The 119750-nt window shown below is 30.4% G+C and overlaps 3 protein-coding genes across 3 annotated transcripts; 1 reads left to right on the top strand and 2 right to left on the bottom strand.

Moving 5' to 3' along the window:
* Positions 1-18023: 18023 nt before the first annotated feature.
* Positions 18024-19581, bottom strand: LOC123295724. The gene is made up of 2 exons (XM_044877157.1): positions 19374-19581; positions 18024-18708 (listed from the first exon to the last, which is right to left on the bottom strand). Exons 1-2 carry the CDS (start codon positions 19508-19510, stop codon positions 18054-18056), a joined length of 792 nt encoding a protein of 263 aa, XP_044733092.1. The 5' UTR covers positions 19511-19581; the 3' UTR covers positions 18024-18053.
* Positions 19582-21480: 1899 nt separating this feature from the next.
* Positions 21481-23037, bottom strand: LOC123296351. Its single transcript, XM_044877813.1, has 2 exons — positions 22936-23037; positions 21481-21875 (listed from the first exon to the last, which is right to left on the bottom strand). Exons 1-2 carry the CDS (start codon positions 22955-22957, stop codon positions 21481-21483), a joined length of 417 nt encoding a protein of 138 aa, XP_044733748.1. The 5' UTR covers positions 22958-23037.
* Positions 23038-28280: 5243 nt separating this feature from the next.
* LOC123296353 (5-hydroxytryptamine receptor-like) lies at positions 28281-115926 on the top strand. The gene is made up of 4 exons (XM_044877814.1): positions 28281-28303; positions 110859-110932; positions 111770-112028; positions 115020-115926. Exons 1-4 carry the CDS (start codon positions 28281-28283, stop codon positions 115924-115926), a joined length of 1263 nt encoding a protein of 420 aa, XP_044733749.1.
* The last annotated feature ends 3824 nt before the right edge of the window (positions 115927-119750 follow it).

The raw sequence follows: 119750 nt of genomic DNA on the forward strand, positions 1-119750 counted from the left end.
GTTTCACCTAATGTAAAATTAATTTATGAAATCAATAGGTCATATCATGTCTAACTTGACATTTCTAATCGATTTCACCTTCGCGTCGTTTTGAAATAGAGAATCTCATTTAAAATTCATTATGTAGTCAGTTATAAGTACATACAGGTTAATTTTATTTTTTCTAAGCAAATTATTACAAATTTATGAAAATTACTCTTGAAAGATGTCCCAAACATTTGAATGTCCACTTCAGTTCTCTCCAAAAATATATCATCTTAAGCTTTTTGTTATCATAAAGGTAAATCTTATTAGTAATTATACAGGATGTCATTAAATTGATCGTGGAAAAGTCCACTACGAGATTAAGCTCGTTAAGACGAACCAAAAAGGTCTCTACTGAATTCTGATCTGGTCCGTGATAAGTATACCCACTAGGATCTATAACGAAGAAGTTATGTATTCAAAGATTGTTGCCCATCTTCTTTTAGCAAAACAAAGTTTTATATGTATCTCTATGGTGATATCGGGCAATGACGTCACTCGCCTATATTTTCCTCTTAGTTTAATTAGTAATTTTAAACGATCACATTTAGCGTAAATTTAAAGATTTTATAAAACCAATTTCACTTTTCTGCCCATGCAGTAAAAAAAAATTTAGTCAACAAGCTTATTGTAGCTGAAAAAAAAAAAAAACATTGTTTCGATATGTAAGCCACGAGATAACCCTTCAAATTCCCATTGTAGTCAAAACAAATATGCTTGACTATTTTACCATAATGAAACACTCTGTAACTACATGATGTAAATAAGTACACAAATTAGTATATGATGAAAATAAAATTGTTAAAAGCTCTTGTAAAGTTAACGCCACATAATTATGAGTCATACAATACTTAAGCGTATACTTAAAAATAATAATAAGTAATGAGTGTGTAAATAGTTAGTCGTCATTATCACAAACACCTGTAGCTGTAGGTAGTGAGTGCTCAATGCTCTTAAAATGGCAATTATCTAGAAAAGGATTAAAATTACAGACACTGAACTTGTGAATTATTACTAGTTATTATGTCATTTCATATTTGAATGACTCATACAAATAGAAGATTGTACCAACTCACAATGGTGGTAGATTTTATATTAATAAAAATCGATATCGGGGTTTCAACGGAAATACACGTTTTGAGGGTCCTTGATTCCAAAAAAGTGGTTTTTAAATAATGTTGCGTCCGTCGGTATGTCTGTTACCAAGCTGGAGCCTTCAATTTTCAACCGATTTTTCTCAAACTCGGTACATAGGTTCAGTTTGGTCATAATTCCAGGCGATTTTTTCCCTAGGTCTTTTTTCAAGGGTACCCCTCTAAGCCAAAACAGGATTTTTGGTGTTTTATGAAACAGTAATAATTCTTGTCAACGATAAGGAGAGCAATAATTGTAACTATCTTCCTTTTTTATAATTTTTATCATACCTCACCCAGTCATGATAAAGACATTTTTCTATTTCTAAAACTCTGTCACTGGATAAATTATTATTCATTGATTTGGTTAACTATCTCGGAAATTAGGTCTCAGATCGAAATTTGATAATGAGTTTTTTCGTTCGTCTTTGTGAGCTTATTTAGGAAGTCAATAATTCTGTAGTCAATTATGGAACACCTTGTATAGGTTGAGGTTTTTCAATTATTCATGTTTTTAATACACACATATACAGGCCACGCAAATATTTTACAACAAATTTTTCCACAAATTTTTCTTTTCATACTCATATTGAATAATTTCATGAATTAAACATTTTTACAATATTCTTCTAACATTTGATTACTAGTACAGTTAAAGATGTTACACAAAAGGAAAATGAAAGAAACCGCTCACATTTTGGTAAAACTTCATGGAGTGTTTTTTTTTTGTGCCAAATATCATTAGTAACACATAAGTTAGTGACGCAAATATTTTTATTTGTTAATAAACAACAAATTGTTATTTCAATGGAACGATCAATGTTAAAGTTGACTTACAATATTAATAAACTAGCTGTGAACTACCCGCTTTGCTGGGCAACATCCCCACTTGCACCCCTCCCTCCACATTTCCTTGCGTGGGATAACAGTTTTGTAATGTACTCGTCATGCTCTTTTATTTGATACCCCACTTAGGTATATTTGTAAATATTCGATAATTCCTTCCCACTTTCTCGCTACACCTTTCTACCCTCCGAAGGTTAAAAGTAGATAAAAACAATAGATCTTTGAAGCTGGTTGTATATCGTGTCAATATTTGAGCTTAATCGATGCACAACTTTTTTAGTTTTTGAAGCATATCCCTTTCAACTCCTATTTCAACCCCTTACTCTACTATAATATGGATGTATTATACATAAAAACCTTCTTCTTGAATCACTCTATCTATTAAAAAAAACCGCATCAAAATCCGTTGCGTAGTTTCAAAGATTTAAGCGTACATAGGGACATAGGGACAGAAAAAGCGACTTTGTTTTATAATATGTAGTGATAAGCACCTTGAATTACGTATACTTTATACATATATACAATAATTTTCGATTATTTGTAAACTTTAATATTGATCGTTTCATTAAATTAAAAATCTGTTCTTTATTAACGAATAAAAACATTTAACGCTACTAACTTATGTATTACTAAAGATGTTTGACTCCTAAGAAACACATCTCATGAGGTTTTAGCAAAACTCGAGTGGTTTCTTTCATTTTCCTTTATTAGCCGATTTTTGCAACATATTTTACTGTACTATACATATAATATACACGGTTTACCTTTTTTGATGAAAGGATATTTTCTAAAATACTTTTTTCTTGGGGAGAGGGGGGGGGGGTTAATTCATGATACAAACTATACAGTTTTATTAAATAGGAGCCTCGAAGAGAATTACTAAAAATAAATAATTCACATGTTCTAAATGCGTAGGGATAAAAATTTCGTATATTCTCTGTCATATTTTATCAAGTTCAAGAAGTACATGGGAGAAAATTTTTTCGATGCTTTGCCGTCATATTTTTTAATCAAAAAGCTTACGTATACAGTCATTCTAAACAATGCATCCAGATTTCTCCATTAATAGTTAAAAAATGATATTCAGACAAAAAATTTTATGCTTGTAGAATTTTTTTCGAATTATAAAATTTTTTTAAGTGTACCCACAAAAGTAGCTTTTAATAAACTTAAGTCGATATTGCCAAACAAAGATATTTCTAAAAGACCAAAGACTTTTGGTCTTAAAGTCTTATGTGTGGACTGTAGATGAGGGTTTATTGACGACTTGAGCGCATTTACTGTTCGTTTAATCAATGATGAAACATGAATTTTTTCGTTTGTGATTAAGGTCTAAAAGAATAAAGGAGGACAATAAACTTTAAATGTTTTTCTATGTATTTTCGTTCAAGTAAGGCGGATGCAAGTGCACCCATTTTGCACCCCGCACCTAGCGCTCATGAACTGTATAGTAAAGTTCATGATGTGAGTATAGTTTTATATAAAATAAACACAGTACTTACAAGTACAAGTACACGTACCGTAGAAGATCATTAAATATAATATATCGCATCGTTATGTTTTATATTTATTTATGTTGCTTGGATATACGGGTAGAGTAGGCACAGAGATATAAAACTTACAAGAATTAAAACAGACAAGACAACCAACCATATTATGTATTACTAGTTGCATATACAATATACTTATAATACAAATATTATATTACAATATTCACTACTATGTGATTTCAAGATTATAGGTCTGACTAAATTCAGGCAGAGTTTAAGTTTTAGTTATAGACTGGGAAACAATGACACAAAGTTTCAAATTATTTTTTCTTTACCTGTTAATAGATCAAATTACGTAATTAATTAAAGTTAGACGATGGTTTCAAGGTTTGTTGGTACGGCGTAGTCAAATAATGATTAAAATAATTTGTCAGAAATGATATTTTATTTGTCAATATGCAATTTTTTAAGTGAAAACTTCTTTTGGCACGTAAAGTATTTTTTATGTGTACCAAAATCATAGAACTCGCGTCATCCTCACCTAATCATCACTGTCATAGTCACCATACATTCCACATTGAAAACATCGGTTTTCGCCCGATCACTGAAGTTTAGTAACATTGAGCAATACGATTAAAACAGTGAATAAGCCGGAAAATATGTAGGAAAGTTTGGAAACAGCAGATAGCAGGAAAGTTGGGAAACAGCACCTATTTTAATGAAACTTTTTGTAACGTGTTTATAGAATCCCAAAGAACATTCAGCTAATCTAGTCATAGGTGAGAATAAGGCCCCAGCGGGGGTGTATGAAGTCCAAAATGATTTTGAAATGGATTGTCATTTAGTATTTTTGGTCGTTAAATACGAACCTGATGTCAGATTGGCACAAGAACGGCAAACTAAGTATGTATTGTCAAAACTGGTTTCGAATACGATGTTTGATAACATATTATGCCAAGTCTTCCGTAATTGGTCAATTTTTTGCCAAGAATTAAGGTTTTTTTACACACAATCGGCACAAAAAAAACACACATAAAATATTTTTTTTGGCACAAATAAGGATTAAAAATTGACGTTGGAAATACTAAATTTTACATTTACACAATTATATTAAGCTATTAGAAGTTTGTAGTTGCAACATTTTCGTGCTATTTTTTCCACAAAACGTGACAGAATTCATGAAATTTAACGTCGGATTCGTATTCAACGTCCGAAAATATCTACTAGATGACAATGTTAAGCCAAAACAAGCATTTCAAAAATTGTGGTCTTCATATACCCGCGCTTGGTCCTTATATGCCTCACCTACGACTTGATAAAGTTGGCTGTTCCTCGGGATCCCATATCAAAATATTACAAAACTTTTATTAAATCAATGCTGATGTCCAACTTTTCCATACATCTCGACTTATTAACTTTACTAGATCTAAAATGATAAACCATTCATAATTCCAAATGTTTCAAACTAAAGAAACAAAATAAAACACTAAATCTTTAGACAACGATCAGCAGGGAGACAAATTTTCTCAGTACCTGCAATTAAAATTTTTTTACATATTTTATGTTTATCTTTATGACGTCATAAATACAACAACAATAAAAACATGCTTACGCAATACTTAAAAATATAAATGTCTTGATACTTTGATATTCATAATATAATTTATTTAAACAGTGCACATATAAGTTTTGTAGTATATTTTAAATTAAATTAATATTAAAACATGGAAAATGTTTAAATGCAACCAATAATACTTATAACTATAATAATTTCAATGTAAGCTAACTTAAACGAAGCGAGACGTAGCGAACCGTAGCGTACGTTACGTAGAGGAAACTACTTATAAGATATAAGCTACAATAAATAGGAACTACTTTATTAATGTGACATCCGTAAAAAATTATACATACCTGAATAAATATTTAAAATATTTTCAGTATATTTTATAGAACTACAGGTACTACACACTACCAGTGAGATTAATTATACTTATATTTACATATATCAAAGGATATTAATTATATACATAGCTCGTTTTGTAGTTAACCAATCAATAAAACTTTAAACAAAACCTGCAGAGTTTGATTGGGGACATTATGTTCTGGCATCAGATTGGATCTAGTTCTCCGGGTAGGACGTATCGTGTACGGTATCGTGTCCACAGACGGACGGACGGACGGACGGACAACCGGAAATGGATTAATTAGGTGATTCTATGAACACCTATACCAAAAATTTTTTCGTAGCATCAATATTTTTAAGCGTTACAAACTTGGGACGAAACTTAATATACTATGTATATTACATATATACATGGTATAATAACAATAAACACTTTTCGATAAAAAAATTCTAAACCTAAACAAATTTCATGAGAAATACGTAGCATCTGGTTATCAGATGGATGAATTTTGACCTTAAACCATCTCCTGTACTATAAAATTTTTTATTTTATTTAATAATACTAGTACACTTGAATAGACAGAGAGACAACGTGTTAGTTTAAACTTTATATTAAGTTTTCAAAAGAAAACTTGAGCATACCACACCAAAACGTTTGTGAGCTATAGAACATCGAAAGCGCATACTAAAAACATAGAAATTTACCCAAGGGATCAAAAACAATTGAAATACATGAATGCGAAGTCATTTTATCAGGTCATGGTCGTGAACCGTTTGTTCTGTGTTGGTTGTCAAAACCGTAAGTTTTTATTTTATAATATTATCATAAATTTAAATAATTTAACAGTCAATGTTGTTAGAATATAACTTCTAGAATAACATCTACAATATTTTCTATTTTACTGTTTCTATGTTAGCTTTCTATTATATTTAAGTGTTTTTACTTCGTAAATTTTTTAACAAAAATTATACAGGGTTATTCAATAAGATATTACCACGTAAATGGGAGATATTTGAAAATGAACCAAAAAATTTGAAATTTTATTTATCAATTAATCATCCTTTTATACCTTTTGTGAAAAATTCATATCGATTCTCTGAACGGTTTTTGAGAAATGAACTATCGAAGTCAGTGTTTCTACCAAATAAGGTTTTCATTTTCATGCACAGTTCTTAATTATACCATGTATATATGAAATATACATAGTATATTAAGTTTCTTCCCAAGTTTGTAACGCCCTAAAATAATATATATTTTATGTACGTGATGCTAGGAAAAAAATGTTGTCATAGGTGTTCATCACCTAATTAATCCATTTCCGGTTGTCTGTCCGTCCGTCCGTCCGTCTGTGGACACGATAACTCAAAAACGAAAAAAGATATCGAGCTGAAATTTTTACAGCGTACTCAGGACGTAAAAAGTGAGGTCAAGTTCGTAAATGAGCATCATAGGTCAATTGGGTCTTGGGTCCGTAGGACCCATCTTGTAAACCGTTAGAGATAGAACAAAAGTTTAAATGTAATAAATGTTTCTTATAAAAAAATAAAAAACTTTTGTTTGAAACATTTTTTGTAAACATCACTGTTTACCCACGAGGGCGTTAATTAGGTGCAAATTTTATAGTATGTATTAATATAGGAATATCAGTTGTGTGTGTGTCTATTTAAAAGTGAATATCTTTTGTTATTTACGTGACGTCAAAAAAACAAACGATTGCGCATCAACACTGTCTATACATGGTATTTCAACAATTACCTCAGTCAATTGTTTGTTTTCACTTGTTTTGATATGATTTTCAAGCTTAAAAGTTGAGGAATATTGATAAAAGATTTTTATGTAAATGGTAAAACATTTTTAAAAGCACTTATTGACTAAAAAAACCAACATTTATTACGATTTCTTCATTTACCTACAGGTAAAGAGGGCTGTTTTCAATAAGTAAGTTATCGTAAATCATACAGAGATTCGACTTTAAATATATAGATAAGGCGTATTAATTATTTGGTATCGAAAAGCCTTAATCCAAAAATGTAGACAACAATAAATTTTTTTATAAAGAGTCGTAATTTAGTCTTAATCTTCATTTAAAGTATTGCGGCTGTCACGTGACTAGTCAACTAGACAACTAGGCAATTTGTATGATGTAAATGTAAAAAAATGCTCTAAAAATATCGAAAAAGCATCAAAAACCAAAATTTTTTTGTTTTGAAAAGCGCGTTAACATAATTTTTTTTTGCATAAACAGAATCTGTAATAACTTTTCATCATGATGAAAACTTTTTTGAAGCTCATGCACCGATTAATGTTTGTACAATTAACATTATTGTGAGTTCTTCCATAAGGTACTGTGTTAAAAATTACTATTTTTAATTGAAGTAATTCAAAATTTTGCCCTACAAGAGACCCCAAAACTGTGTTTATTGTGATCAAAGGACTGTGAACTACTATCATTTACCGCGAAAAAACAACATTCAACGTACTTGCTCAAATAGTCGAACCACTTTAAAGAAATTTACATTTTATCATTTCAGAAAATATGATTCAAAATACGATTTTATTTTAGAAAATTCTAGATTAAAATTACCAAATACATTTTACCTTTATAAAATAACACAAAGAATCAAGTTTTCGATTCTGATTGAACAAAAAAAAAAAAGATCGGATTATCAAAAAAACACTCGAAAGTGTATGAGATTTCGTTTCAAATTGTCATCGGCCTCACACTCATACTTAAGCCCAAACCCACACGTCTTTCAAAATGAACATTTTGGTTACTCAAGATTATTTTGTTAAAAAATGACAATATCAAATATATAAATTCTCAAGAGAGTAGGAGGTGGATTAGAACTGTTGAAAAAGGCTTTTACAAACATATTCGAGATGGATTCCTGTTGAAAAATTAGCATTATACTTTCCTTCATTCCCAAGGGGTCGGATATTGGAGACTCTATTGGTTATTGCTTAATTCATAAGAGGCTATAAGAAAACTTTAAAAAGAATAAGTATTGTCGTCAAAAGCTCAATAAAAACAAAAGGAAAATAAAATACTGTCCAAATCATTGCAGGAAAATACTGTCCAAATGATTTTTAGAATTATACAGTTTTTAAGTTGACATATGCTTGAAAGTCGAAAAATAACTTTTGTCGAAATTTCAAGTGAAAAATTTTGGGTGTGTAGGCGCACATCTTATGCAGAAATTAAACTAGACCTAGAATTCAAGCTCAATGAAAAGTTCACTCTACTCCGTTCAGCACGTTAATATCTTTTAATCGAAAGATAAACACTTACTTAAAATTAGAAAGTCGTAATTGATTAAGAAAGTAACATTTCTTGTTCGAAACATTTTTCCGTAAACCGTACAGCTAAGACAAAAACGGATTGACTTGTCTTACCTAAAATTTTTTTTTTTTTTTTGTATCAAAACTGTTATTTCGTATAATTGCATCTGCGAAACTAGAACCTAACTCTTTTAGAAGAAAAAATTCCATTAAATACCCCAAAAGTGGTTTGTTTTTCTACAAAGACCATTTTTATTCAAATTAACTATCAATTACTGTCTAAGCTATTTGATTTACAAAAAAATGTTTCAAACAAAAGATGTTTGCTTATTTATAAAAAAACAATTTTGTAATTTAAAGTGTTCATTTTATGTTTGTCACTTATGATTCAGAGTGAGGTTTTAATTGAACCTGAAAACTTAGATCGAATCCGACGCCGGTCTTGTATATTGTCACATCAGATTTGTTTCAAGTTTTTAAAAAAGCCTAAGTATAATGAAAATATTCTTTGAACGTCGCACATGCAAGACATTTCGATTACTTAATAATGGGCATAGAAGTTACAGAAACATAATCTATCCCGGCGAGTGATCCATTTAACCCTATAAATAGATTTCTTTTTATGATACAAAGGCATTGTTGTATAATGATAACAATATTTGTTATATTCGAAAAGTAAATGTATCATATATTTTCTCTTTGTTCCTTTCAACAACCCTTCCCACCGACTAAACTCACACGAAAATTTTATAATTTTATGAGAACAATCTAAAAACCTTAAATGAAACCGCTGTTTTTATGATAAAATCTGTATAAATTAACAAGTAAACAAACGAACTGTCGAAATTTTCGAATGATTCATGTCGCATCGTTGCAAACAATTCAAAGAAAATTATAATTCCTGTAAAACTCTATATTTATTGTTTGGCGTTTTAAAGATAAAGACACTCTCATATTTTCGTAACTTATAGGAATATTGATTGAAATATTGCACAGTCATACAGGTTGATGGGTCACATTTTTTAAGAAAGTAAACCAATCAAAATTTTTTTCAAAATCAAGTAGGTCCCTTAAGACCGAAATAGTGAAAAAATTAAAATTGCGAATTTTGTCATGAAAATCGGTATTTGGTTATAAAAAAAATATTCTAGGTATCTTTTTCGAATAGTTTTTTTCCGATATCTCTAACCATCTCTGACGCTAGACAAAATTTTAAGAATTGGCCCTATTTGCCAATTTGTAGTAGGCTGAGTTTAAAATTCTGATTTAGGTTAAGTATCGTTAAAAATGTAACCCATCACCCTGTGTATAACTGCGCAAAATTTCAAATCGACATTCTTATAAAGAACGGAAATATGAGGGTGTCTTCATCTTAAATGCGACACACTGCACAAGGGTGGTTTCAATCCAAAAAATTTAAAAAATCATATTTAGGACCATTATAGGATAAGTTTCTAAAATACCGCTACGAATCCTATCAGGACACCGATTTAAGTAGATAAATATCGAATTGTCCGAAGAAAACTTTTAAAATCGATTTGATTCTTCAAACAAATTTTAACAAATTATTATTAATATCTGGATGACCGAGCTTTGCTCGGAATTCTTAAAAAGACACAAATTTTATCACTAATAGAAGACCGTTTTAAATGTCTCCACACAAATACCAATTTGAATCATTAACTGCGATATACACCAATAGATGTCAGGAAGAGTTATAATTTGCATTGTATTTCATTAACTACGATATACACCAATAGATGCCAGGAAGAGTTATAATTTGCATTGCCGGTTTCAGTTTTTCATGAAAAGACGGATAAAACGACGTTTTTTTAAAATGAAACCTTGTTAGATCGACTTATCGCCCCAAAAAACCCCTACATACTCATTTTCATGAAAATCGTTGGAGCCATTTCCAAGATCGTTGAATATACAAGAATTGTATATACAAGAATTGCTCGTTTAAATATATAAGATTATAGATGACTGGTTCTGGGTGTATTATAATTGTTGGTGAATTTACCTACGACCTCAACAAAATGAAATAATCCATTTATCAAATTTAATTCAAAAATGTAATTAATGACATAAATTGAACAAAAATGAGTAATGAAATTAATTATCTATTGAATTAGAATTTAGATAGAATATTCTAATTCTAAGATAGAAATAATATAATTTGACTATAGGTATGCTGTGCTGTGAGTTTTGTAATTAATTCTTCAATGAACTTAACATAAGCAAATCATACTAAATTAAATGTTAGGTAAATAACTTTAAGACATTTTACATTTAATAGAGTTGCTGTTTATTCGATTACTAATAAATGCTTAATTTTACAGAGTGACACCACATCCCTAAATTATAGAAAATCGAATTCTGATGGCGAATATTACCCATAAAAATGAAATACCCATAAAATTTTTAGGAACTTCAATATACAAAGTGTTTAATTTTACGAAATTTGGGTCATTTATTTCAATAGAATCACTCTATAAATACTATTTGTCTATTATAGCTAAATATATTTAATATTTTCTCATTTGATCTTACGCCAACTCTATACTTCGTATACCTACAGTTAATTACGTACCAAAAACTAACAAGTTACGTAATATATTTAATAAATAACTTTCAAACAATATTATTAGCTTAAATTTGTTAGTCTTGTATGAGGTACAATGTAGTCATCTTTGTATGTTTACAAGTAGACTAAAAGATATACAACTTTGGTTATCTATAATAAGGTGGAATACGTCGGGGGTCGCAATTGTACGATATTTGAAAAACGTTGTAAAACCAAATTCTGAAATGATGAATAAAACAAGTGAAGTTTACAAAATTTATAAATCCCCGACAAATTTTTGGGATACGGAACCCTAAACTCGCACTTGTAACATTTTTAAGAACACTTTCCATTAAATTACATTTCTCCTTAGAGGCCTCTTCAAACTGAGCCGATTTAAAGGATCAACGCCAATTTTTTAGTTGTTCTGGATACGGAACCCTAAACTCGCACTTAAAACATTGCTAGGAACACTCCCCAATAAATAACCTTTCAAACGAAACAAAAAAAAATCGAAAGCGGTTCATCCGTTTAGGCGGTACGATGCAACAGACAGGCATCGTACCGCCACACATAACCAGCACCCATAGTTAAAAAGAATAAGAAATTGAACCAGAATGACCAACCACCAACAATTATAGCACTAAAGAAACGAAACTAGCGATAGGTGGTTCAAATTTTGTGGAATGCGAGGAAAGATTTGGTAGACATTATAAAACTCTATGCTTGACTCCATCCTACTGGAGTAATTTTTTGAACTCTGTAAAGTTTATTTAATTTTCTAGAATACTTTTTCATGAAATTTAACAGTATAAGTTGTAAAAAATACAATTTGAAGCCTTTTCAAAATCACACATTTGTCTGCCTCATACAGTACATATTCTCTGTGGGATATTTGTTTGCGTTTTAACGTCTAAAAGAATTTACGTTAAATTAGCGGTTTCATTCATTTTAACGACGTAAAGAAAATTGTGTTGGCATTAGGTACTGGAATCTTAAAAATATAATTGTAGATTAGAGATATAAGCGTGGGAGAAGTGAAATTTTTACTCACTCGGTATTTAGTATCCTTAATAATTGTTAATGCTATAGTACGCTGACTTGAACAATTCAATGCTCGTTATTCCTTTCGGAACGCTTTGAGTGACATCGGAAGCTTTGAGAACCTTTCGAATTTGACTAAAACATGGATATTCGATATTTGAAACATTTTTTTTTTTTTCAAATCAGTATGAATTAAATAAAGACACATATAAAAATGCAATTCTGAACCCATCATTTGTTTTTATGTAACTTATCCTGGCACCTTAGGTCTGTCAACAAAAGCTATCATCTAGCGACACATTCACAAAAATAAACATTCAGCTATTTGGACAAAAGCAGAAAAATACAAAATTCTCCAAACCTGGATGAAAATAATAATACCTTTTAATTCATTCAGCATGATAGTATTTCGACTATCAAGAAGTAGTCATCATTAGCATGAATATGACGTGCAGGCCGTCATCAAATTAGCAACGAGTAACAAACACAATAAGAGTAATTCCGATTAGGTAATTCATACTGATGATGACTACTTGGTAGCTGAAATGCGTCTTTATATAATACAAAAATTAGTCCAGGAAATAAGGGCAAAACTCGAAATTTATTTCGAAATTCCCTGGAGTTATCATTTATTATCTTTGATAGTATTTATAGAAATATTGAAGTCCTACGTTTAAATTTCAGAGCTGACGAATGAATTCTAAAAAATCCTACTAATTTTAAAGGTTTTCGTAACTTTTCCATCACTCTATAGTAAAGGATTTTGTGGACGAAAACATTTTTTGTTTGATAATCCTTGAAATAGTTTAATAAAATATTTTAAATTCAATTAAAATGATGAAAGACACAAAGATTGCTTAAAAGCCTGAGCATAAAAGAAAATGAATTACAAATTCCTATTTTTATATAAATTGACAAAAATTTACTCTGTTTCCAGACATATTACTATTCCTTTGATAAAATCAAGACCTAAATATCAGGAAATTCTTTCGTTCTATTTATATTCTATTTATAGACTGCGAGTTTATACTTTATGTTTGTAAATTCTTTTTTTATACTTAGAAAAATTTAAATTAATCATTTTTATTATCAAATTTTTCTATGACATATTTTCGGCACTTAATAGTAAAATTCAAGCTATATATTTTTATCTCTGAGTACAAGTATTTCTTTTAAAAATTTTGAAAAGGCAGACTTTTTTTGTTAAACAATGGTCAGCTAAAATTTTGGCTTAAAGAAATCATGGTTAAAAATTTTTAAATAAAAACTAGTTTAGGTTCAAAATTTTAAAATAGAAATTTTTTTCTCGAAAACGAAAATAAATTGTAGTAAATATTATTTGTTATAACTTTTGTCATTATAATAATTTTAATTTTATAAATATTTATCGAGAAATTCTCTTGGTTAAAAACTGTCAACAACTATATGGAATTGTTCTACACGGGCGCGCCGGGAGAGGGTGCATAGGGGTGCACTTGCTCCACCTAGCGGGAAAGAAATACACAGAAAAAGATTAAAAAATTTTTTTAGTCATCGTTTGACAACAAATAAATGAGCACAAATCATAATTTCTAAGAAAATTATTAAAAACTTCGAAAATCGGTATACTTTGAGCTTTGGTTACGGATATTTTTCAAACATTTACAGTAATCTAATAAACAAAAAACCATATTGTTACAAAAATATGTATTGCTCATTTTATGAGCTTTATTAACTCATATTTGAAGATAATTTTCTAGAGATGCATAAAATCAATCAAATTTTTCGGTATTTGTAGTAAAAACAAGGTGGTTGTTTCGACTCACACATCTTTTGATGCAGATGCACTTCCCTGGATGTATTTCTAGAGGTGCCCATGCATTTCTTCATAATCAGTGTGCAATCCAAAAGCGCTACTCCACTTTAATTTCATCCGTTATTTCTATATACTTATGAACATAAAGAGAAAATTGATTTTTTCACATACCGGAACAATGAAAAAGTTCGAAATGATTTACTTCCATAATCAATTCACGTCAATTTTCTTCGGAATACCAAACAAATTACATTCGTACGAAAAAAAATTATTATCAATATAGAAAAATCTAATTTATTGTACGTTGTAATCAAACAAACAATACCCGAAGACTGCCATTGAAAAGTAAAGAATTATTTACAATCATTAAAATATATAAATCATTTGATTTTACTGATAAATACATTCGCATAATAGAAAGGTTCGAAATACTCACATGCCCTCCGTATATTCAATAAAAATGTTCTAGAATCTTTGCCATACGATTACAATATCCCATGTAGGTATATCTGGTAAGAACAAGGTCAGGTACCAATATTTAGCTTCATTTTAGCTACTTTCTATTGCGGTGATGGCACAACGCATACCGCTGATTTCTGTCCTTTAAGCCTATTAAGGATCCCGTAGTGTCAAAATTCAAATTTTTCAAAGCTAGTGTTTTGACAATATTCACCGACCCATACTTTTCCTTCCAAAATTTCAACATCCCTTGTATCTGAAAATAGTTGTTTTCTCGGTTGTTCGTGAATGCAAGGGAATGCACTTACACCCTCCTATCTTGAAGAAAAATGCACACACAAAAATTAAAAATGCACTTGTCTCCCACTGCTCTTTTCCACGTCAGTCTCACAATAAATGTCTCACCACATTCGTGTCGTTTATTATTATTATGATTATCATTATTATACCATGTAAATATGAAATATACATAGTATATTAAGTTAAGTCCCAAGTTTATAACGCTTAAAAATACTGATGCTATGAAAAAAATTTTGGTATAGGTAAATCGATCGGAAATCGATCCGAAATATCGTTTTTTTTGATAATTACTCGGCCAATCTCCAAATCAACTCGATTTTTGAATTTCTGGGGTCAAAATTACCTTATAAACTGAGTTTCATCAAATTCCGAAACAAATAATTTTTTACGATTTTTTCGAATTTTCTAAGGGGTACCCCTTGAAAAAATTGCAAAAAATTGATACAAATTTATCGTCTCCAATTTCGATAAAACTCTGTATATAAGGTAATTTTAACCCAAAAAATACAAAAATCGGTTTCTTTTAACGATTGGGCGAATAATTCTCGAGATAATACCGGAAATCGATCCGAAATATCGTTTTTTTCGAAAATTACTCGGCCAATCGCCAAATAAACTCGATTTTTGAATTTCTTGTGTAAAAATTACCTTATAAACTGAGTTTCATCAAATTCCGAAACAAATAATTTTTTACGATTTTTTCGAATTTTCTAAGGGGTACCCCTTGAAAAAATTGCAAAAAATTGATACAAATTTATCGTCTCCAATTTCGATAAAACTCTGTATATAAGGTAATTTTAACCCAAAAAATACAAAAATCGGTTTCTTTTAACGATTGGGCGAATAATTCTCGAGATAATACCGGAAATCGATCCGAAATATCGTTTTTTTCGAAAATTACTTGGCCAATCGCCAAATAAACTCGATTTTTGAATTTCTTGTGTAAAAATTACCTTATAAACTGAGTTTCATCAAATTCCGAAACAAATAATTTTTTACGATTTTTTCGAATTTTCTAAGGGGTACCCCTTGAAAAAATTGCAAAAAATCGATACAACTTTATCGTCTCCAATTTCGAATAAACTCTGTATATAAGGTAATTTTGACCCAAAAAATACAAAAATCGGTTTCTTTTAACGATTGGGCGAATAATTCTCGAGATAATACCGGAAATCGATCCGAAATATCGTTTTTTTCGAAAATTACTCGGCCAATCGCCAAATAAACTCGATTTTTGAATTTCTTGGGTCAAAATTACCTTATAAACTGAGTTTCATCAAATTCCGAAACAAATAATTTTTTACGATTTTTTCGAATTTTTCTAAGGGGTACCCCTTGAAAAAATTGCAAAAAATCGATACAAATTTATTGTCTCCAATTTCGATAAAACTCTGTATATAAGGTAATTTTGACCCAAAAAATACAAAAATCGGTTTCATTTAACGATTGGGCGAATAATTCTCGAGATAAAACCGGAAATCGATCCGAAATATCGTTTTTTTCGAAAAATTTGGCCAATCGCCAAATAAACTCGATTTTTGAATTTCTGGGGTCAAAATTACCTTATAAACTGAGTTTCATCAAATTCCGAAACAAATAATTTTTTACGATTTTTTCGAATTTTTCTTAGGGGTCATAAGGTCATTTGAGTCTTTGCTGCGTAGGACCCATCTCGTAAACCGTTAGAGATAGAACAAAAATTTAAATGTAAAAAATGTATCTTATAAAATATTAAACAACATTTTTTCGTAAAAATCAACGTTTACCCGTGAGAGCACAAAATTGTATAGTATGTATGTTATGGTTATATCAGTTATAGTATCAGACAGAGTAATCAACACATGTATGGACACATGGTATTTGGACAATTAACTAAGTCAATTATTTGTTTTCTCTTGTTATTTCATGAATTTTAGACGAGTTTTTAACGGTTCTACCTATACCGCTTTTACCCGAGAAGCATCAGCCTAACTTGCAGGTTCGAATCCAGGCTGCGGCAGTGTGAACAATTTATAATTAATGGAGGTGCAGAATTGATCACATTGTCGTCGCTTGTATTAGAACGAAGTAAGTAAGATTTGCTGTACCTTCAATTAATGGCAAGATATGAATTTGTTCATAATGAGTTGAGGTAAAAATGAAGACTTCGATGAGGAGAATCTTTCCTATTAATATTAATATCTCATATTTGGAGAAAATTTTCTAGAGCATAGCAACCGTTTTTCTATATGGAAAGTAAAAGAAAATAGTCGATTGTTTTGAGCCACACAAGTGTAGATGCTTGCTATTAACCTATATGTATACAGGTTAAAATACAAATATAATTCATCTTTTAACCACACAATGGATTGATGGAAATAATGATATGGGTGGTGGCTATAAGATTTATTGAATTTAATAATTAAATACCTATCTATACATAAAACATATACATTATTACTATTATAGATAGATACAAATCAAAATACGTATCGAAATTTATTTTATTTTATTGCGAATACAAAAAGAAATAAAATTTCCTTTTCAAATCAAAATTAAATATTTATTTTTCAATCAAAATAAATAAATATTTATTTATCATTGTCAATCAAATATCATACATTCAAAAAAATATTTGTATTCAATGCTTTATATTCTAGGATATAGCAAGTAACAAAATTCATTAACCTTAATTTTCTGACGCTTCTGAGTTGATGTGGAGCATTTTCTGTCAAAACGCATATCGAGATAGAGAGGCGGGTGTACAAATCTGGAAAAAATGTGGCCCCTAACTGCCACCCAGTGAACACATGACCTTAATATGTATTTTGCTTAGATTAAATGCAATAATGGCCAAAAAAAAATTTTTGGATCAACTTTCTAATTTGAAGTGTTATTCTATCTGTTACCGTTTAAAATCTAAATTGGCTATTACAGCAACCCGAAGAACTAGGTCTAATTTGATGTCTGAACATGATGCCCCCCATAAAATTCTACAATTTTTGTTTTGGTTATTTTTTAATTGGTGGCGCCTCTGACCGCTTACTTTGTATATAAACTTGCAAACACGAGAATGATATTATAATAATTATATTTTCTCCTTCTTAAAATCTTAGAAAAACTGGGAAAAAACATCAAATTAATGTTTCAAAATAACAACAAAATTAAACGTTTAAATTTCTTTTTAATGCACACAATTTTTTTGGTTAATATACTTTAACAGAAAAAAATAAATTATTTATTTAAACTTGGGTTGGAGGTTTGCGTCGTCTTGGACGATTGTCTGACCAGTGGTCGAATAACAGATACTTGTGTATCAGATAGTATTCTTGTTGGAGGCCGACTTACAGATGTTTGTGCCGTCACCAAAGCCGTATTTATCGTATACGATTTAAGTGGATTATTCGATGAGGTTGTTTTTGGAATCCTTTCTACAGATTGTCTTACAATCTTTGTTTGAACAGGAACATTTCCAACGGGAGTTGGCGCTGCTGGATATAGCGAGTTAGACGTTGGATTCGTTACATTTTCTACTTCGGCATCTTCATTGCTCAAAGTATTGGTGATCACCCATAAATATCCATTACCAATAATTTGAAGTAATCCAATTAAAAGTACCCAGAGCAAATCCAAAAAATATTTAAAGCATAGATTTGCAATCAGTCGTAGGAACATTTCGAGTAAGGTCACCAGAATATAAACACCTAGCGTTGTTTTAAAAAGGCGTATCAATCTGCCATCTCGCCATTTATTAAAAGTTGCCAGTAGAAATATTGTTAGGATGAGCATATATATGGCAAAAACAAGTTGTAATCCAAAAAGTCCGATTGGAATATGCTCTTTAAAGTCAACTTTTAGAGGTACATTTATAAAGGTTATTATGGTCAACCTAAAAAGAAACACGAATCAAAATTTTAAGATCACTTTTTATACCATATATATATATATGAAATAAATCTAGGTATACTAAGTTTAGTCCGAAGTTTGTAACGCTTAAAGATATTGATTCAACGAACAAAATTTTCGTATATATGTTCATAAAATCACTTAATTAGTCCATTGTCGGTTGTCTGTCTGCCAACACGATAACTCGAAAATGAAAACAGATATAGCGTGCTTGGGACGCAAAAAGTGAGATTGAGTTCGTAAATGAGCAACATAGATCAATTGGGTCTTGGGACCGTAGGACCCATCTTGTAAACAGAGACAGAAGCGAGCGATCTAAGATTCATTCGCCCTAGCTCGATCCGTTATCCCCGTTATTTCAAAATAATTCATGGTAAAAATCTGCCAAATCCACACAAATGAATAAAATCCAGATTATTAAACATAGCATAACATACATTTTATTTACCCAACAAATTATGGAATAAACCAGTTTTATGGGTTGTAATAACTGTATTTTGGTACAATGCAAATTGGATCTAGAAATTTCAAAATGGTAGTAGCCCAATAATTCTACCAGCAGTTACTGTATTAGTACATTTTTTTGAGCGCCACTAGATTAATAACTATTTTAACTTATTAAATTCATGTTTTTTTTCGCACACTTACCAAATCGCCTGAATTAGTACAAGTATAAGGGTAACCAAAAATGCGATCTTTAAACTACAACAAATTGCTCTGCCCTTTGGTAAGACAACTCTTTGTGGAAACCGATATATTTTCAGTGCCAGATCTTGAATTCCCATTTTGTATTTATCATCGAACAAAACCCAAATTCATATAAATAATTTTCCAAAAAATTTTTTTTTTAATTTTAAATTTTTCTGTTGTATATTTTTAAAATGGAAAATAACTTATATTTCCCACCTCACAGCGCACATTATGCAAATTCGTTTCATGCAAAAAATTTAAATCGAAAATCAAAAAAAAATTTTTTTGTCAAAATTATTTCATATTTATTTTTTATTTTGAAGTGTAGCCATGGATACTCCTCATTTCTTGGAGTGTGTGCCATACACTTCAAGCTATGTACAGGCGTTCAGACTAGAAATAAACGGTCCGAAACATCGTACAAGACTTTATTATATTATAAAATTGATATATTATTGTAATAATTATTTAAAAACAAGGAAAAGCTTTAGTTTCTTAACTTCACTTATTTGGCTTAAGTTTTTTTCTCCAGATCCTCGGCTCTAGGGGAAGGGGTCCCAGAGGGTAGTTATATCTAACCTAGTACCTTGTTCATATAAACCCTGATACGTTTCACTCCCTAGAAAATCCCATTTTCCTGTATTTTGAAATGTTTTCCCTACGGTGTGGCCTTCTCGAATTTTCCCGGATATGTGGCTTATACCAATCCTAGGAACACCTTATGGTTTAGCCTTATGCCAAGTTTAATTGAAATCGTTGGAGCCATTTTTGAGAAAAGCCCAAAAAAAGGTTTTCCCAAGGGTGTGAGCCTTTTCGAATTTTCCCGGACATGTGGCTAATATCAATCCTAGGAACACCTTAAGGTCTAGCCTTGTGTCCAGTTTAATCGAAATCGTTAGAGCCGTGCATGAACGTCCCCGTAAAAAAAAAAACAAAAAAACAAAAAAAACATAAAACTAAAAGCCAGCGCCTGCCAGACATAGGTTAAAGTATAAAAGCTGCTTTTTTTGCGCATTCTCACTGGTGTAGGGAACAATCTTTGGGGGTTACAAACCTTGACTAACGGTGCCTTCGGTAGGTAATCAGGGGCGCAGTACCCGAGCTCTCTCACGTTAAATTATAAAATCTGAAATTTACATAGAGTGTTCAAATGACCATTTTAAGTCAATATTGAAAAGGCCAGACTAATCCGAAGGGTCTAACACTCCCCCAGACGCGGTAGAAGGTCAAGTGCACAAAATACACAATCTACATTTTCTTCCATGATTATGAACTTACTTCACTGCAATTTTGCTTCTAAAATTTTTTTTTAAACACTACCTTCGACTTATATATTAAAATTTGCACTCTCACGGGTAAACAGTGATGCTTACGAAAAAATGTTTCAAACAAAAGTTTTTTTTTTAATTCTCTTTAATTAAAATTACTAGACAAGATATTTGTCAATATTTAGTTTAAGTTGTATGTATCATATTAAAAACATCAAATATAATCGAATAGAGCATGATGTAAATAAATATCGTATACATGATTAAAAGTAAACAAAAACAATAAGTAATAGAAGTTGTTTATTTTTGTATAAGGAACATTTTTTACGTTTAAATTTTCTATCTTTTACGGTTTAAAAATGGGTCCTACGGACCCAAGACCCAATTGATTGATGTTGCTCATTTACGAACTCGACCTCACTTTTTACGTCTTAAGTACGCTGTAAAAATTTCAGCATGATATCTTTTTTCGTTTTTGAGTAATCGTGTTGACAGGCGGACGGACGGACAACCGAAAATGGACGAATTAAGTGATTTAATGAACACTTATACCAAAATTTTTGTTGGTGGCATCAATATTTTTAAGTGTCACAAACTTGGGACTAAACTTGGTATACCATGTATTTTACATATATGCATGGTATAAAAACATTACTATGTATTATAAAAAATCATTACAGTAAATCGTTTATAACAGTAAAACTACTATAATTATTAAAGTAAACACGATAATATATTAAACAATTAATAAACAACACAAAAAATTTATTATTTTAAAATGATTCTTATGATATTTCTTAAGACAATGACACCGTCTGACCGGATACCGTCAATTCTCTGGGTCCATTACATATATTATTAGTTATAATCCAAAAAAACCCATTAAATGTTGTTTGAAAAAATCCAGTTAAAAAAACCTCCACACATCTTTGATAATCTTCCAAAGCTACGCCTCTAATAAATCGTACCAACATTTCAATAAATGCTACAACCACATAAACTCCTAGTGTAGTTTTAAACCAATTTAAGCATTTGCCTTCCGTACATTTTTTAAATGACGTTAAAAGTACAATTGTTAGAATTAATAGAAAAAGTGCAAACATAATTTGTAATCCATAGAGACCCATTGGTAGGAATGCTGGAATCCTTGTTTCCCAATTATCGAATGGGTATACAATATCCCTATGTATTCCTAAAAAGGACAAGTAAATGAATCGATAAAAATGTTTACGATTGAAATTGTTTTTTTCTCCTCACTAAAATGAGGAAAATGTTTCTAATAAATCGCATGCGAAATATTTTTAGGGTCCCTTTGCTTACTTGGCCAGGTCTTACACACAGTGTAGAGGGGGAATCAAACTAACCCCCCCCCCTTTGAAAATCTCTCCACATAAGTTTAAACTAACAATATAGTACTGTTAATGATTAGTTAACTATTCAAGCTGTTTCGACATTTATGGATTTTTAATCTAGAGACTATTGACTATGGATATTCGTCGAAATAAGAGAAAACGCTGAAGAAAATTAACTGAATTTATTTTGTCAAATTTTACATGCCTCTTTCCCTACAAAATTAACAATTTTGCGCTCATTTTTTTAACTATACTCAAAAATTGACTCGAAGCCCTCGATATTTGCAATGAAAATGCGTTTCAAATGTCTACCAAATACTTCTCGTTCTGGCAGTTAGGTGACAACAGCGTCGATTGAACGTTCGTTTTCAACTTTTTGTCGTCTCAAAAAAAAAATCTAAGATCGATAATGTCTGAAGATCGATATTCTCGCTCAAGATACATCGCGTTGTAGAGGTTGAAGCGCACAGAGTTTAGGAAAAGTTGTATTCTGTACCTCGCAGAATTTACTTATTGAAAAATTGTGACTGAATATCACATTTTGATATAATAAAATGTTAAAAGACTTTTTATTTGGTCATTTGATTAACTTCTGAATCACAAAAAATTGTCTTATTTCCTTAAAAAACCGGAACAATTTTTCATTTCTTTTTTCACACGGAACTCTAACTCCAGATATATCCAATATAATTTCCTATATAACTGTGGGAGATCGATAGTTTGAGAAGTAAATAAGCGTAGTATAAAAATTTACGATTTGTCTAAACTTTCATAAAATGTAGAAGTGAAACAGGTTTGAAGCTTTTCGGGCAGATAAGTATTTGCTACAAGCTTTTGATGACACAAGTTTTTAGCCATAAATTGAAATTAAAAATAATGTTTACCGTTATAAACTTTTACCTGCAAAAGCTAAAACGGCCATCCATACTGCTTGAAGTAATATAATTATGAGTACAATTAAAAATGCTGTTCGTAAATTACAACAGCATGCCCTTTTTACCCTAATTTTTTGTGGATAATTGTAAAGATCAATAAAAAATTGTTTTATTCCTTTACACATATTTTCTTCAATTCATTTAATTTTCTCCGGTTTTTTTCTCAATATTTCCTTCCAAAATTAATACAAAATTACTGGATGCATTTAACGCAAAATTTCAATTTAAATTTTTATAAAAAATAATATTTTTATGGTTAAAACTAATTTAATTTTGTATTTATTTTGAAATGTATCTATGGATACTCACTCTATTCTTGAGGTTTGTTCCAAAAAGATCACTCAGGTGATAAAGTGGAGAGCCTTAAGATATAATAATAATAATAATTATAATAATAATAATATTTTTATTTGTAAAAGACCATAACTGTGATATACATATATACCTCGGAATCCAAGAACAGTCAATGAATCTTTATACAAACTGTACGACTGCATTGTTTAAAGCTTACTTAGAGAAATTAAAAACAAAAATTTGTGCGAATTTACTCAAGGGGTGAGGGACACCCCTTCTCGGGGGTGTAAAAATTTATGCTGAAAATGACAACGGGATTTGATATAAGAATGAATTCTAATCAAAAAGTGTCATTGAAACATATTTCAAAACGTCAATACTGCCCGAGTTTAAAGTATATCGTACACTTTTTAAAGTAGGTACTATAAAAACCTTGAAAATGAAAAAAATTTCAAGTCATTTGCATAAAAATTGACGGAAAAATTAATGCTTACCGCTTTACAATGAATTTTATTAAGGTACTGGCAACAAGCTCAAGAGGTTCTTTCGGAAAAATGTTGAGCAGTTTCAAATAAATAAAATATATACAATACTTGAATAGGTACTGTATAATGTTTTCCACCTAATTTGCTCCCTCACGGGTAAGCGGGTAGTTATGTTTACGAAAAAATGTTTCAAACAAAAGTTGTTTATTTTTTATGAGGACCATTTAAACTTTTGTTCTATCTCTAACGGTGTACAAGATCGAATTGACCAATGTTGTTCAATTTCGAACTCGACCTCACGTTTTAAATCCTAAGTACGCTATAAAAAGTTCAGCTTGATATCTTCGTTTTTAAGTTATCGTGTTCAAAGACAGACACACAGACAGACGGACAGTCGTAAATGTACTAATGAGGTGATTTTATGAACCCCTAAACCAAAATTTTGTTCGTAGCATCAAACTTGGGACTAAAATTAGTATCCCTTGATATATTTCATATACACATGGTAAGTATGTGCAATTTGGGTGAATTGTCTATAAATACTGTGTAAAATTATCTAAATTATGATTCCCAATATTTCCTAGAAAATGTATTTCCTAGAGTTATTTACAATAGTCCAGAATTTAATTGTATAAAACATGTTTGGACGTGTTTAATTACTAAATTTATATTGCTATTTATTTAAAGTTGGATAAATGCATGCATAACTAATTTCTAGCACAAACAGGATGATACAAGTAATAACAGCAGGATTTCATTAAGGTAGTTGAAATTATTTGTACTTTATTTTCAACTTTGATGATGAAGTTTTGTTATAACTTCATGAATGTAGGCGAAAAATAAGAATACAATTTTTAGATTACGCTGTAAAAATTTCAGATCGATATCTTTTTTCGTTTTTGAGTTATCGTGTCCACAGACGGACGGACGGACGGACGGACAACCGGAAATGGATTAGTTAGGTGATTCTATGAACACCTATACCAAAATTTTGTTCGTAGCATCAATATTTTTAAGCGTTACAAACTTGGGACGAAACTTAATATACTATGTATATTTCATATATACATGGTATAAAAATATACGGCCCTGTCTCTGGTACATCCTTAAAACAAGTGTAAACAAACAAGTGACTGAGTTAATTGTTGAAATACCATGTATAGACAGTGCTGAATACGTAATCGTTTGCTTTTTTACGTCATGTAAATACAAAAAGATGGTCACTCTTAGATAGCCACAGTCGTGTATACATAAGACGAATTTGTTGTCACACACATATGACGGATATTACCATTTAATACATTATGTACAGGGTATCTTAAAATCTCAACTTTAAAACGTTCAACCACCTATAGCTTAGTTCAAAATAAGTCGATTTGTATAAATTTTTCCTAGTAAAACTGTCACAAGTGACCATTCAACAATTTTAAGCTCACTGTACAAATAAAAATTTTTCAAGCTCTTTGAAAGAGATTTCAACTACATCTCAAACTTCTATTCTTAATCGATTGTCAAGTATTACGTTTGGACGATAACTTACTTCCTGTATGACGGACGACACATGACAATAATATAACAATAAATAAATTAATAATATACTAAATAGAAATTTCTAAGAAAATATATATTATATATGGGGATGTTATTCTGCATAAAATGTTTGTATCGCATTAAGCGCGTAGCCACAAGGAGGCCATTTGTACAATGCAAATCTCCAGAAAAATAAATTACAATATTTACAAGAGTGTAAGCAACCAAAAAAATGGTTGTACAAGTACTTTTGCTTTTCAGTAAAGTAAAATTATAAAAAGTAAATAATTTTGTTTATACAATTAGTAGGTACAATTAAACTAAATTTCTAAAAGGAAAAAATTAATGCATCTATGAAATTTTCCACAGTTGTTTATAAGAGTGTAAGCATTGTGGACATTTGCAACCCAAATTTTTTTTAAATGCTTATGTTGGCTTAAAATTGTCATTTAGTAGATATTTTTAATACTGAATACGAATCCGATACCAGATTACACGAAATCTTGCACGTTTTACATTTATTACACAAAAACGGCAAACTAAGTATTTATCGTCCAAACTTTGCTCATCGGGTCAAAAATGACACGATTTTTGTAATACGTGTCATAATCCGTGTAATCTAACATCGGCTTCGCATCCAGCGATCAACAGTACCTTACAAATAAAAATCTTAAGCTACATGAAGCAAAAAAAAAAGTTTGGGCTACATATGCCCCCTGCTGGGGACTACATATGCCTATATACATATGCATCTCTTTATGACTAGGTGAAGTTGGCTGATTGTTTTTAGGGGTCTTGTAAACGCGTTACAAAAAGTTAAAAAAAAAATGATGCTGTTTTCCCACTTTTCCACTTTTGACCCTTTTTTCCAGCTTTTTATTTCAATTTTCATTGTATTATATAGTGAAAAATACAAAAATATTATTTCCTCAGGAAATATGTACGAAAAGTTCATACGGTCAACTTTAAGAAATTTTTTTACTCCGCTCATGTATAGCTTTTATGCCATGTCATCAATTTAAAATGTTTTTATTATGAAAATACTTATCGATGGCGAAAATATGAAACGATACAGAAGAACTATATCTTATTTTCGAGCTCTTTACTCTCTATGATTCAATACGGTATCGAAAGTATACTTCTTAAAAATAAAATACTGCTTGATATTAGGTTTATACAGGTTGAATCAGAAAGACGCCATATTGCAAGTGAAATTGAGAAAAGATTCTGCGAATATATGAAGGGTCTCAAATTGCACAATTAAAACTAATGGGATGCCAAATTTCAATTATTGTGAATATTCTATTGACAGATAAAACAGTAAATGTAAGGTCATTATGAAATATCTTAAAAAGCACCCCACGTTTTTTTTACGATAAAATGCTTTTTTGAATTTAAAGAAATTATTTTCTAGCTTTAGCTAGTTACAAAAGCGTGTTTCTTAGTTTTTTTTTTTTTAAATTTTATTTATTTTGTGTTTTCCGTTTGGTAAACTATTATTTTTTTAATCAAAAATTCAGTATAAATATGGTGGAAGAGCAAGGAAATCTATATATTTTCAGATATGGAAATCGTTAATCCTGAAAATCCTGATCAGGATTATCAAATAAAGTTATTTAAATATTGTATTGTCATCAATACTTGATAAGTATGCCAAATTTTGAGTTTATCCGAGAAGTCAAAATCATGTCTATAGTTTTTTATATACGTAGTATGTTTTACTAACATACTGATGTACCTATAAAGCTAATAAAAGCGTGTTAAAAGAAAGATTTTAAATAATTTTTTTAATATGTTTAAATAATTGGCGTAAAATTATTTGGCCTTGTGAAGCCCTTCTCATATATATTCTTAACAAAATCACGTCAAAACTTTTAATACTTTGTTTAAAATAATCTATATATATAAAAGAAAGTCGTGTTAGTTACTCCACTTATAACTCAAGAACGGCTGAACCGATTTAGCTGAAAATTGGCAGGGAGGTAGTTTAGAGCCAGGAGAAGGACATAGGATTATCCCGTTCGACAGCATTCCCGTGTGACTTGACATGAAACGTCAGTCACTATAAAACGTGGTATAACAAAAAAGAATCAGACTTGGAATAACAAAACGCAAATGACAGCTATGTAATTGACGTATAATGACAGATATGTAATGACGTATGGATGACAATTTGATATTTGTAAGAAATCAATAATAAAACTATTTCTATTAAATAAATAATTAACAATTATAATGTAATGATAGTGCCATTGCCCATTCGTAAAAAGTGAAGTGAACTATAAAACTCGGTATGGTTGAAAATTTGCGCCTGATAATAAAACAAAAAATGTCGTGTGTCACAAGGTACTTAAATGAAGAGCAACCTATGTACTAAAATACAGAAATAATTATGAATTATTAATGTAGGTATTTAATTTTTTTTTGTATTTTTTCCAATTAAAAAAAAAAAAAATTGCTTATTTATTGCAATTAAGGCGGAACAAAGTTCGCCGGGTCAGCTAGTTTAAAATAAGCTAACAAAAAATGCATGATTTTGCATTTTTTATGCATTGACTTTCTTAGTACAATAAATTTGTATTCTCAGTCTAGATAATAAATAACATGAATATATTAGAGAAGTAATTCCATCTTATTTATTACATGTAAACTTTTCATTTCTTGTATCTTTCAAAAAAATCATTTTCAGATTTATACAGTCTGTCTTACGAGCCAGTCTAGTTTAGTTTAGAGCCTTTTTGAACATGAATATGTAATTCAATTCTTAGAGCATTCTGTATGCAATAGTTTTTCCCTATTAGAAAATGTAAAGTTCTTACAAATCTATTTGAAATCCTAAATATTCAAATAAAATTTCATATTGTTGCATTTGCAAATATGTATTAAAATTGTGGAAATTGTTTTTATAGGATTCCGTTTCACAAAACTTACTCTTTTATCACTAATAGCAACATGTACCTATGCATCTGAATATCTAGCCTGAAACTCTACCTATTAAAAAATGTCATCATGTTCTGACATCAGGTAAGAGATAGTATATAATTTTTTCGAAAATTGTTCGCTTTCGGAGAAAATTCGACTTAAAAATATTATTGCACTTAATCGAAAGAAAATACGCTTAAGTTCATCGATAATTGTAGGTCAAGGTCATTTCTAAGGGAAATGAATCCTAGCGCTGTAATTCCTATCGCTAAGTTTATTAATTCAATTGATGTAAATATCTAATATTAAGTATATTATTATTATTTTATTTTCTATAATGTATATATAAAAGTTAGTGTTTTTCACGTGATTTTTCACGTCAATGAATAGATCAAATTTAGTATACGTAAGGAAGATTATAACTCTGTTTTTTCCGAGAGGGAGCGTAGGATATAAGAATTTTGTGTTCCATGTATTAACGGCAGAGTGAGCTATTAGCTTAAGCCATTCATATTTCCTTAATAAAAAAAAAAGCTTAAATTAAAATGGTCCACCCTGTATGTCAGATCCATGTGGTGCCCAAAGACGGCGAGAAAAACAGGAAAATTTATGGAAAATTAGGGCACATATAGTAGTTTTAAATACAAAGGGTAAAACTTGAAATGCTTTTGTCTGCTTTAATTTGAAAAATTCTGGTCGACATAATAATGCAATTTTTACGAATTTTCACAAGATTATTATTATTTTTTGAGTGATTTTGGGATGAAGCTCCTAAATTTTGTTTTGCCTTGTGGCCTCTTCAGCTCTACATTCGACCTTATGTACTGCTTGTATTTGTTATAAAGTTTCCTTCGAATCACTTACATACTAAGTACTTCAAGTTTAACAGTTTTTTTTTACTACAATGTGAATTGAGTAGTAACATAATAATTATATTCATTCGAGAAATGAAAACTTTTCCATACTATCTGCAAATTCATCTCCGTTCTATAAATGCAAAATCTGATATGTACTCCTCACAAACACCTCTGTATACAAATCAGTGTTTGAAGACAACAAGCAGCTGAAGATAACGTTTTGAAACCAAAGTTTTGCCCTGGTTCGCGCCCTCACGGGTAAACAATGATGTTTCCGCAAAACTATTTCAAACAAAATTGGTTTATTTTATAAGAAACCTTTTTCATTTAAACTTTTAACGAGATGGATTAAATCTCTAAAATTTTTCTAATATGGACTCTACGGACCCTGACGCAATTGAACTATGTTGCCCATTTACGAATTCAAACTCACTTTTTATTTCCTAAGCACGCTATAAAAATTTCATTGGTGTCTGTTCGTTTTTTTGAGTTATCGTGGTGATGAACGGACGGACGGACGGACGAACAGAGAAAGGGGCTCTAAAGGTAATTTTATGAACTCCTATAATAAAATTTTGTTAATAGCATCAATTTTTGCAAACTTAGGAGTAAAATTAGTATACCTTGATATTTATTTCATGTATAGAGGGTATACAAATAAGAGATAACTTTAAATTTGTAAGTTATTCCTTATTAAAAAACTAAAACTAATATATTTCTGCAAATTGAATGTCGTTTATAGTGCATCAAATCCAAAAACTGCAAAAAAAACTATCATTTTTTTGAGACATAACTTGCGTATCTTTTTCATGTGTCTCACACATGCTCTGTATATGGAAGTTTGAAAAGTTACGTTGCATGTATTTAGTCTATTTGTATGTTCGTCTTGTAAAACATATCCGAACTAAATTATTATTAATATGAATATTTTTATTTCTCTTCTTCTTCTTTTTTGACTAAAATAAAATATTCTATCAAAGAAATTTAATATTCGAATATCCTGAACACGTAACACGAGAGAAAAACGATGCGTTACAATGAATTTAAATTGAGTAGAAAAATCAAATACTTAAACCTTTATGATAGTGATACGTACCTACGTGTTAAGTTACACCGTAGAGTTCCATCCGTAGGACGCCATAGCGCAACGACACAAGAAGGTCTTTAAAATGAATGCTACGAAAATTTCAATTATATATTGAGAGACATTTAAATCAGGGCTGCCAATACACATTAATTTATTATGCATAATAAATTTCGGCCAATTTCTTAGTTTATCTTTCATCATGTTGCATTGATACACAAATTGATACACTTTTGTACTCCATTATAAGTAGCAATGATCATGGGCGCCGCAACCCACTTGGGTGAGTTGAAACAATCAACTATTTTCTTTTACTTTCGATTCCAAAAAAATGGTTGTCATCATAGATAATAAATATTTATATTGTTGTCATACACTCAGAAAATTATCTCCAAATGTTCGGAACTGGTAGGGATATGGGAAAATATATTAGATCGTTATGCTTTATAAAGTAACCGACAACTTTTGTTCAAAATATTTGGATATAAACTAAATAAATTCGGCGGAAGCCGACTGTAAAACCAAAATTTTTGAGTTATGTCTTTAATATCTTACCTGTTAAGAATTGCCACCAGAATAAAATTCGGGGGGGGGGCATCCTCATTTGCACTTGAGTTGGTCAAAACAATTGATTGTTTTCTTTTACTTTCGATACCGAGAAATGGTTGGTATGCACCTCAAGAAAATTATCTCCAAAAATCATATCTTAATATTTATAGGATAGTTTTCCTCATCGAAGCTTTCATTTTTACCTGAATGCTTTATGAAAAAATTCATATCCTGCCATTTATTAAACGTACAGCAAATCTCAATACTATTTTTTTGGGAAGTTGAACGGTCTACAAAAGAGGTGCCTGACTCTTTTTCCACTAATCTAACCATTAGTGAAAAAAAGATATTGAAGGTCCAAATTTCAAGAACTGAAAAGATTTTTTTCCTCTTAATTTTATAACTCGCTAATTAATAAAACTCCTAAAATGGACAATACATATTTTTGTAGAAAATTAACTGATCTACACAAATGGACCTATTAATAGTAGCCCACACTTGTAACATAAGTCATATAATCCTGTTTTGTTCATCTCTATTTTCCCTACAAATTCATATAAATCATAATAATTAATATTGTTTTGTTGATCGTAATCAGTCCAATATTTTGAATTTGACTGATGAGCTTTTTATCTCATAAAGTCATCAAGTTCAAGGGTATAACTGTCATGTAATATATATTTTTACATTACTACAATAAAAAAGAAGCATATCACGAAATATATGCAATGCCTCATGTTACCTTCATATCTGGAATCGATTCGATGTATAGAATTTTCGGCAATATCTCAAAATAATCTTAATTATTACGATTTATTATATGGTAATCGTTGTCAAAAAAAAAAAAAACTGAAATATACATAGTATATTAAGTTTAGTCCCAAGTTTGTAACGCTTAAAAATAATGATGCTAGGAAAAAAATTTTGTCATAGGTGTTCATAAAATCACCTAATTAGTCCATTTCCGGTTGTCCGTCCGTTCGTCTGTGGACACGATAACTCAAAAACGAAAAAAGGTATCGGGCTGAAATTTTTACAGCGTACTCAGGACGTAAAAAGTGAGGTCAAGTTCGTAAATGAGGATCATAGGTCAATTGAGTCTTCGGTCCGTAGGACCCATCTTGTAAACCGTTAGAAATAGAACAAAAGTTTAAATGTAAAAAATGTTCCTTATCAAAAATTAAACAACTTTTGTTTGAAACATTTTTTCGTAAACATCACTGTTTACCCGTGAGGGCGCCAATTAGGCGTAAATTTTATAATATGTACTATACTTGATCATCAGTTATGTTTGTGTCACATGTTTATATGTGTAATGTGATAAAGAAATCAACACTGACTATGCATGGTATTTCAACAATTAACTCAGTCAATTGTTTGTTTTCACTTGTTTGTCCTACAATATGGGAAGTTAGTTTTGCAGTGCTCTGTATAATATACGATCATATCGTTCTCCAGTAACACGTCACATTTTTCTTATTTTAAAAAAAAAGAGAAGAAGAAATTGGCATGTAAGTGAAAAAAACATTTCATTTTAACAAGTACCTATACTCGTACACTATGACTTTTAAACAGCTACGATCTAAATGCTACGATCAGTTTCATATACCTACATAAAAGAACATGTTTAAAAAATATTTGTTTGCTATGAAAAATTTGTTATAATATTGTATGAAAAGTGTTAAAAATTCTTGAAACGTTCGCGCGTGTTATTTATTTAAAGTTTAACGAGAGTTTGAGGAAGAAAAAGGTAGCAAACAGATAATAGTACTGGATGTCACACATCCAAAAATAATAACGTATAATAATGTTATTCCCAAGCTTGTAACATTTAGACATATTTGGTACAATGTTCATAAAATCACCTAATTAGTCCATTTCCGTTTGAGATAGAACAAATTTTTAAGAGTAAAAAATATTTCTTATAGAAAAGGCTTTTATTTGAAACATTTTTTCGTAAACATCACCGGGTACCCATGAGGGTGCCAATTTGGACAAAATTGGTGTTAATTTTCTCCAAAACTATAAAGAATTTGGAGTGGAAAATTTGGAGGTAGGTTTCAGTAGTGATCTTATAAAACATTATCAAGAAGTGATAAAAAATTCTAGAAAATAATTTCGAAAATTTCGTAATTTTCGAAAACCAAAATAAATGGCGGTCATAATTGTGTTCCTTTTTTCAACTAATTTATAAAAAATAATACAAGCACTTGCATTCAATACTTTCTTTATAGGACATTTCAACTCGATCAAGTGTTTGTTTTGATATGACACCAAGCGTTTTGTCAGATGACTAGGTCTATTACACTGTAAAGAACAAATTGCTGAATTGAAGTAACTCCCGTTAACTTGGCTTATTATGTTCTTATAACAAGTAAATATTTCTTGAATAAACGATCTCAATACTTAATTCAAGAAAATAAGTATTTTATCTTCTATAAATATATAGGAGACTTTCTATAGATATAGATAGTCACTCATCACGATATCTCTGGAACTATAAGACCTAGAGACTTGAAATTTGGCAGGAATATTCCTTTTGCCAAGTAGAGGTCAGCTAAGAACGGATTTTACGAAATTCCACCCACAAGGGGGGTTGCGGGGGTGTTCATGAATAAAAAATTCATATTTTTCAATTATGGCTTTTAATAGTTCAAAACTTGGTCAGAATGTTTTAAATTACATTTAGAAATTTTTTTAACCTTCGGAGGGTAGAAAGGTGTGGCGAGAAAGTGGGAAGGAAATATCGAATATTTACAAATATACCTTAGTGGGGTATCAAATAAAAGAGCATGACGTGTACATTACAAAACTGTTATCCAACGCAAGGAAATGTGGAGGGAGGGGTGCAAGTGGGGATGTTGCCCAGCAAAGCGGGTAGTTCCCAGCTAGTTGTTTAATATGTGTTCAGCTTTTTCCTGAAGCAAGAACATATTTAATTGTGTTAAGAACATAATTTCTGGAAGTTGCTTTATACAATGTTAAAACTTGCTCTAAATAGATATTGCGATTTTGAATTTGAAAGTGCGAGTGTTTTTGAATTAATTTTTGTACAATAAATTGACTAGTTGTTTGGGCTGGTATAACAGCCTGTACAATGTACATGATGGTATCTAAATAGATCACGAACACAGTTGTTTTCCATGAATTAAAAAGGTGGCAAGTATAACGTACACCCAACTCGACGTTGTCGTTTACTGTCAAATCACTTGACGTGTCATTTTCATATGATGATAAAATTACTTAGATCGCAGTAATTTATTCTCCTCGTGCCTATCTATCTATTTCTCTCTAGGTGGGTAACTACATAAGTATTTGTTTTGTTGAAGCTGATGTAGGTCTACTGTTTTGCCGTCCTCTGACTCTGTGTCATGACAATCTTTTTGTTCTGTTCCCAAGTATGTTGTGTATGTTTCCAAACGCGTCAAATAACAAAAGACAAAACATTGGCAGGATAACGTTATCCTAGAATTAATAATATCTTTTCAATATTATAAAAAGCATAGCAGGAGGTCACTTTTTTATCAATTAACACTCCTGGTGTTTTTATGTTCCCTCAGTAAATTTAATTATTTCATACCTCCATATACAAGCTTTAATTATGAATGCTCAAATTGTTTTACACTAATTTTCACAAATTCGTAACCAGTTTTAGCAGCTTTGTGCGCAGCTACATTATATTCTAAGCTATTACCTTAACTACTGCTTTCTTGCTATTATAGAGCGCATTTCTGATTTGCTGGAACTTTTCAAACGGAAAATTTGGAAAATTTTAAACATCAAGGAACATTTGATCTGTGATTCGTATGAAAATAATTAGACAAGTTCCTGTGGTCTAGATAAAGGTCTGATATAATTGTAAAATATTGTATTTATACAGATATATCCGGAGCCACTCAAAAAAAAAAATGTTCGTAAAGGATTTTGATTTGAAAAATTATTGACTCAAGCGTTAAATGTACTCCATTTTCGTACTTTTTGAGTTAAAATTAGCCTTAATGCCGAGTTTCATCAAATTCGAAAAGAAAATTATTTTCTAGACTAATTCTGATCCACGAAATGCAAAAATTGGGTCACAACGGTTATACATGTACTTTCTGAAATATCGACCAAAATCCTCTCCGAGAAGTGATTTTCCACAGTAATTTCTTCAATAGATAGGCAATTTGATAAATTTACCGATATTTCGATAAATTCTTTCTGAGGTTTCGACAAAAATCGATTTCTCGAAAACGAAGGAGTAATATCGTATAGCTTTTTCTTCAATGGAATTCTTGGAAAATTGAGGTTGAATAGCACCAGTCGATAACAAAACAAACTTAAATGTAAGAGCATCAGACGGATTAAACTATTAATAGAGAAGTTTCATATTTTTAAAGTTTTTTTCGAAAATTTACTAAAAATTACGAAGAAAAATTAAAATTATTGATTTTTTCAATGATTTTAAATGTAATTTTACAATTGAAAATGGTTTTCCTAAACTATAATTTCAAACGCCCGTGACGTCCATACAGCGCTTTAGTAACTCCACCGCATGGAGAAATGATAAAATAATATGCAGAATGATAAATGGTTTGTTTCTCAATTTGCTTTCCCTATATTTTAACGAAATTTTCCATAATACCAAGGCGAAAAATGTGAATTTAGCGTGATTTCGATTCGTTTACAACTCCAACGGAAGTAAATACGTCACAACTAATAACAAGTCGGTTTTTTTATTCCAAAATATGACTATTTTTTATTAATAATTAATAAAAACAGGTGAAAAAAAATTGTTTAAATACCATATATAGAAAAAGTTGTTTATTTTATTCTATTTCCAACGGTTTACAAGATGGGTCCTACGGACCCAAGACAAAATTGACCTATGTTGCTCATTTAAGAAGTCGACCTCACTTTTTACATTCTAAGAACGCGTTAAAAATTTCAGCTTGATATGTTTTTTCGTTTTTGAGTTATCGTGTTGTCAGACGGGCAAACAGACAGACAGACAACCGAAAATGGACTTATAAGGTGATTTTATGAACACACTATACCAAAACTTTTTTGGTAGCATCAATATTTTCAAGCGTTACAAACTTGAGACTAAACTTATTATACCTTGATATGTTTCATATATACATGGTATGAAAAATGGAATGTTTTGGAATTAAATAACAATTAAAAAGTTAAAGCAACTTCTCCATTTCTTAAAAAAATATGCTCATGAAAATTTCGTGCTTGTCCATCCGCTCTTGCAACGAATAATGTCTTTACATCGAGGTTATATAAGTGCTGTTCGCACCAAAATTTTTGTTCGTGTGTATAAAATTTCCCAACTGATTCGATTATTAGATTACTAAATACAACAACAACGCATTATATATGAACTCCATCATCATACTAAGGTGGTGTCCTTTGGGAGAACAGTTGGAGAGGATACAGAGGTTAATTGCCTTACTCCGGTTATTGTACTTGTTTTATTAATATATAAGAATGTATTCACTGTTTTTTAAGTCCTTCATTCATTGATTCTTTGTGTATGCGTTATTTTATTATTCTTATGTAGGAATCATAAAATAATGCGAAAACACGTCTTTGCTTATCCAATAATCCGTTTTTATCGACTTATAGATTACTTAAAAGTACACAACCATACATTGGAGTTGAAATTCAAAATTTACTCGAGGGAATTAACCGATATAAACCAAAACGGAAATAAATGCCATACAGAAATAAACACGTTAGGCTTCGGAAATTGACGAGAGATCAAAATTTTGTTTTAACTTTCGGTACCAAAGTTACTCGAGGTATTTCACTACGGCATTTATCTTAACAAATTTTGAAAAATTTTGAATGAAAATATTTCCCAAATTATGAGCTGCCTTAGTTTGTAAAATGAGAATAGAAAGTTCATTTTATACTACATTATATTATCGTTATTTTTTACTTTTTAGTCCATATTAATTTGTTTTGGAAAAGTTTTTCTTTTGAAGTCGGTTTTCTATTTGTTAAAAGTTTTTTTTTAATTTGTGATTTTTAGTGAATCTGAAGTACACTAATTTGTCACTAAAAAAAAATCATCGAAATCAGTTGGCTTAATATTGAGTTATTCGTCCTCTTGTCGTGCATACTTAATGCAATTTAAGACTTTTATGGTTTTCTCATGGAAGCCGTTATCTGAACTGAACCAAAAAGAAATGGGACCACACGGGAAGCACCAGCTTTCAAATATATAAAGAATCATTAAAATCGGTTCACCTAGTCGAACGTTATGAGGTAACAAACATAAAAAAGAAAAAAAAAAGAAAAATACAGTCGAATTGATAACCTCCTCCTTTTTTGTTTGACGTCGGTTAAAAAGTTATTCTATCTTTTACCATTTAGGATCTAAATTGTCTAATAAAGAAACCCGAAGAACTAGGTCCAATCTGATGTCAAAACACGATGTACCCCATCAAACTCATCAACTTTTGTTTAAATTATTTTTTAATTGGTTAACTTCGAAACGAGCTATAATCCATTATATACAAATGTTTTGTAACTATTTAAATAAATTTAATTTTTACTTTCTAGTAAATTTTTTTCTTAAATGTAAGTTGGCATCGTTTTTCATGGTATTTTCCTAGGTCTGAATCACTAAATTAAATAAAATATTGATAGTAATTGGTATTCAAATATTTGATATAAAGTTTTCATATAAAATATAGATCATTCATTAAAATTATTTTTTATAATTAAGTAAAACCTAAAAACATTGATAATTATGGGTCTATTGAAGTTGACTTCATTAGCATGGCGAAAACATACTAATTAATTTCAAATACTGGTATACTAAAAATATTATAACATTCTAATCAATTAAAAAGTTTCATTTTTAATGGTTTAATTGAGTGTGCTGTCATTTTAATGTTTTGTACTAAAATTTTCTGTATTTTTAAATTAAGATCTTTGAAGAAATATTTGATATTTGAAGGGTTTGGCAATCAAATAATTTCTTGTGAACTCGACGTTCCTTGAACATCTAGATCTTGGGATTTAACTGTTGGCCTATTTTTTGGTAGATATTAGAAGACAAAATTTTATTAGAATACTGCCCTGAGGTATACCAGATTGGATAGGAAACAGAGCAGAGAGTTCTTCTTGGAAGTAAACGTCTTCTAAGTATAATTTTAAAACACAGAAATAAGAACTTGAAATTTTATGTTTTAATTTGTACAATAGGCCTGGATTCCATACTTTATTAAAGGCTTTGCTGACGTCAAAGAATGCTACTGCACAATTTTTTTTCTTGAAAACTTTTCGTAATCGTATTTACTATACGGTGCACTTGTTCTATGGAGGAATGTTTCTCACGGAATCCAAATTGATTGTTACGTATGATTTACGACTCTTTTAATATTACTTTTAGTTAAATAAAAAAAAAATTAAAAATAGCATCCTGATAATAAGAGGACGGAAATTTTTCAACATTTTTGTTAACTGGGTTGTTTTCACTTGTATCTATCTAGTTTAGGATATGGCGCAAAAAATCCATGAACCTTAAATCGAAGTGGAGCTTTGTTTTGCAGTGAGTCTCTGCCATATATATGTCTTGCGAGAAAATATATGTCTTGCCATTTTCGAGATAAAGGGGGAGTGGAACACAAACATTACATACTGCTGGCAGGCATTTACCCCTAGCTTTTCCTCTTCCCAAAGCCTGAAAAGGGGTAACGTGGTTTAATATAGATAGTAATCGGAAAGGGAAGGGGGATTTGTCTGCTAGCGTTACATAAAATTTCCGCGATCTTTAAGGAATTAATTTGGCAAGAAGCAGAAATTTTTTCAATTTTTAATCATTTTATTTCTTCCCCCTTTATCTCGAAAATGGCTTCACTGCGATTTATATGTATTATGATAGAAAATGCTTCACATCGACATATCCTGGAATAATCTTAACCACAATACATTAAATTCTAGTACGATGGAACACCATTTATTATCGAATTGAATTTTAGCCTGGTTTTATTTGCAATTTTGAAAGCAGTCTTATCACCGTTATCACAGATGCCAGGAACCAAAGCATAACTTCACAAAAGAGGTAATTCTTTTATTACTTGGCCAACTCTATTCGATTTCCCAGTCTTATACATAATAATATGTTTCGTATATCGGTAGATATCTCTTGTAGTAGGTAATTAATATTTCATGTTTTTTATGATTTAAAAAAAAAAACAAAAACAAGAGATGCGATGTTTTATTTGATTTAAATGAACAACATTGCTCTCAGCTCTCAACATCAGCAGCCCTTTCATTAGTTAATGAACGTTTGTTTGTTTTGAGTAGATTATTAAATTTTTATGTGATATTTAATATAATAAAAAATATTTTCGCAATTAAATTTATTTATAACATTACAGGTAAGCTAGTGTGACCAATGATGGTCCAGGTCCTATCATACCATAGCAATTCATTTCCAATTTCGTGGGTAGGTATTCTTAAAAACTATCACAGACAAAAATGCAACGCCACCTAGACACAAATACGCGGTTATTTAAAACAATGATGCATGATATAATTAATGAATTAGGTACTCGAGATTCGATGAAGTCTACGATGGAATCTAGTTTTTTTTTGTCTTGATTGGCGAAGGTTCTACCGATGATAAAGTTATCGAAGTGCTTGAAAATATGGTAGTTGATTGGGGAATATTCTGGGAAGTTTTGCGGACGGGCGTTGTCGTGGAACAGAATCGGGCTACTTATTTTGACCAATGCCGGCTGCTGCTGACGCAATTTTCGGTACTTTTCATCGATTATCTCTCAATAGGATTTCCAATACGTTTTAAACCTTCAAAAACCGCATTGGCCCTGGTGCCCAGTTCTTCCGCCAGCCCACGCACTGTTTGCGATAGGTTAGTCTCTATCAGAGTCCTCGATCCTCTTCTTGGATTACTCTAAGTCAACCACTTTGGGGCTCATTTTCGAGGCTAAAATCACCGGAACGAAATTTTGCAAACCAACGCCGAACAATGAGTTCATCAACATTATCATTGCAAAATATCTGGTTTTTTTTTCGGTCTGTTTTGGAACCGCTTTGGTTCTGTTTAAAGTCGTAGAGAAAAATTGGCCGAAAATTGCTTGACGACTCCATATAGTATTAAGCTCAAAAAAGGCCAAAAATTTAAATTTACAAAAGAATGCTTTTGAAACAATCTAATCGTTTTTTTTTTGTTTCAAATTTAGTTTTAGAAACCACTTTCATATGACAAATTGACCACAAGTCCTTTTTACCCAAAGTTGTAGAACCATTTAAATATGACAAGCTTATAAAATTTGTATTATTAGTGAATAATAAATTATTTTACTCGAGGAAATTTAAAAAAAAATCTAACCTGGAGAATTTAAAGCGTTTTGCAATTCAATGGACCTTACATGGTACCAGTACGTTAGATATGTTATACCAAGTCAACGAATCGACCTTATTTTACGATTATCTGTTTTAATGTTGATTTAACGGCTTTTATGAAGTCCAGATAAAAATAAAAACAGTCATGAACAGTTCATATTAATTCTTTAAAAAATTTCCCTCGTTTGTGATCGAAATAGAAATACTAACAGTACATCATATACGGACAATTATGTCTTGTTCGGTTGATCGCGGGATGCTAAAAAGTATTTTCCCGAAAGCGTCCACAATATATATCAGTAAAAAACATTGCTAGATATTTAGAAAATTAATAGTATACCTTTTTTAATTTTCAACTGTTGACAAATATCCGCAAAGAAATTTTTAATTTAATGTAATAAGACAAAAAAATATTGGTTGGCAAAAACTAAGCAAATAGAACTTTTTTGATAGTTTTCTTTTTCGATACGGATGTCTTAAATCAAGCAAAAATTGAATTTTTTCATCAACAACAATAATAACTCTAAGAATGACGTCAAAATTCCGGTATAAAAAATGGGACAAAAAACTTTGCAACAGAAAAATAAATTGTGAAAAAAAAATTGTGCAGTAAGTTTAGTTACATAACATATTTTTACGAAACCTCTAAGGGTGTAAAAAAATACTTCTTGTGGAGAAACAAGTATTATTATTTTTATATACCACAGATAGTTATATCAAATCTAGAAATAATGATTGAAACAGTTAAATCAAAACGAAGGTGTTTTTGACATAGGTCGACAGAAGATTTTTAATATAGTCAATATTGAATTGGGAGGTTCCGTGTTCGAGCTAATCATACTCGATCTATTCATAAATCTAGCTAAAAGATACAGATAAATCTGTTCCATGTATTCGTTTTTGTATCGCAAAGTAAATGTATCGCAAGGTAGCTGAAAAGTAAATCAGTGTGGAGACTAGAATCAGGCCCCTCTTTCAACACCGATTGCGTATAAAAACAATTTTCTGATGAAAAATACGGTGCCAAAAACAAAAGTTCCTGCAGTAGGAAGATTGAGCCGACCACCTGAGAAATATTAATGCAAGTGCATTTAATATTTTAATGCAAGTGCAAAAGGGTTGACAAAACGAAATGCATCATCGTTTTCAGGCATAAGGGATGCAATTGCAAAAGGTTTGTAATAAGGATCTAATTTTTTAAGGAAATATGGTAATATTTTCTACGTTTAAGAATTTATTTATAGTTTTATGTTGGTTTTTCTAGCTCCGTGTTCTAAACTTATCTTAGCCTCTTTAAGAATAAGAACTAGTGATCTAGATTCGAAGCATAACATCTGTATTTGTATAATATGAACATATCTTAACATTTATGTATAGCTGCATATGTGTTTTATATTGTCATGAACTGTATATATCGGCCAAACCAAGTGGAGTTACATACATGTAGCTCTGTCAATAGGTTTGGGACCCGGCGTAGTATTTATTTCGTATTTGCTAGATATGATCACGCATAAACCATATGGTAATTGACTCCCCGCTACATAGCCTGAACTTTAGTCTAGTTTTTAACGCTTTCCAAGTTTTGATATTTTAATTAAAAGTTTTTTTGACCCCACTTTTTTTAGACAATTCATTACAGGGACATTTGTTAATATTTTATATTTCATAAAAAATAATTTTCATTCAGTAAACAGATGAGTGAAGACCCTGATTCGGATCTTGTACTAGAGCGAAAATTCGTAATAACTCCATAATTAATATTAATTTTCTTCATGCCCCTGAAGATATCTATTCAGAAAGCTAAGGTCAACAGTATTCAGACAATTTTGCTCAAAGCCATTTTCCATGAAATTTCTGGTTCGGTTTTTGTGAAAATCTGACTTCTGTGCCAACTAGTTTAAAATTGAGGACGAATCTCCTGACCCGTTACTTTTGAAACACTCGATATACATCAATTGAAAACATGATTTTCTCACCGTTTTGACATAACTATCAAATACTCCGCGTGTCTCTGGAGCTTGTAATAGTATAGCTCTGTGTATCTGATATGATTGCATTACATTCAAACAAACAAACTTATGTTTTATGTTTACTTTGTTTTACAAACAGTTGTAAACTTGAGACTACAAATTTTTATTTTATCAAATTGAAGGCGGGGATTGGATCGAAAGCATACATTTATTTTGTAGAACGTTCAACTTCCTACAAAAATATGTGTTGAGATTTGCTGTACGTTCAATTAATGGCAAGATATGAATTTGTTCATAATGAGTTGATTTAAAATGAAAACTTTGATGAGGAGGAATTTCCTATTAATATTTTTATCTCATATTTGGCGATAACTTTCCAGCTGTGCATAGCAACCAGTTTTTCGTTATCAAAAGCTAAAGAAAAAAGTCAATTGTTTTGGCCTTCCCTGAATTTAAACTTGGTGGTGCCCCTGTAGGCATGGAGGTCTAAAAAATAAATTCTGCTCCTAACAGGTTAGATATTAAAGACAGTACACAAAAATTTTGTTTTTACAGTGGACTTCTGCCGAGTTTATTAAATTTACGTCCAATTGTTTCGTACAAAAATTGTCGATTACTTAATATTTTTCCTTTATCTCTTACCAGTTCCGAACATAAACTATTTTTCATCCTCTGCGATGAATATTTAAAGTATAAATTGGAAATAATATTTGCAATAACTAAGTAGGTACATGTATAAATGCCAGAATTTAGTTGATAGGGCAATTTAAAGTGTTATAAGCTTCCGGTTCATATTTTTATCTGATAGTTTTATAGTTTTGATTGTGATTGTTTATTTATAAATATAATATCGATTACTGGTTTCATTCAATTATTAGAAAATTCAATCAGAAGATTTATATCTTTATCTATAGAACAGATATTTTTATCAAATAATCATGTTCAAATTTTTTATGTGTTATTTGAAAATAGAAAATTTGTTTTTACTTTAAAGACTTCACATAATCAAGTTTTTTTTTATACCTATAAACTTATTTCTTTCTGACTCCAGAGCATTTTTTTCTGTATTCAAATACAAGAGTAACTTCCGCAAATAAAAAAGATGTGCATTTCACCGAAACGAAGCCACTTATGAAATATTAGCTGAATGCCAACCTAAAAAAGCCATTTGTTTCCTCGGGCAAAAGTATGCTTTTTGACTAGCTTTGAAAGCATTTAGACTAATTTTTAAGTGTAGAAGAAAGCTAAGTGGTATCCAAGCTAGGTTTGTTTTTCTAACCTCTTGATAACCAGCCACTAAATACACTTTTACATTCTTTAATAACTTTTTAGTTCCAAATATGGGACATTCAATTTACATTTTAAATGTACCCCAATAGCCAGAGCAAAAAAGTAGTTTCATAATGCAATTTACTGCAGAAATTTTTTTTGTCTTGGAATATACTTAGGGGTATCCTCCGAGTGTAAATCCAAATTGGCGGCACGGGGGTGTGAGCTTCAGCCGCCATCTTGTAAAACACGTTTTATCAAATATCTCTTGAACCGGACATCGTACAACAAAAATATAAAAAAATTTCCTAAAACAAAATAGAAAATGTTATTCTCTATGAAAATGATCCCTACTATTTTTGTTGTACGATGTCCGCTGAAGCTCATGCTCCTCCGTCCCACCAATTTGGATTTACACTCGCAGGAAACCCCTGAACATATTCCAACATGAAAAAATTTCTGCAATTAATTTCAGAAAAAAATACCCGGTTATTGGCCTAATGACGAAAAGTCACAAGCTATGGTATTTTATGTCAAATATACGGGAAAATTTAAACAACTATTCAGTTAAAGTATTTCGTCTGTTGTACCAAAAGTAATCAATGATTGAGCTTCAAAAAAGTTTTCATCATGAAGAAAATCTATCACAAATTCTGTTAATGCAAAAAAATAAACACATTATCTAACGACGCTTTTCTAAAAGAAAACATACAAAAACTTTGGTTTTTTACGTTTAAATGTCAAAAAATAATCAAATTGACGTATAAATTTTATCTTTTGCGATATTTTTAAAGCATTAAAAAACATTTACGTGATACAAATATTATTTTTATTCATAACTTAGATTTAAATTCAATAAATATAAATTAGTTGTTAACTTGACTAGTCGTGTGACACCCGAACTACTTTAACTTTGAAATTATCGGGTAGCTATGATATACAACACAAAATTTAAAAAAACTAATAATTATTTTTTTAACTATCAATTAGCCTCAATTGGGTTTGTAAAATATTTTGTCCCTTTTATAGAACAAAAGTTATCATGGGGCTAAGATTGGATGTATAAAAACTTTTACATCATTAAACTACCCATTTACTCATCTGTTTGCCACTGTTTCCTACTTCCTACTTCCCACTCCACTTTTTTATTTACTTATTGTGTACATTAAGTAACTACACATTGTACACTAGCATACATACACACATAATTATCAAGGGATAGCCAGCCAGCTCTAGCAATGCGATGGCTGAATGGCTCACTAAGCTTAGAAATATTTTCATTTTAACCTCAATATGAACCTCACAATAATAACAATACAACAAGTAATTCTCAGTAGATAATATTTGTCTTGCTGCTTGTCTGGATGATACTACTAGATGCCAGTATAGACCGGTGTTTAGCACGAAAAATAGTACGGAACTCTGATTCTGGGAAAACAAATTCAATTGTTAGTCTATATCACATCCCTGGTAGATGGGCGATCTCGATTTGATTCTCTCAGATCAATCCATGAGGTCTAAACAATCGATGTTTAGTATCGGTCGCGGTTCTTTACTGTCTTGATTTTATATGAATCATCCTTCATGCTATGAATCGACTATAGTACCACCTATAGACTAGTGACGCCTATTTATGAGTCTGCGGCTGGGCGTTGTGGTACAAAAAAATAGCAGATTGGCTACTTTTTAAATAACATTGTAAAGAATCTTTAAAAATTGTTTTATATTTGTAAAAAAGTAAAAAAAAAAAAGGCTTTAAGCAATTTCGTTTTCATCATTACGACTTTCAAATGTGTAGGGCCAAATATAATTATAAAAAATTCTTTTCATTTCAAACCATTTTTTTACAATTTTTAAGATCGATTCATTGCAGTTGTTTTTCACGTGAATCGATTCTTTTGAAAGAATCGCCCATCTCTACAATCTTACATCTTACCTACTTGAATAATGTTTAAGCGGCACCCAGAGTTTTAAAAAAGGTGATTCAAGTTGTAACACCATGACGTCAACAAATTATAGCTGACGTTAATACACGTCCTTTTTTAGAAACAGAAACTCTCTAGAAGCTGAAACTCTCTAGAAACATTTCTCGAGGCGAAGTAATGGTACATCTATATCTCTACAGACTCTACCACTGATTTTCGTAATTTACCACCATAGCCCTTAAATCATTAAGGATATTTTGAAGGAAATTGAAGGTAATGTAAAAGAATACGCCCTTAATTTGGCATTTTCAATTCTGATATATTAGGCGATTTCTACAAGAACAAAAAAATTTGAATCGTTATATTTCTGAAAAAAAGTTAATCAAGATTTTCGCAGTCGGCTAGAGTTGTTGTTAGAGCTAGATTAAATCATAACATGTGTTTGTTCCGTCAGGATCAGACTTCCGTCACACCTTTTTGGAACTTATTACTGGTCTATAACTGCCAGTTGCTAAAACTTTTAATGTAGTGTATTTTTCACTAAGTGTACACCAGGAAAAACTAAATGAAGTTGGTCTGTTTTTCATTCTGTATAAACCACACATCATCAGCTGACTTGTAGATACGTGCTATGAATAAAATTTTTCTATAAACAGTGTGGCCTCCGATTAAGTTAACAAGATATATTCCCGGGTAGATATGTATAACTTCAAAAAAAAGAGTTAGAAAAAAAAGTAATGCTACCTGCATAATAAATGAAAAATTGAAAAAAGTCCGAAAGTTTTTAACCGCAGGTAGTACAACTTTTTTTTTGCTTTCAAGGGGTCCAAATAACATTCCAAAAAGCAGCTTTACACCGCATTTTGCGATTTGATGTAGAATTTGACTGCGGTAGTACACGAATAAATCAGGCATTTTCCCGACGTATGAGCCGACTGTAAACAGCTATCCATTTGAAAAGCATGAATTTTCTAAATTAAATCCACAGACTGATAGTGATTGCCATTGAAAATGAAATTCGAACTGGAAATTACAAGCGTTGGAGCTCGAAAGGCAACATATCTACATACATGCAAGATACGCGTGAAAAACATAACCACTCGTTGACAGTCGGGTAAATATGACAATTGTTGAACGAAGGACATTCAGTACACATATTTTTATCCAGTTCTACTACAGTAATGTATATTAATTTATAAAAATATGCCATTAATATGGATAATGGTTAGTTACTCTCTCTTCAGGTTAAAACTATGTTTTTCTAGGTGCGTAGGATAAGGATTCTGTATCAAGAATGCTTTTGTATAAATGAATTCTAGAATTAATTTTACAGCTATTCCCATTCTACAATGTCTACAATCTTATAGATCGATGATATTTAAACAAAATTTTGCTAAATTTCATTATTTCCCCCCTCCAGATTATTTCCCTCCTCTGAAATGTTTCTGATTTTAAATAATATAAAAAAAGAATCATTTTGAAAAAAAAGGTTATGGAGGACTCGGGTAAAAACATTCAGTGAAATTAATCTAGTAAATATCTTTCAAAACAGTCTAGGAATGGCTATTTTATGTATTCTCCTTTATCCGACTATATTTTCTGACGTCCTGGAACTAGAAAATGGCTAGTTCCCTATGACCTCCTGACAAAAAACGAATATTTATTAAAATCAAGATAAACATTAATATGAGCGTATTATTTTCTTTTGTGACTATACGCTTCGCCTGCATACTTGCAAACCACAAAAGTCTATTATTTGTATGCAAATTATAAATTTTTCTATATTTCATTTCTTTTCAAACAAATGATATTTTTATTTTTTTTATTTCTCCATCCATCTCTCTTTGTTCTTTTCTCATTATTCGTAGAATTATAGCTCCCATCGCACCATATTTCATCACTACAGCAGCTACAAGTGCTAGTTCTTAAATACTAAAAGCTATTCGTGTGACTGATGACAACCTTAAAGAGGCATTGAAGCATTTGATGGTAATACAAAAAAAGTCGTATGGATATGACCTTTGGAAATCAGACTAGTAACTAAGTTTCTTACAAAGGCAAAAAGCAACTGAATATAGTTCCAAGCCACCCCTAAAAGCCACCCTTAGAAGTAACAGAGAAAAAATTTAAAAATTTTTCCTCGAATATCGACTTTCGAAGGGTTTTTGGAGTTGCCGATCACGAATCCAATGTTAAAAAGTAATTTGGATGGTTGCAACTTCATTGCACTACCCCTAGAAGTGTCAATGATAAAAAAACATTGAAAATTATGAATTTCACCTCAGAAATTATTTTTCTGCGGTTTTCGGAGTCGTTAATCATCAATATTTCGTTTTGTGCACGAAAACACCTTAAAACAAAAAGTGGGCCTAAAATCATATAAATCCCAAATGGCGATAAAAATTCGTATTAACTAAAACAGGATCGCTTTTTCAGTAGTTCTAACTTCATTTTTCCGGTTGAACACAAGAGTTGTTGCTATCAGTTCGGTAAAAGTAATTAAACTTCTTAATTTCTCACATTTTATTTTGTAACAGTGAAAATTAAACGCACAACGAATAAAAAATTGATTAAAGATTTAATTATAACAAAAAAAAAAAAATTAAATTAAAATTAAAAACTTTTCAAATTTTTTTTTTTTTTTTTTACGTAAATTTGTGAATTTAATGAGTTCGTTTTTATTTTATGATTAAAAAAACTAAAATAAATTAAATCAGAAGTAAATACAATAAAAAGATATAAAAATAAATAAAATTAAATAGGAAATAAAGTTTACTTCAAATACAAAAATCTTTACGATAAGCTTAAAAAATAACAATTTCATGAGATGAGTGAATACATCAAACAACTTCTGTATGCGGAAAACGATGTATCTGTACCAATTGTACGATTTTTAAAATTTTTAACTTCCCACTATTGGAAGTTTTTTAATGAGTCCGATTTCCGAAATCGAAATTTTCAACATCTCTTTACGTTTCATGGATAGTACAAGGCGTTAACACCAATTTGGAGAAGAAGTATGTGTGTGTGTGTGTGTGTGTGTTCGCATAACGTCCGTAGACTTTTTTTCCGTAGAAAAATGATATCAACTTCGTAGAGTCGAACGAAGCATATTAAAATCAATATGATCCGAAAAGAATTTCATAACATTCGGTCGAGCCGTTTAGAGTCGGGCGATCTTTTTCTTAAATTTTATCGTGATCGATATCGCGCTAACAGAAAATGATATCGATTTCGTTGGGATCCCGATGAAAGCGTATTAACGGCAATATGATCCGAAAAGAATTACATAACATTCGCTCGAGTCGTTTCGAGTCAGTCGAGTTTTTATTTTAAAAAATTTTTTATAACTTTTGATGATACTGGAAGTTGCTTTTAAGGTTTGTTTGCGCTTAAGACTGAACTGAATAGTTCAAAGCATTCGAGATCTACAATCCTGAAAGTTTTCCTCTCCTTAGTAATGGCGTATATAGCTTCCCAATGGCCGAGCATTTAGTTTTCGTAGTAAGAATTAAAACAAATCGGATGAGTATGTATATACAGGGTGGGTTAATTTTAATAAATTAAAACAACGCCTTTTATGACGTAATTTGTTTTTTACTAAGAATCCAATGTTTTCTTGGAAAAATATAATTAAAAAAAAAAAGTAGGATTTGACCAAACCAATCAAATACTTTTTTAAAATGTTTTTTCACAATAATATAATCCAATTGAAATCAGTTCATATCCCTTCTTTAGTTTAATATTCTTGAATGAAATATACTAATCTACTGATTATCATTGACTGCTGGTAATCGAATCATAGTCAGTGAATGAACAAATTTATCAATTTTTGCCATACCTATAGCACCCAAACTAGGGCTCAAATTCAAAATTGGTAAATGACTTTTTCCAACGTCTTTATGAGCTTATTCTGTAGGCCGGCGATCTGCAGTCAATAACAGAACACCCTGTATATATGTTACAAATGTTGACTAACATTTTCTAAATTAGTTAAGAGTCGTTAACTCAATAATGGGAGTGGTGAATAAATCTCATTACAAGTTAGACTTCTATTTAAAACTAGACAATAACCAACGAGCAAATATATCAAATCAAGGACCATTACTTAAGCAGCTCAAACAACAATAAAAAAACTATAAAACGTTACACAACAAAACAAAACATGAGATACTTAATTTTTCTCCTGAATTCTATGTCAATCAATGACGTTGCTAGTAGTAAAACTCGAAAAGTTCTTGAATAAGATAATGATAATTCTTGGACTGACTAAGACGAAGATAAATTCTGAAATTGTGTGAAAAAAAATTTATATATATATGTATATACACATATATATATTTATTTTTTTTGGGCTATATACAAGATGAGGCGCAGAAGTGTGTGATTTAAGAAACGCTGAAAAAACAAAACTGAAAAGTGTTATGCTTTAATTTAATACAGGTTATATAGGAGCTACTTACTTTTGTTCATTATGCACTAAAATACAGGAGTTATTTTTTTATTTAAATTTTATTTTTATTAATATTTTACTTAAATAGCTAAAAATCCTTAAAAAAATAAGCGGGGGAATTGCCTCCATTTTAAGGAAAACCGTTTTAGGCTATATCTCCATAACCGTGCACTTTAGACCGAAAATGGTAAAAACCTTTATTGTAGATAATTAAATTACCTACTTTTTTGTAAAATTTTTTTTTTTTTTTTATCACTAACCGTTTACGACTATGACGAGCTGTGCTGGGCTCTTACCCATTAGGGCAGACTAACAGCTAAAACCTACTACCTATTTTGCCGCCCGGAGACTTGTTTCGAACAGTTTATCACATTACTTCTAACAAGGACTTAAATCTCTAAGTCTCTAAAGATTCTTAACCTCCATGAACGTGCAAATTTGGGGTGAGGTGGATTAGCTACCAAAAACCTCACATTTTATGCCCATGAATTGATATTACTTATAAGGTTGGAATGCGTAGTTTTGTACGAAAAACAGTGCCACCACACCAAATTTTATTAAAATCGCGCTATACGTTCTAAAGTTATGGAAGAAAAACGATTTCAAAATTGCTTAAGATTAATTACTTCAAGAGCTTAAAACGGAGCAACTTTTATTTGGGCAAGTTTTGCTAAATTGACTTATTTTGAGGTATGTTGTATGTGGTAAAAAAAGCGACTCTTTAAAAGCCACCCTGTAAATGGCTTCCAAGGGCCTCTATAAGATCAGTCATTACTATTACAGGACACTGGCTAAATGGTAGGCATTCTAAACAATTGGGCCTACCAGTCGATCACGATTAAGCAAAAACTGTCACAGGGGGGAGGTGAAATAACCGAGGAGAAGATGGAATTCTAAGTACTGTCCCTCTCTTGTCAGGAGAAACTGTATTCTTTTGAGCCAGCCTTTCTTTGATGATTTCTCCAACCTACAGTCCGTTGAAATCAAAGTACTCTTGCTGTTCTTAAACAATTCCAAATAATTCACGTAGAAGTGTAGCCGGGGACAGGTCAACTCACTTTTCGGTATCACAATGGATCCTATGAGCTAAGCTTGTCCCACAATAGGACAGCCACTCACCTAAGCCTAGCCCTAACCTAGCATAACCTAATTTCCATAAATGCGTTTTATGTAATTTATAACGAAAGAAGATTATTTGGAAAAATTGACAAGATTTGTTTTTACAGAATTTTCAAAATCGTACACTTGTTTACCCCATCCTACATATTTATTTATTTCGGTTAATAAATTGTATGCTCGACCCATAGCACGTACCACTGGATTATTATTTCAAGGCATTTAAAATATTTACTACGTCTCGTTTTTAATCGAATAAATTGCTTGTGTAAAAATACATCAAATGAAACTGGTTAAAAAAATTCAAGCTACTATAATTAATTAAATTGATGTTAACCAATTACACAAATTTGAGAAATAGTTGTATAGACCGGTATCCCAGGCTAGTATAATTGTATGGAGAATTTCCTAAAGATTTCGGAAAAGGCAGTTTTGCTTCGATCAGACATCGATTTCATTGGTTTTTTTAACCGTTTATATATACTTTTTTCAGATTTTCGCTTCTAGAGATCATAGAGTACTCAAATGAAACTCGTTTAAAAGATACAGAAAAATATTATTGGAGAGAAAATTACTTTATGTAAAAAAAATTTCTTTTTCCTTTCAAAATTATTGAGCCAAGAAAACCATTTTTGTGATAATATCACCTGTATTATCGATATTATTCTAAAGTAAGTCCAATGAAAGATCAAAATTTTGCAGGCCGTACTCTTGATGTAAACGACAAAAAGTAACTTTAACAAAAACGGATATGTTCAATCAACTACAGGATTTCCATAAGTTCTAAATATAGAAAAACAAACTTTCTAAGTAGTTTTAAAAACAGAAATATAATATTAAAGGATAAACTAAACTCATGAAAAATTTAACACATTTTTTTTAGAAAGTATTTCCTTTGAAAACTTTTCCTGAAAGTAAAAATGATATTAAAAGTTTTGATCTGATTGTCATTTACAAAAGATGAACGGGTTATAATACTTTACGTATAAGATTAACTTCTTCTAATGCTTTCTATAAACATTCCTACCTATTCAAGGTTTTGTTTTCCTAAAAACTTTTCCAATTTAAAAACCTAACTCTAAACATTTACATCGTTCTTTAATCAGCTATACCTATATCTACAAATTCAGCAGTTTATAGACGATCAAAACTTATTAACATTAAACAGCGTGCCACAAAAGTCACTCAAAAGTTTAAATCAGGAATTACGATAGTTGCTTGATGTCGAATTTGCCATATTACGCATAAAATTGTAAAACTAGTCTTGAGACAATTACCAAGTTTGAAAATGAAATTAAAATTGATTAAAAAATCGAAAAAGTTGTAAGCATTCAAAGATTGTTGCCCATTTCCTTTTAGCAAAACAAATTCCCGAGTACTGGGTATCCACGTAACACGTACAGGGTTACGGTAACTACGGAAGACTAGACAGTTATTATTGCTGGCTCTGAGACTACAAAAGAAAATACAAATAATTGAACAGAGTCGTATTTGTGTCGCTTAACAAATAGTACGTACATACTGTAACATACTGTCTTTTATCTATTCTTTATGAATAAGAAGCTTTAGCCGAAGCTTTAGCTAACTACACACCAGCTTATAATTAAAAAATGTTCATTAAAATTTTAAAAGAATAATAATATTATAAATTTAACGATGTTGTGCCATTCATAATCATAAGATTGTATTTGATTATTAATACTAAGGTAAGGTACTTACAAGCTAATGAAGTGCAACTATCATGGAGTGGGAGTGCTGATGTAGGTATGTACTTACCTATGTATGTTTGTATGATGGAGAGGTAGGTACCATGCATAAATAATTAACAATAGATATAACTTAACTATAGACATACTAAATACTGTCTAGAAGTATAGTCTGAATGCTAGAAGAGGCTTAGTTCTTAGCTCGAGATAATTAGTGGTACAGTCAAATGGAGACTCATGGTTTTCTTCTTTTCTATGTCGTCAGTGGCGTAGCGAGATTCGAGCAAGAGAGATCAAACCTCGTGCGCTACTCACAAAGGGCGCCAAATGGTCTGCAAAACAAAAAATTGCTGGATATTTTTTATTTTTAATATAATTGATTTTTGGAAAATATTTTTTAAATTTAGTGAATAAGAAGGAAAAAAAAGAAACACGAATAGTCTAAATCAAACTATAATAATATATTCATAATAGAAATGACAAGTCTTTTCTACTGGCAGGAATCTACCCTGTGCGGTTACATAAATGCTATCATTTCTTGATTTGTCTGATAAAATAATACGTTGGATATGATCTTGAATCATTAGCGACTGAACTAGTCGAAGATCCATACAAGCTCTGTGCAGAGGCAATAGAAAAAGAGAAATCTTTTTGTAAAAATGGGATATTAATACAACAATACGTGTAAGAATACACCACAAAAAGCCCGAAGAATTGGCTAGAGATAAATGATAGGTATCTTTTGAACTAATTCTAAATGATCGTATACATTTCAAAATCTAGTCTTTTTTTCTCAAATACTTTTTTGTCTCAAATTTAAAGCCTAGCTTGAGCCTATGATTTTATTCATTTTACTTTATTTATTAATTTGCGAGTATATTTTACATATAATATTTAGGGTTTTAAAATGGAGAGGAAGGGAAGCTTAAAAGGCAATGTGCCCCGGTGCAAGTTAAGCTCGCTATGCCACTGTATGTCGTTGCTAATATGTTTACTTTCTATAAAAAAATTTTTTTTTTCGTCCCGAGTGAAATGTCAAAAACTTTCAAAGTATGTCGTTTTTTGAGATTTCTCCATAAAAGCATTGTATTTTATAACGGTTTTAAAGGTTTTTTTTCTAAAAAATTTGCATGGATATCTAAGCTGAAATTTTAACCACATATTGTTTTCTACCCATACAAAATTTTGATCCCTTAAATCAAACATTGTTATTTTTGTTCATACATCCTTAATTCACAGCTAGTCTTTATTATGAATGAATTTCAGTAAAAATTTTAATTTCTTTGTTTTTCTTTCAGGTAAGCGGTCTAATATTTGCTAATAGTAAGTAAATAAACTAATTTTTATTCAAAGATGAGAGGAATCATATCAGTTTAAAGTCTTCATATAACTTTAGTTCTTCATTGTATGTTTTACCAAACTGACTAGTAGTGAACAAAAGCGTATTCAACTTTTGACCAATGTAGGGCAATCAGGCAAATCGAGGTTTCGTGCCTAGCGGTTACTTATAAAAAATTTTATAAATTCTTAATATTCTGTCGTAAGCACATACCTAGTAAACACAATATATATACAATAAATTTCGATTTTGTGCCCCAATTTCCTAGATCAGTTTTTTGTATTTTATAAATACGTATTTCGACTACCAAGTAGTCATCATCAGTATAAATTGGCTAATCGTAATTACTCTTATGTTACTCGTTGCTTATTTGGTGGCGGAGTGCAGTCCGCCACCAACCAACATATAAGCCCTTTCCAAAGCAAAAATGAGCAAATTGGGCCCAGTTTTTAATAAAAATCTTTCTATGATTATAAAAATGTCTATAAGAAATATTGTTTTCTATTCTAGAGCATGAAACTTCTTTCTAACAAACATTAATTAAAAAACAATCTAAAGTTTTATATTCAGTTTATTCTTTTTGCTATCTAATTTATATAACGCTACACTATTTGATCGCTTGCATCCGTTGTATTGGTTCGGTTGCTATTTTAAGTCTTACGTTATTTTTTCTGTCGTGTAATTAAGTTACTCTTGATTAACAAAAAAATATTCAGTCTAACTTTCATTATAAAACCATTTCACTTTTGACGTTTAACAATTTGCGGTTAAAAATTTCAATCGCAACATTTTTGTGATTTCACAACAATTTTAAAACCAAAATTTCAAGACTTGCAAAAATTATGATTAATTAATTCGATAATAAATGAAATTATTGGGTCAAAACATATTGGAACGTTTTTGTTTTTAATTGAAAACAGATTATTTTTTTAAGAACGTTGAGCCCACTCATAGGCGTATAGCAAAAAACAGCTAGCAAAAAACTGACATCAAAGCTGAAAAGTACGAGCCAAAATTAGTGGGTTTCAAAAAAAATTCCAATAAAATCGGATCAAATATGCCTCTGTTATCAAAAAAAATTGAATTTTTTAACTTCATGACGTCATCAAAATCCAAAAAATTTAATTTTGCTCTATCTTTCCCAAATTTTACCCAATTTTGATAAACCAAGTATGGAATCCTACTAAATTTGGGTCATACTTTTCAAATTTGTGGTCAAATTTAACCTAGCTATAATAGATTTCATGAATTTGGAGTCCTGATCCCGAAATTAAGCCAATAAATGATAGCTAGCAAAAAACTGACATCAAAGCTGAAAAGTACGAGCCAAAATTAGTGGGTTTCAAAAAAAATTCCAATAAAATCGGATCAAATATGCCTCTGTTATCAAAAAAATTGAATTTTTTAACTTCATGACGTCATCAAAATCCAAAAAATTTATTTTTGCTCTATCTTTCCCAAATTTTACCCAATTTTGATAAACCAAGTATGGAATCCTACTAAATTGGGGTCATACTTTTCAAATTTGTGGTCAAAATTAACCTAGCTATAATAGATTTCAAGAATTTGGAGTCCTGGTCCCGAAATTAAGCCAATAAATGATAGCTAGCAAAAAACTGACATCAAAGCTGAAAAGTACTAGCCAAAATTAGTGGGTTTCAAAAAAAATTCCAATAAAATCGGATCAAATATGCCTCTGTTATCAAAAAAATTGAATTTTTTAACTTCATGACGTCATCAAAATCCAAAAAATTTAATTTTGCTCTGTCTTTCCCAAATTTTACCCAATTTTGATAAACCAAGTATGGAATCCTACTAAATTTGGGTCATACTTTTCAAATTTGTGGTCAAAATTAACCTAGCTATAATAGATTTCAAGAATTTGGAGTCCTGGTCCCGAAATTAAGCCAATAAATGATAGCTAGCAAAAAACTGACATCAAAGCTGAAAAGTACGAGCCAAAATTAGTGGGTTTCAAAAAAAATTCCAATAAAATCGGATCAAATATGCCTCTGTTATCAAAAAAATTGAATTTTTTAACTTCATGACGTCATCAAAATCCAAAAAATTTAATTTTGCTCTATCTTTCCCAAATTTTACCCAATTTTGATAAACCAAGTATGGAATCCTACTAAATTTGGGTCATACTTTTCAAATTTGTGGTCAAAATTAACCTTGCTATAATAGACTTCAAGAATTTGGAGTCCTGGTCTTGAAATTATAACGGGAGACATAGATAGCCAAATTTTTTGTGAAATGATTTATTTGGCTTAAAATTGTTAACTGGTAGGTATTTTCGTTATCCAATTGCATGGATTCTGTCACGTATTATAAAAATCGTCCATTTTTGGACAAGAATTTCACTTTTTTACCAAAAAAAATATTAAATAATTACGTTGGAAATACTGAATTTTACATTTACAAAATTATATCAAGGTATTAGTAGTTTCCAGAAACTATGTTTAGAAAAAAATACTTAATTTTTAGTTCCTGGCAAAAATGGCACGATTTTCGGAAAACGCGACAGAATCCGTGTAATCCGCAACGTATTTGCGGATTGCTGACTAAGAATAGGAAATTTTGACCGTTTAAAATGAGATAATGAATGCCTAAGTTTCAAATTTTGATAATTTACGAAATTAATATCTCGAAAACAAAACGGCGTGCTGCTCTCCTACTTCAATTCTGTCGAGATAATTTTTTAATATTGTAAAAAATAGCTGGCAGGATAGTGAGTTTTTCATGCTTTGATCCTCGAAATTGCGAACTTCGAAGCTGATTATCTTGCGATCGAAACCACCAAAAATTTTACAACTTCCACATCTCACAGCTTATATTATTCTGAACCTGTGAAGTAAAAAAATGGGCCAAATCTCGCACTTGAAACATATCTAAGAACACTCTCAATTAAATTACCTCTGTTCTTAAAGTCATTTCCAAACTGAGCCAATTTTGAAAATGTTCACCAATTATTTCGTTTTTTAGGTTACGGTAACAGTAAACTCGCACTTGAAACATAGCTAAGAACAACCTCCATTAAATTACCTTTCAAACGAAACAAAACAAAACAAACAGGATTCGCGACAGGACAGACAGACAGAAAAAAAAGTATGCACATGACAAATTATCATCTGCATATAAAATAACTTTTTTTAATATTTGTTTATCTTTTTAAACTAAGTTGCTATTCATAATTTTTTTTTTTTTTCAAATTAAAAATAATAATAATAAAAAAATTTTACAATAATATTCCTTGCAACAAAATACGTCATTTTGAAAGAAAGAAACTTTCAACAACAAAAAAATTAAAACTGTGAATATAACAACAGTTCGTAGTGAAAATAGGTCAACCTGTACACCGAGTGTCAAAGTAATGGAATCACGTGTAATTCCTTCATTTTGTCACAGTCCATGATTCGCATGCATGCAATAAAAAAGGCCACTCATAACACAACCACGGGTTACGGTAACTACGGGAGCGGATTTCTCACGGATCGAGCTAGTATGAATGTATTCATAATGGGTTGAGGTAAAAATGAAAATTTTGACGAGGGGGACCTTCCTACTACTATTAACATCTCATATTTGAAAATAATTTTCTAGAGGTGCATAGAAACTATTTTTTCTGTGTCGAGTGTAAAAGAAATAGTCGATTGTTTTGAGTACTTAGTCAAGCGTAGATGCATTTGCACCCTCCTTAATCATGACTGGTTGATTAGTCTTTCAATTTTTAATACCATTGATGGTATCCATTTGAAATGTTTGTGCAACTACCTGTATGTAACACTCTGCGTATAACTAATGAGTTAATCAAAAACGAGCGCCAATCAACCAACTAGACAATTTGAAAAAAGTTCTAAAATTATCGTCAAAGCGTCAAAAACCATTTTTTTTATGTTTTCTTTTTGGAAAGCGCCGTAAGGTAATGTTTTTTTTTGCATAAACAGAATCTGATTTAAAGATGATGAAATCTTTTTTGAACCTCAATCACCGATTAATATTTGTACAGTTAACATTATTGTGAGTGTTAAAAATCACAATTTTAAAATGAAATAATTCAAAATTTTGCCCCGCAAGAGGCTCAAAACTGTGTTTATTCTGATCAAGAAACTTTGAACTATTATTTACCGCAAAAAGATGAACATTAGTTCTTGCTCAAATAGCCGGACTTACTTAAGTGTCCATATAATTAATAATATCTATTAGATGATATGATGAACATCTATAATCTTTTATAGTTGTGTCTTTAGGTGTCTTTAGTTTCGCCATTTTGAAAGAAAACTATCTCCGTTAGCATGCGGTAGATATATGAATGCATGTATGTTTTTCATTATAATTTTCTGCGAGAAAATTTGCATCTCTCAATAGACACAACAATAACACTTAGAAGTGTTTGTTATGTAGGTAGTTACATATTGTTGCATACATTAGCTGGATTAGAATACCGTATTTAAAAAGAATTTGTATTAAAAAAAAAAAAAAAAAAAAAAAAAAACAAGTGAAAACAAACAATTGACTGATTTAATTTTTGAAATACCATGCATAGTCAGTGTTGATTTCTTTATCACATTACACATACAAACATGTTACACATACATAACTGATAATCAAGTATAGTACATATTATAAAATTTCCGCCTAATTGGCGCCCTCACGGGTAAACAATGATGTTTACGAAAAAATGTTTCAAACAAAAGTTGTTTAATTTTTGATAAGGAACATTTCTTACATTTACACTTTTGTTCTATCTCTAACGGTTTACAAGATGTGTCCTACGGACCCAAGACCCAATTGACCTATGATGCTCATTTACGAACTTGACCTCACTTTTTACGTCCTGAGTACGCTGTAAAAATTTCAGCTCGATATCTTTTTTCGTTTTTGAGTTCTCGTGTCCACAGACGGACGGACGGACGGACAACCGGAAATGGACTAATTAGGTGATTTTATGAACACCCATGACAAAATTTTTTTCCTAGCATCATTTTTGTTTGAAGTAAACTGTACTTTTTTTGTATCGAAATACTAATTTTTCCTTTTTTTTTCGACAAATTTTGAAAAAACAACGTCATTTTCAACTGAAAAGTCTCACCGATAAAGTTCTCCTTTTCAAGGTCGCTAGCCATCAATTGTTCCATTGAAACGACTATTTTTTAATTATGTAGTAAGCGAGTAGCATGACCATGGAAAATCTCAGAAACTATTGAATGTAGTACAGAAACAATTATAGTCTCATATTATAGCAAATTTATTCTACTTTAAAGACGTACTGTGAAGGTACTATCAAACACTAGCCTTTTTGGGGTATGTTCGCCAAAATCTAGAAAAAAGACGATTTTTTCACTCTTTTCTCGATTTTTGGCAAAGTTTCCTTCGGCACTCGAGGTCACAAACTTATTCATTGAGCTACTGGATTTGGGGAAGGTGCAATAGCTATCAAAACACGCTACACACTACTTGGTGTTGCCTGAGATTTTAGCTGGAGCAAGTAAGCATACTTATAGTGTAGATATATATTCAAGTATATTTGTAACTCCTACCAATACCTCATAAATTATTCTTACCTTTTCCATTGATTCGTATTCAAGAACGTTTTCATTGTTTTGTGGAATGAGATGAGATATTCACAAATAATTCGAGAGAAGAAATCAATTGGAATTTAATTTCAAATCACGAATAAAACAATAAACAATAAACAAAAACATACACACACACACGCCCTTCTAAAAACGTTTCTTTGTTTCCTCTCACACCAACCTCAACCCCAAACGTTCACTTAAACCTCACACCTTTTACTATATGAATTTAATATACATGACATAAAAGATACAATTTAATTGAAAAGCCAAACCACTAAAAGTTCAGTTATGTAGAAGAAAAGTTGTTACCAGCTTCTTATTCGAATAAAATATCACTTTTGTGTATGGATTTTTGGATAAACATTCTCAAAAAAGGTGTATGTGCTGGTTAAAGACCCTGAAAATTATTTTCTGGTTAAAATTTAGTCTATACAACTGTGAAACATATTTCCAAATAATTATAATTTTACTGATTTTTGGATTAAAGGTTCGCAACAATTATTCCCTTAATTAATACTATAATTAGCAAAGTAATGTTTTAAATTCGTTCCAAATTATGAACCTCGAAACGTATATGTATTCAATTTTAAAGTCGAATTAACTGATATCGCCATATCTTGAAAGGGACAGATATCACGTACAAATAAATGCTATTTTCGTAATTTGGGTCGAAATCACTTTCGAAAAATTTCATTCAACATTAAGTGCAACTAAAATTTCCCATTTTTTAACGTTTTTTTAAATTCCTTAGTTTATGTTAGGCTTTAAGCTACATATATTTTCCATTTCGATAGTGAATTATGTTATAACTTGACGATATAAGACGAAAAGTAAAAATAGGTACAATTTTTTGAAAATTGAAAATTTTCTTTACTTATTCAACTTTCTTGATATTTTGAAAACGAAGACATATATCGAAAAATTGTTTTCTAATTTTTCGTCTACATTCATGAAAATAAGAATAAAATAATTTCAACCCTAAATTTATCCTGCTCGTACATCCCTTGTCATTGCTAATATGTTTACTTCCTATTACTTCCTTTTTTCATTCATTTCAAGTGAAAATTATCAATAATGAAAATTAGCAATGCATTTTATACCGATTTTCAAAGATTTTTTTCTTAAAAATTTGCATGGATATCTCAGTTGAAATCTTAACCACATATTCTTTGATTAAAAGTCTACTTTCACAAAAGAAATAACTTAAGTACTGGTGTCAGAAGTCGCTGTCAATTTTCAAAAAAGTTTGATATAATTTTTATTTTACATTTTCAAGGTGAATACCTATAAATATTTTTCTATCAACAAGTAAATAAAACTTGTATACATTTATTGAATATAAATATTATTGATGGATTTTGAAAAGATTTTGAGAATAAGTACCGTAATTCAATCATCTTTGTAGCGTTATGTAAACTCAAGGATTGCAGTAGCAGTAACTATACAAGCTTAAAGCTAATAGAATAACATAATATTTAGTTACGTTTTCTTTGAGTAATAGTTTAAAGTGTGATGGATGTGTACTTTAAAATGTATGTTAAGGACCACTGATCTAAAATTACCACTTTAAGACTCTGTGCAGTACCTACAGAATGGTTCAAATTGGACAATTACTTATCAAACTAACATATTATATGCGGAATGAATTGTACATTCAGCCGATTATTTTCGTGTAGCTATTATTTTCAAATAAAAATTTTCTATTATCCTAGAAAAGTAAAAAAATACGTATAAAGAATCTCCAAAAAAAACTTATCAAAATCCAGATATGTTATATTTCAATTTAAGAAACAAATTTTGTTGTATTATCCAAAATAACTTTTAAGGTAATACGAGCACTAAGGCAATTTTAGATTTAGGGTTGAAATTATTTGTACCTTATTTTCAACTTTGATGATGAATATCTGCCTTGATTTTCGAAATATCGAAAGCCAAATCATTAAACAAAATTGTCAATTGTCGATATTTAGGAAATAACTCCAGATATCGAAAAATTTTATTCTTACTTTCCGTCTTATATTGTCAAGTTATAACAATATACCATGTTTGCACAATATTAAGCTTTTAACTTAATATTAATATTAAGCTTAATTAGTCGAGTACAACGGGGTTTTTTTTTTTGTTTTCAATAATTTATGAATAATTGATTATCCATCTATCGTTTTACTATAAAATCAATGTTTAATATGTCTACTTTTGAAGTCATTTATTTATTTAAATAATCGGGCAACCGCCACTTCAAAAAATTTTTTGTTAAATTTTACATAACGGATCAAATTTGGCTGCATTAACCAAAATATTGATGTTTTTGTACTGGAAGACGAAATAAACAAAATCTATCTTTAGCAAATTTGGGTTTTATATTTTGATAATTTTTTAGTTTTTATTTTACATATCGAATAAAAATTATCTATAGCTTATTCAAAAAATTGAGCTTTAATCCATGAAAGAGTAAAGAAGTATAATCTCCAAAAAATGTCAAAGGAAATCTTGGAAAAAAACACAGCCGACAAACTTAGAAAAATAATACTGGTTGAAAAAAGTATTTTTATTTAATCTCTGTCAAACTGATCATTGTACATAATTTCCATTACCTAATTAGACCACCTGATATGTCGAATTAATAGATTTTTTCGCTTTATTTTTTATATTTTCTCTCAATCTCTGTTTTAAAGCACCACTTTGTAATAATTTGAAGTTCTCTCTCTTCAGTGCATTTGTATTGTTATGTGGAGTGAATACCCTATCTACTGTTTATTCTAAATAGCTATAACACTAAAATGTCACTAGTTTACACAGTGAAATTTACTTTTAATGACAATTCGCTTATCAATATATCAGTGGTTCGATCAATGTAATCAATACCTTGTTGGTTGCCTGATTTCGAATTGGCCCATAATACGCATAAAAATGTAAAATTTATTTTCATTATTAACTCCGCCGAAATTTATTTTCATTATAAACTCCGCCAGTTTTCATGGCTTTTTATAGTACTTTTAATAATTTATGATATACTATCTTCAAAAAACTTCAAATTTAATAGTTATTGACGTTAAATACTCCGAATTGCAATTGCCAATCACTCGGAAAGTATTAACTTTTCGAAATATGCTTGTATGACTTTTTTTGCTTAAAATTCACCCATCTATCCGATTTCCATTGTCATTTTCAACATAAAATTTTCCACCCACGAAGAGGGGTATATCCGACCCCTTGGGCAAGATTGCACAAATTTTTGTTTTTAACTTTTTTAAGGAAGCTTTAAGCAAAGCAGTCGAACAGTTTTTATAAAGATTCATTGACTTAAATCATAATAAACTAGTTTCACTATACTTACAGTACTCTCTCATCATCAGAGTACAATTTAAACGATATATGTGTTTTCATTTACAGATCTGACTGTCATTGTCTCAAGTCAAATGTCAAAAAAAATGTTTCAAGCAAAAGTTGTCCATATCAAAGATTCATATGACACAGGTACTTGGGATTGGCACTTAATCTTGAAGGTCAACACAAGGTATACTCAATTTTGTATCTATTTCGAGAAATTTCGTATGGTATTTCAAGATAGAAAAAAACGAAATTTTAATGAAAAAGTTGCCCTCGTATGATAGAAGTAATTTTTCGGTAGATATTGAATGTAAAAATTTATTTGTATATGAACGTATAGTATAGGAATTTTTAATAATATTTTATTATGAGTTTTTTCGGAATGCTCTTTCGAATGCCAAAGTGTGTGTTTTTTTTAAAAACTTCCCCTTAACCCAAATTGAAGCAAAATTTCAATTATTTTAGAACATTTTAGTTAAAATTTCTGTATAATCCATTCATATTTCGGAAAAAATTGTTTTAAAAACTTATTGTTTGCGTTTTTATAAGAAAGATTCTTCTAATTTAAAATTTTCTTCTATCTCTTACCTATAATCAATTATCCATAATATATCCTTAATTTGGTTTCACGGTTGAGATCCAATACGGATATCGAATTTGCCATATTACGTATAAAAATGTAAAACTAGACTTGATACCATGACAAAATTTAAAAGTGAAATTAGCATGGATTAAAAAAACGAAGAAGTAGTAAGCATTCAAAGATTGATTGCCCATCCCTTTTTAGCAAAACAAAGTTTAATATGTATTTTATATGTGTCTATATGATGGGAACAATTTTTGCTTAAAACATTTTAATGTGTCCTGACTTACTTTAGAAGATAGATCTTCTTAAAGTATAATTAAGACCTTCTGAGACACACTGTAGACACACACGTACATACAGTACTTACTTGTTAGAGTTAGTGATGACATTGACTGAATAGAGAAGTGCATTCAAAAGATATTCGACATCGTCGACAAACAGTATGTTGACATGAAGATGATACGAAATTATAAGTACCCTTATTGCAGATATATATCATAGAAATGTTTATTAACGAGATCCTTGGAAAAACGGAAAATGGAGGAGCAAAAATACGTTTGTAGATACGATTTTTGGATTACATTTGTTGAAGCGCTATAGAAGAAAAAGACAGTAATTAAGGTATTTCCAGTATGAATGCACTTGCCGACAGATAATCCCTTTTTTTTAAACTCATACTGTTAGTTGAATAATATTAGCTATTAGATCCCGAAGTTGTAGAATTTTTGGTTGTTTTGAGCGCGAAATAATCAGCTTCAAAATTCGCGATTTCGAGGGTCATAGCATGTAAAACTCACTGTCCTTCCAGCTATTTTTTTGATATTAAAAATTTATCTCGACACAATTAAAAAAAAAATAAAAATAGATATTACATTTCGTTTTCGAGAAAAAAACATTGCACTATCTGGCACTATCTTACGGTCTAAGTCAAACATTCAGTGAATGGGATTCGTAAAATAAAAAATAAATACAAATAGAAATAATTCATTTTCTGATCATAAAATAAAATATATTTTATCTGTTAGCTGCTGTGAATGGATACCACAGTAATTCTATCTAGTTCTACCTTTACCTTCTATAAAGAATCTAGAACCATTGTTGTATGGAAGTTGTTTTTATTATTTTCATTATAGGAATTTTTTTCTTTTATTTTCACAACAAACACGGTGGTGAACAACCATTGCAACCAACATTTAATCATTGTAGACTAAGGGTACCTTCTAACTGAAAAGGTAGTCAATTTACAAAATAATTCGTTACAGAGCAAACTCAGCAGGAAAGGGTCGATAAAGGGGTAACAAATGCTGGGTAAAAAATTCAACAGCTGAATGTTTGCCGGTAAAGAGGGGTGGGAGTTTCAAGGGGTGGCAAACGGTTTTTTACGATTTGCAACGTAAATACTCGTCCTATCCTCAAAAATCAAATGTAATCAAAAATCAGTCTCAAAAATCAAATGTCAAATCCGATTGTTCTGTTTTTTTTTTTTTTTTTTTTTGGGATAGTATTCGCCGAATTTTATACGGTTTTTTTCATTTTTAGCAAAGTTGCGATCAGCACTCGAGATCACAAACTTGAATTATTCATCGAACCAACATCATAAAAAAGTCTGCAAAAAATCAGAACTACCGGATTGGACGCAAGCTCTGTATAAAGTTACTGGACTATAATTTTTGATGACAAAGTCAATTTTTAACCAAAAAAAAATTCAAGTTAAATGTTCATAATGCTACAAAATTAATATTTCACGCAAAAATTACATTTTTGGGAAAAGGAACTTGTTGGAAATTTTGAAGAAACTTATTGAAAAAATCTTTTTTTCAAAAATGATAAGATTGAAACTTGTAAATGCAGTTCTAGTGGCCTTGCTAATGATTTGCCAATGTGTTGGTTGCTCGTACATGTATTATAAATTAAACGAAGGAGCACCGGTAAGAGACTGTGAGTTGAATCTACATCGTTTTGATCCAACAACAACCACCGAAAAAAACCCTTATGGCGAAGATTCAAAATTTGTACCAATAACGAATACAGAATTACGTTTATTCCTTCTAATGAATTTGGTAATGATTGTTGGCAGCATTATATTATTACTTGGAATTGGCATGACCGAATCCAATTTTGAAAAGATATACAATTTTGGATTTACATTTGGAACTATATTTGCTTTAATTTGCTTCATATATGCTGTGCTTTTTTTTATTATGGTTTTTATTATTGGGGCCTTAAGGCAAAGGAAATATTTGTGTCTAGTCGGACTTGTAGTACCTGGTATAAATTTGTATATGCTCGAATTAGTAATTGAATATTTTATAGCTGTACGGGAGAAAGTTGAATGGATTTGGGAAAATGTTGTATGAGAAACTGAGAAGAAAAACTCTACTAATTGCTATGAGCTGTTCGAAAAAGCCACGAAAAAAAGAAGATTTATGCAGATCTTTACAAATAATAAAACACAAAATTTGGAATTTGCGATTATTAACGAGAAAGTCCAAATTTTATGTTTTCGTACTAGAAAGATTGATAGAAATATTATTGTGTTCTTTCGCTCTTAGCTGTCTTTGTTGCGAACCTATTTTTACTGTGTCTGCTAGACAATAAATCTACGGCTGAATCCTTAACATAGCAAAGTCCAAAATAGAACTAAATTTGCAAAATAAACAACCTTGTTTTTTTATAAATCTAATAAAACTAACGAAATAAGTAATTTTGATAGAAAAGACATTTTCATTTTCATTATGTCATATGCGCAAGTGCAGAATTTATTTTTTCCGACTGACAGCAGTAAGTTGGACTAAGATGGAACATATGTGCTATTCATTTTATCACATTGGTAAAATGAAGAGCCCTATTATAATATCATTAATTTTTTAATAATTCATAACGTATGCAGTATAGGATTATATTTATAATTGTATATTCGGTTAAATTTGAAGCCTATCCGGTAAAATCCTAGATTATGACTTTTTATAACTTTTTTGTTAAAATTAACAGAAAGGATGCTTTGCTAAATGATTAAGTAATACACACTTGAGTATACCCATCTTCTCTCGACTTTTTTCGAAAGTGAATTAATGTTTATCATTTTTCACACCGATAGTTTAAATATAACCTTATCATATTTAAGTTCGCAGCACTTTCGAAAAAAAGCGTAGATAGAAGTTTGGTAGACTCGACGCCAAAAAGATGCCCCTAACAAAGTTTCAAGTATGAATTATACTCAGACTCTCAAAAAAATCCAATGATTTGAATGGTCTCCTGTGATCTTTCTGAATTTTTGAAAATTTATCTTTTGACATTTCATGAAGCAAAATTACTATTCTAGAAAATCACGAACTGTATTTGCCAAATCTTTTTTTATTTTTAATGCCTTATGTACCCAACGCTGAAGACGCGATCTTTTATCGTCTAACTCTCCATTATAAAAACCCGTAACTGCCAGCTGTATTTGCTTTGTCATTGTCAAAACTTTATCACACAATTGTCGAAACATTCAAATTTTGCGTTATTTTTGGGACAGCCTATATTACATTCTGTCAAATCACTTTTGACAGAAGTTGAAAATTCAAATTATTTATTTAAAAAAAATTGAAGTAATTTCATATTACATAATGGCAAATTATACAAAATTGAACTAAGCAAAAATAAGATTTTTTTGGAAACGTTAAGGAATGTATCTAAAAGTTTTGAAAGAAACAAAAAAAGAAATATTTTGAACTATTGGAAGTCAAGAACAGAAAAATGGGAACTTGTAACCCAATAATGGTATCTTTACTGATAATCTGTCAATGTTTTGCGTTTTCCTTCATATATACGGAATTGAATGAAGGAAATCCACCGCCAAAAAGTCAACATCGATTTGACAACCCAACAACACCAGAAGCAAGCAAGTCAGAATCATATAAGCCGGAAGGAAAATTTGTACCAATAACGGATACAGAATTAAAAATATTCCTAGTAATGAATCTTGTAATGATTATTGCCAGTACTGTACTAATATTTGGAATTTGTATGACCAAATCAAATTCTGAAAAAGTTTACAAACTAGGATTTGATATTGGGACTATATTTACCGGAATTTTTTTTACATATCTTGTGGGATTTTTTATTATGGTTTTCCTTGTTGGAGCCCTGAAGAATAGGGGATATTTGTGTCTGGCCGGAATTATAATACCTGGTATTAATTTGTATTTGCTCGAACTCGTAGTGGAATATTTTATAGCGGCCAAGGAGGGGGTTCAATGGATTTGGAGTGTTTAAAAAAAAAAAAAAAAAAAAAAAAAAAAACAAGAAAATTGCTACTTGAGTCTTAGCAAGCTATTGTTGTTGCCAAATGTCCATCAATCGAAATAGCCAAAGGCAAAAAACGTTACGGAGATCCTATCTATATAGTAATAAAATACCAAAATTTTAAATTTGTAAATTATTGCCAGAAAGGCTTGACTGAATATAAATAATATTTTTTTTTCTTTGCTCTGACGATTTTGTTGGAAAAGAAAAACTTACTGCTTGGCCTTTCCAATAAAAAAAATCCCCTGATTACCAATTTTCAAGCAAGTTGAACAAAACTTTTTGAATTTGTCTGTTAATTGTAATTCGTAATTAACAAAAATGGAAATATTTATACAAAATAAAATAAAAATGTTTTCTGTACTTCGAATATTTACTATTTTAATGTTCTACTTTTTGAAGTAACAAAATTAGACTCATTTCCATCGATAGTTAGTTTTCAGTTTTTCCAGTTTTTCATTTCTCTTTCATCGCTTTTACTATTAGTCGACCCGTTTTTAGTGTTTTATTTTTTCGCCTATAAACACAATTTCCAAACGACTTTGAACGTCTAGATCGAATTTAAGGTCCCAGTAAGATGCCCCCCTTCGAGTAGACGAATTTTATTTGAGTCATTTATTGGCAAAAACATTTTATTGAAGAAATATTAAGCTGAATACACGAGACGAAAGTATAGGGACTCCCTGTATATAGGTATGATAAAGTCCAAAACCTATTTATGTTTAATTTTATTTGTTACACGAATTGACACACTGACTAAGTTATGAGCTATAGACGGAACGAATGAGCTTGCTGCTAGTTTCAAGCTAGCTGTGTGTGTGTTGTCTATGTAATATAAATTTTTTATTCTTGTCTTGTTTTGCACATTTAGCATTCGTATAACTCCCTCCATGTGTTGTAAAATAAAAATACAGTTTTAGTTTAATCGTGTATAGAAAATGTATTCGATATTATTTACAATACTTGCTATCTATAAATAGTCGAAGTATTCATAGCAGTATTCAATACGTTACAAAACCACCGGAAAATAAACAGTTGAAAAACATTTTAGAAACATGGTAAGACTTATTTTTGTGCTTATGTCGAAAACATCATTTAAAAGTTTTGTTAACGTTGTACAGAAACAGAAATTTTTGGGTCTAGAGAGGAACAAATCAAAAAGTTTTGAACTAAAATATCAAATATTCAACAATTTAACAGCATTTTGGCATAAACACATATACTTCCCAAAAGTAAGTCAATGGTAAAACTAGGTCCAGGCGACAGAAAGCTACTCAGATTTATGTTCAAACTATTTTTTTTAATCATTAGTTGAGGACGTATTTGCTACTGTTATGGTTACTTAGATTATTTTTTCTTCTTCGAAATATTTACGTCGATAAAAACTTTTCTATTGTTTTTCTTAAACCATTTAAACATTATATGGTTCTTATTGATACACATTAATATAGTATTGTATCCAAAAACTTTTTTCGTAGTCAATCGTACAAAGGTTTATGTGAAAGTCAAACCTCAACAAAAAACTAATTTAATGAAAAATTAGTCGACAGCAATGATTACAACCTTGCATTACGACGTAATATTTCCTTTATTGTAAGATTAAATTCTAAAAAAATATGTCAATAAGAAATATTTATGAATTTTCGAAGTGGGTAGGTAGATGACAAACATCGAATTTGCTATATTATCCAGGAAAATGTAAAACTAGACTTTATACCAGAACAAAATTTGAAAGTTAAATTAAGATGGATTAAAATACCAAAAAGTTATAAGCATTCAAAGATTATTGTCCGTCTCTTTCTTGCAAATTAAAGTTTTATATGATACTCAACAATGACGTCATTTTAAGTATCTTCCTCTTTGTTTAACTAGAGGTTTTAAATTTTCATATTTTGCAAATTTCTAAAGATTTTCAAAAACCGTGCAATCTTAGTTAAAAGTTCAGCTTAAGAATTTTATTACTCTCGGTAGATATTTTTGATATCAATTTTAATTTTTTTTTAGAATATTCGATCTAATGATGCGTTAAACAATTTTACTGCATTTATTGAATACTTCAATTACACTAAAAATCAAAAACTATTTTCTCTTGTTCTGCCAGCCAATAATTCATGAGAAGTTGTCTGTATATATTTTCACGTACGTATTTTATAACTCTTATATTTTCAGAAGCTCATATAAAGATCTTCTTTACGTCTTTAAAAAGATTTATTTATCTACATAAAGTATAGTCCATTATAGTCCGTAGAATATAGTCCAAGCGTAAACCACTAAAATTTAACAGTTAAAGATCGTATGCGATTAATAAAATGAGTGCTTAGAATATCGCTTTTTTTCCCAAAAGCTGTTCCATTCATTAATTTATTTTTGAATGTTCCGCCATTTTGGTGCTTTGTACTTTAATGACCTATGACATTCCGAAAATGATGATATTTTATTATAATAGGCATGTTTAATATTTGAACAGCTAAGATTAATCGCATTAATCTTAGCTGTTTTTTCGGAGATATTTGAAGGCAAAGGTCTTGCATTGTTAATGGTTTGAAACTAAATTTCATTGATGCCATTCAAAAGTAAGCGTAAAAATTTGTCGAAAATTTATCAAAATTTTGGTAAACAAGAAATAAAAATTTAAAAATATCATCTTAAATGATACACCAAAGTATTAAAGGAAAATTTTTTAACACAACGTTTTACCATAATTTTAAACAGCTGTATCTCTGTGAAAAATCATCGAATTTCGAATCGTAATATCGCTCGTTTGAAAACTTGTACTCTTTAGTTTTGGAATCTATTGCTGAAAAATTTTATCGCCCTTGCCGCTTTGCACGGAGAGATGAAAGGGTGGAAAAATTTTGAAATTTATTTTACAACAAATTTATTAAGACTACTCGAAAGCCTGTTAATTTTTCTTGTAATGATGATATAAAATTTTCGTACAAGCTTTTTGGACCAAGATATTGTGGCTTTTCAATCAAAATTGGCACTCCTGGGTTTCAAATCCTGTATCCTACTCTAACGAGACTTAGTTACACTTACCTCCAACGGAGTGTGATAGTGTTGTTCAGGGGCAAAAGTCATTCAAAACGACATAATATTGCAAAAAATTGAGAAGCAATAAAAAATGATAAACTTTGTAAAGATTTATCTCAGAAATTATATAGAAACCATTGGGTCTACAGAGACGATTATAGTCTCATATTATAGAAAATTTACGTTTTGAAAAGGTACAAAAAAAACTACCCGTTTAGGTTTATAATTGCCGAAATATTAAAAAAAACGAAATTTTCACGGGTTTTTTTCCATTTTTGACAAAGTTGCGTTTCACGCTCGAGGTCACAAACTTGGATTATTCATTGGGCCAACATCTTAAAGAAGTCTGCTAAAAATCAGAACTACCGGATTTGACGTTATCTCTGATGTATAAGGTTACGTCGAAAAATTATGAAAGGTTTTATCTCGTAGAGTATTGGGTCTACAGAGTCCATTTTCATCTCATATCGTAGAAAATTTAGTCTACTTTAAAAACCTTCTGAAAAGATTTTAAAAAAAAAAGTCTTTTAGCGTTATAGTCGCCAAAAACAAAAATTTCACGGGTTTTTCGATTTTTGGCAAAGTTGTATTTATTAGAGCAACATCATAATCAAGACTGCAAAAAATAAATAAATGGAACTACAGGATTTGATGCAGACTACTCCGTACTTTCAAACGACAAAGTTACTGTATTATAATCTTAATATATATATTTCTTGTGTGCGTGTGTATGTGACTGAACTCCTCCTAGACGGCTGGACCGATTTCGATGAAATTTTTTGTGTGAGTTCAAGGGGATTGGAGAATGGTTTAGATTTACCATTCGGTCCAGTACAACTGTTTTTAAGGGTTCCACACCAAAAAAGTTAAATCTCATTAAATGGTGGGAGCGCATATAAATCATATCACATTATGTATACTATGTGTACTATGTATTTTTAATAGTATTCAGGTATTGTCAATAGGCATTTATTAGAGCCATATGCGAGCGCAGCGAGCTCTACTATCAAAGGTCAGGCCAAAGGTCGAAGGTCAGGCCACTCCAATAAATAGGAGTTAAATTGGGGTTTAGCGGGATGGGTTTAGCGGACAGGCTAAACGTAGTATAGGTATTCATGAATTGGAGTTACGTTTTTACGGGACAACGTCCGTCGGGGCCGTTAGTAATATATAAGATTTTCAAAATCGGTCAAGTTTTTAAGACTAACGCTTGGACTAAAATCATTTTGTTGGTATGTTAGTCAGTAGCGTGGATTTATGGGTAGGTAGGTAAGGTGCAACAATAAAATGATATATAACCACAAGTACTTTAGTGCTTTACTGGTGGCGTACTTAAAAGCTTTAGATTATAGACAATCACTAGTCACTAGACAGTAGTCACTACTCAGTCACTGTTAGTCACGCAAATATGATGTTAAATATTTAAATGAATTACTATCAGCCATCAAATATGGTAGCGTGCTATTTTTATTGTTTTAAGGATCCGTAGGATAAATGCATAGTCATGTTTCTAATATTCAAAATATACTGCATCACAAAAAAAGTGGCATACTTTTTTTTCTCGGTGAAAAATGATTGAATCTGTATGAGATATATATCAACCGAAAGAATTTTATTAGTTTTTATAGTTCAGTAAAAAATGTTACAAAAATCGGCTAATAAAGAAAAATGAAAGTAACTTTAGCTTTTTGCTAAAACTTGATGGAATGTAGATGTCAAATGCCATTAGTAACGCATGAGTTAGTGGCGCAAATGTTTCTATTTGGTAAAAAACAATAAATTTTCAATTGAATGAAATAATCAATATTCAACTTTGGCAACAATTAGTAATTAGGCAACTTGTATGGCGCCAATGTAAGAGTTTGTCAAATAATTGAAAACTATTATACATGTATAACGTATACGTAACTCAAGTTGCCTATTTATTAATTTTGTAAGTCAACTTTTATATTAACCGTTCCATTGAATTAATAATTAATTTATTGTTTATTAACAAATAGAAACATTTGCGCCACTAACTCATGAGTTACTAATGATATTTAATATCTAAGAAACACATTCCTTGAGGTTTTAGCCAAATGCGAGCGGTTTCTTTCATTTTCCTTTATTAGTAACATCTTTAACTGTACTACAAGTATTGTAGAAATATACTAATGGATATGGTTCTTTTTAGTACGAGAGGTACTAATTATAAAACTATTTGCAATTATAAAACTAAAGGGGGTATTCTTGCAACCGCGCCGCCCCAAGCAGAAGTACGTTTTGATACTTAACTATACTTAAATAAATCATACATAAAATTATAACTTTGTGGCGAGTACCTTAGTCAAGGTGGCGACCAGCTCTCCGTCTACAATACTTGATCACACTTATTTGAATTAAAAACTAATAAAAAGTTATGATGTAATGTAACTGTTTATTAATTATAGTTTTTATTTGATTTCCGATTTAATGAGTTTTCATCAATTAAACGCATGCAACATTTAATATAAATGTATATATATATATATATATATATATATATATATATATATATAAGGTAATATCTAATCAAATCAAAATTGAATTCAAACCACATTGATGACAGTCAACAGTGATATCATAAATTTTTTATTATAGCTTTAGGTGGAGAAAAATCAAATTTATATCAAGTTGACGGTAGTGTGGGGCATAAAATGTGATAGCAGTGGACAATTTTTAATTTCCTGTTTTAAAGGAAAGAGATATTTATATCGATACTGATACATTTGAAATAAAATTTACGTTACTACTTTTTATTCGCATGGCTTGTTCACAAATAGAAAGTTATCGATAGACAAAGTTTTCTGAGTATAAATAATAATTTTATAAATCGCCTAGATACACCATCGGTGGAGGAAATAGGATATTTAAACTACATACTGTAATACAGGTTATATAGAAACTAGTTACTCTTGCCCATAATGCACTAAATTACAGGAGTTATTTTATTATTTAAATAGCTTCAGTATCACGTACTGGATGTAAATGCACAAAATCTTTACAAAAATTTTAAGGAAAAACGTTTTCGACTATATCTCCATAACCGTGCACTAACCGTTTTTGTATCACTAACCGTTTATGACACATATATCTATAAATATTTACTTCTGGACTATTAGACCAATATCTCTTCTAATATTTGTTTAAACAAGAAAATGATGATAACTTTTAAATATACAAATTTCCTAAAACTTTTACTGTAAACTTTTTTTTCTATAATTACTATTTATAAAGTTATAACGCGTTTAATGTTGCAACCACCGGGTGTAAGATTAATAAAAAAGAAGTATACTTAGTGTAATGACAAAAATTCAATAAATATTTGAAAAATGTTAATGTTAGTAACATAATTGGCAATAAAAATTTGCATTCTTTCCCTATATAGATAGGAAACTTATTTACCTTCAAAAAAGGTTATTACCATTTTTGGCTTAAAATGCACCGTTACGGGGTTATAGCCCGTAAATTTGTAATGATTGTGTGTATTTACAATCAGTACGTGATAAACCTATTTAAAAAAAAATTAATTCCTGTAAATTAGTGCAAGAAAAAATTCTAAATTATCTGCAACTGTAATGCAATATTAACGCGTAATATCTTCAACAATATTAATTTTGGAAAGAAAAGTTTAGAGTAAAAGTTTTAGAAAAGTTATTAGCATTTTATTGTTTAAGCAAATATTAGAAGAGACTTCGTTTATAAGTCATAAACGTCTAGTGTCACAAAAAAAAAAAAATTTACAAAAAGGCAGGAAATTTAATTATCTAAGGGTTGTAGAGATATAGCCCAAAACAGTTTTTCTTAAAATGGAGTTACTTCCCCCGCCTATTTTTGTAAGGATTTTGTGCAATTACATTCAGTATGTGATACTAAACCTATATTTAATTAAAAAAATAACTCCTGTAATTTAATGCAGAAAAAAATTCTCTGTAGTCTGAAGTACTGAGAATTAAAGTGGAGAAACTGCTTGCTTATAATATTAAAGCTTGAGCAAGGGACCTATTCCAAATTCGGATTGAAGCAAGGTTGAATTTCTAGAATTGATAATGGATTGTGAAAATAAAGATTATTTACTTTAAAAGTTTTAATTTCAGTTTGATTTTGTAATTTATTATTTTAAACGTCAAAAAATACTCGCAAATTAAGGCAAATAGGCTTCCCCTATATAAGGCAAAGCCCCTCTTATTAAAAATCCTCTTGATAGCCTAGGATTTAATAGCTTTTTCTATCTCAACACATTACACCACTTAAAATATGAGGATGAAACTGTACACTTCAATGGAAAACGTACATTATGTATTTTTATTTAAATAATTAGAAAGAAACGAAACCATCTTTTGCTTCCTTCTAATTTTTAATTGAATCCTTTACAATGACAAGTTTCAAATTGTCAACTTGACTAACTAACAATACAATTAATTGAATAAAATACAATCTACAATTCTACTAAGTATATATCCTCTGTTCAATGGCCTCTCATAACTAAATTATCCTAATAAAAACAAACGTTAAAGCTTTTCTCATCTATTTTAGATAAATATATAAAATAATTATTTAACGATTTTAAACTTTTATTTTCATTAAATATAATTATTGTATCATTTTTCATATCTTCAACATGTTTTCATCCTAATAATTTATTAAAATAATTATAAACTGTAGACTGTAAAGTACAGTTTACAGTAGTAGGTACTTATAATACTAGACAAACACAGGAAGGTTTTGAAAAAAGTTTCCATTCAAACCTAAAAAAATCATTTAGTGTGAGATACTCGTTTTTGACAATATAACAATAATCTAAAAAACTAACATAAACTTCCGGGAGTGGGAGTTTTTGTTGGAAATTTCTTCCTCTTTTAGAATTGTTTTATATTTTATGAAATATTGGCGAAAAACAAAATAAAATTCTTTTTATCTTTAATTATTTATAACTTTTGCAATTATTTATGTTTTCAAAAACGTCCCTGGCACATTTTTCTAGACATCATTCCGTATCCAACGAACTATTACATGTAATTTTACATGTATTTTACCATTATTTCTATATTTCACCAATTTTAACTTGATTGCTTAGAAAACCGTAAAATTAAGTATCAAAAAATTGAAGTGTAGAAAAAAAATAAAATGTGCTTTTTTCTGACCAAGAATAAAAATCTGCTACAAAAATATGTAGTTCATAAAAACGTGCCTTTAAAAAAAAAAACATATTGTATTTTCCTCGCCCTCCTTACGTGTTCTCGCGCTTTGTAATTTTCCGTTCCGTTCTCAACATATAAGAATGTAAACTTTTTTAAAATCATCTTTTATAGTTAAGTGCATTGTATAAGTGTTAAACCAGTACAGTGCTCGGGTGTATTTTGAAATGAACTTAGTTTAAGTTTTAAATCAAATTACTTTTACGACCTTCCTTGGAAAATAGATGGAAAATTACATAAATGAACATTCAACATTCAACATTGTACTTCGACTGCAGACACGTGCAACAAAGCAACAAAAATATCATAGTATTGTTTTAAATTGTTTTATGATTCAGTAAAGGCATGCAATCTTTCTCCTGGAAGAAATCCTAGATCCACGTCTGTATTCGATCTAGTTCTTCAGGTTTCTTTAATAGCCAATTTAAATCCGAAACGGTAACACTATAAATTAGAACGTTGATCCTCATAAAAATACAAACTTTTTTTCATCTAAACTTTTTTTTCGAATATGTCAGCTTTAGGAGGAAATACGATTATAAAGTATGACATTAGTGCATTTAATTGAAAGAAAACACTCTAACTACGAAAAAATGCTTTAGCCAAAAGATGCCAAGCGCAATAAAGGACATTTGTCTGGTTTCCATTACCTACAATTATCAATAAACTTTATGGGCTTTTTTCTTTCATTTTTAAAGTACTCGATGATTCTAATCCTCTTGCCCAGCTTTAACCAAGTTTCACGATCCATTAAACCAAGTTTTGCATTTGAGTTTGGGACCTACATGAAGAATGGAATGCCATTTTCGAATAGATGAGCAGTCATCTTTCGGTTCCATTCTAACAAATCGTTTTAAGCAGCGTACATACTGTGTGAAACATGTTTTATAGTATCTATGATATTTGATGATTAAGGGTTTTGTATAATTGTAGTTTTATTTGAATAAAAGGCTAGTGAATACTTTAAACTTAGTTAGAACTAGAACTAGAAATAGAATTAGAAGCTGTTGGAATACATCTGTTATGTCTATTCATAAACAGAAGAAGAACTATCAAACGAACAACCCATCCACAGCAGAACAGTGAGGCAGTGACTCACTGAGTGTGTAATGGAAACTCAATTCAATTAAATTTATGAAAAGGTAATGGTTTTTTTTCTTCACTATTATCTCTTTGAGAAAATTAACAAGATGGCTACCTATTTCTATTTATACAAGTGAAATAAATACTTTATTAAGCATCGTAGATAGATGGCAATTTTTACAGGTTGGCTCTTTCACAACGATCTATTTATAGCGCAAGAAGTTGCTTCATTTGCTCTGAAGAAATTATGAAATTGAATGACGTGAGACCCTGTATAAGATATAAAGACAATTTACTTTTTCATTATGTTTTCCAAGCTGAAATCTCGAAAATTTGACCTCAAAGAGAGTAAGTAATGCACTCCCAATCAGTTGACAACTAGCGGCCTAATTAGTTCTAACTCTTAATATTTTGAATATGGTTGAAAATTTGGTATATCGTCCTTTGTATGCTTCGGTTTAAAAGTTTCAATCAGCAGATGTCTGCAAAATGGGTCATTTTCCTGATATTTGTATTCAAAATCGGATTTTGTTTAGATATTGAAGAACAAAATGTATGTTTTGCTAAATTTTTCGAAAAAGATGTTAAAGGATGAAAAATTTCATCATCACAGTACCAACCGATCGTACTATATAAATTTCACTTCACTTTTACTATCCTTGATCTGGTAATAAAATGACGATGGAAATTGATCACAAAAATTTTCCCCTGAAAAATGTTTTCAAACTAATTTTGCATAAAACATAGCTAAGAACACTCTCCATTAAATTATCTTTCAAACGAAACAAAAAATCAAAATCGTTTCATCCGTTTAGGCGCTAACATGCCACAGAAAGACAGACAGACACACACACACACACACATAGTGGTCAAACTTATAAAACCTTTTTTTTTGGTTCGGAGATTAAAAAATATTTTTCTGAGACGCAGTGTAAAAAAATAGTGAGGAAGTAAAATAATTGAATTTTATACTCTAATATATCACTAATTATTTTAAGGAAACATTTAAAGGCAATGAAACCTATTTTGATTAACATACTGTATTTTTATTTCTTAAAAGAACGCAAACACTGCCGCAGGATATTCTGGAATAAAGTATTTAGTGTGTTCCAGTCCATTTCCTAGTTACCCATCATTGGCTAAGATGTTTTGTGCATTAACTATCTTTTAGTAAAGTGTTTCCACTATTTGCACTTTTACAAAAAGAATGATTTTTCAAAAGGATAATTAAACGAAAGAGAATTTATTATTCTTACTTGCTTGATTAGTTCTGTGTACCAACATAGAACTTCTTTAAGAGCCTCCCTAATTAGGTTCAATAAATACAGTTAAACGATTCAACTATTTGAGAATAATAAATCTTATTTATTATTACTCTAGCAAGTTTTTTTCGGCCCTACCCTTATCTTCTTTATCCCTTTATCAAATTCCATGATTCACTCCTCATTTTCAAGCTTATTATGTCTAAGTTTGACGAAAAATATACTCACGGTTTAAAAATGTACCATAAATTTATCTACCTATTAGGCATGTTTGTTTTTACAGATGCTCTCCTAATACTCTAGACATATAATTACTATTTTTAATACATGTTCTCCTAATATTTAATGTAAGAACTTTTGACTTTTTTCATCACTTTTCTACAAAATTTGTTGTTTTTAGCCACGAGTACTGAGTAGCCGCGGGTTACGGTAACTACGGGAGCGGAATTCCTCACGAATCGAGCTTGTTTTTATTTAGTACTAAATATATAAATGTTTGCGTGTATTTATTTTTCTTGTTGCCTTGAACAGGAAAACTCGCCATTAAATTGGATCTCGAAAAGAGTCCAAATTTTTACACTTTGCTTGGTGTACTACCTACCAGTGTACTAACATTTTTTCAACATGTTTCCCATTTGTTATTGCTATATTTCATTATTTTTCTCTTAAAATAAAAATAAATTACTTTAAAATAAAGTTACCAACATGATAATAACAACAATATTGGCAGCACTTACTTAGCAGCTGCCTACGTCACATAAATATTAAATTTATTATTAATAATTTTATTACATGTGCTTTTAGTCAATAACAACAAAACAATATTGGCACTACCTACTGACTCGAACCCTATATGTCAAATAATATCGTACAGGATAATACAGGATAGGAGAGCAGGTATACCTTCTGAAATATTTTATAATAATTATTGTCCGGTCAAGGTTCGATTTCGGCCAGTTTCGGCCGAAATCTAGTTTCGGCATCAGTTTCGCTTTCGGTAAAAAATCTGCCGAGCTTTCGGTCGCACCGAAACTCTGCGTTCGTGAATTATCGCGTGTCGTTCGTCTAATTTTGAGTGAGTTCGTGTCTGTTGAGTTTGTCGGCCACACCGGTGTGACTTTATGTGTTGTGTTGTGTATGCGTTCTTGGACTTGGTTTTATTAATTTTAACCACCTAAACATTGAATCAATTGCTTGCTATCGTTGTAATATAAGTCTGTATATGTGTAAAAAAATAAGCCAAATTTCAGTAAACAATCAATTTTTATTTTTATTTTCAGTTTCTGTTTCGGCCGAAACTGAGACAGATACCGAAGATTGGTTTTTGGTAGAAATTCCAGTTTCGGTCGGATACTAATAATAATAGATATTGCATAAATCATCTAACCTCAATATTATTGGTAGGTGAAAATTGTATTTTATTTATAGTAATACGGGCTTTAGAAAGATTTTAGTATGCTTAATAGACCGCAAGCCCATGCTGAAATTTGTCGGGTAAAAAGACCTACCAGGAAAAAAGATGCTCCTATATTTAAAAGAAAGTTTAAGATTTACAGGTGAGTACAAGTGAGAAGATGAATGTCACAGGCCTTGGTGTCTCACCCTTGCGCTTGCAAATATGTACGGCATTCATGGATACTAACTCGGCATAGGTATTTGAAGCGAATTAAATGCCGTACAAACATTCGAAAAGATTTTTCGTAACTATCAAAAAGGGACAAATGTGTATCCCCTGGAACATGTTGTACAATTTTTATGCAGCTATATTAATCTATCTATGTAGATAGATCAAAAGATATCGTTATGAAAATATAAAGCCACTTTTACATTTGAGAATTATATATATGTTATCAAAATATATATATTGATCAAATAAAAGCTAAGACTGAGATCTTAATAGATCTAGTTATATTTAGTAGATGTATCTGAAAACGCTTCCCTTCGTAGCTATAGGAATTTGATAATTTACCATACTGTGTTGAATTTCTGCTGGATCTATTGAGCTTTCGAATCGTTGTTGGGAAACATATCTAATTTTGCCTAGTAGTTCTTCAAACAGTTCTGCTATATATCTCACAATCTATTAAAGCTTTAAATAAAAATATGAAAACTTTTTCTCATAACAAATTTTTCAAAAACCAAACGTTTCGACAGAAACGGATGTTTTGCAATTTTATTTGAGTAAAACCCATCACCTCTCACCAAGATTATTGACCATTTATTCTGATACACTCTGGATACAGTAAATCTAATCCAATAGTGTGAATATGGCTTTATACATTAACACTAGCACTGTTCGCTCGTTATGTACGTCAGACCACATCAATGATGAAATGTATGTTTTTATCTATGTGACAAATTATACCAACAATGAGCAAAAATAAAACGCACTGACTCACTGCTGTTTTTTAATTTTGTTTTAAAATAATATGTTGGCAACATTTAAAACCAAACTGAAAAAACACATTCACCAAGTTTGTTTATTCTTTTATAAACTACGCTATTCGAATTAAAGTCAAAATTGGATATAAATTGACGTGTTTCTGGGCAACTATAGCCCTTAAGTATCACAAAAGTATTGAAACAGAATGAACGAAATCGATTTTCTTCAGACTGGTCCAGCATCTATAGCAGTGATTCCAAAAAATTGTCCACATATGGACCCTCAGGTGACCTTCAAGAGGTCCATATGAAGGTAAAAAATAATTGGAACACGATAGTCTCATTTAAGCATGTTGCGACTTTTTATTTTCACTTTTCAAGGAATAAGTCACACACAAAGATAGTTTTTTACTTACTTTTACCTGAAAATATGACGATTTCTCCCAGTTTACTAACTTGTTAACAAATGTTGTCGATTTTTCTCAGTTAACTAATTTGTAACCGATAAACTGCCAAGGGGATGGCATTTCAGCATGTAAATTCTCTTTATGCAGACTTTGAAGTAAGGTTTAAGGATGTATTAAAGAAGATAATACCACAGTTGATGATCAAGATACACTTTAGAAACGAGCATCAAGTATTAAAAATTCGCGTAACTTTTTGCCATCCTGCAATAAATGCTGATAGATAAGTTTCGCAAAGAAGCCTTCATCTTCCTTGTTTTGTATAAGGTAAGGACTTAAGCATTACCCTCAAGCATCATTTATTCCAATAAAATTTCTTCTTCAATTTCGTCAAGCATTAATAAGCGTAACGCAATATCGCGGTCACTCATTTTTCTTCACTTTACTTAACTTCACTGACGCTTTAGAAGAAAAAGTCAAGTATGCGTCAGCAGCGCGCGTCAGATGTTCAGTGTCAAACGCTATCATCAGCCGCAGTACAGGAATCATACCTTAAAGACAGTTTTTAGGTGGAAACAGAGTACAAGAATAAAATATTATAATGTACACATTACGAGCGACTTCTATATACAAGTTAAAAATTTTCCCAAAGCCTTTTTACTTACAATTAGTACAAGAAAATGTCACAATTAAAGTTCGGATAAAACATGATATAAAATAAAAACTGACCCAAACATTTTTTGATCATCAAATTTCATTAAAAATTTTTTATTATTTTGTTAGTTATTTTATGGGCGTTGAATTCCATTTATGTGTGACATATAATCATATTGGACACCTTACCTGTGTCAGTCCAATGTGTATAATCAAATACCACCATGTGTATACCCAGAATAACGGATATGTGATAGTTTAAAAAAATGTAATTACAAAAGGTAGCATTTTTATGGTATTCTATGATTTTCTTTGAAGTTAATATATTTTTCAGCTTTTAATGCTTTTTATCTCCAAATTTCCAGGAAATGTTTTTATATGTAAAAGATATTTTTAGCGAATTGCCGAAGACAATGAAGCTATTAGCATTTGTAGGTACTGATGATGGAATTTTGTAAGCGGTCGCAATTTAAGTCAGATTTGAATAAAATTTGGTATTAAGATGGATTAAGATGGTATTTGAAAGGGCAAGTTCGTTAATGAGAAAAATCGATAGATAGACAAAGGGTGAGGGTGAATTATATTTGATTTTAAGAAAAATATGTTATCTTTCAATCTCTGAGGGAATTCGCTTAGGTAACGCAGCTCCTGCACAACGACTTTTATTTGAATTAGAAGAATCTAGCTTCTCAATTTTTTACAAACCATTTTCAGCCAGTATTTTTTGTAAATTCCATGATTCGTTTTCAACGGATGCTTAGGGCTTAGAGTTAGGAAAGCAAAGAGCTGTATTGCAAGTGCATAGCTAAAGAAGGACAATCGAAACAATGATTCCCCTTAAAAAAAGTAAGGTAGCTAACTTTTTTTAATACTTAACTAACAATTTGCAGCCCCATAATACATTCGGATAGTTCGTGGCGATTTCCTCAAGTTTTTCAACAAGAACATTCAAGTTTCTGAATACCGTCCCATAAGATAGTCGCATCAATGAATGTTTTAACTCGGTAGTCCTCAATAAGAGCTCCGATTTTGATGATTTTTTTTCAAAATAATTCTTTTTGTATATTATCGACGCCCGGCCTGGGTCGCTAATGATAGAATTCAATTTTCTGAGGATCTACTATTTCCTTGGAAACCATCACCTTTCCTATGATTTGGGATTCCTTCTTTCTCTTGTCAAAGTGACCCTTCTTCATCAAAAGACTCAACTGACAGAAAGGGAGAGAATTTTCAGAAAGTACTAGGTCTTCAGAAACTTCAATGTGCTGAAACTGTAAGTTCCATTCATTTTGAGTGGGAAAAATATTTACCACTTATACGTTATTTTTCACAACATAAAAATTCTCTCTCAAATAATAAAATAATAATTCTTTTTTCGGTTCAAAAAATATTACATGAATAAAGTTTTTTTATAAAATAAATGCTGATATATTTGTCACATATTTGAATAAACCATTATTTATTTATTAATTACCATCATGTTAAAAACAAAATATTTTGTTGGTATTTATTAAAATAATTATTTCACATAATTAAATTTTAATAAAAATAAAATTATTTTAATAATTTTTTAATTATCATTGACAAAGCTTTTAAATACATGTATTCCATGTAATATTAAAATAGTATTTGGTTTTAAAATACATTTTTGTGCATTTCTTTATTATCATTTTGGAATATTACTGCAAAGAATATCATGGAGCTGTGTACAGAAAATAAAATTCTACTCGAAGCTATTTATAAAAGATTTATAAAAGAATAATTTCCATTAAAATTGAATCATAAACCTTATGAAATAAATACATATATTATTCAATGTCAAATATATTTTTATCAAATTTTCAACAGAAAAATATTCGAGGAAAATAAAGGGAAAATGTCAAGTTTATTTTCCTTTTATATGAATTAGTAATCACATGAACACTCCATCATGTAATAAATATCTACTATATGTCTACGATACTTCTACTTTTTTTTATAGACATTATCTATCGATATGTTTGTTTATTCTTTTGAAAATGGTCCCAAGATATATCATTCCAGTTCTAGCTGGGTATCTAGGTACCTTTTTTATATCAAAATGGTTCAGTATTATGTAAATTATTTCTTCTTCAACCGTAAAAAAAAAAATATTATAATGTACACATTACGAGCGACTTCTATATACAAGTTAAAAATTTTCCCAAAGCCTTTTTACTTATTTTTATCCCCGGAGAAAATTTTTTCAGAAAAATCTCGTCTGAAAATGTGTAAACTTTTTATAAACTGAAATATATACATATATACAGGGTAAGATATAGAATAACACTTTAAATTAGAAAGTTGATCATCATAAAAAAACTAACAATTTTCGTTTAATGTTTTTTTCGAAAAACTTCAGCTTTCAAAGGAAATGCGACTTAAAAATATTGCCTTTAACCGAAAGAAAATGGACTAAAAGTTCATCGATAATTGTAGGTCTAAGTCATGGACACCAGATGAATGTCCTCATTTGCGCTCGACAACTTTTGGCTAAAGCATTTTTCCGTAGTTAGCGTGTTTTTTTTCCATTAAATGTAAATGAAAATGAATTAAATATAATAAAGATATAAGATATTTTTAAGTCGCATTTCTTCCAAAAGCTGATAATTTTCGAAAAAGAGAATCAACTTTCTAACTTAAAGTTTTATTCTATCTCTAACCGTTTACTATCTAAGCTGGTTATTCAAGAAACCCCAAGAACGAGGTCCAATCTGATGACAGAATATGATCAAACTCTACAACTTTTGTTAAAGTAAATTTTTTATTGGTTAACTACAAAACGAGATATTTATGTGTATAGATTGAAATGGCCCACTCTGTATATTTTTCAAATATCGTGCTTACAATGTTGCATCAGGGATTTGATGCAAAATAAATCTATCCGTAAAACCTACGATGAAATCTAAATTCATTAAACAATGGTGAATTAGTAGGTATCTATAATGAGTTGCATTGCTGGACCACATAAAAGCTTTTGAGGCTTTAAGAATTTTAAAACCAAAGTTAAACAAGTGAAAACAAACAATTGACTGAGTTAATTGTTGGAATACCATGCATAGTCAATGTTGATTTCTTTATCACATTACACATACAAACATGTGACACATACATAACTAATAAAGTATAGTACATATGTAAATGACTTTATAGGTTTCTGCATTACCGACCGACATTTAGTGTGTAGTTTGTACACATATTATAAAATTTCCTCCTAATTGGCGCCCTCACGGGTAAACAGTGATGTTTACGAAAAAATGTTTCAAACAAAAGTTGTTTAATTTTTGATAAGAAACATTTTTTACATTTAAACTTTTGTTCTATCTCTAACGGTTTATAAGATGGGTCCTACGGTCCCAAGACCCAATTGATCTATGATGCTCATTTACGAACTTGACCTCACTTTTTACGTCCTGAGTACGCTGTAAAAATTTCAGCTCGATATCTGTTTTCGTTTTTGAGTTATCGTGTCCACAGACGGACGGACGGACGGACAACTGCAAATGGACTAATTAGGTGATTCTATGAACACCTATGACAAAATTTTTTTCCTAGCATCATTATTTTTAAGCGTTACAAACTTGGGACTAAACTTAATATACTATGTATATTTCATATATGCATGGTATAATGAGTGGCGTACGAATTATCTTCTCATTGTACACAGAAGTCCATTTAGAATAAATATGTAAGAATCGATTGTGAAAGGTGAAATTTTTCTTATCAAATGTAACGAAAAAAAAGTAAAAATTGTAACATGTTATTAGATTGTTATCAATGATTTATTACAGTTCACAAATCAACAATGCGTAATTTCAATCATTAGCAGCTGAAAGGTCATGATTTTTTTATACAGATTTAAAAAATAAATATCTTTCTATTTCCGATTGTCATTTTTCCAATGATATGGATAATTCGTATTAGCCCTGGAACCCGTGAGAGCAAAACTGCACTTGCACGGATCTCGAAATTTCGCATATGAATCAATACTATTTAACGATTGGTACAATATGGACTAGGTGTGCCAGAGTTAATCCTGACAGAAATATTTTTTGTCAGAATTTTTTTATTTTTCACTCGTGTGACAGATATTTTGGTCAAGTTTTGAGCTGTCACACCGAAATATTTCGAAAGTAGAACTCGAAAAAACGAAAAAAATATATAAAAAAGTAATTCCGCGATAAGGGTAAAATTTTATTGGCTTTATATATATTAAAGAACGGTGTGGCAGACCTTTCTGCCACAATAAGAGCTGTCAGCCAAATTTTCTTGAGAGATGTGCTCTTACAAATTAATTTCCATGATAGTTCAAAATGATTGTACTTATTAACAAGTGAAAACAAATAATTGACTGAGTTAATTGTTGAAATACCATGTATAGGCAGTGTTGATAAGTCTGTCACATTTCACATACATACATATCTGACATATTTAACTGATATTCTCATATAATGCGCAAGTGTTGATGCGCAATCGTTTGTTTTTTTGACGTCACGTAAATAACAAAAGATATTCACTTTGATATTCTTATATTAATACATACTATAAAATTTGCACCTAATTAACGCCCTCGCGGGTAAACAGTGATGTTTACAAAAAAATGTTTCAAACAAAAGTTTTTTATTTTTTAATAAGCAACATTTTACATTTAAACTTTGGTTCTAAGACCCAATTGACCTATGATGCTCATTTACGAACTTGACCTCACTTTTTACGCCCTGAGTACGCTGTAAAAATTTCAGCTCGATATCTTTTTTCGTTTTTGAGTAATCGTGTCCACAGACGGACGGACGGACGGACAACCGGAAATGGACTAATTAGGTGATTTTATGAACAGCTATGACAAAATTTTTTTCCTAGCATCATTATTTTTAAGCGTTACAAACTTGGGACTAAACTTAATATACTATGTATATTTCATATATGCATGGTATAAAAATAACTCGTGTAATTTAATGCAGATAAATATTCTCTGAGTCTGAAGTATTTGTCGGTTAATTAAAATTATTAACCACTCCAACCAAGTGTATTTTTAATGTAATTTATTTAACTATAAGAATTGCAAACAATATTGGACTAACAATTATTGGATTAATTTGATGATAAAGCCCCTGTCAACATCCTTTAGTTACTTTTATATTTTAAAAGCAAAATAATAATGCTTTGTGTAAATGATAATAACTATTATTGTTTTGTTCGTCATAAAATGTGATGATACTTTGTAAATAATAAATAATTATTATTATTAATATTATTATTAGTTTAAACATATTGAATAACAATATTTATAAATAATTATTGTAGCTAATTAAATATGCACGAGTTTATACAATAAATAAAATTAATTAATAGGTGAATGCGTGCCTATACTGATTCAAATGTGAAATTCAATTCTATTTTATGAAAACACTAGCTGTTAACTATCCGCTTTACTTGGCAACTTCCATTTTAAATACGAAAATTTTTTTTAATTGTGAGTCGCTCTGGCAACTCAGGTCCGACAAATTGTGTTACAACCTTCACTTCAATTGCCAGCACTTTATTCCAGTTTTGTTCACAATGCCGTTGGTTTGAATTTTCTGGTGCGGAATCCTAATTTGTTATTCGTTGATAATGTAACGTGCAATACCGGTGTTAAATAATTTTTAAAAATATTGATGCAACGAAGAAAATTTTAGTATATGCGTTCATAAAATCACTTAAAGAGTACATTTCCGGTTGTCTGTCTCCACAATAAGTTAAAAACTAAAAGGGATTTTTATAGCGCGCTTAAGTCGTAAAAAGTGAGGTCGAGTGCGTACATGAACAACATAGGTCAGTTGGGTTTCTACGGAGCCACCTTGTAGTTAAAGATAGAATAAAAGTTTAAATGTAAAAAAAATGTTCATTATAATTAAATAAACAACTCTTGTTTGAAACATTTTTTCGTAAATGTTCCTGTTTATCCGAGACGGCGCAAATTGTGTTAAAATATTATACAGTATATATACAGATTTTGCTTATTTTTTTAAAATGAAATGTTATATATTATGTAAGTACATATTTATTGCATACTAGCTTGATTTCCACGTGCTTCGCTGGGTTTAAAAGTGACTTATACATGGTAATAATTCATTGAGTATATCAGAAAAGGTGGCCATGAATTATTTTACATTTACTAATTCTAAGTGTCAGATTAAAATTCAATTTCTAATTTTTTTTAAAATATATCTTTATAAAATATAGCTCATGAGTTATTCTGATGTATGAGCTACATTATTGTTAAGATTCATTCAAATCTATTCATTAGTTTTTGCGTAAGAGCATAATGAACAAACAAACATCCTTACTTTCTCATTTATAATATATAGGGATACTATGTGCACTAAGAAAGAGAGAAGAAAGATAAACTTATTACTTTAGTGTAAGAGTGGCTACATTTATTTATTTACATGACGTAAAAAGACAAACGATTACGTAATGAATACTATCTAAACATGGTATTTCAACAGTTAACTCACTTCATTGTTTATTTTCACTTGTTTCATTTTAATATTAATAAAGACACGAAACTCGAAGGGAGAAAAAAAAACCAATTAAAAAGTACCATAAAGTCAATAATTAATAACTGATCTTAAAACTTATCAAATAACAAAACAAATTAATTAATTTATATTCTTCATACTTTATTCAAACATTAAGAAATTACTTTTAAAAGAATTTCAATTTGTTTTATTATTATTTTTTTTTTTTAATGAAAATATGGAGAAAGAAGAAGTAAAAATGAAAACCAATTAAAATACTCTTTTTGTAACAAATCTGTTAACTAACATTAAATAAGCAACAAAATGTTAGACAATAAAAAGTTTAAAAAAATTACTGAAGTGAAATAAAATTGAAGTAGCACTCATTAAAGGGTTCCGTGATTCCATCATATTATCTCTAACAGTTTTCAAATCACTTTTCTTCTCAATATTTTAAGAAATATTAGCGCTCAATTTATTTAACTAATTGTAAGTCTCTCAATAAATATATAACGTACTATAAATAATTTTTGTTGAAAGTATTTATCGACTGCTTTTACAAATTTCTAAATCGCATGGCCTAAAAAATAAGGAAGAGTGGTGAATACAATCCTGTCATCTTGTGAAGCTTCGTATTTGCAGCTATCTTCAAATAGGAACAAAAGTTATTTGAAACAGAATATTTCTATAAACTCTGAGAGAGCAATCCAACGATATGATATTTATTATAGTATAGTCATCTGGTAGTTTTATCAGGAAAGTTTTCCGAGAGAAAATGGTTGATTTTATAGATTTTGGGAGAATTTCCACTTTCCTATCTTGTGTCTTTGCGCTCGCCGAAAAGACGCCGAAAAGCAGTTTTTAACAATATCTCCTTTTTGAGTCATTTTACGAGGAAAATATACACATACAAAATTAAACTTCAGAAAGTTTCCTACAATTTATGTCTTCACATTTTTTTCGTAAAATCAATAGTTTCAGTGTACGAGCGCCGCAATTTGATTAGATTAAGTGACAGATTATATATTTTGATTCGTTTATTTAACGTTTATAACTGAAAAATTTGAGATTTTTTGAAAAATGTATATCGTACACTTTTGAAAGTAATATAAAAAAAATTGAAAATGAAAAAGTTTCAAATCATTTGCCCGAAAATTAACGAAGTTATAATGAAAAGATGGTTTCTCGTACCTTTTTTCATGTTATATTCAGCACAAAAATTGAAGAATTTACCACGAGAACTAAAATTAATGCTTGCTGCTTTCCAATTTACTATAATTAGTTGTTCAAAACATGCTCAAAAAGTTTCGGAAACAAAGTTTTCGAAATATTCCAATTTAAATGCACACAAAAATTAAGAAAAAAACGATAAAGTTGGCTTTATCATTAACTTGAAAAATAATAAAGTTACAAAAAAAAGATTGGAAGGAAATAATTTAGCTCATTTACCGAAAAATATTTTACCTTGCAAACTTTTTTTTCGTAACTTTAATTATTTTTCGAGTTATTTAACGATAAGGACATTTTTTTTGTTTTGTTTGAATCATTTTTTGTGCATTTAAATTCACTATATTTGAAAAAAATATATCCGATTCCAAACTTTGCGTCAAATGTTTGAACCATACTCTTTAATTTTGCACGATGTTTTTTGTGACATTTGGATCAACGACGTTTACCTTTGGCGAAAACGTTAAATTGCCGAGCAGGACATCAAAAATTAGCTTAATGCACTTGATATTTGCATTGTAAGCACACGGGTAAAGGGCAAAGAAAGTACAATGAAAGTATACGCATTTATCTTTAAGGAACCATTTTCAGCAAAAAAAAGCTTGTTGGAAAAACATGTGATTTAAGAGGTTTTGAAATGACGCTTATGGCGAATGCAAGAGATGAGCGAGAGAAGTTAAGAAAGGAAGAAAGAAAGAAGTTTTCCATTCTAGATTCCTTATTTGTTCTAAAAATTTATTATTTAGGGGTGTACACTTTTTAGAAAACACCTATTTTGACAAAAGCCTTCAGACCATTAAATTACTAATTGTGTACGATATGAATTGAAACCTATTATTGTATTAAATGTAGAGGTACAGGTACCTAAAGCCTTCTTCCTTAAACGATAAGGTTCCATTAATTTATTTTATATTATTGTTAAAATGGCCTCTCAGTATTATATTAGAACATACCTACATCTATATATTTTACCCAATTTCTATATTATATTCGATAATATTCGATGTATTCTATTCTATACAATTAAAGTTATCATATATTTTAATAGTATCGAACATAGATGATACTCACTACTCACAAAGCCATTCGATCGAGTGGATAGGGTGTCCACAGTGGAGCCTCGATAACTCGAACCTCAAGGGAAATGCAAAACATTTCGAGTTAATGAGTTTTGACTTTACAAGTAGTTCGAGATACGGAAGATTTAATTGCTAAAATTTAAAAATGCACGATTATATTTTAATAACTACAACTTACGTAGTCCTCTCAGGGAAATAACATTTTGTTCGAGCTATAAAGTATAAATAATTCGAGATACCACGTATTTAGGGGTTCAGCGGAAGGGAATATAATTGTTTTCTACTTATTGAGGATTACCACTGAATGAGATTCGAGTTATCGTGATTCCACCGTATCTTTATAGCTCAGAAAAAAAATTTTAATAACATGAAAAAACACACATTAAACTTAAATGATGACAAGTTTAGACGCCTTATTTTCGCGTTTCTACTTCTATTAAAGTTGAAAGTATACCAGTTTCAACTAGAGTTAACGAAAATTTTCGATTTTATAAGCTTTGAATGTTTTCTGAATTAATTATACGAAAGATCACAGCATAAAGGTTGCAAATTACAAGAGGCTTAAAATTATTAGCTGATCTTCTAAGGAAATGTAGTTGTTTTCTACGTTTCGAAATGTTCAAAAAGTATTCTTCTAAACGCTCCCTCATAAATATTGCAAGTATCCATAAAGTCTGAAAAGAAGCGTATATTTTTCGTGGAGCCACTCTATATATTAGAGCAATTTTGTATAGCAAGCTCGTAGCTGCATCTCTCTCATAAAATAATGTAATGTACAATCTATGTTAACATATGTGTTTATAGCTCAAATATTATAGCTCGGTCAGAGCATAAACATTGAGAAAGACATCTTGCGTTGTCTTTATAAATAAAATAATAATTTTTCAGGAAAATATCTGACCACAGGATGTCATTGAAGTGCTGGGGCTATCAATGCAACAACAAGCAACTGTGCAATCGTGACAAAAAAGTAAATGGCAAAGATTTCAATGAGTTGGAATTGTTCCATGAAATAAATCTGCTCAACCCTTTCAAGTTCATCACCACTTTTCTAATTGTTATGAGGTACGGAACCCTAAGCTCGAATTTGAAACATAGCTTGAACAAATTACCTTTCAGACAAAAGAATCGGTTCATTTGCTTAGGACTTACGATGCCAGACAGACACGTTATAGCACTCTTCTTTGCTAGCCAGGGGCTAAAAATATCCATTGTCAAAGTTATAATGCTTGATGTGTATTATATTTGGTTACAATATCATTTATTTAATCAATATATTTATAAAGTGCCTCAGTTATTATGTCTATACATTACTGTTCGTATTAATAGGGTTTTGTGTGAGATGAAGTCTTTACATAGTACAAATTTTATTACAAACTAAGCCCGAAATTTCTTTTTAAAAAGCGCTTAAGCATTGAAGACATCTTGGAGTTTAGTTTATAGTACTTGAAGGGTATTAGCACGAAAAAGGATTGCAATTTCCACATTTTATTTAAGTATTTTAGAAGTTACGACCAATAAAAGATATGAAAGTGAATGCTGTCAGATTCACAAAATTATACATTGGCATACCTCGGAAATTTTTTTTTTTTTCATAGTCAATACTTTTAGTTTTCACCTTCCTCTACAGCAAAAGGAAATCCAGAAGGCTTAAAAATTAAGCATTCAACTATGTGACTATCTTACGATCTATTAAACTAACTTTGGCCAACCCAATTGAAAGTTTGACATGATTTTGTACCAAGACAATAAATTTACATAACATAAATCAGTTTTATATATACTTAATTTATACGAAATTACGAAACTATTCACATGTAGACAGCAAATAGTTGTTGGGTTATGAAAATGCAAAAGGCGGTCAAATTAATGTTCAATTAACTTGTATGTCAGATCAAATCGGTTACAATATACATACATTATAGGAAGGGTAGAACCGAACAGGAAATACCTTAATTAATATATTCGACAAGAAAATAGATTGCTTATGTTTGATATGCGATGTTGATGGAGGTTCTCATGTGAAAATTGGAACGACGTTCAAAATATTTTTAAATTTTTTTTAAAAGTTAAACAATCAAATACTTTAAGAAATAAATATAAAATCTAGTATCAAATTTGTTTCTTTATTTCGTGGGTTTTTTTGCACTGACCAAGCAGTAGTCTGCGGGTCAAAACCTTCGAAATGATGCAATTTACTTATTTTTTTATCAAGACACGCATTTATTGAAAAAAATTTCTAGACTAAAATTTTAATATAAATTTTTGAGAATACATATTTCATATTTCTCATACCTCGGTCCTCCAACTTAGCATACCCTGATGACGGTCTCTCGTCAAAATAATTATATAGTTTTTTTTACATCACAATACAATGTTTCTTTTTTTTTCATTATTTAAAATCTTGAATATTTATGAAAAATGAATTTCTACGATGTTTTAATGTTTGTGTATTTTTCCATTCAAAAATTTAAATACATTTCGATAAAGCATTGAAAATATAAAAAAATGAATGAATATTCATCGTATCACCTTTAAATAAATAAAATAAAAATCCATGCGATGATTTCGGCTTTTTGGGACTAGATCACTTACTCCGGGAATTTTACTTTTAGGGAATCTTCAAAATTTTTATTTGCGTGGCAAGTATAAAAATAGTGAATATTCATTATTATACCACGCATATACCGTTTTTAAACCATATCGTTAAGCCATTCCTATAAGAACAGTTCTTGTGGACGTTCTTATGTATAAAACAAAAAGGGATTGTATATGTGTATAAATGAACACCGATCCAACTCATCACTTGAAGTTGTACACATACAATACCAATCAGACACAGTAACGCATAACTATAACACACAGTACACATTCCCTCTTTGTTTTATACATAAGAAGGTCCATAAAAACTCTTCTTACTTCATATATTTTATATGGCTAACGAGATAGCTTACAATCGGTGTGAAATATATCAAGGTATACTAAGTTAAGTCTCAAGTTTGTAACGCAAAAAAATATTGATGCTACGAACAATTTTTGGTATAGGTATTCATAAAATAACCTAACTAGTCCATTTGCGGATGTCTGTCCGTTCGTCTGTCCGTCTATGAAATGACGTTGAGTTCGTTAATGAGCTAGGTCCATTGGGTTTTCGATCGGTAGGACCTATATTGGATACAATTAGAGGTAGAACAAAAGTTTAATATAAAATAATAAACAAGTTTTGTTAGAACTATTTTTTCGTAAACATCACGGTTTACCCTTGAGGGCGGAAATTAGGTTAGAAACATTATATAGTATGTATAACAGGTATTGTAAATATTTTAAATTTATACGCTACATATATTATGTATGTGTTTGTTTGTTTATAGCATATACTATACCTACTAAGGAAATGAGAAGAAAGATACTCTTATTATTTGTGAGTAAGAGTGGCTATCTTTTTTTACTTACATTACGTTAAAAATATAAACAATTGGGTAATCAACAACGCTATATACTTGATATTTCAACAATTTACTCTGTCAATTGTTTGTTTTTGTTTGTTGAAATTTTCAATTTCATTTTTTGGGCTGAAAACAATAATTTTCTATCAGAAAGTTAAGTACGTAGATACGATTCTGTTTACCTTGTACTTGTAATAATTATAATAAACATGAGTCCTTGTAGTCAACAAACAGTACTCTCTCTCCCACTCTCACATTGAAACTTGTAACATTGAGAGAGAAAACACTCTCATCCTGTCAAAAATATATTTTATACAAAATATCAACGATTACATGTAGACCGGCTTTTGTCCCGAAAAATGGCTTGTGACTCCATCCTAGACACCGTCTCATTTCAATTTGTTTCCATTTGTTTTATATACACTAAATCTCAGGCCTCAAAATTCCAAAACAAATAAACCAAACAAAATTTTAATATCTTCCAAAAGAGCCAATTTGTATAATTTTGAAATTTTAATCTCACATTTTTCTACAATTTTCTATAGCAAGAAGTCGCGGTAAGGAATACATGGCGTTTATCACAATGCTGGTATGGTATATGAACAGATACCAAAAAAGTATTTGATAATACTCTATATATTATTGCCGTAAAATTTATAAATATGGCGTTATTTATAACACCGTATGGTATAAAAACTTTGGCGGCACTTATATTAGTATATAATTTGTTCAAATCGACAGTATGATCTTTAGTCTCTAATATATTGCAGATGTCGCAATGCTTCTTGTTTTTCCCATTACGATTTTTGGCGCGTTTATCCATACGCATTATTGATCTACGATCCTGTTATAAATGTAAACGCTAGTTTACAGTTGCTAGTTTAATAAATATTGTTGGGATGCCATTAAATAGTTCTATTCGTCAGAAGTATTGTGGATATCACCAGTCAGTATGACTCTGACACCCATACTGTCATCGGCTCATGCTCTTTGACTGTTGCTCAAGTTCCGATATATTTAATGGTAAAATAATCTTTATATAAAATTTTATAGCAAATCAAAAGGTAGAAAATGTGGAAATATGACTTTCTGAGCAGTTTTTTTGTTTTAGTTTAGTAAAACGTTTCTTGATATTCTCGTAAAAACTATTTTTATTTTAACTTAGAGCGTCATATATTATGAAATGGTTGATCAAAGATTGAAATAAATTCGTTTAAATAAAACTGAAGTTAAAATTTAAAGAAACTATCGATTTAGTCTAGAATGGCGTGGTGACCACTTTTTCGAACTAGGTACAAGTCTATTAACAATTCATCATATTTATTTTGCATGTCACAAATTTTCTACTTACCCAACTGTGATAAACTGATTTATTTCAAAAAAAACCATCGAGTAATAGGACTCTCTAGTCTCTAAAGCCCACCACATTCGATTATGGCTCAAACTGTGTGTTCTATATTTCGATATAAACAAATATTGTATACTAAATAAAACTTTCTAACTTTGGATATGAATACAACATTGTAAAGCTTCTCGATTATTATTGTTATTAGTTAGAAAAACCAATCGATTATTTGGATACACAAACAAAGATACAAATGCTGTAGCTATAAAACATTTGTAGCTACAATTGAATTAATACAATCAGCACAGCATGCAGTAAATGAACAAATTCTATAGTTTTGTTTATTTTCTATCGATTTCGTTTTGTTTCTATTTTACAATCAGAATTGTATTTCTTTACCTCTATGTATTACACAAACACCAAATTTCTGACATTTTTTACTATACTAGCAGATACCTGCCCGCTTTGCTGGGCAATTTCTATTTGAAAAACAAAGACTACCGCGTTATAGTCCTCGCTTATCCTCTCTTTTGTTCACAATTTTATGGATTTTAATTTTTTGGTAAGGAACTTTTTCTTTACAAGAAGCTCTAGTTTCGTAGCCGTAATATAGAGGTTTTGTGTCATTCACACCAAATTTATTATTTTTTTTTTAAATCAACAAAGAATGGTTACGTCATAATACTCGCATTGTTTGTTTGGATTCAATGAATTTAAAAATGGCAACCGAATCTATTGAAATGAATCTATCTAAAGCTCCAGCCATCAGAATGAATACACACGCATTCACTACCTTAGTACAGGCTAAGAACTTTCATATTATAAAAAATTAATCCGTTCGGGTTTTACTTGATAATTACGAAAAAAATAGTAGTTTATAAGAGAAAATGCTTGGAAAAAATCGGATTGTACCATATGATTTAAAAAAATTGGAATCATGCGAAAAACCTTTTTTTGCAGCAAAAATAAAGACAGAAAAAGCACTTTAAGAAAAACAAGTGGAAACAACCAATGGGCTGCGTTAATTGTTTAAATACCACGTATAGACAGAGTTGATAACGCAATCGTTTGCTTTTTGACGTCATGCCAGTAAAGAAAGATAGTCACACATGCATACAAGCCACACGCATATAACTGATATTCCCATATAATACATACTATTTAATTTGCGCTCTCACGGGTAAAAACTGATGTTTCCGAAAAAATGTTTGGAATAAAAGTTGTCTATTTTTTTATAAGGAACATTTTTTACTCTTACACTTGTATTCTATCTCTAACGGTTTACAAGATGGATCCTACGGACCCAAGATCCAATTGACCTATGTTGCTCATTTACGTGATTTTATGAACACATTTATATACCAAAATATATATATATATACCAAAATTTTGTTCATAGCATCTTGGGAATAAACTAAGTATACCTTGATATATTTCATATATACATGGTATAAAAACAAAAGGAGGATTGTTGCACTAAAAAAAGAAAAAAAAAAGAATAGCTGATGCCAAATCGAATCTTAAAAAAAAAAAACACGGTTTTATCGCAATAAAATTTCCGTTTGCCTTTACGTTTGACGGTTTCATAATGAATCTAAGAGATAAATACTTATGCAGAGGTTGTAAGGAAACTCTTATCGAAGAAAATTCTTCGTTACTGATTACCTATTTTTGCATTTTCGCAATTATTGCGGAAACTTTATATTAGGTATTTTGCAGCAAAAATTTGTTTACCAAAAAAATACCATTAAAAGCTACAATTTGAGCCTCGAACAGTTTTCCTGCTAGTGCTAGTCATATAACTTGCAAAAATAAATGACGAACGACACGAGTTGTCTCATTTTTTTCGATTTTTATAACCTCTTTTGTTTTTTTTGTTTTTCCCAACTTTTTTGCTGTTGCAAAAAACAGGTTTTTCACTCCGATTCCGGAATATTTCAAAGTATTTAACGCGGCAGGTAACTTTATTTTAAAATTGATCTACTTTGCGCCGAGCATATTGCACTATTTGATCATCTGATTATGTGAAAACAAATCTTCTTATGTAATTTTTCCAACAGTTTTTTTTTCTATGTGTATTTTTGTGAGCGTACGCAAATAATCAGAAATGTATGTATGGTTGCCTATTTATACAAGTACAGTGAAACTTGTTTATAAAATTATTATTATTATGTAAATGATATGCAAATGGTCATGTAAATATATTTTTAAAAGAAGCAAGTTTAGGTAGGGGGAACTATAATGGCATGATGAGTATGAAACAAACAAATTAAAAAGTAAGCGTTGAAACAAAACCATAACAGATTTTGGATTCATGACAAACGCCTAATCCAGTTCGGCTGAGTTGAAGAAATGTGTCTAGAGCTCGTATAGCCGAACTGGATAAGGTACTTGGCATGAATCAAAGAGGTCTGGGTTCGAGTTCTGGTGCGAGAGTATTTTTTTCAATTCTCTTTAATTAAAATTGCTCGGCAAGATATTTATCTTTATAGTTTACGCCATTGTGTCATCTAGTAAGCAAAACATAAATAATAATAATAATAATAATGGGGTTTAACCTCCGTTTCTCGCCTATAACAGAGGCCATCCACATCATTATTTGTTAACCTTTATTTATACTTCATACATATTTACAATTACATTTTGATGTGGGTGGATTCGGTTACTACGTTCTTATCCAAGCGACGACATTGTGATCAATTCTGCACTCCCATTAATTATAATTGTTCACACTGCCGCTGCCTGGATTCGAACCCGCAACCTGAAGTCTAGATAGACGAACAGTCCGTGTCTAACGCCTTAGACCGCTCGGTCATTTAGGCTCTACATAAATAATAAATTGATATTCTATTGTTCGAGACTAATACAAAATTTTTTTTTATTTGTTATTCAGGTATCTTCAGATTTAATGTCGCCCTTACCGAATATTGTCACTAATTTTAAGTTTGAAACGTAATTTGATATTTTTCAGGCTTTCTGATAGAGATAATGGGTTATGAGATTTTCCCAAGAGAAACGTTACCTTAATCTCTCTCAAAATTCTGCCATTGATAAAACTAGCATCAATTTTTTTTTTTTTTTTTTTGCAACATGACCTTAAAACAAATATCCACAACATGTTAGATTATAATTTAGAATGTTTTTTACTGTTTTTGTCAGTTATTTTCATATTAAAATTTTTGTTGGTTGTAGCTCACTCAGATCACGAACGCGTGGCAGCGCGGCAGGTGTAAAATAAAAAAATGTATATTTGATTTTATATGCATATAAAGTAAATAAAATTTACCCTTCGAGCAAACATTCAAATGTGAGGGGAGATAAATAGTACTCGAAAATACGCATAGTTACACAAAATTTATTTAAATTGTTTTAAAAACAACAGAAACTGTTATATTGACATTGTTATTTCCATATGGAAATTTTTTATTTTAATTAAGAAAAGTAGTGAATGGTTGGCTACAGTTACATGAAAAGACTTCGTACGATTGCATGGAAAAATGGCTCTCTGTGAAATTTGTTCAAACCGCCCCTAAAATGTTCTTTGGATCATTCTAATCAAAAGCTATCATGACCACAAAATTTGTATCCGGTAGTTTTCGAGTTTTTCAATAAGGGGTAGTTTTCACCCCCTTAGGATAAAAAGCGCCCTTCGAAATGATATAGATTTTGAATAGGATGGTAAGTAGAGCTTATTTCCAAAATTTCAACAAAATCGATTCTGTTACTTGGATTTCGGAGGTTGTACCCTATTTTCAGCTTCATTCCACGGAGTACATAATTGAATGTTATATATTAATAAATAATTTTTTATCCTTCTTTATAATCCAGTAACTTTATGCATCAGAGCTTACGTCAGATTCGGTTGTGTCAATGAATAATGAATAATCCAAGTTTGGCAAACTGGAACGCTGAACGCAACTTTATCAAAAAACGGAAAAAAATCGTGAATATTTCGATTTTTTTCTGATTTTGACGATTATAACCTTAAAAGGCTATAATATAAATTTTAATAGTACCTTTTGAGAACGTTTTAAAAATAGACTAAATTTGCTACAATATCAGACTAGTATTGTCTCTGTAGTTTCCGAGATAAAGCTTTTCAAACTACTAAAGGCATAGATGAAGAGGAAATGTTCTGGTTTCAATGAGGATTTTGAAGAAACGTAGCTGGAATGCATAACATCTGATTCTTTGGCTCTGCCACATTTGTTGTAAAAATTTTCACGTTGGTTTGAAAGCGCAGCAAGTCAAAATCTCGACCAACGACTACTATTATACATAAGTAGAGGTCACAGTTACAGCTGTAGTGGTGATGAGCCTACCAACATCTTCCTCGAAAGAACTTGAATGTTGTATTCCCATTTTTGTCGTCAGTAAGTTTATGAAACGAATCTCGTTTTTGTCATTTGACAAGAATTTCTATTGAGGTACCTGTGCCATGGTTTTCTAATCAATTATTATCTCTGTCGATGGGTGGGACTTGGCTCTTTGTAGACGCTCAGAGCTCTTTGTTCTTTTTCTGAAAAATTGTAAAGTTTAATTTTTTTTTGAAAAGCTTAGTCCACTTTAAAAACTTCCAGAGAAGATACTATCAAAAACTATTCCTTTAGGGTTATAATCGCTCGGGACCACAAACTTGGTTTATTTATTGAGCCAACATCATAAATAACTTTGCAAAACCCCTTACTTTCAGGTGACAAAGTTACTGGACTGTATATCAAAAAATTAGATAGTTAACTTCTGAAGGTTTAACGAATTATCTCTTCTTAAGGTTTAAATTTTGTATTCATTAGACAGTTGAACTGTAATTTAAGTAAAAGTAAAATATAGTTAAAATTGAAGAGAAGTAAATCATTCTTTTTTTTCTAATCAAAATATGATCACAATCGTATCGTCAGGATATCTTGGTTTGAAATCTTGTATTGAATTTCTTACAAAATACTTTTGATTAAATTTTGTAAAAGATTTTAAAATGTTGTGAGTAGAGATGCTAGACTAGTCAATAAGCACCATTTTGGGTCGTACTTTACCTAGTACTGGGAATATTATGATCAAAGTGTCATTTGATTCGGAATTATATTTAGAAACTTTTCGGGTACAAATTATAAAGTTATGATAAAAGTTACAAAAGTTATAAACAATTTAGAAACAAAAAATTTTAAATATATTCAGTTTCACGTACTACTTAAATATAAATGCACAAAATCCTTACAAAAAAAGAGAGCGGAAGTGCCGCCATTTTGAAAAAAACCGTTTTGGTCTATATCTCCATAATCGTGCACTTTAGATCAATAATGGTAATAAAGTTTATTGTTAATTATTAAATTTTCTATCTGTTTTGCCTTTTTTTTTAACTATATAAAAAATTCCAACGGGTATTCACTGCTTTTGCAAGTAAGAAGGCAAATTCTACCTGCAAATGACGTTAAATTTCAGTATGATACTAATTTGTATTTTTTTTTTTTTTTTTTATTAAATCAAGAAAAACTAAATAAATAAATAATGCTGGAAAAGCAGGTATTTTCAAGAGATTTTGAAATTGATTCTTCTGGCCTTTGTTTTATTTCCAAAATTGAGTACTGTATCTAAAAAAATGATTGATTCGCTTCTAAACTTTTTAAGGTGTTTCGATACCAAAACGATAGTGTTCCAAAAAAAACTGAAATTTTGTGTGTCAATTAATAAGTATTGAATACGCCTTTTGTATAAATTTCAACCCGATTCTCTCTTTGTACGGTTTACGACAAATTAATTATTAAAAACAACTCTTTTAACTTGGTCGTATTTGAAGAAGTCGTAATAAATGTTGGTTTTTTTGTGTATAAAAATGCTAAACTTTTTTTGGTCAAAACACTGATTTTGATTATTAATTTCTCCTAAACCGTTCAGACAATCGATATGAATTTTTCACAAAAGACGTATAAAAGGATGATTACTTAATAAATGAAATTTCTAATTTTTTTCATTTTTTTGGTATCGAAATAGGTACCTAAAATGAAAGGACTTATATTACACAAAAAAAAAAAAAAAATTAAAGCTTCGATAAGGGTTGTATGGTAACAACATATTTAAAACTTGTGTAGGAACTAACTTACTAAATAACAATAAGCTGTTGCGTAATAAAATGGTCACAAATCCGATCATCAATATTGAACTAATAATTAGTTCATAGATATTCTAGATAGTTAAAGTTATATAGAACTATTAAAGTTTTCTAAATCTAGAATTATATTAGGTAGATGGATTTTGATTGAGTCTTTCTTTAACATCATTGTTTGATAATAGCTGTTGCTATGTATTAAACATTCGATATAGATACATATCAAATTGTTGATCAAAGCAGTGAAATCGGATTTGATTATACAAAAATTTGTGAGTATATTTTTTCTTTCTAATCAGCTTATCAATCTGAATTATTATTAGAGCTCAAAAAATATTTAACGATTAGATGCATGGTAATCAAAATATTATAAAAAGTATTATCAAAGATAATAATAGATCAATTTTGGTGATAATTTGGTGACATTAACACACAAGTATTTTACTTTAGAGGGGAAAATACATTTACGTATCATCAGGGGTGGGTTGGATGTTCTGCCTGGTATGTCGGACTAGAAAATGTCCACACTGACTAAAAACCTCCTCTGCATTACTTCAATTTAGCATTACTTCAATCCAGATATGGACTAATATGCTTGCTGGGTTTTTGCTATGGTTCCTTCGGTACTGGCTCCAAAGTGTTTTCAGCGTTCGCATACGAAAAAGGTGTCCTCAGCGTCGTCGGTTTGGTACGAGCAGTACTTGCACATGAGGGTATGGTGGAGACACAATTTATTCTTTCCAAGTAACTGACAAATTGTGACGTCAGCCTTCATAACATCTATCACGTAATCCCTTTTGGTCAGTGATATTCGAGTATTTTCAATCACGAGATTTTGACAAATAAAAAGAAAACCTTCCAAATGTAATTTAAAAAATACAGTATAATATTAATTTTTGTCTCTTTGATGGTTTAAAAAGTATTGGAAGGTCAAACAGCTCGAAAAAAAGGTACACTATAAACTGCAACCGAGCCAAACCATCAAAGTTGGATCTTATAGTCAGAAAATCGACGAAGTGTACCGAAAATTGCGAAAGTAGTAGCCGGCACTGGTCAACAGAAGAAGTCCGATTCTTCTCAAAGAAAACGCCCATCCGCAGCTTTTACTATCCGAAAATTCAACGTTCCATCATTACCAGTTCTGCTTCTGCCTCTCCTCAGATCTCTCGCCAACCGACTTTCATCTTTCCAAGCACTTCGATATCTTTCTCACTGGTAGAATCTTCGTCAATCCGGACCAGGCAAAAACAGCTTTAGTCGACTTCATCGAATTCCCAACACCCAATTTTTATGTTGACAGAATTAATCGATTTGTGTTACGTTGGCAAAAGTGCACTGATTCAAACGAGACTTATTTTGACCAAATAGATTAATTTAACTATCTCCCGGATGGCCGGAGCTTGGAGATGGTAACCTTATAAGCTGTGTACAATATTGTAATTAATCAAATAGAGAGAGTTTTTTAGGTTGAAATTTAATTCTTTTAGATGGCATACTGGCATAAAATAAACTTCTTATAATTTCATCGTTCTTGAGCTACTTATAGCCGTCTAGAACCCTTTTTTCCAAACTTATTTAGGTTATTCGATTGACTCACACACAATATATTTGCATAACAAGTTATAAGGTCAAACCATTTTATAAAGTTTGTCACCATATCTACTTAATGTAATGTTTATGATAAAGGATTAAAGTGTTAGAGCTATCTATCGAGCATCATTTTAAGGATAAGGACTAAAGACTGATATTGATACGAAAAACAAATATAACGTACAAGTTTTAACTTCCTATGTATAAAATATTAAAAACTTTATAGGCAGTTGTTGAGATTATATCTTATATATATATATATATCAACGATCTTGGAAATGGCTCCAACGATGAAAATGAGTATGTAGGGGTTTTTTGGGGCGATAAGTCGATCTAACAAGGTTTCATGTTAAAAAAACGTCGTTCACGTCAAAAACGTCGGAAAGGTCCAAAAGCTCGAAAGGTGATTCACTATAACTTTCTGCAAACAGGCCAAATCATCACAGCCAAGTGCTTTTGTAAGGAAATCGACGAAATGTACCGAAAATTGCATCTGAAAATCACTGTCCGAAAATTAAACGTTCTACCTTACCCACCATACTCCACAAACATCTCGCCAACCGACTTCCATCTTTTCAATCACTTCGGTAACTTTCTTACCGATAGAACCTTCGCCAATCAAGACCAAGCAAAAACAACCTTCGTCGACTTCATAGAATCCCGAGCAAACAATTTTTATGCCAACGGAATTAATCGACTTGTGTTTTATAAAAACGGACAAAACTTTTGGAACCACCAATACTATGAACCTTAAATATAATGATGAAAAGTATGCAATCAATTGTGAAGACATTTTGGGACTAAACGAGCTAAATTTTTAATGGCAATTTAATTGTATTACAAATAAAAATTGTCCAGTTGGTTTCATTTACACACAACTCACCTAACACAATGAATGGTTTTTTAGTCAGCTTTATAATAGATGCTAATTTCACCAAAAATAATTAGCTTATGTAAGCCATTTTATATTATTTTAACACTTCAAAAAACCTATTATTTAATCTAACAGTCATTATTAAGTGTATTCAGGCTGAATGTTTCAGAACTACAGGGTGGCTTGTGTAAATTGATTGACATGCTTGAAACTCGAAAAATAACTTTTATCGATAAAAATGCTTCAAGCGAAAAATGTTGTTTAAGCGCACATCTACGCAGGTCTTAAACTTAACCTTGGTTTTCTAGTTCAATTAAAACCTCTCTCTACTTCATACCTGGTAATCGATAGATGAATACTTTAAATTAGAAAATTATTATCTTATATATTTAAACGAGCAATTCTTGTATATATATATATATATATATATATATATATATATATATATACATCGCAAAATATACATCGCAAAATATGACTCTTCCTGACATCTTTTGGTGTATATCGTAGTTAATGAAATACAATGCAAATTATAACTCTTCCTGACATCTATTGGTGTATATCGTAGTTAATGAAATAAAATACATTACCGGGACATTCAAATTGGTATTTGTGTGGAGACATTTAAAACGGTCTTCTATTAGTATGTTTTTCCGCAAACCGTACAGTTTAGGCAAAAACGGACTGAAAAATTTTACCCAAAATAATTTTTCGTATCAAAATTGTTATTTCATATAATTGTTTTTGCGAAAAAAAAAAAATTCCCAAAAAATCCAATAAAAGTGGTTTGCTTTTCTATAAAAACCATTTTTTTTCAAATTGGATTAACATACCCACAAAAAGCTAGATTTTTGCTCTCAGTTACTCTCTAACATATTCGGTTTATAAAAAAAAATTTTTTTTGTTTGCTTATTGTTTCCGTATTTATAAAAAGCAACTTTATAATATAAAGTGTTTACATAATGTTTGTTAGTTATGTATCAGAGTGAGGTTTTAATAACACGATACCGGTCGCGGTGTAAGATATATGTGTCTTTGAAACATTTTTCATATGAAGCATTTTTCTCGAGCAAATTTATTTATCGAATTTCAAGCATATATCAATTTTAAAACAAGTGAAAACAAACAATTGACTGAGTTAATTGTTGAAATACCATGTATAGGCAGTGTTGATTACTCTTTCACATTACACATACATACATGTCACACATATACCACTAGTTCGATTTACATCTAGGCATATAAATATCGTGAGTATGACAAAGTACATGCGTTAATAAATGCATCTAAGTAAGAGATATTATAGATGTTATATGAAATTGCAAAAAAGACTTCGATGGCTTCGATGGTATCGTGGCTTCGATGTCTTTTCAGCTATACAACAGTTCTTCTGTTGTGTGCCTGCATAGAGTGGGAGAGAACACATGTAAATAATACTGCTCACTTAGATGCATTATATAAAAATTTCAGCTTGATATGTTTTTTCGTTTTTTAGTTATCGTGATGACAGATGGACAGACGACAGATAGACAGATCGAAAATGGACTAATTTAATGATTTTATGAACACCTATACCTAAATTTTGTTCATAGCATCAATATTTTTAAGCGTTACAAACTTGGGACAAAACTTAGTATACCTGGTATCGTATATTTCATATACATAAACTAAAGTACATAAACAAAAAATCGAAAAAAATTTATGGTTTCTGATTTGAATGAAACTTAGTATATAAGGTAATTTTGACCCAAAAAATTCAAAAATCGTATTCATTTGATGATTGGAAGCATAGTTGTTGAAATATCACCCATTATCCCATATTTTGGCTCGATATCTCCGAAACTAGTTTCCTAATCGTTATATAAATACGATTTTTGTAAATTATGGGTCAAAATTACCTTATAAACAGAGTTTTATCGAAATCGGAGCCAACATTTTTTTTTTCGATTTTTTCGATTTTTGTAAAGGGGTACCCCTTAAAAAAATTCCAAAAAATCGAAAAAAATTGATGGTTTCTGATTTGGATAAAACTTAGTATATAAGGTAATTTTGACCCAAAAAATTCAAAAATCGTATTCATTTGATGATTGGAAGCATAGTTTTTGAAATATCACCCGTTATCCCATATTTTGGCTCGATATCTCCGAAACTAGTTTCCTAATCGTTATATAAATACGATTTTTGTAAATTATGGGTCAAAATTACCTTATAAACAGAGTTTTATCGAAATCGGAGCCAACATTTTTTTTCGATTTTTTCGATTTTTGTAAAGGGGTACCCCTTAAAAAAATTCCAAAAAATCGAAAAAAATTGATGGTTTCTGATTTGGATAAAACTTAGTATATAAGGTAATTTTGACCCAAAAAATTCAAAAATCGTATTCATTTGATGATTGGAAGCATAGTTGTTGAAATATCACCCATTATCCCATATTTTGGCTCGATATCTCCGAAACTAGTTTCATAATCGTTATATAAATACGATTTTTGTAAATTATGGGTCAAAATTAACTTATAAACAGAGTTTTATCGAAATCGGAGCCAACATTTTTTTTCGATTTTTTCGATTTTGTATAAAGGGGTACCCCTTAAAAAAATTCCAAAAAATCGAAAAAACCAATACTTGTAATTTTGGAATAATTAATAATTTTGAATGGAATATGCAAAGTTACGCAAAGTTAATTTTTGATAAGGAACATTTTTTACATTTAAACTTTTGTTCTATCTCTATCGGTTTACAAGATGGGTCCTACGGACCCAAGACCCAAGACGAACTTGACCTCACTTTTTACGTCCTGAGTACGCTGTAAAAATTTCAGCTTGATATCTTTTTTCGTTTTTGAGTTATCGTGTCCACAGACGGACGGACGGACGGACGGACGAACAACCGGAAATAGACTAATTAGGTGATTTTATGAACACCTATGACAAAATGTTTTTCCTAGCATCATTATTTTTAAGCGTTACAAACTTGGGACTAAATTGTTTCTAGAGATAATTGGTTTACCTTAAAAATGTTTAACATATTCAATCGACTTTATTCAATTGATCAACCGTCATAAGACGAAATAACATGGCCGCTACACATTTAAAAACTGAAAACTTGGAATCTCAATATAATATATTTTTAGATATTTTCTCATATAGAGTAAAATACCCTATTTAGAGAAGAGATTTCATCATAAAACGCAAAAACATGGCATAGAGGAGGTAAAGTTCGCTCCAGTTGCCAGACGATTTTAAGAACTGTTATCGAACTAGAACAAATTGATAAATGTGAGCTCCTGAAAGATCCTGTATATTGAACAATAAGGTGTACCATAATTTTGAAAGGCAAACCACTATTGTTTGAAGAGAAGAAGAGTTTATAATATATATAAGTGTACTTTCTAGTAAAGTGCTATACACACATAACTTCCACTATATGTTAGCTAGAAATACGTACCTACCCACGAGCGTACTATGAAGCTTGAATTTGTTAGCACATTGCTATCGTAGCTGTAGACACTAAAATATATTGTATATGTACAAAGTGAACCTCTTCGAATTATCGTTAATAACTGACTGCTATGAATAAAAACTGAAAAGAAAAAAAAAAACAAGTCCAGCAGTTTATTGTATAGCGACTTTAATAGTCGGAATCCATTAAAATCAAGACCGGCTCAAATCTTCCCAATAATTGGTCCCGAAAGTCGATATACAAACTACTGAACTGGTTTTGTTTCTTTTCAGTTTTTATTTAACGTAGTCGGGTTTTTTATTTTTTAAATTAATTTTACACTTTTTAGTTAGTTTTTCAAATATGAATGATACCCCACTTAACTTAGTTCGTCGACTTTCCATTTTAGCTTATATATGTATGTTTTTTCTATTGTAGCGCTATAGAGATCAATCGCGTAAGCCCATTTTAATGATTCTCAATCGATTTATCTATTTAATAGGAATTCAATGATTCCCTCATTTAGCATAGTTTGTCGACTTTCTTTTTCTTCTTTTTGACAATATTATGGCACGCCATTTTACTATTTAATGTTCGAAAAAAAATGATCGTAATAATAATACATTATTATTATGTTATCATCATAATAATAATGTATTATTATTATGTACATAATTTTAATTCAATCATTTTTATTATGTACATAATTTTAATTCAAACATTTTTATTATGTACATAATTTTAATTCATATTAAATAGTAAAACGGCGTGCCATATATTTCCATTATGAACATAATTTTAATTCAATCATTTTTATTATGTACATAATTTTAATTCTCTATTTCCATTATGTACATAATTTTAATTCAATCATTTTTTTTTTATCTAATTCAAATAAAATTAACTGATTTATTATTATGTATCATCATAATAATAATACATTTTTATTATGATGATAACATAATAAAAATGTTATCATCATAATTTTAATTCTCATCTCTCTTTGCTCATCTTATCTTATATCAATCTCTCTTTTACTAAGATTTATTTTACAAAATATAAAATATAAAATATAAAATTTCTGATTGAAAAAAAATAATTAATTAATTTTTTTTCTCGATAAAAATTAGCCTATTAAATAGTAAAATGGCGTGCCATACAATATGGCATCTGGTGGTCACCATATTTAATATTCATTACTACCATATCTTCAATAGCACTCACAAGGTTAAGACAAATCGGTTGGCCTAAGAATAATCAATATAGGTCCACACGTTTGGTCTCTATTGTGCCTTAGAGGAATACAAATACATACATATATAGTGTGTCCCCGGATAGAGGTAACCATACTTGTAAATTTTCTTATTTTGCATTTTAAGAAAAACAGTCATTCTTTATAAGAAGTTTTGCTTATTCTGAAAGGTATGTAAGAATATTTAAAACTTCTTAATAACATACAGAGTAGCCCAAAAATTGAAATCACTATTTTTCTTTTTGGTAATCTACCTTTCTTTTTTATAAATTGGCGAAATGTTACTAAGAAAAGTTTCTCGCAATTAACAATTATGACTCAAGATATCTAGAAAATATCACTATACAAAATGTCAAGAAGATTCGAGCACTTTAATTATAGCATCATTTTTTATTTGAACAAAAGCTGTAATTATAAAAAAAACGAAACAAAGAAAATAATAATAAATCAATTAACATGTACTATCCGAGAGTGTATTTTTTTGTGGACTAGTTTAGAAAATTAAAAAGAAAATTTATTTTCTCGGATAAACATTCACTAAGATTGGAATTGTCAAAGTTGAAAAGATCTTCTTGAAATAGAGTCATAATTGTTAATTTTGAGTAACTTTTTTTAGTAACATTTTGTCAACTTATAAAAAGGAAGGGAATTTCACCAAAAAAAAAAATAGTGATACCAAATTTTTAGCTACCCTGTACATTATTTAGAAGTTTTAAATATTCCTACATACTTTTCATAATAAGCAAAACTTCTTATAAAGAATGACTTTTTTTCTTAAAATGAAAAATAAGAAAATTTACAAGTATAGTTACCTCTATCCGGGGACACACTGTATATACTCAGTATCACAAAAAATGCACGGAAAACATATAATATTATAATATCTGGATGACCGAGCTTTGCTCGGTATTCTTAAAAAGACACAAATTTTATCACTAATAGAAGACCGTTTTAAATGTCTCCACACAAATACCAATTTGAATGTCCCGGTAATGTATTTTATTTCATTAACTACGATATACACCAATAGATGTCAGGAAGAGTTATAATTTGCATTGTATTTCATTAACTACGATATACACCAAGATGTCAGGAAGAGTCATATTTTGCGATGTATGTTTCAGTTTTTCATGAAAAAACGAATAAAACGACGTTTTTTTAAAATGAAACCTTGTTAGATCGACTTATCGCCCCAAAAAACCCCTACATACTCATTTTCATGAAAATCGTTGGAGCCATTTAAAAATATATAAAATTTAGATTAGACACCAAAATTTTACCGATAAATTTAACTAAGTCAAGCAGAAAAAATATTTTCCAAAGCATCTGAGAATAGCAGATACGAATATCTCTTATGATTCGATTTCCCTATCGAAGCAGAGTTTTTAATAAATAAGCTGTTAGGTATTTTGAGTACGTGTACCTTTTTCCACCGCAGTCTTTCGCCAATAGTACTTTTAACTGAAGTAACAGTAAAAAGTAGTTTTGTTCAATGAAGGTGGTTTTGACTAAATGATTTTTCCTTACTTTTACTTCAGTTATTTTAACTCCAATTAAAATTAATAAAAAAACTATAACGTAAATGTCTTTTTTCGTTATTTTATTGTCAATTTTTTAAGTACTTGTTACTTTTCTTTGTATTAAACGTTATAATACCAAACCTTTGTAATACACTAACTCTCTTTCCAGGTTATACACTAAAACAACTCGGCCATTACAACTTCGGAAAAAACAACTCGGTACAAAAAAAAAAAAACAAACAAACAAAACCGACTCCCACGCGGATTAATGAATGAACGCAATCACAGAGTTAACCAGAAATCCCAAAAAATCCCGCAGATCCGTGCTCATTCGACCTCAATAAGGGCATGGCCAACCCGTGGATCAGTGAATGAACGTAATCATTGGGTTAACCAAAAAGTCCAAAAATCCGCATACTAATGCTAGCTCTCACTAAAGGCATGGGCAACCCGTTAATCAGTGAGTGAACGCAGTAGCATGGCTAACGCGAGTTGTTTTTGTACCGAGTTGTTTTGACCGGAGTTATTTTGGCACCGGGTTGTTTTTGTGTAGAGTGGTTTTTACCAGAGTTATTAAATACCAAGTTATTCATGACGGTTCCCCTCTAGTGATTAAAACTAGTTTTGACCAGAATCGTCAGTCAAAACTCTTTTGGCCGCAAATTTATAGCCAAAAGCAGTATTAACCAATGATTTCTTTTGAATGGGTAAGAATTTTGATTGTGACATATACACTGCATTCAGTAAGTGCAAGTAGAAAAATATGGTCTTACAATAAAATAATATCGCTATCTTTTTCTGGTTACACTTAGTGCGCTATACCAAAATGATAAAATTAGCGAAAAGAAAAGAATTGTTACAAATATCCTTCTTTTTATAATTTTGACGAGATTCTGTTCTTTTGCATGCATGAATGACCCTGTAATACTCTGTACTCTTTTATAGATCATAGTAAAGTGTAGATTTTTTACCTTGGAATTTTTCTAGCGAAGATAATTTCTTTTTATAAAATAATAATAAACTTTTATAGACTTTGTAAACTGCCTTATAATCGAAAATTCAACAGTAAATAAATTCTATTTATAGAAATTTTTCCTTACAAAAATAAATTCCTAATAAATGATTAAATTTTTTTAGTGTTGTTGTTTTTTGTACGAAGTAAAGTAATTACTGTCCACACAAAAATATTCAGGTTTGAATTATTAAAGGGAATTTATTTTAAGGGCTCCTAAATATAATTTTACAAGATTCTCCAAATAGTTAATGTAAATAAATAAATGTTTTAAAAAAAACTATAAAAACTAATTTTTTTAACTAACTGAACTAAAAACTAGAAAATAAGTTGAATAAAGGCGTTGGGTGTCATAAAAAGTCATTATAAAATATCAGGCAAATCATCGGATTTTAACTTTGTTTTTAACTGCCGACTTTTCATGTACTTTCGGATATTGCCAAGGTTTTTTTTTTCAAAACCTGACTACGAGTCGAACCATTACAAAGCAAGAATGCAAAATACTGGAAAGAACCCAGTTTTGCGTTATTGCAAGACACAACAGTTGAAAATTTCCGAATTGATGATCAAAATCCGATAGATAAATGTTTTTACCCCACTTAAAGCAGTTTTCCAATCTATTTTTCATTAAACCACATAAACCATATAAAAATAAAAAATAAAAAACGCTTTAAACAGATTAAATGCATTTTTATTTACATATTGATTTGGTTTGTTTTGTTTCAGGTAATGTTTTTGTGATAGCAGCAATTTTATTGGAACGAAATCTACAAAATGTTGCCAACTATTTAATATTATCATTGGCGGTTGCGGATCTATTAGTTGCATGTTTGGTGATGCCATTAAGTGCTGTGTATGAAGTTAGTAAACAATGGACGTTAGGACCAGAACTGTGTGACATGTGGACCAGCAGTGATGTACTATGTTGTACAGCATCCATTTTACATTTAGTTGCTATTGCATTAGATAGGTAAGTAATTATGTATCTATATTTGTTTTGTGACCTCTATCAACTTCATTGAAAAATTATCCATTGTTCTCTATTATACCATGTATATATGAAATATACATAGTATATTAAGTTTAGTCCCAAGTTTCTAACGCTTAAAAATAATGATTGAAATGAAATGATGAAAATAATTATATTAGAACGATTAGAAGGGCCATTTGTGAAAAACAATTTAAGTGGAAAATTGAAGTTTTGAAAATTGAAAAACCGATGATTCTTTCTTTTTTTTTTTGCTCATTGAAAATTACATGATACACTATACAATTGTGAATGGCCAATTATCTTCCTTTAATTATTTTCCTTTACAATTCCATTTCTGTGTTTTGCCAATCAAATGCTCAAATCAAATTAGTTTGATGAAAATTAGTTTTTCTTTATCTACGGCCAAAAGTACGTACTTGCTGCTTTTGTTGGTAGGCAGAAAGTCCGAAATTTATACTTAGATACCAAAGCATGAATGTCGAACTTTCGGCCTCCCAACAGAAGCAGCAAGTACGTACTTTCGGCCGAAAATGACGAAAAATAATATACACTACAAGGGCAGAAAGTTTGCAAAGCAGAGCTCTGAACTGCGCGCCATGATGCAAGAATGCCAATGCAGGAATCTCAAACTTTCTGCTCTTGTAATGTTATATACTATACAAGCCTACTTCTAAGATAATCGAGTAAAAATAACAAAATATCCAATTTATTTAGCTGCAATATGAGTACATATTTTTATTTCTACACTGTATAAATTTTATTTTATAAATACTGTGACACTATCATCGCATCGTGTTTAAATATTGCAAAGTAACATTTTCTATTGCGTTCGCTCTTCGTTCGTTTTTACAATGCATATTTTCTTGATCTTTACAACACAAAAGTAAATAACAATTCATCATTTTTTTAAAGAAGATAAAAACGGTAGCAACGCCTCTCGAAATAAATATCTTTACTATATAAGTATGATACAATATCCACACAAAGTATTTCCGGTAAATGTTAAACACCTTGGGCTCAATTTATGGTATATAGCTAATAAATCTTTTTCAATTTTTCCCTCATCCATTTTGTGGTTCGTTGCAACACATTTAAAAGCACGTCTCATAAATATACAGCAGAAATGTCTTCCTGTTTAAAGGAAAGATTTGTGAATATTGGGAACAGTACCTATTCAGGAGCGTATCGTAGTTTTAAGTAAAATATAAATTATTGAACTATCAATTGCAAAATTAGGTAACGATATCATACTTCAGTGGACGAGGACGGAAAAAGAAGAAATCTTTCAATTTTGACCTATAGCACCGATTTTAATGAAAATTTGGGATTAAGATTTGTTCACCCTCTAGATAAAAATTTATATTGCCGAGTGGTGCTTTTGTCCAGGGAATGGTAACAACCGCTTCTAGGTGCTGGAAAAACATTTATTGATAATGAAAAAGTTTTATTTAAGTATATTTCGAAAAGTCAATACTTTCCGAGTTATGGGCGATCGAAATTCAGAGTATTTAACGCCAAATAACTGGAAAATTTGACCTTTTTGAAAAAAGTATATAGTTCACTTTTTAAAGTACCTACTATAAAAAACCTTGAAAATGAAAAAAGATTTAAGTCATTTGCACGAAAATTAACGGAGTTATATCGAAAAGAAAGTTGCTCGTACCTTTATTTATGTTTTGTTCAGCACAAAAACTGATAAATTTACCGCGGGAGCTAAAATTAATGCTTGCCGCTTTCCAATTTACTTAATGTAAGTACTTACAACATGCCCAAAAAGCTTTAGCAGTTTCGAATATATATTTTTTTAAATATAGAAATTTAAATGCAAAAAAATTTTCGAAAAAAAAATGTCTTTATCATTAAACAACTCGAAAAATAATTTTTCAAAAAATATAAATCCAAAACTGCTAGAACTTTTTGAGTATGCTATAAGTATCTTAAATGGTAAAGTAAAGTAAATGGTAAAGCGTCAACCCTAGTAGCTCAGTTGGTTAAAGCGTAACCAAATCAGTTCGCGGTATTCTTAGGGTAGCGGGTTCGATTTCCGCAATCTCAACCTAAATTATTTTAATTAATAGTTGTGATGGGCTGGTGTAATGCATGGTATATGCCTGAAGGAGGTGCACTCAGCCTGTGAAAATAATCGAGGAGCTGATAAATGAAATTATCAGCGGAGAAGGTCGTAAAACACATATATGGTATCACAATCGGCTCTATTGCCTAAGTGTGTGCTTGTGGACAGCCAATATAACCTAACCTAAATTAATTTTAGTTCCCGTGCTATATCATCAGATTTTGTGCTAATTTTCAAGGTTCTTTATAGTACCTTAGAAAGTGTACGATATACTTTTTCAAACAACGCCGAATTTTTCAGTTATTTAACGTTAAATACTTAAATAGTTGTTGCCGGTAAACAGACAGTTGCTTTCAACTAGCTAGTACCTCAATAAATATCGCACGAAAACTAATAAAATAGTAGAGTAATCTTTTCCTCTTTTTATAAGCTAAATTTTCTATACAAAGTTTTTTTTCTGGGGTGTCAATTTTTCTAGTTAGAGATTAGAGAAAAACTTATGAAAACCGTGATTTTTACAATGAAAAACATCGATTTTCAATAGCCAGTAACTGAAAATTATAGACTTTTCGATTTATGCTTTGATGACAGTTTTTGCTTAGAATTTGTCCTACTTTGGATCCTACCCATAGCCATTTTTAATCTAATCATTTCCTCTCTCTAGCAGAGAAATCTTCCACTCCCTGGGAGAAAGCACTACTCGTTGCCATATTACTGTTGTTTCCTGGCGTCTTATTTACTTACTTACCCTTAAATTTTCAAGTCAATCGGAGCTATAGGAAAAAATTCAGAGGTTAAATCCTCGTTTACTAGAGTATCAAACATATTTGCATACTTGACAAATTAACAGTTTTTTTTTAATTTTTAAATAATTAATAGGGTTTTTTATTCGACAGGTACTGGGCAGTAACCAACATTGATTATATTCACCAACGCACAGCAAAACGAATTGGTATGATGATCCTTGTCGTGTGGAGTTTAGCTTTTGTGGTTTGTATTGCCCCGATGTTAGGTTGGAAAGACGATGAATGGGACCATCGAGTAAATAAAGAACTCACTTGTATGGTTAGCCAAGATCTAGGCTACCAAATTTTTGCCACTGCATCCTCCTTTTATCTACCACTATTAGTTATTCTCATCCTCTATTGGCGAATCTTCCAAACTGCCCGAAAGCGTATACGAAGGCGTCAAGCAACAAGTGGAGGTGCTGGAGGAGCTGGAGCCCCAAAAAATCCAGCTGCGGGCGGTGTTATTGCGGCTGCTAGTGGTAGTGGAGGAATAGCAGCGGCAGTAGTGACAATCATAGGTCGACCTTTACCCACCATATCTGAGACAACAACCGCATTTACAACAGTATCATCTGCGAACACAAGTCCAGAGAAAACATCATTTGCCAATGGGTTAGAGCCAGACCCACCTACAACCGATATGGTCTCATATCAACCTCAACAATCTTCCCATCATCATTATCCAGTGAAGAGGAAAAGTAAAGATGCAATGGATTCGAAACGTGAGCGTAAAGCTGCAAAAACTTTGGCAATAATTACGGGTGCTTTTGTGATGTGTTGGTTACCATTCTTTATAATGGCCATATTGTTACCAGTGTTTCGAACTTGGACATTCAACGAATATTTAATGTCGTTTTTTCTATGGTTAGGTTATTTTAATTCAACGTTAAATCCAATTATTTATACAATATTTAGTCCCGAATTTCGACAAGCATTCAAACGAATTTTGTGCGGGCGACGTGCCACAGCACGTCGACGAAATCGACACTTTGGTGGTATTAGACATTTTCAATGATGCGCAGATAGTGATCTCCGTTCAACGGATCGTGGTGCTCCACCGCCTAGTGCTCGCAATGTCACGTTTAAGGTTGACTGAGCCAGGTGGAGCAGCGATTCGAGTCCATCCGTTGACGAGATCGCTTTAACTTCATTATCACAATCATTAACTAGACCATCTTCAGCTGTATATCCTAGTAGTAGTCAAATTATACCGAATAGGACTAATTTTAGTAAGAAAAATAATTAAAAATATTATTCGATGTTTTCTAATTCATGACCAAATCACTTTTTAAACTCTAATAAAAAACTATAATTGTTTAGAATAAAATTAGGAATCCTTAATTTTTTGTTTGTTTTTGACTCAAGGTAAGTTTTTTGTTTTTTTAACTTATTTAATTTTTTTAAGTTCACGGCGCCATTTATTTTAGAGTTCATTTAAGTAATTAATCGCCGAAACGAAGCACTAAAGTTCGAAAATTTGAACTGTAAAACGGATTTGAATGCGGTTTTTTGGAAATTTTGTGACCTAAATTGATTTATAAAAAATTTAAAACATATTATTTACATTAATAATATGCATTTTATAATTGTATTATAAATATACTAAATTCACAATTAGGTTAATAGTGATGAAAATGATTCTTGTTACACGGGAGTTTCGGGGGTCGCTGAACAAAAATTTTGCGATAGAATTGGTATGCGAGGTACCTGGTACCCAGGATACAAAGAGTCCAGCGACCCGGGCACCAGCTACCGATTCTACGATATTCGTGTTCAGCGACTCCAAAAACCTCCAGGTAGCAAGTTTGGATTCATTTTCATCACTATTAACCGAATTGTGAATTTAGTATATTTATGGTTAATTTAAAATTCAATTATAAAATGCATTATTTATGCTTTATTGGATATTTCTTAAAAATCAATTTAAGTCACAAAATTTCCTGATGCTCTACCGAATCGAATGCAGAAAATCGCATTCAAATTCGTCTTACTGTTCAAATTTTTCGAACTTTGACTGTTTTTAGAGTTTCGTTTCCGCCATTATATACGAAAAAACTTCACTACTTTTAGCAATTTAATACTCAGTGACGTAACTCATGACAAAACAGTGGCATCATAACATTATAAGTAATAGTTATTAACATCATTAGCTTTTTTTATCAAAGTCCGATTTTTTTTTTTTGGTTTTTTGCGAACCACATTCACGGCGGAACATTTACATCCTACATTTTTTGTTGTTTACCCAAGTTGATGTCTTTTGTTAGAGAGCTCGATATATTACACTCTTTCAATCAAGTTCTTAGAAATGGTTCTTAGAAAAATATATGGTAACCATTGTCATCATACTACAAGATATTAAAACCTATTATATTCCAAATTCGGTTTTAATGTCATGCAATTTGACAATGGCTACCATATATTTCTCTTACTAACCATAATCTGGAGTAATTTGGAGCAATTTAACTGCTATAAATGTTAGAAAAATACGAATGGTTTCATACACTCCAAGCACTCGAAATTAGAAAAGAAAATTTGTTTATTTGCAAATTTTTTACTTTTTCTAATTTTATTTAAAATTATTTTCTAACTCTTTGTTTTCTTTGTTTGTTTTTTTTTTCAGAAAGTTGATAATTTGTTTTTTTTTTTTTAAATTTAAAATATTTCCATTAGCAAATTAAAAGTAAAATAAAAAATGAACTAATTCGAGTTAGCAGGAATTTTCTAGTGAAGCCATTTTAAAAAACCTAATTGATATTGTAATAAATAAAAATGACACAATCTTTGTTGTTCACATTTTAGGGCTTTAAAATTAATTTTTTAATTTATTTCAAGTGGTCGCATGTCTATCTGTCGGTGCGTCTGTCTGTTTATGGACTATTCGAATATATAAAGGCTGCTTTATATTAGAAGAATGTGGAATGTTTGATTTCTTTATTTATTAGTGCCAAATATATAGGGAACTCTTTTCAACAAATTTAGACGGGAAGTGACAGTTTTTTTTTCGATAACTAACTTATTTTGAGAGACATCGAAGTTGAAAAAGGAAAGTAAGAAATTACATTATGTGGAATAAATCGCTATTTAAGTCCTTGTATATCATTTTTGCAGCATGTTTTTTTTGTCCATACCTTATCTTCCTTATTCCTTTATCAAATTCCATGAGTCACCCCTTATTGTCAAGCTAATCATGTTGGCTTCTGGCGGAAAATATACTTACAGTCTAAAAATGTATCGCTTAGGAAAGAACAGGCTAGACAAATAATTTCAATGAAAAAATATCATCTTATTAGGCAAACATGATTCGAATGTAACAATTTTTATAGATGTTCTCCTAATACGGAAAACATCATTAAGAAGTAAATCAGCTACTGTAAAGATATTTCAAATGAAACTATTTTTAAAACAGCCCTAATACATATTTAATAACTTTTAATTTTTTTCACGACTTTTTTACGAAATTTGTTCTTGTTTTCTTAGTTTTAGCCACGGGAAAATGACAGCGACTATATAAGACGAATTGCATATTTGTAGTCACAATTTCCACGCGTATTAGTCTCTATGTAATTAGCTTATCGTACCCCTTAATTTTAATATAGATATTCAATGAATCTGCAGCCGAATCAGCATTACGGAAACCGAATATATGCGACTTCGTCCAGCTAAAGTCACAACCGCAAGCAGTACGTCTTATAGCAGAACAAGTGTAAATCAGCCTTTATAACACGCGTGTACTGACTGTATAAAACAGTAGCACTCTAATTGATTTGTGTATATCAATTTTTTCATCCTAGAATGATTTCGTTCCAACATTTTAGTAGTAATTAATTGTTATTTTCTTTACAGACACACTTTTAACGTTTTTTTTTTAATGTGCCTCCTAAAAATGTCTAGTTATCATGGCTGACAGTCAGTCAGTGTTGGATAAAAGCATGTTGTCAAGGTCGACCCAAGTTTTAAAGTTTTAGAAACTATCTGGTAAATCCATTATATTGCAATTTGCCTAAATAGAAAAAGAGGGCTTAATAGATATTCACAAAATAAAAAAAAGGATGTGTGTACGTAATATCAAATATAATAATTTATAAATAATGTAAACAAAAAATGCAACATACTCCAGTCAATCAATTTATTCTGGTCGTAGTTGACTTAATCTGTCATCTACCTACCCTCATGTGTGGCGTAAGGGGTGCAAGGGGGTGCACATACACCCTCACAAAGATAAAGATAAAAAATTCATTGTCCTCCTCCACTCTTTTCGACGTCAGTCCCGTACGAAGAAATTCATGTCTCACCATTGATTAAACGTACAGTAAATACGCTCAACTTGCCCATAAAACCATATCTCCGCTGTTTTTCTGTTATTTTTATCACTGTCCACAATTCGCATGCATACAATAAAACAGGCTACACTTAGGACTTATCTATACAACTTTCCCCTATATGTAAAGCAATAAATAAAACCTATCACAAATTTTTATCACATAATTTTATATCAATGATAATTTTTTTGAACTTACTGGATATTAAATCTGTAAAAATTATGCTGTCATGGAAAATTGATTTTATGATGCCATTAAAATTTATATTTATTATAATATAAAGTCCTTTTTTGCTAAATAGATACATTCTTCCTTCGGCGTAGCAAAAAAAAGGAGTTTTTCTTTTTTCAATCTATACCGGAGTGAATAAAAAGAAAGTAAACTTAACCCAATAGTTTTTTTCACAAATTTCACCGAAAAATATGAAATTTGTGATCGGAAGTTCGAGGAAATGCTTCGACGATCATGTAAAATTACTTCTAAAATATATCATACTACTTTCTCAAGCAGAGAAAATAGA

The sequence above is a fragment of the Chrysoperla carnea genome, chromosome 3, assembly GCF_905475395.1.
Source record: "Chrysoperla carnea chromosome 3, inChrCarn1.1, whole genome shotgun sequence".
Taxonomy (NCBI): domain Eukaryota; kingdom Metazoa; phylum Arthropoda; class Insecta; order Neuroptera; family Chrysopidae; genus Chrysoperla; species Chrysoperla carnea.

Bases quoted from the DNA above. Each gene is read 5' to 3' on its own strand.
- LOC123295724 (XM_044877157.1), bottom strand. From the start codon at position 19,510: ATGGGAATTCAAGATCTGGCACTGAAAATATATCGGTTTCCACAAAGA. The intron at 18,709-19,373 runs GTAAGTGTGCGA...GTTTCTTTTTAG, and splicing joins GTACTAATTCAGGCGATTTG to GTTGACCATAATAACCTTTA.
- LOC123296351 (XM_044877813.1), bottom strand. From the start codon at position 22,957: ATGGCCGTTTTAGCTTTTGCAG. The intron at 21,876-22,935 runs GTAAAAGTTTAT...TGTCCTTTTTAG, and splicing joins GGCCGTTTTAGCTTTTGCAG to GAATACATAGGGATATTGTA.
- LOC123296353 (XM_044877814.1), top strand. From the start codon at position 28,281: ATGTCATCATGTTCTGACATCAG. The intron at 28,304-110,858 runs GTAAGAGATAGT...GGTTACACTTAG, and splicing joins TCATCATGTTCTGACATCAG to TGCGCTATACCAAAATGATA. The intron at 110,933-111,769 runs CGAGATTCTGTT...ATATTGATTTGG, and splicing joins CCTTCTTTTTATAATTTTGA to TTTGTTTTGTTTCAGGTAAT.